Source organism: Rhinolophus sinicus, linkage group LG03 (assembly GCF_036562045.2).
Source record: "Rhinolophus sinicus isolate RSC01 linkage group LG03, ASM3656204v1, whole genome shotgun sequence".
Lineage (NCBI taxonomy): Eukaryota > Metazoa > Chordata > Mammalia > Chiroptera > Rhinolophidae > Rhinolophus > Rhinolophus sinicus.
In genome coordinates, this window is record NC_133753.1 from 27,761,683 (window position 1) to 27,897,717 (window position 136,035).

A 136,035-nucleotide genomic window follows, 5' to 3' on the forward strand; every position below is an offset into this window, starting at 1 on the left:
AGGAGCTCAATAAATGTCTGTTGAATGAATGGAGTTTGTCAGTGCTAGTGAAGAGCTTTAGACGGCGTTCCAACCCCATCTCAACACTTGCTAGTTGTGTGACCTTGGGCATTTTAACCCTTCTAAATTGGTTTCCTCATCTGTCAGCTGGGGACTGCAATAACTCCCACTTCTTAGGGTCACCATGGCATTAGACAAAATGTAAGAAGTGGCCAAGTGAAAAGTGCCTGGGACATAAATGCTAGCTGTAGTTATTTTTATTCTCTCTCTGCCCACATGCGTGTGTCATCTTTGGTCACCCTGTCTACATCCAAGTCATGGGAAAACCCTTCAACAGCACAGCATTTGGGGCAGCCCTAGCACCAGGGATGACACCATGTGACTAGTCTGACTAGGAACACGCGTCCCCATGCCAACCACAGAGTGCATCCAGGATCTTGCCTTTGATTGCCGGCGTTGCCCGGATCTGCGGGACTAGTCAAGGAAAGGAACTGAAAGCAGGCTGGCTCCGTTCTTGGTGAGGCTTCTTTTCCTTGTGAAACTCACAGACCAGACCATCTGTTGGCTGAGCTCACCCAGGGCTGATGTCAAGTTCATTTTTTGCCCTGGGCTGGGTTGGGTCCTGTTGCCCAGCAACAGAACACCTGTGTGCCCTTCCTGGCTCCCTGGGTTGCCCTGGGCCCTGGCTTCTGGCTGTGCCAAAGCAGGAAGGACAGGCTCTGGGTGTTGCTGGGTTGCTCTGGTGGGGAGAAGTTAATGGGTCCAGGGCCGTAGGGAGAGAAAAAAGATTGCCCTGTGGGGCAAAAGGCTGTGCTCAGGGTAGAGTCAGCAGCCACTGATTCCCCAAAACATGGCCAAGAAAGTACTTGAGTCTCAGTATTTGGAATCTGTTCTTTAAAGACAGTTCCTCTGTATGCATCTTTGAGGAGGCAAGTGCTCTTTGAAAGGGACACATTTCTCAGTGGTCATCTTAAAGCGATTTCCTTGGAGAGGAGACTCTAGTTCCTAGAGTCAGTTGAGAAGAGGGCCAGAGGGGTGAGCTAGGAGGTTTGGGAGGTGAGGTACTAGTAGAGCTTTGTGTAGGGAGCTTTGGATGGCATAGCCACATGTGGCACCCCACGAGTTGATGGGGAGAGCAGATGAGCCTGGGTAGAACGATGGAATGGTTCTCGTGTCCCCATCCACTTGGTCTGGCTGAGTCCTGTTTGTCCTTTATATCTTTGCTTCAAGGTCACTTCCTCAGGGAAGCCCTCCCATCCCCCAGACTAGGTCTTATTCCCTCTCATAGCCCCCACTTTTGAGTCATAGCTCTTCTCCCTGCTGCAGTATGTACCTGTCTCTCCCTCTAGTCCATCCACAAACACCACAGGCTCTGTGAGGGCAGTGGCCGTCTGTTTACATCCCAGCCCCAGCACCTGGCCCCATGCCTGCAAACAGAAGGCACTCAAGAATATAGAGTATCAAACGAATGGAAGAACGGACAGATAGAACTGGGGGGACACAGTGCAAGGGGCCTGCCATCCTGCTCAGTTTACCCTGGCCAGTCTGGCCTTCCTTGTCAAAATCAAAGGGCATGGGTGTGCTGGGAGGCTGATGTTCTATTTCCTGTGCCCGGCAGGGGAAGCCGGTGTTTCCCAAAGATCCATATTGTCATTGTTCCAGCTGCATAATGAATAACAGCCATTCTCCTGCAAAGATGAAGTCATTTTCCTAGCATCACATAAAACCCACAAAAAAAGGAAACTAGCATCTATTATCGCACACCTACTATGTTCCAAGCAACTAGATGTCTTATTTGATTCTCACAACAACTCTGCAAAGCAAACAATTTCTATTTTTACAGATAATGTAACTGAGGCTCAGAGATGTTAAATAATTTGTCACGTTCACAAAGAACAAAAACAAAAAACACAATAGAGCTGAAATTTGGATGTGTGTACGTGTGTGTGTACGTGTGTGTGTGTGTGTGTGTGTGTGTGTGTGTGTGGTCCCAAAGCCCATAACTCGGTGGAGGAGGGTGTCATGGCGGGCCCCATTTAGCCCTTAGTGCTGCCAGGCGTGTCCATGGCTGCTCATCAAAGCCCAGAGGCATAGATGGGGAGAGCTTCCCAAAACATGAGGACAGAGGGGGGAGAACATGAACAGAGAAATGGGACCACGTGTACTTCCACTTATTCATCAAACCTTTATTATCTGTGTCAGGCTGAGGATGGGGCTGAGGACAAATTGTCATAAAATATGTCCACTCCTCATGGAGCTCACTATCTAGTGGGTGAACTGAATAAGAAAATCAGAAATCACAGTTCAGTAAGATTGATGTTATTAGATCATTTGTTTTTTTTTTTTTTTTTAATGTTTGAAGTTTTCTGTAATAAAATGTTTTAAAACCCATTGTAGTTCCATCCAAATACAATGCTCAGGGTGTGGTGAAAGCACAGTAGAAAGGCACCCGACCCCGATTGAAGGGCCAATCAGGGAAGGCTTCACTAAGGAGGTGACATCTGAGTTGAGTTTTGCTGGATGAGAAGGAGTTACTGAGGCAAAGCAGTGTGGAACAAGTATTGCCAGCAAGTGGCAGAGAGAGAGAGAGACAGAGACAGAGACAGAGACAGAGACAGAGACAGAAGCATGAAACAGCATGGCCTGCTTAGAGAATTGTAGGTACGAGTCAATTCCTACAGCCAAAATGAGGGAGACATTTTCTTCAAGTTCCCTTGTGAAATTGTCCTTCAGGTGCATTGGGCACTCCTCTGGGTTTTAGGGTTTTGGATCTGTGTTTTCAGATCCGGTTTCTGACTTTAGAGGATTAGTACCGCAAGCAGATGCGTGGAGGAGGCGCCACCTGGAGGTGAGAATGTGGAGTGAGGCTTGAGTTTTCTTGTCAAAGTTTACCTTAGGTAAACAAAATAATCCTGCCTTCTACCCAGCTCTATCCAAGAGCTGAGCGTCAGGGAAATCCTCTGATCTCCAGGAACAAAAAGCAAAATAAGTAGAAGGCAATGTTTCCAAATGGAGCAGAGGAAATGAAATCCAGGTTAGAGACGTGATCTACAGGAAGTCAACCAAAAGAAAGCTTGGATTTGCTAATCATTTCATTCAAATACAATAATGATAATAATGACTTGCCATCTTTTCAGTGTTTACTATGCACCAGGTACATGGGTATACAGTATGCTATATGCTGAACACAGTTTATCTCATTTAATTCTCAGCAACAACCTTAAAAGGGAGATATTACTACTACACCCATTTTACAGTGAACAATGGCAGTTCAGAGAGGTTGAGTTCTCCCAGGATCATACAGCCAGGACACGGGCAAGCTGGGATTTGAATCCAGGTATGTGGACTCAGAAGCTCAGGCTTTCAAATGTTGAGTTAGACACCTGTCATGCAGGGTGTCACGCGGGGTCTCTGGTCCCGCTCCCCACATAGGAATGCAAGATATGGTGAGGCCAAAAAGGAACACCCACGGAGCCATACATAGGGGAGTCACACCACTATAGTCTCGCTGGCAACTGGGTTGGAGACACAGGAAGCAGGAGCCACACTATCCGCAAACTGCCGTCCACTTATCTCTGCCAACCAACCTCACTTGCTAGCTGCAATCTGCCCTCCTAACTGCAATCCGCGCTTGCTAGCTCAGCCACCATCTTCTTGCTAGCCCCCATTTTCTGCTAGCGTAGCCACGGCAGTTATATTAGTGGCCAATAGCTCACTGGTTACAGCTGACAGCCAACTAGCCACAGCTGATGGCCATTTACTACGTGAGCCAGCACCTTTCCACGTGAGGTCGAGAGCCTGGAAACTGCTCTCTGGGGCTCTGTCCCCACAACACCTGATGGATATGGCCATTAAACAGGTCCAAAGAGGAACACATCATCTTTGCTAAGTTTTGGTCCCACACCTAATCCCTCACCCGTTGTTGATTCTCTCTCACAAATATCTCTAATATTTTTCTATCCTCTCTGTCCTCACTGCTGCAGCCTTCGTTCAGGACATGGCCATCTCTTGCCTGATTAGACGCTCTTGCAGGAATCCTTCTCCTTCCTCGCATTTATAAGTGATTTATAATCATCTCCCCTGTTACAGAGTCTATGGCGATAGGACTCCACCAGTATAATCCCAGTGCATGGCACGCAATAGGCACTCAGTCAATATGTGAAGGACCGAAGAGAGCCAGGAGTCATTATTTCCATTTCATCAACGTTATGGGCTGACTTGTATCCCCTCAAAAGTCATACATTGTAATGCTAACTCCCAGTGTCTCAGAATGTGGCTGGAGATAAAGCCTTTACAGAGGTAAGTAAGTTCAAGTCGGGTCATTAGGATGGACCCTAATCCAATATGACTAGTGTCCTGATGAGAAGATTAGGAAACAGAGGGATGACCATGTTAGGACACAGCAAGAAGGTTGCCATCTGCAAGCCAAGGAGAGCACCCACAGAAGAAACCAAATTTGAGGACACACTGATCTTGGACTTCCAGCCTCCAGAACTGTGAGACAATAAATTTCTGTTATTTAAACCACTCAGTCTGTGGTATTTTGTTATGGCAGCCTCAGCAGGCTAATCAAGAAAGGAAATCAGACTCAGAGAGTTTGAAGGACTTACCCAACGCTGGATAGTAATTACTAATTAGTTAGTAATACACTAATTAGTAATGCATTAATCACATTCTGCCTTGTGATTGATGTAACCCTGTTACTATTTAACTTCTTGAATGTTTGGGTATTATTACTTTACCTGGCATGCAGGGTGAGAGTCCTGTCTTACCCTTTCCAGTATTCCCAGACTTCCCAGCTAAGCTTGGTCCTTTTTAACAATAAGTTTTCATTGCATTTTTTGTTGTTCTTGTGTGATTGATTGATGCATTTGGAAGGGTAAAAGAAGCCTGATGGCAGATTCCTGATCTCCAAGAGAAACATGCAAAAAGGGGGCCACCATCTCAGTAACAGGATACGACTCATTTCTGAATCTCCACAATAAACATCAGGATGACTGCTGTAAGACATTGTTGGGGGCAATGATGCACAATGTTTGACGTTAGAATTGCCCATTAAAACAAAGGGAGGGGGGAGAGAGAGAATGAATGTGCAGATATCAGGGGAAGAGGCCTGCAGGGAACAGGAACTACAACTTCAGAGTAGCCCGTCTGACAACAAGGGGCCGAAAGCACTGAGCAGGCAGGTGGCTTCGTGTCAGAGGCCGATGACCCAGTAAGAGAAGCAGAGAGACTGGAAACAAGTCTGGCTCCTGAGCAACAGCCCACTCCTTCAAGCAGACCCATACATGTCTTGGAGACAAATACCCACAGACTGCAGCCCCAGTGCATGGTCATGCTCAGGAATGAGGACACTTCTCCGATATCATACAAAATGGAATGAGGCCCTTCCAGAAAGGAGAAAAAACTTCCATTGGATTAATTGTAAGATTCCCTCTAGATTTCCCTGCTGGTGCACCTCCATGGTTTTAGTGCGGGCTGGTGTCTCCTGTCTCACAGGACAATTCTCAAACATGAGTATCACCTGCTTAAGGTAACTAACTCTGGTGATTCTTCAAAGTGGCTTTATGGCTCCAAATAGTTTGACAAGACCAGTTTCAGGGTACATATGGTGGGCAAAGTGCACTAATTAGATCCCACTCCCTCTTTTCCATGCATTCAGCAGGAGGGCTTATTATGTATCAGGTTCTAAGCAGTTGTGAGCATAAACAAACAAGGACCTGTCCTGCCACAGTTTACTAGTCCCTGCCACCTAACACACCAAGCTGGTGGTCTTTGGGTGATGATGTTTCTACAGTGACTTTTTTCCTTCTTTTTTCCCCCTGCATTTTCTAATTTCCTACCATGATGAACATACACTGTTTCCCCCAAAATAAGACCTAGCCATCCAATCAACTCTAATGCGTCTTTTGGAGCAAAAATTAATATAAGACCCAGTCTTATATTATAGTAAAATAAGACCGGGTCTTACATTAATTTTTGCTCCAAAAGACGCGTTAGAGCTGATTGTCTGGCTGGGTCTTATTTTCAGGGAAACACAGTATTACTTCAATAAAGTATAAAATAAAACCCTTTATTTTTAACAAATATTACCTTTTACTTGCTGGTTTGTGTTCTGTATTTCTTCTTAAGGCTTTAGTCTCAAGAATTGGGAATGGTTACACTTTACACTGTGTATTACTCTGGGTCTAATCAGGAGACAGAAAACACAGTAATTTAAGCAGAGGAAGCTTAATATAAAGAGGTATTAAGCTATGAATGGAGAGTAAATATAAAGAGAACTCTCAAGGGTTCCCTAAGGCTGAGGGAGATTAATCAAAGAAGTACAACTTGGAAAGGGAGCCCCCTTCACAAGATTGGGGTTCAGATCTCATTGGAGAAGGTATGGCTGTAGCCTATTGCACCGGAAAGAAGCGTGTTTCAGGCAGAGCTGCTCCACAGCTGCCAGGCAAGCAGGAAACAATCTTCAAAGGTGGATTGAGGCTGGTGAGAGGGAGACAGCGCACGTGGTGTCTGCCTCAGGAAGGCTTGGGAAGGTGCTCACCAGCCTGGGCCCAGACTGTGAGGTCACCAAGAGACTGCTCTAGACACGCAGCTGGAGCAGGGTGCCATTGGATGTTTCCACACACCTGCACCACTCATCATGCAGCAGGAGCAAGAAAAAGCAAAAAGCACAGCCACAGGAACCAGGAAGAGAAGCACCTTCCTCTACAACGTCTCTCCAGCTCCCTCTATTGGCCAACCTTAGCATCGTGCTCACCGTTAAGTAGAAATGCAAACAGTCCATTATCTCAGAGCAGGTAGTGAAGAGTGAATTTGGAAGTGCAAGGCCATAAATTGCTAACTGGCACAAGTTGTTAGCAGTCATTAGAACAGGTATTGGTAATATTTTTCTATAAACAGCCTGACAGTAAATATTTTAAACTTTGGGAGTCATACAGTATCTATTCAATTCTGCCACTGTACGTGAAAACCAATATAGACAGTATATAAACAAATAAAACTTGATTTAAAAAACAGTGGATTTGCCCACAGATCGGTTTATTGACTCATGATTTAGAACTTTAGCGTGAATAATCACTGTTCTGTGACTAGGATTATACTGAGAAGGGGAATGAACACAATTAACACAGAACTGAGGTGGGGGCGGGAGCTGATTGAAAGGAATTCAAATGCAGGTAACAATGTCCACATTGTACGGGCTTTTTGTCCAAATGAAGTGAGTGCTATGGACTCTTAATTTGAATGCTTGTGTCCCCCCTCCCACTTATATGTTGAAACATTAACCCCAAACGTGATGGTATTTGGAGGTGGGAACTTTGGGTGGTGATTAGGTCATAAGGATGGAACCCTCATGATGGATTAGTGCCCTTATAAGAAAAGACAGGTGAGAATTTGGGTCCAAGACGGTGGATTAGGTAAACCCTATGCCTACTGCATCCCGGGATCTCACCAAAATTACAAATAAATTATAGAACAATCAACCTCAAGAATCATCTGAAGACTAACTGAACAGAACCCTTATAACTAAGGATATAAAGAAGAGACCACATCAAGACTGGCAGGAGGGGGGAAGATGTGAAATGGGTTGACCCCAAACCCACAGATAGTGATTGAACACTGGGAAGGACACCTCAGTGGCAGAGGTCCTCCAAGCAGAGGGAGGGGTCCCAACCCCGCACTGGGCTCCCCAGCCCAGGGGTTCTGTGCCAGGAAGAGGAGTTCCAACAACATCTGGCAGTGAAAATCAGCAAGGACCCTGTCTGCCCATCTTGGTGACATGGAAGGCGGCTAGAAACCCAGACGCCCTCTTAAAGGGCTCACGCACAAACTCACTCACAAGCACTCACCTGGTCTCTGGTGGAGGGGGTGGCATATTGAAAGGCGCCAGAGACATACAGGAAAGACTGAGTTGTATGGCTTCAAGGTGAAGGCTGGAGGGAGAGCAGCCATTATCCCTGTGTGGAGCCTGCCTCACGTGTAGCCTACAGGAAGGCACCATCTTTTCTATGTTGAACCTTCCCCCAAAGGGCCAGATCTTAGACCACATTGGTCTGGTAAGACCCATGTGTGTTCACTGCCTTGGTGATGCCCTGGGTCCCTGCCCCGCATAGCTATGACTGCATCGCCCAGGGCACTCTCAGCTACCGAATAGCTGGCCTTGCCCCACAAACTGCAGAAGGTTTTTATAGCAGTGGAGGGCCTGTGGAAGCCCAGTGAACTTTTGGTGGTGGGCAGTGAGCACAACTTGTGCTGCAGTCTCTTCTGGGCCTCAGGCGAGTGGTGGCTGACTGCAGTGTTCTCGGTGTCTTTGCGAAGTGGTCACAGGCCTGGCACCCATGCCAGGAAGAACCCAAACTTCACTAACTCTGTAAAAACCACTGCCCATACCCTGTAGTTCCCTGGAAGCCCACCCCGCCACCTACAGCTGCATTGCCAGGGCACTCTCAGTGCCGGGGGGCTGGCCCTACCCCACAAGCTGTAGAAGCCTTTTACAGCAGTGGACAGCCTATGGCTGTCCAGGGAACTTTTGGTAGTGAGTAGTAAGCCACAACTTGCACCTCAGCCACTCTTGGGCAGCTCTTGGGGATCTGCAAGCCCGAGATGAGCTGTGGCTGGCTGCGTTGTTCTCAGGGCACTTTGCAAAGTGGTCATGGGCTGGGCACTGGCACAAGAACTGAATTTGTATTAACCTTGTAAAAACCACTGGCCATGCAGCATGACTCCCTGGGACCCCACCCCACCCAGCTAGTGCTACATCTTCAAAGGCACTCTCAACACCAGGTTAACCAGCGTGGCCCGCGCACCAGAGGCTCCTTCAAAGGCTGAGCCTTACAAGCAGCCAGCAGGTGGCAAATAGGCCTAGGGGGCCCTGGGCCTTTTGCTAAGCTTCCCCAGGCCCAGTACTGGTGGCGGCTGGCCTCAGATCACAGCAAGGCCACCCCCACGTGCCTCCATATTCAGCACAGGCAGCAGCCATCCACATATAGCTTTGTAGCTCCTACCAGATAGCCATGGGCCAGTCACAGGCAAGACTGAAATTGGCCTGTATGGGAGCCCCTCCCAAGAGACACCAGAAAAAACACACCCAGAGGCCAGCTTTAGAACCTAGTTAATCCCACAAGTGGTACACAAAAAGGGTGGTCTCAACAAGCATAAGAGCCTGTGAGGGCAAATCCCCCTCTGAGGGGTCAGCCCCCCACACAGCAGCTTATATATTGTGGGTGTAGCCAATCTTCACAGTCAGTCAGCCAGGGAGTCAATCCCACTCACTGATGTGCCAAAAGCAATCAAGGCTCAATTACAACAGGAGAACACACACAACACACTCAAGGGACACTCCTGGAACACATGCATAGGAGATAAGCTAGATCACGCCATTGGACCACACAGGACACATACTAAATAAGGCCACTCAGAAAAGACTGAGACATAGGAAATCTACCTGATACATAGAAGCAATCCCAGAGAGGCAGCCAGAATGAGGAAACAAAGAAACATGTCTCAAATAAAAGAACAGGAAAAACCTCCAGAAATAGAACTAAATGAAATGGAGGCAAGCAACCTACCAGTGACAGAGTTAAACACTGGTTACAAGAATGATTAAGGAACTTAGTGAGAATTTCAACACAGAGATAGCAAGCATAAAGTGTCATAGAAACCATAAAAAAAAAAAAAGAACCAGTCAGAAATAAAGAATACAATAACTGAAATGGAGAATACACTAGAAGGAATCAACATCATATTAGATGAAGCAGAGGATCGAATCAGTAATTTAGAAGACAAGGTAGCAGAAAACATCCAATCATAACAACAAAAAGAAAAAATAATAATAATTTTTTAAAAAGGATAGTTTAAGGGACCTGAGAGACAACATCAAGCATAACAACATTCACATCATAGGAGTACCAGAAGGAGAAGAGAGGGAGCAAAAAAGATCGAGAAACTTTCTGAAAAAACAGTGACTGAAAACTTCCCTAACCTGGTGAAGGAAATAAGACGTACAAGCCCAGGAAGCACAAAGAGTAGAGTCACAAACTAGATGAACCCAAACAGGCCCACACCAAGACACATCATAATTAAAATGGCAAAGGTTAAAGACAAAGAGAGAATCCCAAAAGCAGCAAGAGAAAGACAGCTAGTTGCTTACAAGGGAGCTCCGATAAGACTAGCAGCTGATTTCTCAACAGAAGCTTTGCAGGCCAGGCAGAGTGACAGGAAATATTCAAAGTGATGAAAAACTAGGACCTATAACCAAGACCACTCTACACAGCAAGGCTATTATTGAAAATTGAAAGAGAGATAAAGAGCTTCTCAGACTAGAAAAAGCTAAAGGAATTCATTATCACCAAGTCAGTATTACAAGAAATGTTTTTAAAAAACTTCTTTAAGCAGAAGAAAGAAGAAAACAAAGATAAAAAATATGAAAAATAAAATGATAATAACTATGTGCCTATTAATAATCACTTTATATGTAAATGGATTAAATGCTCCAATCAAAAGACATAGGGTAGCTGAATGGATAAGAAAACAAGACCCATACATATGCTGTCTACAAGAGACCTACCTCAGATCAAAAGACACACATAGACTGAAAGTAAAGGGATAAAAAAAATATTTCACACAAATGGAAACAAACAATCAAAAAAAAAAGCTGGAGGGGCCGGCCTGGTGGCTCAGGCGGTCAGAGCTCTGTGCTCCTAACTTCGAAGGCTGCCAGTTCGATTCCCACATGGGCCAGTGGGCTCTCAACCACAAGGTTACCAGTTCAATTCCTTGAGTCCCGCAAGGGATGGTGGGCTCTGCCCCCTGCAACTAAGGTTGAACACGGCACCTTGAGCTGAGCTGCCTCCCGGATGGCTCAGTTGGTTGGAGCATGGGCTCTCAACCACAAGGTTGCCAGTTCAATTCCTCGACTCCCTCAAGGGATGGTGGGCTGCGCCCTCTGCAACTAGCAACGGCATTGGCAACTGGACCTGGAGCTGAGCTGCGCCCTCCACAACTAAGACTGCGCCCTCCACAACTAAGACTGAAAGAACAACAACTTGAAGCTGAACAGAACCCTCCACAACTAAGATTGAAAGGACAACAACTTGACTTGGAGGAAAAAGTCCTGGAAGTGCACACTGTTCCCCAATAAAGTCCTGTTCCCCTTCCCCAATAAAATCTTTTTTTAAAAAAAAAAGAAAGAAAGAAAAGAAAAGAAAGAGAAAAAAAAAGCTGGAGTAGCAAAAGTTATATTGGACAAAATAGACTTTAAGACAAAGACTACACTAAGAGACAAAGAAGGACATTACATAATAATAAAGGAATCCATCCAACAAGAGGACATCATCCTAGTAAGCATTTATACACCCAACATAGGAGCACCTAAGTATATATAATAAATATTGACAGACATAAAGGTGGAGATCAACAGTAACACAATCATAGTAGGGAACTATAACACCCCATTGACACCAATGGACAGATCTTCCAGATAGAAAAATCAACCTGGAATCAGCAGCCTTAAATGACACACTAGACCAGATGGGTTTAACTGATATTTTTAGAGCATTTTATCCCAAAACAGCAGAATATTACATTCTTTTCAAATACATATGGATCGTTTTCCAAGATAGACTACATGTTATGCTTCAACATAAGTTTCAATAAATGTAAGAAGATTGAAATCATGTCAGCTGTCTTCTCTGACCACAATGGTATAAAACTCGAAATCAATTACAGGAAAAAGAACTGAAAAACACACAAAAACATAGTGGCTAAATAACATGCTACTAAGTAATGAATGGGTCAACAATGAGATCAAGGAAGAAATCAAAAGATACCTTGAGACAAACAAAAATGAAAACACAATGACCCAAGATCTATGGGACACAGCAAAAGCAGTTCTAAGAGGGGAAATCATAGCAATGCAGACCTATTTAAAGAAACAAGAAAAATCTCAAATAAACAGTCTAACTTTACATCTAAGGGTACCGGAAAAAGAACAGCAAAACAAAGCCCAAAGTGAGTACAAGGAAGGAAATAATAAAGATCAACACAAAAATAAATGCAAGGAAGACTGAAAAAAAAAGATCAATGAAACCAAGAGCTAGTTTTTTGAAAAGATAAACAAAGTTGACAAACCTTTAACCAGACTCATCAGGAAAAAAAAGAGAGAGAACCCACATAAATAAAATCAGAAATGAAAGAGAAGTGACAACAGACACCACAGGAATACAAAAAACTTTAAGAAAATATTACAAGCAACTATATGCCAACAAATTGGACAATCTGAAAGAAATGGATAAATTCCTAGAAGCATACAATCTTCCAAGGCTGAATCAAGGAGAAACAGAAATAGGTCTGAACAGATCTATTACTACCAATGAAATTGAATCAGTAATCAACAAGCTCCCAACAAACAAAAGTCCTGGACCAGATAGCTTCACAGGGGAATTTTATCAAACATTCAAAAAGAATTAACACCTATTCTCCTCAAACTACTCCAAAAAATCCAAAAGGAGGGAAAGCTCCCACACCCATTTTACAAGGCCACCATTACCCTGATTCCAAAACCAGACAAAGACATTACAAAAAAAAAAAAAGAAAGAAAAAGAAAGAAAGGCCAATATCCCTAATAAGCATAGATGCAAAATTCTCAACTAAATATTAGCAAACTGAATTCAGCAAGACATTAAAAAGATAATACATCATGATCAAGTGGAATTCATTCCTGGTATGCAAGGTTGGTTCAATATCTGCAAATCAATTAACGTGATACAACAAATAAACAAAATGAAAAATAAAAATCATATGGTCATATCAATAGATGCAGATTTGACAAAATCCAGCATCCATTTATGATAAAAACTCTCAGCAAAGTGGGAATAGAGGGAACATATCTCAGCATAATAAAAGCTACATATGACAAACCCACAGCTAACGTCATACTCAATGGGGAAAAGCTAAAAGCATTCCCCTTGAGATGAGGAACAAGACAAGGACGGCCACTTTCACCATTTTTATTCAACATAGTACTGGAAGTCCTAGCCACAGCCAGCAGTCAAGAAAAAGAAATAAAAGGCATCCAAATGGGAAAGGAAGAAGTAAAACTGTCATTATTTGCAGATGACATGATACTATATATAGAGAGCACCAAAAATTCCACCAAAAGCTATTAGAATTGATAAATAAAATTAGTAAAGGAGCAGAATACAAAATTAATATTCAGAAATTGGCTGCATTTTTATACACAAATAACAAACTATCAGAAACTAAGAAAACAATGCCACTTACAACTGCACCAAAAAAGAAATATGTCATATAGAGATGATTTATTACAGAATTGTACACCTGAAATCTATGTAATTTTACTAACATTTGTCACCTCAATAAACTTCAATTAAAAAAAAGAAATAAAGGACTTAGGAATAAATTTAACCAAGGAAGTAAAAGACCTATACTCAGAAAATTATAAGACATTGAAGAGAGAAATTAAAGAAGATACAAATAAATGGAAACATACACCATGCTCATGGATAGGAAAAATTAATATAGTTAAAATGACCATACTACCCAAAGCAATGTATAGATTCAAGGCAGTCCCTACCAAAATACCAATGTCATTTTTCACAGAACTAGAACAACTAATCATAAAATTTATATGGAATCATAAAAGACCACGAATAACCAAGGCAATCGTGAGAAAGAAGAACAAGCTGGAGGCAGCATGCTACTTGATATTAAATCATACTGCAAGGCCATAGTAATCAAAATAGCATGGTATTGGCATAAAAAAAGACACATAGATCAATGGAATAGAATAGAAAGCCCAGAAATACATCCATGCCTATATGGTCACTTACTCTATGACAAAGGAAGCAAGAATTTACATTGGGGTAAAGACAGTCTATTCAATAAATGGTGCTGGGAAAACTGAACAGGTATGTGCAAAAAAAAAAAAAAAAAAGAAACTGGACCATCTTCTTATGCCATATACAAGAATAAACTCAAAATGGATTAAAGACTTAAGTGTAGGACCCAAAACCATAAAACTAGAAGAAAATATGGGAAGTAAACCCTCAGACATTACTTAGTAATATTTTTACTGATATATCGCCTTGGTCAAGGAAAACAAAAGAAAAAAAATAAACAAATGGGACTACATCAAACTAAAAAGTATTTTCACAGCAAAGGAAACCATCAACAAAATGAAAAATCCTACTGAAGGGGAGAATATTTGCCAATGATACATTTGATAAAGGGTTAATACCCAACATTTATAAAAACTCATACGACTCAACACCAAAAAAATAAACAATCCAATTAAAAAATGGGCAGAGAGCCTGAATAGACATTTCTCCAAAGAGCACATATAGATGGCCAACAGACATATGAAAAGATGCTCAACATCACAAATCATCAGAGAAATGCAAATAAAAACCACAATGAGATACCACCTCACTCCTGCCAGAATGGCAATCATCAATAAATCAACAAATAAGCGTTGGCAAGAATGTGGAGAAAAGGGAACCCTTGTCTACTGTTGGTGGGATTGCAAATTGGTGCAGCCACTATGGAAAACAGTATGGAGGTTCCTCAAAAAATTAAAAATAGAACTACCTTATGACCCAGCAATTCCACTCTGGGGTATTTATCCAAAGAAATCCAAAACACTAATTTAAAAGAATATATGTACCCCTATGTTTACGGCAGTGCTCACTATTCACAACAGCCAAGATATGGAAACAACCGAAATGCCCATCAAAAGATGACTGGATAAAGAAATTGTGGTACATTTATACAATGGAGTATTCCTCTGCCATAAAAAAGAATGAGATCGTACCATCTGCAACAACATGAATGGATCTAGAGGATATTATGCTAAGTGAAATAAGTCAGACTGAGAAAGACAAATACCATAAGATCTCACTTATACGTGGAATCTAACTCTTTTGCTGCAACATTCGGATATGTTTTCCTGTGGCTTGCACTATCAACAACAAAGATGTTATGCATGCCATAATGTTCAACATTTTGTAATAATTTTTTCTGTCATCAATGCCATTAGATTCTAATTTATCTATACTTAAATCTAATTGATGCCACTTAGTATGTTTTGAGTATTTTTTGCTAAAATTCAATATAATGGTAAATTTATTACCATATAACAAAAGTTTAAAACAAAAATAATGTCATTTATGTACAAAGCAGCTCAAAATGTTATTAAATGCATAAAATAGTAACAATATTTTATCTTTTATTTTTTGTGGATTTTTGACACATTTTGAAAAAATAAATTGAAATCAATTAATGCAGCGAAAGAGTTAAAGAACAGTATAAATGAACAAACAAAACAGAAATAGACTCATAGATAGAATAAATTGATGGTTGCTAGATGGGAAGGGGGTTAGAGGGATAGGTGAGAAAGGTGAAGGGATTAAGAAATACAAAAATTGGTAGTCACAAAATAGTCACGGGGATGTGAAATATAGTATGGGGAATATTGTGAATAATGTTGTAAAGACTATGTATGGTGTCTGATGGATACTAGACTTATTGAGGGGATCATTTCTTAAATTATATAAATGCCTAACCACTGTGTTGTACACCTGAAACTAATATAAAATAATATGGAATGTCAACTATAATCAAATATATACCTGGGGTGCCTAAAAAATGTATACACATGACTTGTATTCATCTTTTGCTATCGATATACATATGTTATTACAATTTTAATACAGTTTTTTCCTTTCTTAAAATGCATATACATTTTTTGGCACCTTCTGTATATATATAGTCACAGATGTAAAGTACAGCATAGGGAATATAGTCAACTGAATTGTCATAGCTATGTATGGTGTCAGATGGTTGTAGACTTGTTGGGGTTATCACTTTGTGAGGTGTGTAAATGTCTAATCATGATGTGGTTTTGTAAACCTGAAACTAATAACAAGAAACATATAAACAAAACATCAAAAAGGGAAAAAGCCAAGACAGACAAGAACTTGCTCTCTTTCCTTCTCTGCTCTCCTCCATGTGAGGATACAAGAGGATGGCCGTCTGCAAACCAGAAAGCGAGTCCTCACCACACACCAGATCTGCCAGCACCTTGACCTTGGACTTCCAGCCTCCAGAGCTGTGAGAAATAAATTGTTTAGGCCACCCAGTGCATGGTAATTTGTTACAGCAGCCCAAACTGACAGTGAGCTATTACATTAAAGAATGCAACAAGATACTTAATAGATTATTATCTCTAGGGGGCTACTATGCAGTCCTCTTTTGAGGAAATTGAGGCTCAGAAGGGCTAAGAAATTTGCCTCAAATCCTACAGCCTGGCATCTGAATGATTAGTCTGTCTGACTCTTAAGCCCACATTCCTCGTCACCTTGTCCACTATCCTACTCAAAAGGGGCAGGTGGGTGTTCCCAAACTGGACTGCTTTCCTTACTGTGTATCATTGTAAAGTTGGACTTAACACCCTTGATCTTTGGTGTTAAAAGATTCAAGGCTAGGACTCCCAACCTGAAGGAAATCAGCACTTAACCCTTGTGAAACCCATCTCCTGAAATGATCAAGGCACTTAAAGATGAGAGGTAAGAGATATCTGACCGTTTAATGGTGTCCCATTGATTGCCAAGTTAGTTCTGCTGAACTGGCTGGCTAGGCCAGTGTCGTATTTCAGGACCCCCTTCCCATGTTCTCTCCTTCCATGACTTTCCCAGATAAAGAACCACTCCTTAATCAATGGTGGAACATCTGCTGGACTTCTTAAAACTTGCAGACACTACAGATGTTTCCTTATTAATTCTGACCACACCTAAAACGTGAGGTTTATCAAAATGAATGGGAACTATTTTATCACTGCTTAATTGACAATACATTGGTCTAGGTACTTGGCATATGGTCTTTCCAGTTCTGGCAACAACCCTGAAAGGTAGCTATTATTGTCCCTATTTAACGACAAAGATGATATTTACATAGCAGACATTATTAATCTTTAAGGTAGTCAATTTAATGGGATTCTATGTCAAGAGGGAAAACCACCGAGGTTTGGAGAGGTTAAGTTGCCCAGCCTACTTATCTGCATCTGAATCTGCTTCTCTCCAGATGCTTGGTTTGCTATGGAAACACAATGCATGGATGCACTTCAGTGTCAGACAGAGCCAGGTCCAAATCCCAGCCTCACCTCTTACTAGTCACCTGACCAATGACTCCTTTTCGCTATCAAGAGCAGTTGTTCACTGCATTCCTGCATGTTTTGCAAAGGCTTTTATTCTATATTATTTTTCAAGGATATTTGTACAGCAAACATCCTTGGAAGAGAGAACTAGTCTCCCACAAGTCAGGGAAGATGTTTCCTATCCAGGATAATAAAAATAATGCCTCCTTCTGGGGAAAAGGTTGAACAGGTTTGCTAGTAGCCCCTTTAAAGGATTAAGGTTTACCAAGCTTAGGGTCATTCAGCTGTGACACACGCCCATTGTATGTGCTGTATCTATCTAAGCCCACCTCTCCTTTGTTCCAAGGGACTTGGGGAGTTCACGAAAACATTAATCTCATGCTGCCTGCTGTACCCCAAGCAACAAAGTCCTTTGTTTCTGACCCAAGAGTCTCAGAAGGCTAACTTTAGTCTTGGAAGGCTAACTTGTTAGCATGGAAGTAGGATAAAATCTCAAACCCTTCACAGTCTTTAACACTCTTATTCAAATGTCAAGCGTCAGTAACCATCACTTTCTCACCTCCCACTGCACCTCAACCTCCTGTGGTTTAGCATCAGCCCCCAGTACAATACTGCAGCTGTTTTTGCTGATGTCGCCAACTACCCATTTACTACCAGTTTCAGTGGGTATGTGATTCCAAGCAAAAACCTTTCTGGACCTCTGCAGCCTTAACACTTGGGGCCCACTCTGCTTCTGAAGTGCTCTACTGTTGGCTTCCACAAGACCCCAAGTTCCTGCCTGCCCTTCTCGGTCCCCTTCCTGGACTCCTTGTCCCGTAGCAGCCCCATCAATGCCCTGCCCGCATCCCTCGCATCCCACCTGCCTTCCCTGGACGATCTCATCACACTGGTGGTTTTAGGAACCTCACATATGGTGACGATGCCCTCACCTCTAGTTCCAGGCCAGCCTCCTCCGGCACAACTTACCCAGCCACCTGCTGAGCAGCAACACCTCAAACTCAAGGTCTAGAAAGGAAGGCATCCTTCCGCGGCCCTCCCCCCCCACCTAATCCTCCCTCTTGGATCCACTCTCAGTTTGTGGTACACCCCACCACCTCTTTGCTCCTGGAAGTCATCCTTGACCCCTCACTGTTCCCCAAACCCAGAGCCGAGCCATCTTTGAGATTTCCTTCTTTTATTCTCTATTTCAGGAATCTGTACTCCCACCTCCCACAGGCCCACTCCTACTGTTACTCTCCCTCAGGTCCCAACCCTTCCTGCCTGAGGTGACTGCAGTGTCCAGCTAACTGGGCTTCCTGCCTCCTTTTGGCCCTCCTAAAGCCCTCAGCCCATTGTTGCCAGCTAATGTTCTTAAAATATAAACCAAATCATGTAATTTCCCTGCTTTAAGCCTTTGACTTGTTCCTCACTGCCTGATAACGTCAAGGTTATTAACAACACAGTTCACCATGCTAGTGTCATATCCCACCCACCCTCCGGCTTCCTCCAAGTACCCCTCCCAGCTCTCGCCGATGGCCACTGTCACTCCCAATGGGGAAAAGGTGGGGGGGGAGGGGTCTCAAAATAATACTCATTAAGTGGCACTAATTGGTTTTAAGAAGCCCTAAAATGTTGCATAAAGCACTAGTCACACATCTGCCTGTCTCAAACCTATTTGAATGTTCTTAGTTTTCCTTAGAAAAAAAAATAACATCATAGTTTGGATCAGAAGCCATTATTTCAACGTAATTATTCACTATCAAATTTGTTTACTTCTCACGGTCCCCTTGAGAAGCAAACAAACCAAGCTATTCCTTCATTCTACCCAGTTAAGAAATTGTTATATATATATAACATATATATGTATGTATATATGTATATATATAATTATACATTTATAAATTATGAATTTCTCTTTCATCCTCTAAGCAAACCAACCAACACCCTTGAGTGTCCACCAGGAGGCGCCGGGGGTGTAGAAAGACTAGCGGTACCTTCACGGTTGGAGAGGCAGCGATGGATGCAGCACTGATGGAACCCGGCTTCCTTTTTTAAGAATCAGTGAGAGGGAAGGGAGCAGAGCTGCGTTATTTTAGGGAAACGTTGTCGCCCTCCCCCTCCCGTGTGTAGGTAGCGTCTGGGGTGTGTGCGGGCCCCATGGAGAGACGCTGGCGGTGGCTGAGGTGGCAGCTGGGGCTCCAATCGCGGATGCAGTCGGCAGTAACCCGACCCCGCCGGCGCGGGGACTGAAGAGGCGCAGAGTAAAGCCGCGAGCTGCGAACAAAAGCCCTCGGCGCGGGGCCCGAGCCCCGGACGTGCGGTAAGTGAAGCCGCCCGGGGACCCGGAGCGGCCAGCACTCGCGAGGCCAGGCTATCCCAGGAGTCCACCTCGCTGGGATACGGCTGAGGGACTCGGAGGGCATCTGGGGGCAGGTGTCCGAGCCTAAACTGGGGTGGATGGTGCCTTTAGCGCATCAGATTTGGAGGGGAGCCGGTGCATCTGGAAGGAGGACCCAGGCAATTTCTCCATCCCGGGCAAAAACGGGGCAGGTGTGGGGGTGGGATGAGGTGGGCACAGCGCCTAGCAAGCCATACACAAAAGGCAGGAGCAAGATCCATCACCCCTCCCGGAGAGGCCTTTTGGGATTGAGGCATTTCTCTCAGTCCTTCCATCACCCCGTGCTTGGGTCTCTGGCAGAGAGCAATCAGCCATAACTTCTTCCCTAGGCAAATGGGGACCTCGTAGCAATGCCCTTTTGATGAATAGGCCTCTTCCCTTTTTGTTCCTGCAAAGCCGCATCCCCTGTTGCCCGCCTAAGCTACAAACAAATACCCTAATCCTCCCGGGAATCCTCCAGCGCCTCTCTGGCCGGCTACTGCCCTGCACCTCGATCTTTTCATCTTAACTTGCAGCAGTAAGGAGATGCATCCAGCGGGCCAGACGCCCTGGGGAGCTTGACCAAGGCCTCTGCCCCGCACTCCGGGGCTCAGGGAGATGGAGACTGCTCTCCGTGCACCAGGACCGGCACCCGCCTGGGTTTCCTGGGCATCGGTATTATGATTTACGTTCCACCTGGGCCTCTGAGCCTAATCCCAAAGCGGATTAAGATGGGAGGGGGTGGATATGAAGGGGGTGGGGGGAACTGTTCTCAAATGTATCCCATGATGTCCCTCTCTTGTCTTCCGCAGAGACTCCACAAAAGGACAGGGCTCAGTCATGGTGGACCCCATTCCTGAAGAGGAGAAGGCAGGAGCTGAGCCCGGCGGCTCAGGAGGAGGAAATGGAGCAGCCGCATCCGTGCCCCCTGACGCCCAGGGCGCCCAGCAGCCCGCAGCCTCTTCGGGCTCGGCCTCCGCGTCGGTGCCCTGCAAGGCTGAAGTCCCGTGCGCCGCAGAAGGCGGGCGGCGGGAGCAGTCCCCGCTGCTGCACCTCGACCTCTTCAACTTCGACTGTCCGGAGGCCGAGGGCAGCCGATACGTGCTGACCAGCCCCCGCTCGCTCGAGGCCTGCGCCCGCTGCGCGGTCAAACCAGTAGAGCTGCTGCCACGGGCCCTGGCGGACCTGGTGCGTGAGGCCCCAGGCCGCTCCATGCGAGTGGCCACCGGCCTGTATGAGGCGTACGAGGCGGAGCGGCGTGCTAAGCTCCAGCAGTGCCGGGCCGAGCGCGAGCGCATCGTGCGCGAGGAGAAGCGGCGCCTCTTCACGCCGCTGGGCCCCGCGCCTGCCGCGGCCTCGGCCCCCAGCGCCGGCAGCAGCAGCAGCTGCAGCAGCGCCAGCCTCCCGGCCTCGCCCGCGCCGCGTGCGGCCCGCAAGGCCTCCTCCAGTCCGTCCCCGGCCCGGACCCAACCTCTGCCCGCGGGTTCTCGGGCGGGCAGGAAGAGCCACTCACTAGATTCCTTGTCCCGCCGACGTGAGGGCGCCCTCAGCTCCGAGTCGGGCGCGTCGTCGTCGTCCTACAGTGGGGAGAGCCTGCGGGAGCTGCGTTGGCCGCAGAGGGTCTCGGCCAGGAACAGCTGCCCCGCGGGGTCTTTGTCCTCCGCCCCCAACCCTCTGGGCCGCCCGTCCGCCCTGGCCCTGGTGCCGCTCACCGCCCGCAGCTTCAGCCTCGGCGACTTGAGCCACTCGCCGCAGACGGCCCAGCACGTGGAGCGCATCGTGCGCCAAGTGCGCGCTGAGCGGGGCCTGAGAGGAGTACCCGAGCGCGACCGGAAGATCGCGGCGCTGATGCTGGCGCGGCACCAGGAAGAGCGCCTGTTGCTGGAGCAGCGCGCAGCGGCCCACGGCCAGTGGGAGCAGCAGCGCCTTTGCGCTGAGCAGCGACGGGAGCGCGACGAACGCGAGAAGCGGCGAGCCCTGGAGCAAGGCCGCCGGGCCTGGGCTGCGCAGGTGGAGGAGCGGCGCGGCCGCCGGGGCCGCGAGGAGCGGGAGGCGGCGCGGCGGCGGCAGCGGCAGTGCGAGCTCAGCGAGGAACGGAGGCGGGAGCTGGCCGATCGCCAGGGCCTTCTCCGGCGGGAGCGAGCGGAACGCTCCGCTCGGGAGGACCGGCTGCGCAAGCTGCAGCAGGAGCAGAACCTGAAGCAACGGGAGGAGGGCCTGAAGGAAGGGCGCGAGCGGGCCGAGCAGGTCCGCAAGGAGCGCGCCCAGCGCGCAGCCCGCACCAAGCAACGGCAGGAGGGCCAGCTGCAGCGGGAAAAGCGGGAGCTGAGCCGGGCGGAGCAGGCGCGTCACCAGGTGTTCCTGCAAGGCCGGGCCCGGCAGGAGCACGAGGAGCGCGAGGGCCTGCGGAGCTCCCTGGAGGCCAGCTTGGGCCGCGCGCAGGAGAACTACGAACAGTTGGTGGAGCAGCGCACCCGAGAGCTGCGGGAGCGGGCCCGGAGGGAGGAGCTGCAGGGCCGGAGAGCCAAGGAGACGGCCGAGCGCAAAGATCGCGAGCATCAGGCGCACCTGGAGGCACTGGCCCGGGCAGGGCAGCGGCGGCTGCAGCACGCGACGCAGGCGGCCGAGGAGGCTGTGCAACAGAAGGCGCGGCGCGTGGGTCAGAGCCGGTCAGAAAAGGAGCGGGCCCAGCGCGCCAACAAGGAGAAGGTGGAGAGGGACGAAGACTGTCGCCGGCGGGAGCTACTCCAAGCTATCGGGCGCAAGCTGGAGCGCAGCGAGCAGCTATCGCGTGAGCGGCGAACGGCACTGGAAAGCGCTCGCTCCACAGCCCGGGCCTCCTTCCACGTGCGCGAGAAAGTGCGCGAGGAAACCAACACACGCTCCTTCGACCGCATGGTACGGGAGGCCCAGCTGCATGCCAGCCTGGACCGCAAATGACGGCGCCCTGGGCTGGCTAGACTGCCATGCTCAGCCCCGTGGGGCCTCCCGTGGCCAGTTTGACCAGACTGTGGGAGTCCCCGGTGGGGGCACAGCACAGTGACCTCTCCAATCCGACCTCTACACCATGAACAATGAGGCAATGGGAGGACCGACATGCAAGACCTGTCAGTCCGCTGCCTTTGTTCTAAAAAACTGACTTCCTATAGAAATGACAGCACAATCTTTGACCACATCCACCCTTGGTCGCTCCCGCACCGGCCCTTCCCAAGCTGCCCTGTGTGTCTTTTGGGTTGGAATAGAAAGCCGTGAGAAAGGGGCTGGGTCGGGCCTGGGGAGAGAGCCCCCACGGGAGAGAATGCAGGGGTAATTGTGTCCCCTTCTGCAGCAATCACCCTAGGCACCTTTCATATATTGGTATGTGAGAGGACTGCGATTACTGCAGCTGAGGAGGCATTTTCCTAGCTCACCTCCATCTTTTAAAATACGGCAAGTTGCACAAAGCGCTAGGCTTCACAACAAAGCACAGGTCTTCCAAGGTGTTAGGCCACACCCAAGTGACCCAAAAAGCTTTTGATTTTTGTATGCTTGACTTTAATCTGCCACTTGAGCAAATTCTGGTCTTAGTCCTGATAGTTTTTTCATTGATTCCCTTAGGTTTTCTAGTTAGACAATCATCTGCAAATAATGATTAATTTGTGTCTTTTTTTTTTCTCTCTCTCCTATTCTTCCAAGTGACACAAGAAATTAGTTGGTTTGGTGATGCTGTTTAGCTTCAGTGGAATCCCCCAGCCTCTGAGGGAGGTGGGTTCCTTAGGCAGCAGCTTTCCACCGGATTAAGCATTCTTGCAGGGTAGTTTCAGGAGGAGGCAGTGTATGATGCCCACCTCCCACTGTGGAGCCCACTCTTCACGGACAGCAGCCATGCCTTAAGAAGCAGAGCTACCTTATGTGCCTGCCCAGGCCAATCCTGCCTAAATCTTCAGCCCTGGATGCAGTCCCAAGGGTGGGCCCTAGGGAGTTTGGATTTCCTCTGGGAAGGAATCGTCACAGTGGCTCTGAGGACAGTTGACTGTGGTGGCTGAAGAGCTGGAATTGCCTCTTTGCTGTTGAGAGTTGTGCTCACTATTGTTGGCAGTGTATCTGTTCTTCCGCCTCTCCCCAATGTGAGGAAAAAGATAATCTCTCCCTTCAATGCCCTCTCACCTAGGACTGAAAGTATTTAATCAGTCTCTCTGTGCCTCACCTTTCCCATTGGCCAGATGGGGCTGTTGGTACTCTTCTCCTGGTACCTCAAGGTCTCCCGGATCCAAAGCACCACCTCAGTATTATGTGTTGGTCTTCTTTGTGCCTTTCTTGACCTGGAGTTGGGAGGCAGGAGGGCTGCTATTGGCCTAGTTTGTTTCTGGGAATATGGATTCCTAGCATTGGAAGGAACAGTGCTCACAGACAGATGGTCATTTTGCCTCTGGGGGAAATACTAATATTTGCAAGACCAGGCCACTCCCTGGTCCAAAAAGTCCTGTTCTGTTGTCATCTGGAAAGTTTAACCCCTAGAGTATTTCTCTTCCATGAAGCCAAAGTCAGCCCCCAGCTGTGTCCACCCACTGACTCTGCCTTCACCAGGGAAGGTGGGAAGTAAAACATTACTTCTTACATTAAATCAAGATCAGGAAATGAAAGTTACCAAAAAAATCAGCGTCGAGAACTACTACATATTATACATAGTTCATGTATATTCTGCTGGACAGAATTATTTCTAAAGTGTCTGATGTTACACACATGCACACAGTCTGTCAGTACCCCCCTTATCACGTGCCAACAGGTATAGGAGTATTGTGTAGAAGGAAGCAGTGCTTGGGTGTTGTGAAACTAGGAACTGTGCCAGGGTTTATTTCTTGAGTGGGTGAATTGTTTCCTCAAATTTTCTTGTCAGTAACCAAGTTGTCTATGAGCTGTAATAATTGGCATTGTGAGTCAGGGGCATTTAACTAAAATGTTAATGTCATACTTGGTTCTTACCTTGTGGTTCCTGATTTGCTAGAGGGCTTTTGAAACCTTAATAGAAAATGTGACCTAAAACTACTTACTTCCAAAGTAGGTACATTCACATGAGAAGGACACAATCTGGGGTTTTTGGATAAGGCACTGAAAGATACATAGGGGATCTTACCTGGCCCTTTATTCAGTTTGTTTTCTGACTTACTGAGTGACTTCAGGTAGATTAGCTCTTTGTGCCTTGGTTTCATGGTCAAAGGGATGGTGACCTTTGCCCTCCCTCTCACACAAGCACTGTGAGGAATGAGTCAGAATCAAAGTGGTGCTCTCAGTACTATGACTTTGGAACTGCCGGTGCAGTTGCTATAAACAGAGCGGATCATGTGTCTGTACTGTACCCAGAGAGCGTAATGTACTGTCATGGCCTAGTGCAGAAAGGAATGGTCTCCAAAAGCATGTTGCAGATCACAGTGATCTGCATATTTACATCACATGTGATGCAAATGCCCAGGCTTGAATGTCACCAAATAATGCACTCAGAGAAAAGCACTGTGTAAAGGAAAAAACTTTTGGATTAAAAAAAACACACAAAACTATATAGCTAAGTAGAATTAAAGCAAACACAGAAGCCAAACCTAGTAATAGTAAAGAATGGTTCTTCCAAATTGCAGACCATCCCCTATAAAACAGACCCATCTCTATATCCTAGGATAAGTGGTCATGTTGCTTTTTAAGGAGGAGCAATTTCCAAGATCCTTTGTTGGGCCCTTTATTTATAGTACGTATTCTCTTTGAAATGATGCCAGAGGATAAGCGTTTCTTATTCTGAAATGTGGCAAGAGAACGTTGGAGGCAGGGATGATTGTAAAGAATTGCTTATGATGCGAACATTCTAATAAGTGCCCAGAATTTTCCTCAGAGCACCATGCTGAAAGTTCTTACTATCCGACGAAACTGCAGCCTTGAAGTGGCCCCAGACCTTCACATTTACCCTCCTGGAACATTCCTTGCTCAGGAAAGAGAGAACATGAAGTGTGATGAGGAGGAATGAAAAAGGTTGGAAGAAGCTTTAGTTTGGTTCATTACCAAGGAGACAAGCAGGTCAAAGCCATTTCACTGGTGAAGCTAGCCCAGTGTCCTGCTCAGGCAATGACCAATGCTTACACCACATCTGGACAGGAAGACGGAAGTTTCCTTTTGGAAGCACATGGACTGTGAGTCTTCCATGGGAGTAGTAAGCAGGATTTGCCAAAGGTGAAGAGTCTGTGGGTTGAAAGGCATATGAGAATGTAGCTTGTGTTCAGGCTGTTCTGTAATGCCCATCACTTATCATTCCCCCTCCTTTAAAAAGGCCATTGAAACCGAGGGTGACTGACTCTACATAAGGCCCTGTATCTTGTTTAACATCCATTCCCCTGTAGCCCATGGTTTAACACCTCACAAAGGGTAAGCACATAAACACTGGGTGGGGAGAGGGGGAGTCGATGGATGGCTGATGGACAAATGAGTGGTGACCAGGGGAAATCTGTGTAAAATAGATTGGGCAGGCCTCCATTCATTCAATAAATTTGTAATGAGCACCTGCTATGTGCCAGGTGCTGCTCTTGGTGCTGGAGAGACAGTCTCTCTGATTATTGACCCTAGGGACCATTTATGCTCCATTTATGTCATGAGCAGGCACCTGTATTTCCCCATTGAGTTTAACTACCTCCCCACCCTGCTATCCATCCACAGGAAGACCTGATGGCCCTTCAAGCACTAATTTCAAGCCTTCTCAGTTTCCTGGGGACACGCCATCCACCAGCCAACCATCATCTAGTCACTGTTGTTCTCTTTCCCTCAGAGGAGCCTTGATTAATCAGGTCAAATTCATAAGGTCGTGTAGTTAATCTCTTTTAAATTACAGTAAAAAGAGAGAAATTAATTACCTTCAAGGGCATTGATCTGTGTTGCCTTTAGCAGAGGCAGCATAAATAATGATCATGGTCCTAGAGAACTGAGCCACAGGCCATGCAGAGTCCCAGATCACCAAAATGGGACCGGGTCCATCATTCAACTGTTCTTGCTGAGACAAGAAACTCAACATTTCAGAAGCATTTGTTTTAAAGTCCTCACAAAAAAGAGATTTCTGATCAATACTAAATCAATGAGAACGTTTAGTGATCCAGAACATCCCACTGCTTAAAACTTCCTGGTAATTGAGGTAACCCATAGGTTGCTGTGTAGACTGGCCTTATCTCCACCATGTAACTGCATCTCCACCCTGCATGTCCCATAGAAACATTTGACAGTGGAACATAAGGAAACCTGGCATTTCTTGACACAGTGTGCCTGGATAGGGGCTTCCAGGAGCCCAGCAGACAACTCTCAGTTGTAGAAATGTTTAGTTTAGGCCTTATATGTGACACATAAGGAGTGTTTTGGGAGTCTCATGCAGCACCTGCAGTATTACACATGATCACACGCTTTGGTTACATGACTTTACAGAAGAGCATCTTGTCTGCTCACGCGTGTGCTCTGTCCCATGAAGCTCTGATGCGCTCTCCACATGCGCCTCCTCCCAGCCCATGCATCCCCCACATGTCCCAGGCCTTCATCCTGTCCCTGGTGCTGCTCTGGCTTCCCAGAGGTCAGCACTGGGACAGAGGGTAGAGTTAGTAGCAGACATTAAGATATAGAAGGGCAGGGTGATTTCATTCTGAGGAACACTGGTAATCATTGTTTGCAATGTTGCTGCTTCCTGATTCATCAAATATCGTCATGTCTCACATAAGCACAAAAACCTAGTCCAACGCGATTTTTAAATTAGCTTCCATTTTGAACTATTCCTGCCTTTCTTCCTCTCCACTAGTTTAGTATTGATGGCATGTTTTTGTGTCAGACACTTGCACAATTCACAGGACTGTCAGAAAGATGATCTATATCTACTCCTGTGTTTTTGAGTGTGCACGCACATGTACACACATGTACACACATGTACGTGCATGTACACACACATGCACACACACAGTCCCAGCATCAGTGTTCTTGCAGAGGCAGAGAACCTGTAGCCATCTTTTTCCTCCAGGGAATGGTAAGCTCTGGGAAAATGGAGCTGCCCCTTTTGTGGGGGTCCATTGATTCCACCTACCCCCAGCTCCAAGACTGCTTCAGGCTCTAACCCGTAAGCATGGTGTCCATATTTCCCAAATGCATCATTGAGCCACGTGGGTGACAAAGGCTTTTCATGTGGCCACTACACTTCTCCTTCCTTCTCCTCAGTGTGAGAGACTGACTGGGCACTGGAATTTGGATGCCAAAAGTTGACATTCAGAATATCTCAGTGTGACAGAATGACTGATATCTACAAAGTTTTGAAAATCCAGTCCATGTGGTTACCATGCCTTCAAGTCAAAGCGTTGGGCAAAAGAACAAGTGTCTTGACTTATTCAAACTATTACCTACTGTTCCACATGCTCTTCTTGTCATCTGTCAAATGGGGACAATAAATCCTAGTTGGTAGGGAGTTTTTAAATGAGTAATGTTTGGTAAGCAGCACCATCCCTGGCAGATAGAACTCAATTTGTGGATACTGTTATTCTGAACTTGGGAGGGCGGTAAAGGAAGGAATGTGGTAGGTTGAACTTCAGCCAGGTGGTCCTGGTGGATGCCAGGCTTGGATGGCAGCCCTTTGCGCATGTCTATCCCTTGCTGTGTGACAATTCCCCAGTCATTCCAAAAGAAGGGGCTCTGGAATAATGGGCCTCCAGGAATGTGCAGTAGTCTGTGGCTGGGGGAAGAGGAAGGGAGTACCTTGTTTACCAAATGTTTGGCAATAAAATTGATATCTGATGATAATTTTTGAAATTTTATTTTAAGACTTCCTAAAGGATGTTTATACTGACAGGATGTTTTAAAATGTGTGTCTTTCTTGGGGAAAAGGGTGGGTTTCTGTCCCAGCGAGACCCAAATTCTTTGAAAGCATCTTTAACAGAAACAAGTAGGAAAGGTTGTAGGAGAACCACTGTTCTAGGGGGTCTGATACCACAGGATGTGGCACGGGGCAGGAAGTCTGGGACGTGCAGCCCTCTCTGCTGTGGCCACATGGGAATGAGAAAGAGGGTCTGGCACAAGCCCAACCTGGAAGAGTGCTTTTTCTGAGAAGGCTCAGAAAAAGCCCCGGCCTCCTTTCCTGCCACCCCCACCCCCAGCCATGCAGACAGCGGCATGGAGGTTAGCTGCAGGAATGGCTTTGGAGAAGTCCGTTCCCCACTCTGGACATATATCAATGTACAGAGGTGCTGCGCAGGCCGACTGGCCCATGCTAGTTCTTACCGTGCATTGGGAAGGAAGACAAAAAGTGGGACGAGCTGCCAGAAGCTCTCCTGCTTTGTCACCTTTCTAGTGCCCTTGGATCCCCTACGGGGAGGCTCCAGTGGACCTTAGAGGCCTCCTGAGCCCTCAGCAAAAGAGCAGAGTAGGCAGACTCTGCCTTCCAGGAACATCTGCTTATTTGAAGAGAAGTCGCAGGGTGAGCAAAACACGTAGTCAAAGGGAACAATTTGCTAATGCTGGGATTGCAAGGGTAATGATAACCGATGCATACTAAGCACTTACACTATGCAGCTGACTGTCTTAAGCACTGACTCATCACAAGATCTCTAGTCCCACTATTCCCATTTTACAGATGAGAAGTTTTTTTTTTATGATCTTTTTTTTTTAATTTATTTTTTTAATTTATTGGGGTGACAATTGTTAGTAAAATTACATAGATTTCAGGTGTACAATTCTGTATTACATCATCTATAAATCCCATTGTGTGTTCACCACCCAGAGTCAGTTCTCCTTCCATCACCATTTATTTGATCCCCCTCACCCTCATCTCCCACCCCTCACCCCCATTACCCTCTGGTAACCACTAAACTATTGTCTGTGTCTATGAGTTTCTGTTTCTCATTTGTTTGTCTTGTTCTTTTGTTGTTTTTGGTTTATATACCACATATCAGTGAAATCACATGGTTCTCTGCTGTCTCTGTCTGACTTATTTCGCTCAGCATTACACTCTCAAGATCCATCCATGTTGTCACAAATGTTCCTATATCATCTTTTCTTACCGCCGAATAGTATTCCATTGTGTATATATACCACAACTTCTTTATCCATTCACCTATTGAAGGACATTTTGGTTGTTTCCATGTCTTGGCCACCGTAAACAAAGCTGCAATGAACATTGGAGCAGATGAGAAATTTGAGGCACTAAGTTTAAATGACTTGCCCAAGGTCACACAGCTAGTGTTGGGCAGAACTGGGCTTAGAGTCAAGTTAGTCGGCTATATAGCAAATGCTTATAACTAGTATGTTTGGCCCAGCCAAAAGCTCTGGCCTTATGTTTCATAGTCTGCCTGCATTGCCATAGGTAGGTTGAGAATTCTGCCCGGGCTCCCACTTCTGCAGCCACTAAAAGAAGTGAAAGCAAATGACAGGGAGGGAGGGAAGTGAACTTCCCTGGGAAGGGAAAGGGTTGATTTATGAAGGGTTATTAAAATAAGTAAAAGCATCCTGTTCAAGAAAGGAGAAAATGCAGTGAGCACACAGAAATAAAGGAAGAGAATAAAAGGAAAGAGGCTGGGGAATACTAGAACGACGCCATAGACAGGAAAATTCAGGCAGGGTATAGATCTTGTGAGTACGTGTGAGCAGGCTAAGTAAGTCAATGCCTCAGAGGAAAGAGAGGCCCTGACTGCAGCATCTAAGGCAGCTGAAGCAAGATCCAGGGAGGAGAAAGGAGAGAGCAGGTGCCTAGAAACTGATAGTTACTATTTAGGTACCGACTCAAAATGTGTTCAGTCTATAGGTGTCAGATCCACATAGATAAGGGTAGGCAAGCCAACTCTAAGGGGCCTTCCAAAAGTCACCAAAACTTCTAGCAAAAAGAATATACAAGGAACAAAAACATACAACTTCTTGTGCTGGTGATTAAAACCACTTGAAAAATCCTTGGAATCCATTAGAAGGTACTTTTGAGATATCTCTTCTCTCTGTGGGCACTAGAGTGGATTTAGTTCCTACGTCAAGTAGCAGAAAAAGTACACAAAGCTCAAGGAAAGACAGTCTGTTTTGTCACTTAAAGGGCTATTGGTAGCAGGTACATCACAGAAGGTGAAGATTTGAAATGAACACAGAGTGATTTAGAATGATTTAGATTATATTTGTCGGGCAACAGAAAATCTGTTACTGATTTTCTTTAATGTTCTTACCATCGAATCCTGAGGTGAGATGCCAGATTGCCCATTCAGTTAGGCTGAATGATATGAAATTTGTTGATATTCAACTGTTTTTTGACCTACAAAGCAGCAGACAATGGGCTGTCTGAAGCCCTTGAAGGACCTGGGGGTGAGGGAAGGAGAGATGCCCAGATGGCTGGGGCATTTAGGTCTCATATGGAAAGAGATGTCCCTTAAGGAGCTGGCACAAACAGGTCAAGGGCAGGCTGACAGTGTGCACAGACAAAGGGTAGCTATTCTGCGTGCAGGAAGCACACATTTACGTCAGTGCATCTAAATGGGAGCTCCCTTGGTCTCCCCTCACAGACTGGGCAGCACGGCTCTTCATTTCCCTAGAATCTGCAAACTTTCCTGCAGAGGCTGTGGCCCTGTGTCTGAGGCGCGCTCCCAGGGGGCCTGCAGGAAGCAAGCTGATCAGCACGCTGCTGCCTGCCTGTCTAGAATACCAAACAGCAAACAGCACTGCAGGCTCCCGTCTCCCTGTAGCAGCCCGCTACCCTGGCACCAGCTCCACCCTCCAAGAGCCCTTTCTCTCCCTCCATTGTGGCTTTTCTACAAACCCACTAGTTTCCAGGTGGTAGAAATATGCCCACGATCCAACAATATGTTTCTAAAACCTTCTCCATGACAACGCAGGGCCATGAGCAAGCTGCCAGCTCACAGCCAGCCAGAGAATGGCCCTGGGGGCAGACAGCATAGAGACAGCGGGGCAGCTGGGGATGCAAACATTCTGTCTTAGCTGCAAGGCAATCCTGGGGTTAACACAGCCCAAATTCTGGGGAAGCATATGGAAGCAGTGAGCACCTGTCTACAGATGCCCAACAATGATAATTCCTAAACCTTGACTTTAGCACAAAAGCCAAATTGTCTAGGGAAGCTGGGACTTCCTTTCTTCTTGAAAGAGCTTTTGTACCTAAACAAGAGGAGAGAAATGAAAATACAGCAAAGGACTGGGTTTTTCAATGGGCTGCTGGTGCTTTGTGATGGACAATTTCTTTATAAATTCCAAGTGTCATCCAGATGGTGTATCGCACAGATGTTGCACCCCTCCCCCCCACCGCCCACATCCCTCCCAGCTCCAGCTGATCTCACCATGGCCAGAGCCTGTGAACCAAGACCTCTACTTTCCCTCCCTACTATTTAATGACAACATTACCCTTGGGGCAGAACGGTGGCCACAGCCGAGATGGCTGCTTGAGACCCAGCATCCACAAAGACGTTTCCTAGGAGACAGCTTATTGTCGGGAGTGCGTGTGGGGTCATCAAGAAAAATGATAAACAAGTGAAGAAGCCAAAGGAGCAAGGGAGGGACATATCTGTGAGCTGGAAACAGGGCTGAAGACAGGAGCCAAACCAGATCACCGATTCTCCTTCCTGAGTCTGCCCTTTGGTTTAGCTTCTGTGGCTAAACCAGAAGCAGGACTTCCAGACCTGCAGGCAGCCTTTAGTGGGGAGCCAGGTGCCTTCCCTGCCTTGCTCATACCATACCCTTCCCCAGCCTTCACCCCACCTATTTAAGCAGAGCCCTCTTCAATGGTTTGGTGGTTCAATGGTTTGGTTTCAAAAACGGGATGCTGAAGGCGATAAACTGCAACCTGGGGTCAGAAGGACATCAGACCATTTGCCACCAGTCACTGCATCAAGCAAACCCAAACTCAGGGATCCTGGAGCCACCTATCCCCATTCTCCTGGGATGTTCAAATAGGACCAGGGCTCCCTCCCTCTCTGTTCCCCTCTACTCTTCTGATGGGTTCAGTGCTGAGCTCCCGCTCTGACGTCAACACCAGCTCTTGCTGCAAGGTTGGGGAGTGGAGGTCTCCTTTGGGGTGCTTCCCCGGGTCACTTACTCTCCACACAAAGAAGTGAGTAGACAAGGGAGTGCCACAGGCATGTCAGCATTGGCTCTGGGGTAGTTCATGGCTGCAGCTACTTTATGTCTGAGAGCGTTATTTTTATCTTCTAAATTACAGGACCAGCTACATAACTTGCAGTCCCAGTGTAAAATGAAAATTGATGGCCTGTCATTCAAAAATTACTAACAATTTCAAGACAACTACAGCAGAGCATTAAATGAAGCCTGGGACCCTTCTAAGTACAGGGCCCGTGGTGTCCACATAAGTTGCATCCCCATGAAGCCAGCCCTGTCAAATCTTTGTTCCTGGTAGAAGAGGCTACTGCCAAATATCAGGAAGATAAAATTTATGGAGTTTTTAACTTTGAGAGTCATTAAGCCTTTTACAGTTGCAAAGCCAGACTCATATTAAACACTAGAAAGAAATTCAGACACCCTATTTTGTTTTTCTTGATCTAATTCCCCTTCAGATCTTCCCTACACATAAGTACAAGGGCTGGGGAACACTTTTCTAGGACCATCAGACATGGTTGGTAGGACACAGCCTTTCCCACAGTGGGAGAACCTGGTTTCTGCCCATTTCATTGAGATTCAACTCTCTTGCAAAAATTGTAGTGGCTAAAACTGTAGAGTCAGACTCACCTGGCTTTTGGGTCACCTTGGACGAATTATATAAATTCTCTGAGTTTCAGTTTCATCATCTGTAAAGTGGGGACGGTAATGGTACCATCTCACAGGTTGTTAAGAGGATGAAATGAAATAAAGCACACAGAGGTGCCTGGCACCTCATATGTGCTCAATAAATAGCTTTTATTATTAATCTCATTGTTAGTCTTTCTAAAGGAGGTGGTTCTAAAAGTTGAGCTCTGTTGAACCAGAGGTAACCATGAGCTGAACTATTTCTCTTAATTTCACTCTCAGAAAGAAAATGCTGGAAGGAACGCGGAGAGCCTGGCTGGAGGTCTCCATGTTCAACCCAAATCATAGACTCTACACAGTCCTCAACACTGACTCTCAACTAAGCTCCTGAGGTGACCCCCTCCCCCAAAACTGAATAAAGGCAGTTCTCGTGCCAATTCTCAGACAAAATTAAGTCAAAGCATGAAAGTGTCCTAATTTTAGACTTCCCCCAGTGCTGTTTGTCTTAAGACCTTGGTGCATGCTTCTGCATATCTATACTAAAATGTACTATAAAATGGCAACCACTTAAAACCAACATGTACTGAGTATTTTAAAGGTTAAGACCACAAAGAGTCATGATTTCCACATGCTTTGTCATCGGAACACATGTAAGGTGAACATGAACTTTGGAGCACTGATTTTTCATCAACATTAACTAATGTGACCCCATGAGGAGTAAGCAGAGGGGATTAGTGGGCCCAGAAGACGGCCTGTTTGATGGCATATTTGAGAGTGGCCTCCCCTCCGACCCCACTTCTCCCCATGCTCTTCTAGGGAGGAACTCTGAGCCTGGCCCATCAGAGTCTGTGCCCAAGGAAGTTCAGCCCTTTACCTCCCTCCACAAATGGTTTGTGCACCAGGGACAGTTAAACCACCGTAATCTCCTTGTCACAGTAGAGGACGTGCCTGAGACAAATGAGGAGGCTGAATGCCCTGTTCTGAGGCGATGGCGTTCTTTTTCTCAAAGGCTTCAGTCTTATTCTTTTTAGACTAAAGGATGAAGCCTCCTGCTCTGAGGCAAACGCAACCCTACAGACCTGCTTACACGCTGGGTTAAGCGTCCCTGGGCATCCCAGCCCTTAGCAGAGCTGCTGGGGTTTCTGAGCCTCCTGGGCTGCGGCATCACGACTGTGCACGTTCAGAGGTCGGTTTGGGAGTGTGGCGGACGCTGTGCATTAGGTCCCTGAAGCTGAGGCTGATGGGCCAGGAGCCTGGCAAACTGTGCTCTTCTCAACCTTCAGGCTTCAGTGAGAGCCACCGTCTACACAAAGAACCCCAAAGAGGGCTCTAGCAAAGAGAAGGAAGCACTAATAAAAAGCAGCAGCATCAATTAGATTGCTGCCAAGGCCAATGCTCTTGGGAAGTGTCTTCAAGGAAAGGCTGGCCCGGGGCCAGAGCCCCAGCTTTCAGAGCCGGCTGCCAAGGCTTTGGTCCATTCGATGGTGCAGCGTTCCCTCCATACAGTGACCAGGGAAATCCACCAGGCTGCCCCATCTCAGATTTATAAACAGACCTCCATGGCTGTATATAAATTGAAAACAAATTATAATGGAATTTGCATACGTTTTCGAATCAAATTTGATGTATGGATTCTCCATCCCACCCCATCCCCTTAACCAAGAAACTCTGTTTGACCAGGTTTTCAAGGCAAAAATAACCTAGTAAGGATACGTCCTGCTATACCTCACAGACCTAATCAAAACACTACCAGGTCTCACGTTAGGGTGGAGTTCCCCTGACAACAGGGGTCTTACCGGATACACTCCTGTGGACTGGGGTCTGGCATTGGGCTGTGCTTTGGCCATAGACAACAAGCCCCTTTGGGGAGCCCTTCTTTTGGGGCCTGGCCTGGCAGACTCGATGTAGAAGAAAGCCTTGGGTGTGTCTGGAAGAAGGGAGAGAAGAACGGGAATTGTTCTTCAGTTTTTGCTTGGGATTAAGCAGATGGACATGCTTAAGATTTCTTTAGGCAAGAACCAAGGCGGTTTACAAGTGAGTGTTACTACCATTTATTTATTCAACATTCACTAAGTGTCTACAGTATTCCAGATCCTGAGAAAAGAAGGCAGGTGAGATTGTGGTCCCTGCCTAAGGCATTGCCAGTCTGGTGAGGGTTGCAGACAGGACCCTCTGATAGGTGAGGACATAGGTGAAAGCCCACAGGCAGTGCTTGTCCCGGGAGGGTCAGAGACAGCTTTCTAGGGAAAGTAATGTGTAAGACGAGTGCTGATGGATAAGCAGAAGGCTGACAAGAGGCTTCTTTCTCTCTTGCCTAATAGTCCATAGGCAGACGGGTGGTCCAGGCTGGGTAGATTGTCCCAGAGCATGAGGTTGCCCATGGCCCAGCAGCCTTCTTACCTGTTTCTAGGATGTTTTCCTCATTTGCGTAATCAAAGCTAACCCACCAGCACCACTTCCACATTCCAGGAAAAAAGACGAGAAGGCAGGCCAACAATTTCCTCTTGTAGCAGTTGCATACATTACTTCTGCTTTCATCCCGCCAGCCAGAACTTAGTCAGATAGCCACTCCTGGCTGCCAGGGAGGTGAGAGAATATAGTCTTTGGCTAAGTAGCCATATATCAAGCTAATAATAAGAGGGGAGGATGGACACTGGTGGACAATTAGAAGTCTCTATCACAGCAGGGAGAGGATGATCTATGGAATAGCTTGTACCACAGTCAAGGGCAAGAGGCAAAAGAGAGTACAGTGGATTTGGGGAGGGATGTACTATGCACTATACTAAGTACTTTACCTATATTATTTCATTTAAATCTCATAACCCTGTAAATAAGGAATGTTATCATTTTCATTTTACATAAGAGGAAAGTGAAGTTCAGAGAGATTAGGTGATTTTTTCCAAGGTCACACAGTTGTAATGGTGAAGCAAGACATTAATCTAAGTCCACCCAGCTCCAGTCCCACTGGTCTCTCCATGAGGCTACACTTCCTCTCTGTAACGACACCTAGCGGGTAAGAGGAGACTATGGGAGAAGGTGATGGGAGACTCCAGGAGTCACCAGCAGAATGGTGCCCACAGTGGGGCACTGCAGGAAGGAAATGAAGACTAGGAGGCAGGAACGGGATTGGCAACAGTTGGCAGGTGCATGGAAGAAGCAACATCTGATAAAGCCAATTGTTTTTGAACCTAGGAGAATCAAAGTTCAGATTTTGCTTTCAGACCAAATGAACTCTACTAGTTGAATTCTAGAATCTCAAGATGCTCAGATGTAAGGATAATCGTGCCCCCCAAACTCATCCACAGGATGGCTCTGAATGATGATCAGAGACACCTAGTCCAGCCGTACCCACAGCAGCCCCTTCCACAGCACACCTGATGGTTGCTCCTCGTTACCAACTCGAACATTTTCAGGGATGGGTTGCTCACCATCTATCTACAGCCAGTGTCTCTGTCAGAAAACTATGGTACCCTGGTCCCCTTCTGAATGGTCCAGCTGAGGGGGAGACAGATTCCACACAGGTGTAGAGGTTGGGTGAAGCCCACCTATCTGCTGGTGTGCTTAATCCATCAATCCACAGATTGAAGAGTTCAGAGAAACCAGCGGTCCATCCACCCAAGGACAAGGCTCTATGTGAATCTCTGCGCAGAGAATTTTTCTTCATTGCGCTTGACCTAGGGCTTCATGAAATGGAGACCCCTGGGCTGTCTGATTTCTGATGGCATTTCCAACCTTCATGAATTTTAGGTGTGTTCATTAATCCTTTCACCCATAGCCTCACAACCACAACCTTGAAGAAAAATCCCTCTGAAATTTGCAATGGATTTGGTTTATGAATAATTCAGTGTGGCTCATGGCTCAGGGGAAGTATTTGGTTTCTGATGCTCCTATCCTACAGGAAATGTAGGTAGCATGCCATCGGGATGCATCTGCTCAGACTTGAGTGAATGGATGGGAGCAAAGAAGGAGGGAAGGATAAAAGGGAATCAGGATAGGGAATGAGGGAGAGAAGGGGGAAGGAAAGTTAGATATAGAACAATTTTCTCCTTCGAGCAGTCTTAGAAGCACCTAAAGACTTCATCGTAGGCTGGGTAATAGGTTCTGGGGGAAGAGCTGTGGTCAGATTACAGGAGCTGCCTTGGGTGACAGGCCACCCTACCTCCCAGGGCAGCTGCAGGAGAGTAACAATTCAGTGTGGAGCTCATCCATGGAAATGTGAACCCAAATAAAAACCCAGAATCAGTGTGCAAAGCTCCTCTCGGAATGTCCAAGGCTGCAGAAACACCCCCCCGCCATCTTGCCTTGGCATCGTGTCAAGACTAGAAGAGGTGGAAGGAAAGAGCTGGGGACTCGAGTCCAAGGGCTGAGTTCCGGCCCCAGTTCTACCTTTTGTGGCAATGGGATCTTGGAGCAGGTCACTAGTGCCTGGCCTGAGCAGGGTAAGGACAGGATAATGGTACCTGTCCAGAGACTCTGTACCCTCCCAACCCTATCCTAGCAGAGGGCAGACAAATGCAAACTCCATTACTGAGGCCTGTTTGCACTGGTGGACCAGGCTGCCCCATGTAAGGGACCCCTTGATGTAGGCTGAGGACTCACTTAAGGAGTCTATTTTTCTTTTCTCCTGAATCTGAAAGTACTTAACACTCCCATAGTAAGGAAAGGTGAGTCCCAGAAAAAACATGCCAAGAAAGAGTGAGCAAGAATATCTGTCCAAGATCTAGGCAGAGCAGGTCCAATCCACATACCTCACGCTCACTCCGGGAGAGATGTCTCAGGCATGGAGAAGAGCCCGAGGAGGCCCACCTCTCCACCACACAGGCCTAGAGCATCACCTCCTCTAGGCACTCATCACTCCTGGCATCATCCTATTACCTAGGGATGGGCGAGAAGAGTGGGCAGGGCTAGGCAGGCTAGGACTGCAAGCTTCTCTAGAAGTCAGCACTCTCTGACCTCCGTTTCTTCATCTTTAAAATGGAAACTGTAAAAGCACCAGCCCTGGGGGTAAGCTGAGGCAATGGAGGTGAAAGTATGTTATCAATAGCAAGGGGCCTCATAATACTGGTTATCATTGTTGGGGCCACCAGTGCCTGATTCAGTAAGCCCTCACTGGACTGGAGATGGACAGTGAGCATATCCTGGCTGCAGCAGGCTCCCTGGAGGGGCACACAGTGTATGAAATACAGTCCCTGCCTCAAGCTGCCTGAATGCTTGTTGGGAACAACACACACTCCTACAGCACCCTGAGGAACAACACGCCATGGTAGACAACCTCAAACAGGTGCACCACTGCAGGTAGATGGTTGTATGTGGTTAGTAGGCTTGTTTTAGGAGAACTCACAGCCTCCACCAATCAGGCGTCTCACACCCTCCATACCTGGGTGGAGTTACCATGACTGCCAGCCCGGTCCTTGATTCTGCGGTCCCCAAAACCCTGTCAGAAACGGATACACCCTGGAAAGAGGTTCATGTCAGTCAGGCCCCCAGTCCAGATGCCAGTGCATTCTTCACAATGGAAACACACCCCTTCACGTGCACAGAGCACACATCCTTGTAGTGCGGCATAAATCCACACAAGGGACACAGTGAGAGACCAGAAGGTTTGCTTGTAAAAGGAATGAAACCAGACGGTACTGGGCAACCTCACAGGACATCACCTGTTACTCCATCACAATGGCATGGTGATGGCCTCCCATACCTCTCTCATCCAGTCTCTTTCTCTCTGGGTGTCTTGGGAATCCTGAATCCTCATTTGTATAGGAACAGTCACTCTCCTGTCAGTCCTGAGCTTCTCCTTTTTCTGTCCTCCATGAACCATTCTGCCAAGAAAATGTACAGCAAGTTATATCGCACTTTACCTGGTGGTGTTCACACATTGGACATCGGCTTTTTTCATAAGACTTAACCATGAGCTAAATTTGCAAGAACCACACCACCCTGCCCCAGGCTTCCAGCCCCGGGGAGCAGCAGTCCCTTCTGTGATTGGCTGAGCTGTGGTCACTGTCCCAAGGACTAACTCTACCTTCAGGGGAGACTCCATCCCCTCCAAACCAAGGAATTTACAGAAAACAATCTTAGGCCCTGATTCTTAACATTTTTAAACCCATAGTCCACCCACAAAGATTCAAGCAAGCTTTACTACTATCTGTAGTTTGAATGACCAAAATGCTGGATGATGATGATAATGATGATGATTTTAATTTATCTTAGAAGAGTGGATGCATTTTCAAATTCTACCCATTCCACATGCTGACACCCTTCCCCCCCCCCACCCCAGAAGGATGTTCCTTTCCACTGTCACTTTGCTGTGAATCCCTCTTTGAAGGTCACCTCTTCAAATGGACCTTCTCACTTGTGCTACAGTGAATCAGTTCCACAGGCATTAGGAGTGCCAGGATCTGTGCTAATATTGCCAACCTTTTTTGGGGTGGAGGAGGGTGGGGAGAGACAGTTTCAAAAGAAATAATTAGCACAACATTCAATAGTGAAAGGGTGTTTTGTTTTTTCTTATTCTGTTTTCGAATTCTGAGGGTGGATCTGGGGTGAGGGGTGTCACCTCACTGAATATAGGAAGATCTGTTCAGCTATAGAAGGAAAGATAAGGACCCCTGCACGGAGCTGAGGGATTTCTGAGGAAGGGTGTCGGGTGCCCTGGACCACAGGGTGCGTAGAAGAGAGATATAAGGGAAGCAGGGACCTGGTGGCCTCTCCTGAGTTCCACCTCCACAGTCTGCACTAAGAGCCCAGATTACTCTGGAGGACCCTTCGCTGCATTTTTCCTCACAAAGCAGATGAGAGAAAAGGATAGTGTATCTTTCCTGTGGCATCGGGAGCACTGGTGGAGTTTCTGGAAGTTTTCTCAGTATTAGTTATCCTGTGAAGCCCCCAAGGCTTTGTCTCTGCTCAACTCCCCTGTGATGGCAGAGCTAGTGCCAGCCCTGCCCTGCACCCTCAGGGATGGAAACCTGAACTCAACCCCACACCCTTCTACTCAGAGTGAGACAGACCCAAATAACTGGGCTTTGTCTTTCTTTGGCTCTTATCGAGAGAGGACTCATCTACAGGCAAATATCAGTCAAAACATTCCAGCCTCACTCTTTTCCTTAAGCACCTCCCATCAGGCTGTTGCCATGACAACTGTTGCTGACCCAGCCTTCAGGAAGCTGCTGGGGCCCAGGGTGGATGTGGTCCTGCCGCTCGCTGCTCCTCAACCTTGCTCAGCCGGTGATGCAAACAGTCCCAGCAGATTGCACAAGCACACACACACACACACACACACACACACACACACACACACAGTCCTCCGCATCCATCCTCTGCACATGTTCTTCCCACCCGCTTCGTACTGGTGGATTGCCTGGGCAATTATAGATCTGACATTGTCCCCACCCACGACAGTGATTCAACCAAGTGGTGGGCATCTGACCTGGGCTGCAGGACCAATTCATTCCTTGGGATGAATACAGGGAACCTCAAGAAAGGAGCTCTCTGTTTCCTCTGGGGTTCTAAGCAGGGGCTGCCAGCAGCCATTTCCTCTCCAGAGATTTGCAGTGGGAGAGAGCAAGGTCAACACACAAATAGAAGCAAAGATAAGCAGAGAGAGAGCCAACATCCCCATGGCAGGGTCCCCAGTTCTAGGCCCTAGGGTCCTGGTTCCCGTGGCTAATACTTTCCGAGTCCTTCCCAGTCTCATAAGCCAGTGTGTTCTCTCATCACAACCAGAAGTGTCTTGAGGAGCCCTCCCTCTTTCCAAGTGCGTTCTTCTGGTACTGCCCAGCCACCTCTTTGGCTGAAGAAATCTTTTTCACTCTCTGCCATAATTTGCATAGTTCTAAAATGGGGAGAATGCATCTTGTTCCCAACCTCTCTTCACTCTAGGAGCTGTTAGAGGAACAAGAGGAGACGGGACGGCCTAAAAGGCCTGGAACTCGGGAATGTGTCCCAGGATTCAGTGAATGACAGAAGTGGTTCATGTGAAGAGAGGTAGAGAGTCAGAAAGGACCCAGCCCACAAAGCTGGCCTGAGGAGGGAAGACAGAGCTGTGTGCCACAGCACCCAGCACGGGGGGGTGGGGGGGGTTCCTCCTGGCACCGCCAGCCACTGCCAGACTGCTGCTAACAACACAATGCATTCAGTTGCTACACAGGGTGAGAGGGCAGCCATATCACTCCCACCCTCCTGCCCCAGCTTTCTCCTTTTCCTGAAGATCTCTGTCATGCGGGGGACCCTGCTCACTGCACCATTTGTCATGCAAGGCAGCCTGCGGGGTCTCAGCTCCTGCTCCTCACATAAGAATGCAGGACATGGTTAGGCCAAAAAGGAACACCCACGGAGCCATAGATGGGGGAGTCATACCACTACCCTAGTCTCACGGGAGACAGGATCCACACCACCTGCAACCTGCTGTCCACTTCTCTGCCTGCCAACCGACCGACTGACCAACCAACACAGCCACGGCAGTTATATCAGTAGCTAATTGGCTAACTGGTTACAGCTGACGGCCAACTAACCACAACTGATGGCCATCTACTACCCAAGCCAGCACCTTTCCATGTGAGGCCGAGAGCCTGGAAACTGCTCTCTGGGACTCTGTCCCCACAATCTCCCATTAATAGGCCTCAGCCCTGACTTACAGGCTTTACTCTGAATACCAAACAGAACAAGCTCCAATATGTGAGTGTGAGTGTGTGTGTATGTGTGCGTGTGTGCCTGGAAAGGAGAGGGAAAAGCTTTTAAACAAGTGGCTTAGAAATATCAAATCAGATGTTGTGAGTCTGAGCAAGACCAGCATGATTCACTCAAGGAGGGTTCATGCGATCGCTGTGCTCTCATTGTCAACACAATATAGTGTTCGTAAAAAGCTTTACCATTCACAAGGTTCTCCCCTAACTTCAGCTGTCTGGATCCTCTCAACAACCTGTGAGGTAGTAAGGGCAGGTATTACGGCTACATTTACCTTTGAGGAATGCACACTTACAATGAGGAATCCAATAGCTGGAAATGTTAAGTGGTTTGCCCAAGTCACATAGTAGCTTGTAATTGGTAACACCTGAACTCTTCCACAAGCCGTCCAATTGCCTATGCACCATTGCTCTGGTCTGTGTCCTGGAGGCTGGAGTCCTGCATTCCCAGTCTAGCACATACTGTACTGAGCAAACAAACCAGTCCCCTCCAGCCGCCTGAGCATGTGGAATGGCGGAATCAGCAGTGCTCAGTGATGGGATTTTATAAGCAATTCTAAAAAATCTCTTCTTCCCAAAAATATCTCAAGCAGAGACTCAAGGTTTAGGATACGCACCACAGGTTCCATTAACTAGTAAAACCTCGTTTCCCATGGGGCTAATGCTCTGAACCAGGACTCTAGGGCCTAGAACTGGGGACCCTGCCACGGGGATGTTGGCTAACACGAACATCTTCCTACTTGATGATATGTTTTGATATTCAGGACAACATCCCCAGAGAGACAGTGGCAGGACGCGCAGGTTGGTGGTTTTCTTTTGCAGGGGAGACTCTGGGCTGCTGGGACTCCCCCCTACCTCCACAGTGTTGCTTACAGTGTGTGGTGCAAACAGCTGGCAGCTGATCAGCATGGATAGTTACCGGGTTTTTTCCTGGGCACTCCGTCAGACTACATTTCCCAGACTCCCCTGCAGGGGAATCTGGCCACGTGACTGAGTTTCAGCCAATTAAATGAGAACAGAAGTGCTCTGGGCCACTTCCAGGCACAATGAAAATCATTATGGGTGGCTGAAGACTGCAACTCCAGGGCAACCTTGGAAGCCTCAGTTGATAATGGAAAAGTGGTTGTCATATAGGTTCCTGAATGGCATGTAAAGGACTTTCTCCACAGTCAACCTGCACAAACTAGGGTTTCCCAGCACCAGAGCAAAGCTTGGCACATAGTATATATCATCCAACTTAGGACATCACTGAATATAAGGCACACCATTATTTTACATACCAACATCTCGGTGGCAGAGTCCCTAGTTCTAGGCCCTAGGGTCCTGGTTCCTACAGCTATTATTTCAACTCAGAATTCTTTCCAGCTTCATGAACCAATGTGTTCTGTCATCACAACAAGTATCCTGATGGGCCCTCCCTCTTTCCAAGTGCGTTTTTCTCAGTTACAGAGAAGTTTAAAATGCTGCCAATTAAACCATGCTGCTATGCTTCCACTAAAAATTTTTATTTTAAACTTATCGAAGGACCACTTTTAGACTTGGTTAGTCACAGGTTTTCATCATAAATCACTCTTCTGCATAATAAAATGGGAAATAGAAGTGATATAACTGGGCTAAGGTAGTTCTTGAACTTCTCATTCCAAATCTGCCTCCTCCCTCTTTGACTGAGAGTGACAATGACCTTTTTCCCCCACATGCTGCCATCCCCTGAAGCATCAAGAGTGCTGATGATACAGCATTTCTCAAAAGAATCCATAAAACAACTGAGTGTCATATGTGCTGGGCTCCTTAAACCAGCTTTACAATTTTGTGGATCCAATCCTCAAGCCCTGCTATGTTGGATTAAGCAGACTTTCAGAAAGGAAGACTTCTCGGGAAACTGTCCATTACCAAGTAACTGAGTCAATCCCTTAACAATCCATAATAGAAAAGATCTGAGTAGAGATTCTTGGGGTCTGTAACATGGAGGAGCTCAATATATTTGTAGAAGGAAAGAAGAAAGGAAGGAAGGAAGGAAAGAAGAGAGGAAGGAAGGAAGGAAGGAAGGGAGGGAGGGAGGGAGGGAGGGAGGAAGGAAGGAAGGGAGAGAGGGAGGAAACTAATGTATTTTACATGATTCATAAAATAATTTACATATTAATGTGTAAGTATTTGCATATTTACATATGCTAGAAACAACACTGGCCTTGAACTCAAATACCTGGACCTCCATTTAGAAGCTGTGTGACCTTGGGCAAGTCCCTTAACCTCTGTGGGTTTCATTTATCTATAAATCAAGGAAAAGAATGTTGTGAGGACAAAAAAGAAATCAACGTAAAAGCGCCCAGTATATAATAGATTCTTAATAAATGATGGTTGAAGCAGAGATTTTTGCTTCATATCTTAAAAGGGAGCTCAACTGGTAGATTCAGCACCAACAATGCAGAAACTCGGAAGTGTCACAAGCCCTTTTTCTGGGAGCTTCAGCTCCCTTTCCCACTGGAATTTGCTGGCCCAGCTCAGAGCATGCTGCCATCTGCTGGGCAGAAGGAAGAAGTAACACCAAAGCGTTCCTTAACACAAGGCCGTTATGAGGAACAACCTGGAAAAAGCAAAGTGTAGGACCCAACTCCCCTTCAGCTATTACTCACTTATCCTTTAAGACAGGCAAGACCCTCACCATTGGCCAACAGTTTGTCAGAAAAACAATATTTCAATCAGTTTTTCTTTTTAAAAGTAAATGATAGGATATTATTTAGTTTTAAAAAGGAAGGAAATCCCAACACATGCTACAACATGGATGAACCTTGAGGACATTATGCTAAGTGAAATAAGCCAGTCGCAAAAAAGACAAATACTGTACAATTCCATTTGTATGAGGTATCTGAAGTAGTCAAATTCATAGAAACAGAAAGTAGAATGCTGGTTGCCAGGGGCTGGGGCAGGGGGAAATAGGGAATTGTTTAATGGGTGTAGAGTTTCCGTTTAGCAAGATGAAAAGTTCTGGAGATTGGTTGTACAACAATGTGAATATGCCTTGCGTTATTAATCTGTACACTTAAAAAATGGTTAGAATGGTAACTTTTGTTATGTATATTCTACCACAATAAAAAAAATCCATAAGTGATAGGGATAAGCACATAGTAGGTGCTTGACTTCATGCAATGGAATTACGATAAGTATTTGTTGAATGAAGATGGAAAGAAGTCACAAGTGGCCTCAGCCACCAGGGTGAACATGAAAATGGACATCTTTCCTTTGCTAGGACAGCTTTCCAAGAGACCTTAATTAGTCACAATTACCTTGTGGTGATAAACTGATTATCGTTCCTGTTCTCATCTCAAAACTAAAATTTTCTCTTTTCCTCCCATCTGACAATGGCACGGCGCCAAGTTCGGCCTGAGCTAGAACATTCTCCCAGAGAATTGGATCTTCTTGATGAGCACTGGCAGCGGCAGCCACGTTTCTGTCGATTGCATGGCTGCAAGTTCCCAGATCACAGAACTTCAGAACTGCAAGGGCTCTGAGCAGCCTCATGAAATTTAAGAGATTTATCTCCTACCTAATCAAAAATATATAAATACATAAAATATTTTAAATAGTGACTTTACAAAAGCCACAGAGCCAGGAAGTGGCAAAGCCAAGGCCTGACCTTTCACAATCTTAGACCCCCACCCCTCCCATCCCCCCAGCCTCCTTTCTGCCTGCAGCAGCAGGCACAGTGGGGGGCAAGGTCTTCCCCTGGACTTCTACAAGGTCACTGCTCTGCAAGAGGAAAGGTTCTCCTTGTGGTCAGTGACCCTCAAGGCCCATCAGCCACCGGATAAAAAAGGGCAGGTTGAGTGTTCACAGCAGGACTCTCACCTCCAAGGCAGGTGTCAGATCCTCTAGGGACAGCAAGGCAGTGTGCAAGGAGTGCATGCGCCCCCAAAGGCTCCGGGAGCTGGTTCTGCAAGTACCTGGGTCTAAGCCTTTGAGCAACCTTGACTCCCTCCAACTTCCTTGCCTCACCCAGTCTTCTCCAGAGGGACAAAATGCCAACCATACAGAAGCATTTGGTGACAGCTGCAGATAGAATTTACCACAAGGGGATTTAGTTGATTGACCCCAACCTTCAGGATTCTTAGGCTTGCAGTGCTTCCTAAACTTCCCCTGAACACCTCTAACTCAACCTTGTAGAGAGAGGAGCTCCTTTCTGGGTCACAGAAGTTGGTAGCCATGAGTGGAAGTCCAAGTCCAGGGGTTGGAAGCGGAGAAGGGATGTGCAGAGTCAGGAACTGAATCTGAAACGTTTGGTTACACCGCACCCGTTCACACCCACTTGGAAGTTTGAATAACCAGTTTCTGCCAGATGCTTTGGATGTCTGGGAGCGGATTTCTGTTTCCAAGAGTTAAGACCAACCACTGTATCCTCTCCCAAAGTCTTGCAAAGGACATCCCTTCCCTTTACCCTTGATCACCAAGGATGGGGCAAGATAAGAGAATCAGCGACCCTCTCCTCCCCTCTCCCCCGAAAGCCACAGGGTTTCTGACTTTGGGGATCCCTTACAGAGACCTTGCAGCGGCCTAGGGGTCTGAGCAGCTTCACCCTGGCTCATTGCAGATGCACAAGGGGCATCTGAGGGCTCCAGAGCAGCTCCCGTGTCTGGTGGGTTTAATAACTAGCTTCTGATTAGACAAAATTGGACACACCCTCAGACTTGAGCAAGTTTCTGTTTCATGATTTATCATGGGCTCCAAATTTCACTTGGATTGCACCTGAGCAAACACAGTTTGGCCAGGTCATGTGGAGCTGGCAGAACAGGATGGGTGAGGACTAAGAATTACATCCTTCCCAGGGACTGGGAGCTGGTGGGGAGAAGGGGGTGGTGGTCAGAACCTGAGGATGTTACAGACTTCCTGCTTCACCATTAGCATATCATTGGGGAAAGGCATGACAGCCAGTATGTCCCCGGAACTATCATCCAAACTGGGTCGCTTATGATAGCAAAAGGGGAAGCCATTCATAATTCTGCTGGGAAACAGCACAAACCAGGACAGTCCCAGCTTGATGACAGATCATCCATCCCAAGAGGAAACAAACCAACTGGGAGAATCCGGTCATTACCAGTTCTTGCTCTTCCTATGTGATTATGCAACCAAAGCATAAACCTCTCATCAGAGCAAGTAAAACTGTCAATTTCCGGTGGGGATAAGGAAACTAGAAGGTCATTGAACTCGGTTTAAAACTTTGTCTCCCTGAGGTTACTCTCGGTGCGGTCTGCTCTCCCCTTTGGTCCATGCCCAAATCAGAAGAAAATCCCGCTGGTCGTCCTTGTGACAAGGGATGGCCAGGGCCTCAGGGCAGGAACACAGAGTTTTCAATTAATTATTAAGAAGCCACTCCCAGGAGGTTCAGCAGTGGCGAGGACTTCCTCATATGTAGAGAAACCTGCGTGCTTGTTAGAGTACAAGCAGGAAATCCTTTAATTCCACATTTGGCCTGCAAGGGGCAACATCTGTCTAGCAATGACCACATCACACGCATACTGCAGGAAACACATTTAATTGGCCAAGGAATAAGGGTTTTGATTTTTTTCTTAAAAAAAAAAAATCAGATCAATATATTTCCAGTTCAAGCAATTCCCACCTTTACATATTTTCACATAGGGATTTTGCTCTTTTTCTATTTACAGTGCTAGGTACATAATGTTTTTAATAAATAAATACTTATGAATTGCCTGAGGCATGGTAGGTACAGGGCAAAACAGGAGAAAAAGAACTAGAGATTAGTGAATGTGCATGGAAAACACTTTCCTTTCTGGTGAACAGCTGGCCCAGAAAAAAATGCATTTGAAAATTTCCAAAAGATCTTTCTCCAAGAGTAAACCATTATTACTCTAATTCTTTAAAAACAAAGAAACAAAAAAATAAAACAGTAATCTTGGTTTTATAAATCTTCCCTCTCATTTCATAGTCCATCCTACATACATGTGAGATAAATGATTTCCAGGTTTATGCAGGTTTCTATAATACATGTTTAAAGGTTTTACATTTAGACTCATCCCTGTCAGATGCATTGATTCTGAAGCACCCCCACCTGTCCTCACCTAGACCCTGAAGAGACTCGCTGAAGCCATCAAAACCTACCCATCACTGAGGAGGGACTGTGGAGATTAGCTTTACCAGGCAGGTCTGAGCACAGAGCAGTGAAGTCCAGCCTGGTGGCTAGTCTAGCAGTGGACACGCATGAGTTTTGAGTCAACACTCCTCTACCCACAAAATAGTCCCATGCAAATCCCCAGGGACCTACGCCTCTGCTGGGACTTACCCTGCAGCCATCTGTCCATCTCTCAGACTGGGCTCTTCACTGTTTTCCAAGCAGCAGAGAGAAATCAGCACCTTTAATACCACCAGTGTCCCTGAGCACCCTGGTCCCAAGTAGACACCCTTTCTTAAGAAACCAACAGACCCAGGCAGCTTTGGAGGGTGGACCTAGATGGAGAAGAGCTGGACAGACTGTCTGTCTATGAGTGAGGGACACACCCCACCACCCTCAGCCCCATGGAGTGTGGTGGGCTTCCACAAAAGCTGCAGGTACATGTTTCAGCTTCACCCTTGATGACACGGAGTCAACAAATGACTACTGGCCACTTTACAGGCCCCGGCCCTCATCTTCCAGGGTTCGTGGTCACATTGCTTCACTGGGTAAAGCCTCTGCAGAGAGAGGAGGCAGCAAGGCAACTGGAGCACAGGCAGCTGGACGACATCTGTGATCCCACAGACCGGCAAGGTCATGGTAGCCACCTCCCTGCCCAACCAGAAGAAAACGCAGGAGCCAGGGCCATCTTGTTCCACTCCCTGACTTGTTATGCGTCCTCTGGGAGAGCTCTCAGCATCGCTGCTGTCCCAGCTCCCAGCCAGGGCCCAGGGCCCCAGGTACATATTCAGGAGGGATATGGGTGGTGGCGGTGGGGTCACATCACCCTCACAGGGTGCTGAGATTGCAGGTGGGTGAGCTCACCGGAGGAGGGGAGTAAACAGGTGGTGTCATAGCCAAGGCCCAACCTCAGGAAAGGTGGAAGTGGCTGTATGGTGTGCTGTGTACCCAGAGCTGCTGTGCTAGGTCCCTTTCTTCCCTACCCCATAATGTGGGCAAAGTGAGGGCCCTTGACTGAGCGATGTCTATGAGTCTCTGAAGCAAATGGGGTTAGGAAGCCCCTGGAGGAAGCAAGTGTCAAGGTGGGGAGGGGAGGCCTTCACACATGAGGACAGGCAGGGTGGCAGTCACAGAGAGGTAGAGCAGGCACAAGAGAGGTGTGTGGCCCCTGCCCGCCCCACTCCCCAACCGTAAAATAGTGTCTACATGAAACCAGGCCCCCTCTGGGCCTCATCATGACAACCAGGAGGCCGCCAGTTTGGGCCTGCATGGGCCTGGTGTAGACACCCAAGGGGAGGGCCTGGGGTGGGAGTGAGGGAGGTAGCGTCCCTGTCCTTTGAGGGTGAGACTGGCCCCAGGTGGAGCTCTGGCCCAGAGGAGACCTAAGAGAAGCCAGGTAGAGTCAGCCTCCCACTGCTGTCCCTTCCCAGCCTGACCCACAAAAGACTTGGGAGGCAGGAAGGAAAGCCCATCATTTTCCACCGCGGGGAAGCGCCGAGGGTGGTCCAGGCTGAGTCACCATGATGTGGTAGATGGATTCCCGGAAGCGCTGGTCTCGGCTCAGCCGCTTGGCCACCTCCTTCAGCTCCTCCATGTTGTTGGCTTCCAGCTGGGAGGTCATGAAGGACTGGGACGGCTTCACTGGGGAGATGGTGGCCCCGCGGGCCCATGAACAGCTCTCCCTCTATCAAGGCTTGGCCCTGTCCCCAATTCCCACCTTCCTCACTCACCATCCCACCTGCTGTTGAGCTTCTCCCGGCTCCTTCCCGGGAGAAGCCCTAACGCTGGTGGAGCTGGTTCAAGGCCACACTGTCTGACCTCAGAGCTGGGCCTGCCCTTCCCACTTCCCACTTCCCACTCTGCCCTCTTCCTGCCTTGTCACCGACAGCCCACTGGGTACTCAGACAGCGACACTCACTGTCATTCCAGGAGGTGCTGGACCGACGCCGGTGGAAGCGGCAGCTCTTGATGCGGCGAGTGGCCGCCTTGTGGATGTACACGGAGTTCTTCATGATGACCGGCATCTTGGCCTCCAGCTCGGCATTCCGGATGCACTCCTCGAAGAACCCTGCAGCGGCAGTTCAACAGCATCCCTCTCTCGGCCCTGCCCTGCCCTGCCTCGCTCCGCCCCTCCCAAGAATCCTAGTGGGCTTGCGTGAGAAACACGTTGACCCCATCCCTTGGGAGACCAGAGCCGCCTGCTGGAGGGGTCAGAACTGCAGGCTTTCTCCCCTACCCCCACCCCAAGATCCAACAGCCAAAAGGAAGCGGCACCAAGGAGATGTCTGCAGGCGGGAGTCTGGAGAAGAAACTCCACCGATATCTATGAACATCTAATGCACATAAGGCCTGGTGTGGGGTTCTAGGTCCTGTTCCAGGCCCCACGAAGCCTGGACTCCAGCTGGGGCTGAGCTCCAGGGCTGAGGGACCCGGCACTGGAGGGCAAGGCTTACTTTTCAAGTGGCTCACGTCAGCTCGCATCCTCTCCTCCTTCTCCTTGTTCCGCACCTTGGAGTTGAGCCCTTGTTCTAGGCTCCGCAAGGCCCCCTCTGCCTCCCGCAGACGCCTCTCCAGGTCCATGCGGACCTTCACCTCAGCCTGAGGGGAGAGGGAGAGAGAGAGAAGTGGGCCCTGGGGAGCCGCTGTCATCTCTCCTGGAAGCCTTCTCTGATCACCTGTGGCTCAAGTAGGCTTTCTTGCCTCTGGATGTGGATGGAAGTTACCACCTCCTGCCTCAACCAGATGGTCTGAACTCGGCCCCACACCCAGCCACGATGTCCCACAGAAGTGGCAGGCCCACAGCTTCCCCTCAGGGTGGCTCCATTGCCTGTAGCTGGCTGGTCAGATTGGCAGAGGTAATTCAGGTAGCTGCCCAATAAAGTGCAAGGAAGTGAGGGCAGTCTCCAGGTGAGGAGACGCACCTTGAGCTCCTGCTCAGCCTGCTGCTTCTGTGCCGTCAGCTCCTGAAGCGAGTTCTGCAGTGCCTGGGACTGGCTGGAGTAGAACTCACGCTCCTCTTCCAGGGCCCGCGAGCGCTCCTCATTCTCCTTCATTCTGCCCAGGGTGGAAGAGGCACTCAGTCAGAGCTCACTCACCAAACAGGGTTTCCGGTGGGAGGGCAGCCCCTCATACAGACCTGGCTGGAGAAACCCCGAGACTCAGGCTTCAGGAGCTCCAGAACCTTCTGGGCTCTGCCACCCAGGTGATAAGAGGGGTGCTATAGTCAGTGAGGGGAGCCCTAGCCTTAGAGTCAGAAGACCCAAGTCCTGGGTCCAGCTCTTGCTGGTTCTGTGACCTCTATAACTTCTCTAAGGCTCAGTTTCCTCTGTGAAAAGGGGCTAAGAAGACCTATCCAGCCGGCCACAAACCATTGTGATATGGACAAAATGACTGTCTGTACAGTTTACACCATTGCAAGAGATAATGATCCAGTCAGCTCTGGGTAGTGAATGTTCTCTTTCCATTTGCCTGGTGAGGAAACTGAGTCCTAGGCAAAAGGCAGTGAGTGACCTATCTGGTCAATGCCAACTAGAACCCAAGAGTCCAGGTGTCCAGTTGAAGGAAAGTTACCAATCCTCAATGCCCATCATGGACTCCCAGACTCCTCACCGCTTCTCGGCCAGGAGCTTCTCCTCCAAGAGCTGCTGCATCTTCTCCTCAATCTGCCTTAGGTTGCTATGGAGACCCCCACTGGGAGAGGGCTGTTCACTCTGATTGGCCAGTGTCTGCAGTTGGTTCTCATTCTCCTCCAGCATTTCCAGGGTTTTCTTCTTCTCTATGGAGAGTTCCTGGCATGGAGGGAGGGAAAGAAGCGAGAGAAGGAAGAGAAAGAGCCTCGTTTAGGATCCTCACCATGGCTGCCCTCACGTGCCTTCCAATTCCAGGCACTGATGCCCTCCTCTCTCAGTCCTCTATGAGGGACACCTGAAATGTCTTCATTCTTCCCTTGAAGTAAAGAGCGAACCAAGATTTCCTTCCTCACAACAAGGCAAGTTTACCCCTCTATCGAGGGAGTCAAGGAAGAGCCCAATATGGTTTCCACTGGAGGTGAAACCTACAACCAGGGCCCAAGACCCAAGGGCACCGTGACCTTCTGAGGTCCTTATTACTCCAGAGGCAAGTGAGGGACTGTGTTGGGCTCATGCGAAAAATACCCAACAGGACCAGCCCCAGAGCAGATTTACATTCTCCCCTCTTATCAAACTGGGATCTTGCACTACCCAGAAATTCTGGAGTTGAAACTATCCATGGGAACCACCTCCCATGATGTGAAATGGAGAAAGATAAATAAATAAAGGCACCATAAACAAAGCCCCAGTTCAGGGAGAATAGAAACCCTTGCAGTCTGCCAGGCAGTTCATGAATTCAGTAAACATTATGATCCCCACGACATGCCAGGCTCACTCTCGGTGCTGGGCTTGGAGAGACTTTAAGACACAGTCTCGTGAAGGTCATGGCCTGGAAAACACAACCTAGTATGTTAAGTGCCATAACAGATGTACAAAGTGCTGTGGGAGCTCACAGCTCAGAGCAAATTCCTGCCTCAAAGAGTCAGGAAAGCTTGACTAAGGTGATGCCTGAGCTGAGTCTTAGAAAAGGATGAAAGAGTTCTCCGGCAGAGAAGAAGTAAAAGGACATTCTGTGTAGAGTGAACAGTGTGGGCAAAGGTGTGGAGGATGAAAGAGTCTGGCTTCGTCGGGGCACATGACCTCAGTGGTTTGGAGTAGGGGTTGGGGTGTCTGTGTGGGGTGCAGGGGAGAAGCAGAGGGAGAGTGGGCAGCAGGGGAGGAGAGGCTGGGGCATTGGCATGCCATGCTGAGGAGTTGGCACTTTGTCCTTGACACATGCCACCTCCTCCTCCCCGTCACAGTTTCTGTGGTATCAAATGGAGGTGACCTGGCAGTTGATTTCCCTTCGTGCTCAGTTTTCACCTGGGAGCAGCTAAGTGAATGAGCCACAGGAAGGAAGTGGTGGGTGGCCCAGCCACCCACCTTAATCAATCCTCCATCTGGTATAAAAATATAAGCACTGAAGAAGGTGGATTTCCTGAGGTCACGGTCATAGCAAAGGCAGACTTGAATCTGCCCTTCTGGGTCTTGCTTTGGGCCTCATATGTCAGCTGGAGTTCTCAGTGGTCTAGAGAAGACGCCCTTAGATCAGTGCTTCTTAGTACCCATTTCCCTTGCAGATAACCCTCTGGGAAACACCATTGGAAAAAACAGTATCATGTGACACAACTAATCTGCCTGCCTCCCAGTCAACCATCCCACCAGTGGCCCCTCACCTCCAGTGTCTGCTGCAAGGACTCCGTGAGGTGTCGCAGCTCCTTTTTCTCTTGTTCCACACCCTTGAGGCATCTTGCAGTCAGTTCCAGCTCCCTGCAGAGACAGAAGGCACGGGTACGGCAGTGCCCAACCCTCCCAGTTCCCTTCGTACACAGAATAGTTTCTGCTTCACCTCCCAGTAAGGCTCAGAGCAGTCCTTGGAAGACCAGGTCCCTGTGCATGGCTACACCCTGACAGCAGCTGTAGGGGCCAGGGCTGAAAGGAGATCCCAGCCAAGTGGGATTGAAGTCACTTGCTCCAGGTACTCATGCATCTGTCAGTACAGATAAACACAGGGCTGCCCCACAGGCAGAGAGCAACATTGGGGGAACAAGGAGGTCCTGGCCTCACCCTGCCTTCCCTGGACAGCCCCTGCTAGAACCCATACTCACTCTGACATGGGACATGACTGAGGACCTTCTGTGGGGTGACAAACTCCTTGCTGCTTTCTTAACAAGCTTGGGCCACTTCAGGCCTTTCTTTACACCTGCTTGGCCAGTGTCTGCCCCTTCTCCTGCCCAGATTTTCCAAATCCTACCTATCTTTCAAGGCCCAGCTGAATCCAACCTCTGTTCAAGCCCACAAGGATCAAGCATATATCTTAATTCCTATAACACAGGGAGTCTGCCGCCGCCTCCTCGCACCTGGTCATGTATTATTGTGTTGATGTTTCCTAGGTGTGAGTCTGGTTTTCCCACCCAGATCCTCAAGGCAGAAGACTTATTTTCTATTCCAATGTCTGGCACAATTCTGGAAGTGAGCAAGTGCTTGGTATTTACTTGATAAGATCTTCTGAGATTCTCTCCCTAAAATATGTGTCTAATGACGTCCTTTATAGGGTTATTGCAAGGAAAGTCTTCCTGGGCTATCCCTGATCATCAATAGTGACGCTGCTGCTGCTAACGATGATGACGACGGTAACCACACCGCCAATAACAGTCCCCAGAGCAGGAGTCGCCAAATTCCTGGATTGGCTGCATTGGAACGACCTGGGGAGCTTTTTAAAAATACAGATTTCTGGACCCTACCTTCAGAAGATTCTAATTCTGTTAAATGGTTATAATGTTGAACTGGTTTCTAAACCGTACACAGGACTAAGGATCCCAAGGGACACCATTAGCCAGAATGTGAAGGGACTGTACAGGAAAGACAGGAAATGTTGGGGGTCTTGGCTAATGGCACCTCCAGACCTGCTCGGTCCTGTCTGCCCTGGGTAAGGAAGGTTTGACATGGAGGCAAGAGGGCTTGTTGCTTGGGGGGATGTCTGTCTGTACCTGCCTATGCCTCATGCCCCGGTGGAGAGAAGTGGCTCATTTGTGTGGGGTCTACAACTCTTCTGGACACACCCCCAAGGCCTGGAGCATTGGGAAGACAGACTAACCACGTCATCAAGTGAGGATCCCCTGGGCGGAAGCCTCTTCAGGCCTGACCGGGAACATGGCTTCTCTGTTCCCTAACCCAGGTGCACCTTCCTCCCTCTCCCTTCCTGGGCACCACCACTACCTCTTGATCTGCTCCTGCTCCATTCTCAGCTCCTGCACCACCTCCTCAAACTGCTGCTTCTCAGCCTCCAACACCTGATTAAGGCGCTCGAGCTCCTGCAGAGAATCAGACAGAAAAGAGTCATGGGCAGCAAAGGGAACCCCTACTCTAACCTGGGGGACCCTCTGGGAGTCATCCCCACAATCTGAGGCATACACTGGACCAGATCTGAAATTAAGTCCCAAAGAGCTCTGGCCCCCTCAATGACACACAGTCGCAACACAACTGAAGTCTGTGAAGTGCCAGGCTCACTTCAAACACACTTAGCGAACTGAAGGCAGGGTTTATACCGCATTATTTCCTGCAACTGGATGTGGTAATTCTAGATGTCACTCACACCCTAAGGCATGTTGGCTGACCCTCAAGCCCTGGTGGATAAGGTGGTGAGTGTACATTTCCATTAAAGATCCCTGGAGTGATATCTGTTAGAAGTGACAAAGAAAAGCCATTCCCAGCTCAAAGTCAAAGAATAAGGACTCTTTTTCTCAAGATATCTGGGAAACAATGAGCATGAAGGTGGCTGCAGCTTCCCCTATACTCAGTCCCAAGAGAACAGGAGAGCCAGAGAGCCCAGGACAGGCTGGCTCAGGGGACCAACCAGTCCCTTCAGGAATGCCAACAAGCACAAGGGTTTTCCCAGCCAGTATGTGCCCCCCAGGGGTCCTGTTTTCCTGGGGTTCAATAGCAAGTGGTGTTGGGGGTACACTTCAAGTGAAGCTTGGCTAGAAGCATTTTTGTGATGACTGCTTTGTTCCTTCACATTTTACACTGTGGGAGGATATTATTTCTAGATCCACCTACTTATCTTCTAGCTCCAAATTACATTCTCATTTTCACCCGGGGGCTTTTCTCTCAAGGATCATGAAAACCCTGCCATGGAGAGTAGCTGCCTGAAGGGAGAAGTTGCCATTGGCTTTGAGGAGCTACAGAGAAGGAAAAAAAACCTGAAGGAAAGGGAAGAGTCTGATTCCAAACCCCATGCCCTCCCTCTCTAAGCTTAACCCAAATTTGCTTTTTTTCCCTTCTGATCATTTTGGCACTTTTGATGTGACTCACTAATGCTCATCACAAGGGGCAAAATGATGCCCCACCAGCACACTGCATGGCCACAGTATACCTGCAAAAGCTGGGGGAAGGGGGGAGCCATGGGACCGGCTAAGGCAAACAGAATGTGAGCAGAAGTGTGTCACTTCCAGGCAGATGCCTTTAAGAGACAGCATGGCATGCTATGTTCCCTTTTCCCTGCTATGACAGCCAGTATTGCTGCAAATGATGCAGGTTCCATTAGCCTGGATCCCTGAGAGGAGACATGGAGCAGAGCTCCAGCTGACCCATGTAGCTGAGTGAGAAATAGATGTTTGCCATTCAAAGCCACTAATATTTTGGGGTTGCGTGCTATTGCAGTAGACATAAACATATATAGATATAGTATAAATATAATTAAAATTTTATTCTTATAAACCCTCCCCTTTTTAACGGAAGAAAAGTTCAGAGTTTTAAAAAGTTTGAAAACCTCTATTTTAATACATTCTCAGTAGCTGATGGTATTGCTAATGATGATAAACCTCTCTGTGCCCTGAGATGAAAAAAACCCGCCTTATTTCCTCTCTCTGATGACCTCTGCCAGCTGTGGCAGGGCTGTTCAGGGGACTGGGGCAGTTATAGGCTACAAGCATCTCTGAGCTTAGACCTGAAAAATTGGAAGAGCAGCTGGCTTCTGCTGCTTCAGAACAGATCACCTATGATCTAGCTGGAGGACGCCATCCCACAACCTTGACTGGAGAGCTTCTTTCTCCAACACTCCAACTTGCAAATATTTCCCTGTACTTACTATTACACTGGGACATCTTTTTGCAATTGAAAATGGAGAAAGTAAATGATTAAAATGCCATGGAAATGGCCGTATGCTGCTGGTGGGAGTGTAAATTTTCTGGAAAGCAATTTGGCAATATGCATCAGGAGTCTTAAAAGTTCTTGCATTTTGACTCAGTGATTCTACCTCTAGGAATCTATCCTAAAGAAATAATTAGAAAGTAGACCAGGATTTATGTACAAGGATGCTCACTGTGGCATAACTTATGATAGTGAAAACATCCTACGTGTCCTAGAATAGAAGATTAGTTAAATGAAACATCACATATGACAAAACAGTACATGGCCACTAAAACTGATGTTTTCAAAGAATGTTGAATGACACGAAACATTGCTGAAGGTACAATGTTAATGAAGTTACAACAAAAGGTGTGATGAAAATGCAAGCTATAAAACTGAGTATCTGATATGATCCTGTTATGTTTAAAATATATATAAGAATAATGTATATTTTTAAAAGACCAAAAGAAAAATATCAAAAAGTTAACAGTAGCTTTCTGTCAATTGTAGGATTAAGGATAAAGCGTGTTTTCCAAGTTTTGTACAAGGAGCACGATTTCTACCATTAGTAAAAGGTTGTGTATAAAAGAGGAAAAAGAAAGACAATGTCCTTCCTGGTTTCTCACTTCTTGTCCACCTTTCATTTCACCTGCTTGATTCTTAAATAAAGATGATGTCCCAGTGTAGCCTGAGAATGCTGATTAGAGTGGAACCTACAACCTACAAACTTGGAGCAGCCACAACCTCCAGTTCCTGCAGCCCAGGATGGTAGGAATGTTTGTAGCGACCCTGCTACAGGCTGGGGTCAGTCAAGACCTGCTTCAGCTAAAACCTTTCTTCACCATAGTCCTTCTGACTCTTGAACCTGATTTAAGTTGCAGTGTAGGGTTGGAAAGAAGTCACCAGAAGGCCAATTCCAGCTCAATCAAAGGAAGAGCTTTCAAATAGTGGAGCAATAATGCAAAGGTTCCCTCCAGAGGTAATGAGGTGCTCGTCACAAAATCAGAATCAACATCCATCAGGAAGGTCAGCAAAGAGTGTCACCTTGTAGTAAGATCTTCTTTCCTACTCCAAGAGTCTGTGTTCTGACTGGGAGCATCCTAGGTGGCAAGAACCCTGCCTGACTGGCCCTGGGCATTTCTGATTTCCCCTGTACCCACCCCCATGCAAGGCTGAGCTCTTACAGCTCAGCCAAAAGGAAAGGTAGGCAGGCTGCCCTCCTCCGGGGTATGAATAAGACGAGGGAGCCGGGGATACTCGAGGGGCCTGTGCCCAAGGAGGGCATGGTCTTCTGGCCCCAAGCAGATGAGCTGTCCCTGCACTCTCTGCTCGTGCCCCAGAGTCCCAGGCCCTTTCTGCCACCCAGAGCATGTCAGGGCTGCACTACCACAGAGCGACCATCTGCATGAGTCTTGCCAAGTCCACAAAGCGCTCCCCTGCATTCTTTTTTATTGAGCTCCACAGCCACCCAGGAGCTAGGCGAGCACAACCCTGACTCTTATCAGAGCATCACAGATAGAGAAACAAGCTCAGGAGAGGTTAACTTGTCCAAGGCCACACAGTCAGTGATAAACACTCTGACCTGGGTCTCCTGGTGCCAGACTCCGAGTCTTCCTTTACACCAGGCTGCCTTTTAGAGAGCAGAGAAGCTTTACCTCATCACTGGGCCATTTCCCCAAATGCCTTTCGAAGTGGCCCAAGGCACATTCAGACAATCTCCATGACCTGGAGTGGAGATGGCAAAGATGCAGGGGACAGCCAGACCCATTATATAGATGAGCAAGTTAAGGAAAGAAAAACCTTAACAGAATGACTCAGTTCTATTCCTGATCTGGAACAAGCAGCTGACACAGGAACACGAGCCTGGGCCAGTCCTCTCCCTCCTGTCTGCCCAGAGCAGCCTTCACCGTGGGAACCCGCTGTGCCCAGGTGAATCTCTCACATTTTGTACCATAAACCCAGGGAGTTCACAGCTGACAGGCTTCTCTCCTTCAACATGCTATGGCTTTAAGCAAGGCCTGTGTGCAGTGGGTCTCCGCTGTCCTCATTTCCTGGCTAAAGACCTAGATAGAGCGTCTAAATTTTCCTTTGGCTGACTGCTGCCCCAGATTCAGCCTCTCTGATGGATAAGCCTGTCTCTCGCTCTGCCACTGGCTGTGTCTGTCACTCCATCCCATCCCCTGACTTCCTGAATTACCTGTCTTTAAGTTGCTGACAACCCACCAGAAGTCTCACTTCTCAAAATGTACAGAACTGTATGAAAAAAAATGCCAAAACTCTAATGTAGGACCTCGAATGAGAGCCTGGAGACACAGAAGCTGGAATGCTGCTGGGTGGCAGAGGGCTCTGTGCTGTCACTATGCCAAACCTCAAATCCACACAATCCTAACACAAATCCTCAACATGTTTTGGTTTTTCAGTTTTTTGTTTTTTTTATTGTTGTTCTTAGTTTACAAGATGATGCTGAAATTCAGCTAGAAGAATAAATGGGCAGGAATGTTTGACAAAATTTTGGAAGAAGAAAAATGAGGGTAGATTTGTCATACTGGATTAAAATCCAGATGTAAAATTATAAGGATCAAAAGTGTTCCTTCATTGCGTTATTCCACAAATATTTGAAGTGTTCAAGCTGGACCAGCTGCTGTGCCAGACCCTGGGAATGTCTGGGGTACTACGGGGACATAACTGCAGGGCCTGTTGCAGAGCCCAGGGAAGGGCTGCTTGGAAGGAAAGGAATTAGCAAGAGTCAGGTTGAGAGGCAGGCACTGAGCCAAGGCTGATGGCCCCTGCTCGGTGATTTGCTGGGGAGAAGATAAGGAAAAACAGCTGGGCTAAGAGAAGGGCCCTTCAGTGGGCTCCTCGCTGCAGCTTCGGGCCTAGCAGTGCATGTGCAGGATGGGCCCATAATAACAACATGATTGTAATACTAACAAACAGATTCCTTAACATGTACTATGTGCCAAGCACTACTATAGGTAACATTTCATTTAATCCTCACAATATCCTTAATAAGATGGGTTACATTATTATCCCCACTCTTCATGCGAGAATATTGATGCTCAGAGAGGTTAGGTAACTTGCCCAAGGTCACACAGCTAGAAATGGCGAAGGCCCAATACAAACAGAGGCAGCCTGGCTCCAGACGCCACACCACTAACCACTACCCTATCCTGCCCTTTTAGGGAGGTAATGAATAAGCAAGGCCCGATGCTACATGGAGATTCCAAATGAAGTGGACTTCAGCAACTCCCTACCCTCAAATGAGGCAAGAGTTTCCTTTACTCTGCAGGCTGCCTCAGGCCAATGCTGGCTCCCTTGGTATTTGTATTACCTACAGACATTTAGAAAATGAAGAAACTGCTGAGATCATCCAACTTGATCACCCTTTTGGTGCCAGAAACCCCTCCATAAATAAGAGAGGCCATCCAGCCTCATGTGAGTATGACCAGCGGCAGGCAGTTCATCACCTACCAACACAGCTTATAAAATGATTGGATAGTTCTTTCTCTAGAAGATGCCTGCCTGCCCTTTTTAGTTTCCTCCCCGGGATTGGCAAGGGGAAATATAGTTCTTGCCAAGAAGCTACAGCAAGTCCCAAGCACTATCCTCTCATTGGCTTCCCTGCTCTGCCCATGAGATTTTCCAGCCAGTTCTCTGGGTGCTCAGCTCCCCCACATCACTCCTTAAGGCCAGAAACAAACCAGTACACCTCGGCTGTTCAGGGGCCCACCAGGAGGGCGGTGGTGGGGAAGGGCAGCAATTCCGCGTGGCCTCAGTGTGAGCCTACCTCTCTCTGCTCCCTCTGCAGGCAGAGCTCTTCCGTTTCTTCCATCAGTTTGTCTGCCAAAGTGAACACACACACACACTCTCACAAAAAGCTCACTCCAGATCTGGTCCCGAGGGGGTTGGTGCCATCCACCTCTGTCACCCCTAAAGTCTCCCAGGATGAGGTCAGCCCTGCTGTGCCCAGGCCAGAGGGTGGGGGCAGCACCTGGCATGGAAGCCACCCTGCAGCCTGAGCTGCTACCCTCCTTTCCTGTCACTGTCCCTGCTTTGTGCATTCACAAGACAAGAAAGGCTTCATCCTTGGAAGCTCAAGTGTGTCTCTGTACCCCCCAAGGGTGCTGTTAACCTCAGCGGGGGAGGGCAGGTCCTGAGGGAATAGGGGTGTCTGGTGCAGGTAGAGGGGAACCAATGTTGGGGCCCCAAGTGTCTAAGGAGGGGGCAGGACAGAGGGTCCCAGGCAAAGGACCAAACTCCAGATGCACATTTTTCTTCCCCAAACAGCATGTTAACCAGACAATCAGAGCCAGTGTCCTGCAAACTTGTGGTCAGATTTAAGGGGACTGGGGGGGTGGTAGTTGGGGGCAAGCCCAGGATCTGGGGGCCCAGGGCAGGATAACATCAACTCCATTTACGGCGTCCTTACGGCATGCCTGATACAAGTGCTCACAGGCATTCTCACTTCCCCCAACCCCATACCACCTCCAAAAGCTTTTTTTGTCTCCATTTTAAGGATGAGGAAACTGAGGCTTAGAGAGGCTATGCTGCCTTAAAAAACATACAGCTAATAGGTAAGTGTCAAAGCTCCTAACTGCCGGGCTCTCCTGCCTCCTGTCATGCTGGCCAAAAGAATATTTATTACACCATAAGGCCCTCCAGACTCCAAGCTGGTATCTGGCTCTTCATGGACTGCTAAGCTCCACCCAAGACACCCCCACCCTGCCCCACCTCAGTCCTCCAACAAGCCCCTGGCCCTGAAGTGCTACCATCAGGGGATCTCAGCTTCCAGCCCATCCCTCCAGCCAACCTAAATACTCCTGCTTCTCTTTGGCCAACTGCAGCCCCTGGGCCTCCAGGCTTTTGATCATGGCTTCTCCCAGCTGGGCGTTCCTCCAAGTCCTACAGAGGGAGGGCAGATGGACAGAGGAGAGAAGAGGAAGAAGCACAAAATCGTGAAAAGAGAAGGGTAGAGGAGAAAGTGCATGTTTTGTACTTGCCTAGTCCTTCTCTCCAGGATCCCAGCTCGCATTCACTCTGGCACCCCTGGCTCTGGGCATGCCACCAGCATTGATCAGTTACAATCCCTAGAGACCGGCCCAGGCTGCAAAGTGGGACAACAGCACTTTTGGAGCAAAGAAGAGATTGCTTCCTGGCTGCTTTCTACACCACTGAATGCCCACCACCCGGCATGAGGCCTGGCACAGGGCACACATTCAGTGTTATTTGTTGGGCTGGAGGTTTCTGTGATCGGAACTCTGATTTATAAAGCGATGGTCTGTGCTAAGATTAATGATGGGCCTGGGGAGGTGAGATGGGGGTCGGGAGGCAGCCAAATCCTACTAGTGACACTGGATTCACCCCCGACAGTTGCAGACAAATGGTGTCCACATCTGCCACCTGTGATTCTAGACCAGCAAAGCTCATTTTGCTCAAAGCTCACTGAAGACCCCTCATGGACGCTATAAACATGGCCTATCTCCTCTCGCCCACCCTGTCCAGCTCCCACACCCTGTCCTCAAAAAGGTTCAGACACTGTCCTCCCTCCGCTGCCCTCTCCTGGGCTCCTCAGTGCTCACGGGATCCCAGCAGAGAGAGAGGAAGATCAGGGTCAGTCCAGCCCACACCGCTTCCCTTTCTGGATATCAGGCTGCCCCCTCCTGCTGGGAGTACTTACACCTTCCCCGACTCCTGCAGCATCTCGAGCCACTGCGCCTGCTCAAACTCAGACTCCGCTGCCAGCAAGATGTTCCCCTGCCAGGAAGAGGGGCCACGGTGTACCTGAGAGAAGGCCGTTCTGAGGACCCAGAGCCGGCCCCAGGCCTCTCCAGGCCCAGCTCTGCTCCACCCCCCCATCCCAGTGGCACTGGCACCCTTATGGCCAGGCCGCTGAAGGGGTTGCCCCAGGGACCTGGGGGCTCCCAGGGAAGCTGCTCTACGCTTGCTGAGCCCAGGCTGAGGGGACAGCTTCACTCACATGGAAGTCCTGGTGGGAGATTTTCATGGCGTAGGGCATGCTGGGCTCTTCCTTGGCCTCCACCAGGCAGCCCCCCAGAGGGATGACGCCCTGAGAAAGAACGGAAACAAGCAGCCCCCACCCCACCCATCTCAGGTCACTCTAGGCCTCTGGGAGCTCTCAGCCATAGCCAGGCCCTGCTGAGGGCCCCAGGCTGGGAGCCACACCAGAACTCTCCCCGAGGGGACAGGAAGGGCCAGTCAGGCTCTGGGTCATAGGAAGGTGGGGGCTCTGCCCAGGAGGGGCAGTGAGTCTTGTGCCCCAGGACTTGCTCTCCAGAACTCTTTGTAGGCCAGAGCAAGAAAAGGGACAGTCCCTTATCCTCACAGGATACCCTCTCCTGTTGTCCCTAGAGTCCCCCCCCCCCACTGTGGCCCTGGGGAGAGTGCCCCTCACCTTAGGATGTATATTGAAGTATTTATTGGTTTCAAAGCTCTTTTTTTCGCTCTCAGAGTAGTAAAGAAGAAAGCTCTCTTTGATGATGAAAAACCTGTAGAGGGTGGTGGGAAAAGAGGGACAACCAGGAGAGAAGGGTGAGGTTTCTCGAGACAACAAGAACATCTTTGGGGGCCCTGCACTAACATGGGGAGCACAAGGGCACACCAGCTCAGACTCGTCCTCACCAACTCATGCTTCACATCTGGGCAAAGGCCTCAGCTGGCCAGCCGCCCACTGCCACAGGCAGCCGAGCCTGGCTCCATTGGGCGCACAAGCGGCCTCCAGGCCTGGCTCCTCCATCTCCTCTTAGCTGATGCTCTCGCACAGGAGGCCGTCTGTGGTCCTTCCCCTCAGGGACCTTCAGTCCCTTGAGCCATTATCTCCAGTCCCTTAGAGTCTACCCCAGGAGGGGTGGAAGGAGGGGAGAACGACACAAGATTCCAAGATGGGTCTTGTGACGAGAGATCGTGAAGGCTGGCGATTGAACAGAACGTGGATACCGGGCTGGTGAGGCCGGGCCTGTGGTCTGCATGTGACACTTGCATGCCTTGAGGTCTCAGACTGCTCGACCGCCTCCTTCTGGACTCAGGTCTCACTTTGGATCCTGCTGCTTCATGACTCTTGGAGACCTTGATGCCCACATGCGGAGCACTTGGGCCCACGTTGTGACCCTTACAGGACTAATGACTGGAGCTGACTGGGATAAGACGATGCCATTGGGCCTCACAGCCCGAAAGCTCCAGGACCCCCAGCGTGGCTGGCTCCTTCCTCGCAGGGTCCCTGCTCATGCCGCTGTTGTGATGGGACGGGGTCGCTGGAAGCAGGGGTTTGCTGGAGCCGGCTCCGATGGGCTCACAGTAGCCAACTGTGCAACTCTCTCCTCAGCTCTGAGTTCAGTGACATTGTGTTGGTAGCTTGATATCAGTTATAGTGGGAGTAGTTACACACTGTCCCACCTGACGCCACCCCAAGGGAGCCAGTTGTTAACGGTTTACCAGCACGCCTCTTGTGAGAGGCTTGAAAAGTTGCTGGTAGGCATGATGAAGTCAGCGAATCTCTGACGGTTCCACCAACCGTGTGGTCCTTCCTGAAGCCATAGCTGCTGTGGGGAGAGTCCCTGGGACTGCTGACAGCTGCCTTCTCTCCTCCTCCAGGAAACTGAAGCTCACTTTGTCCCTTGGTGTACATCTCATCCCCACCCATGTTTTCTATTTGCATCGATCCACTTGGCCCAGCCAGACGCCGAAAGGGAGCTGTGGGCCCCAGAAGTAACATCCCGCTAATGTTGATTCTACCCCTTTCTGCCCCCAATGGAGAAAGAGCATGGGAACACCACTCTCCGTAGCACGGCAGGGACCTTCTGGGCCCTCCAGCACCCAACCCCCGTCCACCTTCTGGTCTGATAGAACTATGGCCTTATAAAAAGAGAAAGCGCGCTCTCTCTCCCTCCCACATGAGGGTACAGTGAGAAGGCAGACATCCGAAAGCTAGGAAGAGGCTCCTTACCAGAACCCTGACCTTAGACGTCCAGCCTCCAGTACAGTGAGAAAATGAATTTCTGTTGCTTCATTGAACAGTTTAACAGGTGTTTACTGTCTATGGTATTTTGTTATGGGAGCCTAAGCTCAGCCTTCCTGACACTTCTGGAGCCCCCTCCCCACTCAGGGCAAAGCACTGTGCCAAGGACTCGGGGGTGGGGGTGGCAGGCAGATGATCACAGGATACATGGGCAGGGAGAGAACAGAGATTCTGGAGTCCAGTGATGCCCATCCTTCCAGCCACAGCCTCAGGCAAGCTCCCAGCCTGGCTGAGCTGCCCTTTCCATGCTCCTCTATAAAATGGGGGTGCAAATATCTGTCTTTTGGGGCTGCTGTGAAGATTCATTCATTGATTCAACAAATAACTGGCACCTCCTTCTGGGCCCTGCAGAGCTGAGCTGGCTATACAAGGGTTGGAGATAGGCACCCTTAATTGAGGTGTGCTGGCTCCCCTGCTAAGTGCTCTACAAGTATCAGAGTATTTGATCCATGTAACCCTCTTGGAAGGTAAGGTTTTTTGTTCCCATTCTACAGGTGAGAAAACTGAGGCTTACAAGTGCTGTGTACAAGCTCACACAGCCAGGAAAGTGGTGGAACTGGGATTGGAACCCATGGACAACAGTCGCTGCTCGTACTCCCCACACCACTCTGCCTAAGGAGCTGCTTCCTCAATCATGCCAGCACCTGGGCAGGAAATAGGTGGGCCAGAGGCAGCAGGGATCGAGGCTGGGGTAGTTAAGGGTCAGAGCTCTGCCACTTACATACAGGGTAGCCAGGGCCAGTCATCTGATCTCTCTAGGCCTCTGCGCCCTCAGTACAACCTGAGGATAATAATAGTACCTATATCTCTCAGGGTTGTGTGGATAATGAAATGGGTGTTCATATAAAGACTTAGAACATTGTGTGACACATGGTAAATACTCCATAAATGTTTACTTTTCTTAGTACTATTATTATTATTAGGCTCAGTGTCTGCTGTAGCCTCACCTGATCTTCTTTCTCATTTGTGCTCACAAGGCTCTGACCCGCAGGAGTTCTTGGCTCCAGCCCAGCTGGACAACTACCTGTCCCCCAAATACACAGCGCTTTCCTGCATCTGCCTGTCACGCGGGGCAGTCCGCGGGGTCTCTGCTCCCACTCCCCACATAAGAACGCAGGACATAGTGAGGCGAAAAAGGAACACCCACGCAGCCACAGATAGGGAGTTCGTGCCACTATAGTCTTGCTGGCGGCTGGGTTGGAGACACAGGAAGCAGAAGCCACACGATCCGCAACCTGCCGTCTGCTTCTCTGCCAATCAACCAACCCCTTGCTAACTGCACTCCGCCATCCTAATGGCAATCTGCGCTTGCCAGCCACCATCTTCTTGCCAGCCCCCATTTTTCTGCTAGCGTAGCCACAGCAGTTATATTAGTGGCCAACGGCTCACTGGTTACAGCTGACGGGCATCCAATCACAGTTGATGGCCATTTACGACCTGAGTCAGCCCCTTTCCACATGAGGCCGAGAGCCTGGAAACTGCTCTCCTGGCTCTGTCCCCACAGCCTCTCCCTCCTGTCTGAAGCCCACGTTTCTATCCAGGCCCGACTCCAGTCCTGGGCAAAGCTTTAGGACCTTTCCTGTCCACCCCCTGGGCTGTGTGAAGGCTGGAGAGTGTGTGGGAGATAAGGGGTCTGTGTCAACCGAGGCTGTCTCCTCTCTCTAGTCTTAAAAATTGTATTTTTACTTCTAGATTAAGGAGCATTTACTAGGTGCCAAGACACACCCTTTGCTAAGTGTTTTAATGAACACATTATCTTATCTCTTACAATAACTCTAAGAGATGGAGATATTTGTTTTTCTATTTCAGTGGTGAGGAAACTGAGGCACAGAGGGATTAAGCAACTAGTAAGTGGCAAACTCGGAACTTAGCTCTGTCTGTGGGCAAAGCCCATGTTCTCACTTGCTGTGCTGTCCTCATTACCTAGAGTCGTCGTAACTGCAAGCTCCTGGTTAGCTCAGGTCAGACAGCATTAACTAATCACCCGGTACAGCCAGTTACTATGCTGGGCCTGGGGCTTGATGACTCCCTGAACTCAAGGAGCTTATAGTCAAATGTGGGAAAGAGAGTATAGAAATCAATAATTTAAAAAGTAACAAATGTTTATCAAGCTCTTCTTTTCTGCCTGGCCCTGTTCTCGTAACATCATTATGTGTTAACTCATTCACTCCTCACGGAAGTTAGGTGAGTTAATGAGCACAGAGAAGTTAAGTAATATGCCCCAGATCACACAGCTGGTAAGTGGGGAGCTGGGATCATTATAAATGTTTACTGCAACATTATAAAGCACAAGGGTACCCTGTGATGCTGTAAGTTGGCATGAGATACAGGAGGAGTGCAGACCAGGGTGGAATGAATTGTTTAGGTGACTGGCCATGAGACTTCTCTGAGAGGAGGTGACAACTGAGCAGGGTTTTGAAGAACGAATAGGAGTATCTTAGGAATCTGGGAGGAAGGGGAAGAGGAGATGCCTTCCAGACAGAGGGAACAGCATATACACAGAACCGTGTGTTCAAGGTTATCAAAATATGTCAGGTATTACTGGCAGATATGTGCAAAAGGTGTGGGCAGGTGGTGCTGGGGGAAGGGGAGTAGGGATGAGTTAAAGTCAAAGAGAGAAGCAGGGACCAGAGCAGGGCAGGGTGAGAAGGCTGGGATTCTTGAAGTTGAGGGGAGCTGCCAGTGGGTTTCAAACAGGGCACTTGTGAGGTCAAATTGTAGTTTTAAACATGGGGAGGGTGGCTTTGAGGGCTCCACAACAGGTAAAGGGGCACATTAGAGTTACTGGTGATAAAAATTACTGCTCATTGCTGACAAAAATCAGCAGGGCTTATTGAATAATGAGACAAGGGTCGGGAGAGCAGAGTCTGGGATGATATACAAAGGCCAGGACTCTAGCTCAGGTGACAGGGCTGACACACGTGCCACTCAACACAAGCTGGGGTCCCAGCAGGGATTTTCCTAAGCTTTGCTCCCCTCCTCAATGCTCTGAATGCAACAAAGGCTCAACCAGAGCTTGAAGGTCAACACTGGCCTCACAACTGACCCAGCTAGAAGTGAGAGAAAATGCTACTTGGACCCACAGGTACCTTCTAAGTTGGATGGGACCTGTTTAACACGGCCCATCCCCTCTGCCTTAATGTTTGGAGATACAGAAGCCACATTGGGGAGTAAGGGCTAGAAAGGGCCTTGCATCATAGTGAGAGGAATTTGGAGTTGGGGGAAACCCTGGGGGAAATAGGGAGGGGGGATAGAGGAGAGTGCAGAGGAGAGTGGATCCAGGGATGATGCCAGAGTCTGGGTCCTACAGTGTCAAGAGACAGTGGTGAATGAGCCCCTCCCTGGTGGTGGCAAGGCGGGTGACTGAAGGCATGAGAAACCTGGAGCTGACACTCAATCAAGTGTTTGCACTTGTGTGATGTAAACGCCTCCTTGCCAAGCCTTCCTTCAGCATAGACTACTAGCCTCACAAACACCTTGTGTGAGAGTCTGTGCATCTACGTGGGGAAGGGTGGGGGGAGAGTGAGGAACGAGCTGAGTTCTTCATCTGACGGCACAATAAGGAATGCACACAGTGGACAGGGAATGGATCCATAAACAAGGAAACTCGTTGAGAGTCTCTTGGGGATTAGCAGACACCCTGGTGCAGCTTTTAGACTTCCTCGGGATGTGGGATTAGACATTGGGCCAAATTTATCTCACTCTCAAGAGGGCAGTGAGAACCCAGTGGACACGGGAAGTGCCCGTGGGTTACATTTCACAGGAAGGAGAAACAAGCAGCCTGGCTGCCCCTCCTTCCTCAGCCGTAAGCTTCTAGACTAGGACCCTGCCTCCCTTGTCCCCAAGCCCCTTGGACACTGAGAATGGGTATGTGTGGGTTGGAGCCACCAGCTCCACGCTTCCCCTGACACTCAGTGAACACTGTGTCAGCTCCCTGAGGCAGGGACCCACCGACGTTCCATAAGAGGGAACTGTTGCTGGGCTGGGCGCAGGGCTCACTGGCCACCTTGTACCTGGGGAAGCAGACAACCCTGCTGCAGGAAGAACTTGGCTGGGCCATTCTCGTCAGGGGCTCTGGCCTTGGGAGTAGAATGCTGGGGAATAGAATGCTGGCCTTTCCAGAAGGGATTTGGGGGAGGGAGTAGAATGCTGGGCACCCCACTTTAAACCCTGGGAGAGTTCACCTGCCCACTACCAGCTCCACCAGGGGACTGACACTGGCTGAGGCCGAGATGCTCCACTCCTTTCCTCCTTGTCTCTGAGCTGCTGAGGTCTCTGCCAATAGCACCCGTGCCTCCACTGGCCACAGGCTACAGGGAGGACAGTCATCAAACTTACCCTCTCTTGTCTAGAGGGTAAGATTTAGAGATTCTGGGAGAATCTCTCCCGGATTCTCTTATCTCTGTGAAGAAATGTTTTTTATTTCTTTCTCTTGTCGCCATGGAAAAAAAAGCTGACCCTTTAGCTCAAGGGCACCTTCCCAGCCCTGGGAGGGGTTGGAGGCACATGGCCTGAGACAGACTCTGAGCGGAAAAGGTTTTATGGAATCCAGCTGGCCACAGCCAGTTCCATCCTGCCCATTTGTTATTTATGCAACGCAGGAGCCTTTCCAGGCCCCCTCCCCTCTGCGGCCCAACTAGGGCATCGATTGCCCTAATGGCATGGCTCTGTGGTAGCAGGGCTGAGCTGCCCCCTCCCCAAGCCTTTTTGTGGCTGCTAATTAGCTGAGGTCAAGTCCATTTCACAAACGGGGAATTGGGGCCCAGGGGGCTCTGCTGGGAAGTGAGAGGGGACTCAGCTTAGCATCATGCCTTTTCCACCCCTAGACCCTCTCTGGCTGGCTCTGTTGCTGACCCAAGGCTAAATTGTGTGTGTGTGTGTGTGGGGGGGTATTTCTACAAGCGTGAACATAGAGGCCAGAGTGAGTAGGTGGGATGTTAGTTCTTTCCTGAGTCCCAGAGGAGGGGTAGTCTTTGCACAGTGACAGCTCCATAATTCTTAGATTGGATGGGCTTTTGAATGGCTGTGAGGCTACTGAGGGAGATTCTTGGGGCGGGGGTGCTACAGCTCTCCAAGCCCTCCTTGGCTCCATTACTGTGCTTTTGGCTGGGAGCCTTTGTCCCTGACACCTGCCAGCCCTGGAATCAATTCTGGATGCAGGGGCCTGGTCCCCAGAACTGTGGGTTAAAGGGGCTTAGGGACATACCTGGGGGTGGGGGTGCAGTGTGGCAGTCATAGGCTCCTAGCATTTACTAGCAATCAGTTGAAAATGCCCGGCAGAAGTCTTGGATGACAAGACCCAGAGGTAATACCAAGGACAGCAGCCAGGCCCAATGGAGGAGTGTTGGCTGCCTGGAGCAGCTGAGGCAGAAGAGAGAAGGGTAGGGGGCATTGTGCTAAGGGTATTTGAACCTACAAGCAGCTTTCCCACCCCTACTCAAGTGCCCTGGTAGAGACAAGGCTGCTCCTGGCCCTCGGGAACTGTAGTTCAGACAGCACAACCCTAAAAGCCCCTCACAAGATGCTCTCCATGCTGCCCCAGGCCTCCATTTAGGGGATCAGAGATAAGCTTAATGTTGGAGGAACTCAAGGAATCTATATCCCATTGAATCCCAGAGAGAAACGTGGCAGGGCTAACAAAAGTACATGTGTGAAACCAGCTATGTAAAATGTGAAACACCATCCACAGCTCCATTCGTACTGTCGTCCTGTAGAAATATTATTCACCAAAATAGAACATCAGAACCGAGCCATACCACACGGGCTGGTGATCTGTGGTCCTGGGAACATCTGAAGCCCCCTTCTCAGGGACCAGCTCATAGTGTGGGATGGGAAGGGGCTTGTGGACACACTCCTAGTTTCTTGGCAGGGTCACACTTCCAGGCAGGGGCGAGATCAGGGTCTAAATTCTATAGGTTGTTCCAGTAGCAAATTTTCCAACTGAGATTGGCTTGAAGGCGGAAACTGTCCACTGCTCTTGAATCCAGCATTGGGAGTTTCCTGCAGGCTCAGGGCTGTGAGCTCCCCCTTCCTGCAATATCTTCCTGCCTATTTTTAAGTGGAAAGTGGCTGATACCTGGGGAGTGGCCTCTGAGTTGGGGACCAGGAAACTGGTGCTGAAAGACGCGGGGTTCGGGGCTGCTCTGGTCCTCCCCATTACCCTTTCCAATGGATCAATTCATCAGGCAGGAGCAATCTATCGCCCACCCACCTCAGCCTCTGCTTTTGCCTCCACCCGTTTAGTCCCTCCTTTCAGTTCCAGCTTCTCTGCCTGAAGCACTGGAGAAGCTTTTCCCTCTGCATAGATTAAAAAAAAATAATAATAATAAAATTCAAGGGCCAGTTGAAAGGGTTGCCAACATGGACCCCACCCCGGCTGGGCTGGGCGCAGACCCTTCCTGGTCCTTCCCCACTCCCCTGGCCTGAGTCTTTCAGATACTCCCTCAGTGTGCACCGGTTGGGGATAGGCAGTAGGGTGGGGGAAGGACGCCCGTGCCCCACCTCTAAGCCCGCTCCACGAGCCCTGGGGGAGGGGTGTTGTGAAGATGACAGAATTGGCAGTGAGGGTCCCAGGAGGATAACGTTGGCTGGAGATGTAGCTTCTCTCCCTTCAGGACAGAGTCTAGCCCAACCTGACCCAGCTGGGCTCCTACCATGGCCACGATCTCTTCAGCCAACACCCAATCTCCCCAACCGGACTTAGATCCATTCCACAGAGAATTCATCACCACCCACAGTCCAGTGGTCCCATCCCAGCTCCACCAGCCCTCGGGCAGATGACCCCAGCCCAGGCTGGGATTCACATCTTCCTGGGAGAGTCAGCGTAGAGTGAAATGGGGAGAGGCCAAGATCACAAAGGAAGGCAGAGGCAGGACTGTAAGGAAGGGGATGGGAAGGTCTTCTAGGCCCTGGGCTCCCTCCCCAGACGGTCCTCACCCAGCGCGGGAGGCGCACTCACCGCCGGGACCACTTGGCCGACGGCCGCCCGAAGGGCCGCTTCCACAGCACACCGTAGAGCTGCACTTTGGTGCTGATATCCAGCGCGTCCGAGTCAGCCTGCTCCAGGGACGGCGAGGGCGACACCGAGTTGGACTTGGACATGAACATCCTGCCACAGCAGGGCTGCCTCCGGCCTGGCCCCCCAACTCCGCGGGCCGGCAAGGACGCTGGATTCCGGGCGAGGGCGGGCGCGCTGCGGCCGGCTGCGGGCGCCGTCGAGGAGCGTCCCAGGCAGCGGAGACGTGGAGCGGCGGAATGCGGAGCTGCTGCATTAAAGCGCGCGGGCCCGGAGCGCGGCGCCGACGGGGCGCGGGGTGCGCAGCCTGCGGCTAGGGTTCGGGATTGGGGTGGGCCCGGCGGGGACTCGGCGGGGAGGGAGGCTCAGCATCCAGCCGGCAGTATTCCGCCACCCCTCCCTGCGACGGCCCCAATTCTGGTGGCCCGGATTGGCTGGGTGGGGCAGGTGAGCCAGCTGGAGGCGAGCCGCGAGCGCCAATCAGTGCGGGCGCCGGCTGGAAGGCCGGGCTCTGTGCGTCCGGAAGGTCCCGGCGGGTCGCTCGGTCCGGGATGCGGCCATAGCACTTACCCACCCCCACTTCTCGCGCCCATCTCTATCCCGGGTTCTCCTCGCGTGCAGCGCCTACATCGGAACTGGGGACACGTCTGCTTATGATGGGCTTGGAGTTACCCCTGCAGAGCCCTACTTGCCTCTGGGTGGGAGAGAGCAAGGAGCAGGGTTTGGGGTCAGACAACCGGGCTTGGAATTCCAACTCAGTCCTTACGTAGCTCCGTGAAGTTGCGGTGAGCTTTGGTTTTCTCTCCTGTAAAGCGAAACGTTTATATCTCCTCGAACAGGGCGGTGGCCAGGTGAGACTAAGGTAAGTGTTGGAAGCGCCCTTCCGAGAGGAGGTTCTATCTGGGCCCGCAGCCGCTCCCTCCCCTCCCCGCCCCCTCAGGTGGGTTTCATTTTGCACCGCCGCCGCCTCGCTGGCATCAGATTTCTTTTCCCCGAACTTGGCTGTCTGCGTCGGCATTTGGCATTCAGTGCCAAACCCAAACAGTCAGTGCAGTTGGAGTCTGTGATTTATCTGCGCGCCTGGCCCGTGCTTCCTGGGGCCCGGCGCGCCATCCACTTCCGCTCCTCTCGGTGGCTCTAAGTGACAGTCTCACTTTCAGGCCCTGGCAGACGTTTGTCGGGCCCCCGGGGGCGGGAAGGCTGTTTTCGCAACGCTGCCTGCCCGCACCGCTCCAAAGGCAAGGAAGCGAGTTTGCGCAGGAAGAGGCTGCGGGCTAGACCACGCTGCAGTCGTCCTTCCCAGGCTGAGGAGCCGCTGGCCATCTCAGGGTTCACCACGCCCTTGGCAAAACCACTTTCCCCTTCAGTCTCTGATTCCTCGTATGTTAGATAAAGAAGTCCAATTGGAACAGAATTTGCAGATGGGTAGCTAGAGAGCCGAGTCAGTTTATAGATAGACTCAAGATTAACTTTCCCAAGTAAAAAAATGAGGTATAATTTATATGATAAAATGCACAGATCTTAAGTATTTATTTGATGAAGTTTATCTGATCAATGTATACACCGAGTAACCACCACCCAAAGCAAGATGCAGACACTTCCATCACCCCAGAAAGTTCCCTCATGCTCATCTAGTCAACTCCGTATCCCTGCCCCCTTCCAGGCAACCACTTTGATTCTTAACATTTGCATGCCTTTTTTAAAATTCATTTTAATGCCTAAAATGTCATTCTCCATTCTTTGCTTAGCCTGCTTCCCTCTTTTATTGCTTGCCTGGCTCCTCCTTGTAGACATCCAAGTTTGTATCCTCACTGGATGCTTCCTCAGGCCTTCCCAGGTCTAACGTTTTATGACTGGTTAAGAAGGGGCCTCCCAAAGGACTCCACACCTGGTTCCCTTCCCTTAACCAGCTCTGGGTTCCCAAGCCCAGGCAACACCCCCTTGTTGCTTACTGTCCAAAGGGGCCCATCTGAACTCCCTTGTGTCCCTCATGAGGCATGTGCCCTGCAGCACATGTCAGGCCCAGCCCTGTGTTAAGACAGGGCCAGGAAGAGGATGACAGCCCAGGTGCAAAGTGGACATTTCACACGTGTGGCTATTTTTGACCTATGTAATGCTGCGGAAATTTCCCAGCTTGCGAGTCCTGCTTTTCCCAGACGGAAGGTAGAAAACTGTTAGAAGCCTGTGGTCAGGAGTTCACTTCTCAGGGGCACCAGGACAGGACTTTTGAATTGCAGGTGACAAAACATGAGGAAAAACACACCCAGGCATCAGTTTTCTCAAGGGAAGGTGGTACCAAAGGCATGTGACTTGCTTTGAGGTCAGCTGTGGCTGCAAGGTTGCGGTCGCAGTGCAGCAAGCAGCATTTGCACAGGCTGTGGTGGCTGTCACGAGTAGGCAGGCTCCTGGCTGCACACAAATAACAGCATCGAGTGCTTGGTGGCAGCAACAGATTCCTCAGCAGGTTGCTTCTGCGGCATGGTTTTGGGTAGCGTTCCTGTAAGCTTCACCTCTGGTCAGGCCTGGTTTGCTAGCCCTACCAATATCCTTTTAATAAATTAATTCCTTTTCTGCTCAATCAGGTCTGTACCAGCTTTGGCTGATTGTGATGAAGGACTAGTCATGAGCTCGTGAGCCATAGGTGGGAAAAAGGCAGGATACCTGGAAAAATCATTCTTAAGAAGTCCTTCCCAAGGAGAAGGACTGGGTGAGCCCAGATGGTTCCTGGGAAAGATTTGGTGTCTTCAGTGGAAGAAACACTACAAGTTTCTTTAGTGGCAAAGAAAAACCAATCTTCGCCCATCCCCTCTGTTCACAGGACATCTAAACAGACCTTAACTAATGGCAGGTGGAAAGACTCCCCTGAGACAAACAGCATGAGTTTGGAACACGAGATACTTAAGTGGCTTCTGCTTCACTTAACTAACCAGCCCAGATCATGACAAGTCAGCCTTGGGAGAAGCTGCTTCTGCTTGCATTGTGCTCTCTGCGTCAGCTGGTGGGAGTGCCAAATGCCCGGCGGACTCTTCTGTGGAAGACAAAACAAGCTGGGTGCCAACCCAGAGCCCCAGACCAAGTGAGGGCCAGGGCTGCCCAATCTCATCAGAAACTAAGTGAGACCAGGGACAGAAACTCGGGGTCTTCTGAGGGTCTGTTACACACACACACATATATTTCAGCTCTGTGTCTGAGTAGGACTCCTAAGACATATATATGTGCATACATATGTGTATATATATATATATTCATATATATATATATATATATATATATATATATATATATATATTTCTAAATATGTTTATATCTTACCCATTTAATTTTTGAAACAGCCGCACTGAAGTACTTATGACTTTAAGTTTTCCAGATGAGAAAAATGAAGTTCAAAAAGATTATCTAACTAAGGTCACACAGCTAGTTATTTTGTAAAACATGATAGGACCTCAAATATGTGTTAAATGAAAGGGAAGTGGCTGGATCCAGATATAGTTACTTGATTTGGTCAGAATCATAAGTCCGCACCTGTCACTGCAGCACAGTGCCATGTGACGTGCAAGACTGCCTACTCAGTCTTGCCCTTTTTTTCTAGTAATTTCTCTTAATTGCCAACTCACCTAAGGTTCAAAGTTCTTATAGAATTGAAGATGCAATTCTACTTGCACTATAAAATTCCAGCCTCTCAGCTGTGTAGGGACAGAATCCTAATAATGAACACACATTTTCTTCCCCCTCCCCAGCTTTATTATGATTGAAAATAAAAATTGTGTATGTTTAGGTTGTACATGATTTTTTAAGGTGTACAATGTGATTTAATATATGTATACTTTGGGAAATGCTTACTACAATCAAATCAGTTAACACACCCATTATGTCACAGTCACCGTTTTTTTGGTATGTGTGGGGAGAACACGTACGATCTACTCTCTTAGCAAATTTCAAGTATACAGTATTAACTGTACATTAGATCTCCAGAACTTACTCATCTTATAACTGAATGTTAGTACCCTTTGACCAACTTGCCGTTTCTCCCCCACCCCAGCCCCTGGCAACCACCACACTACTCTCTGATGCTACGAATATCACTTTTTTAGATCCTACATGCAAGTGAGATCATCTAATATTTGTTTTTGTGTCTGGCTTATTTCACTTAGAGTAATGTCCTCCAGGTTCATCCATGTTGTTGCAAATGGTAAGATTTCATTCTTATGGTTAAATAATATTCCATTGTGTGTGTGTGTACCACCACATTTTCTTTATCTGTTAATCCATCAACAGACACGTTTCTGTATCTTTGCTATTGTGACTAATGCTGTGATACTGATTTCGTTTCCTTTAGGTATGTATCCAGGAGTGGATCGCTGGATCATATGATAATTCTATTTTTAATTTTTGAGGAACCTCCATACTGTTTTCCATAATGGTTGTACCAAGTTACATTCCCACCAACAGTGCACAAGGGCTCTCTTTTCTCCATTCCTGCCAACACTTCTCTTTTTGATAGTAGCCATCCTAACAAGTGCGAAGTGATGTCATTGTGGTTTTGATTTGCATTTCTCTGATGATTAGTGATGGTGAGCATCTTTTTGTGTATCTGTTGACCATTCGTCTTTAGAAATATGTTTATTTCCAAATTCAGGAATTCAGGTCCTTTGCCTGTTTTCTAATCAGGTTATTTGGTGTTTTTTTTGCTATTGCATTGTATGAGTTTCTTATATATTTTTGATATTAACCCATTATCAGATAAGTTTGCAAATATTTTCTCCCATTCCATAGGTTTTTTTCCGTTTTCTTATTTCCTTTACTGTACAAAAGAATGTACATTTTTATAATGTTACTTTTATCCAGTCTGCAGACTCATGTGATAGTCACCATTCTGCCATGAAACGGGTCATTTTATATGAGTAGCCCGTGGCAGGCAGTTAAGTGGGAGTACTGAGTGCTGACTGGGATCCAGCTCTCTGATCTTACACTTTAGAGTCAGTCAGACACAGAGTCTTATTTAACCCACTGCAGTCAGGAATGGGCAAGATGACATTCTCAGACAGGAAACAGTGACAAGAATCTCCCTGGAGTCACATCCTGAGTGGCCTTCAGAAGCTCCCAGCCACGTGGACAAAAGTGGCTCTTCCCACAGTACCACCTCCTCGGCTCCCAGCCCTCTCTGTCCCTGACCCCAGGCCATACAGGTGCCAAGTAAAGGCCTTGGAATGTTCCCGCTCTAGGTTCCCTGAGCTGTCCTTGCACCCGTGACAGTCTGATGGCTGGGCCCAGAACAAGTATTCCTGTCGAGCCACGAAGCAGAAGAGGCATAAAGATCCGGGCTCCAGCCACGCTCTGCTGCAGCATCAAATCTCCTCCATGGGAAGTCTTCCCTTCTCCAACCTTAATTTCACCCGTCAGGCTCCTCGCCGGAATCCACAAGGAAATGCAGCTGAAACTACATGGTCCTCATGGGTCCTGTGGAACTTTGCCCATCCTTCCGTTCTACAACGTGTCTATTGCCTTGTTGGGAGTTTTCCTCTGTGTTGTTTATGTCCCTTCCAGATGGGCTCCTTGAGGACAGAGTCCAGGGCATATGGCAGGTGCTCGCCAAATGCTTACGGAATTTTTTTTCACTCGGCCCTGTTCAGCTGCCGCAGTTTCTTGTTTCAGTTTGCCAACCAAATGGAGACTGCCCTCTCAGGCCCTCCGCTTTCCCTCATCTATAAAACAGAATCTGAGAATCTTTAGATGGCAGGCTTGTCACCTGCTTTTTGTGTTAAGATGGGTTTAAGTCCAGCTCTGCCTTTAGAAGTGTGAACTGAGGACAATCACTGGACTTCCCTGGCCTCCCAACTTGCCTCGTATAGTCGTTTTCCACTTGGACTATGCAATAGCCTTTTAGTCTCCCCTAAAAGGGGAGGGGAGGCTATGCAATAGCCTCCTCTCTGCAGCAGGGCCCCCAAGGAATCCCCACTCCCACCAGCATTCATGTGATCTTTCCAGGGCCCAGAGCTGATCGTGTGAGCCTCCTGTTTAAAACCCGTGGTTGGGTCTCCTGAGCGTTGACTGTTAACATCCTGCACAATCTGGTCCTGCCCTATTGCCCAGGCTCGCCCCATGTCACTTTCCCCCACACTCTGCTCCTAATATTCTGAGAAGCCACCACGCTCTTTCACATCATCTTGTCACTCGCTGTTCCCTCAGTCTAGAATGCTTTTCTTCTCATCTTCCCAAAACCCTACTTCAAGATTCAGCTCAAATGACTCTTCTTTGGTCAAGCCTCTTCCGATGCCACGCCTTGCCTTCTGTGCATTAAAACACATCTCTTTTTGAATTGTATTGAACCTGAGAGGGAGGGAGGTGGGGTAGAAGGTGCCACATGCAGGTTTGAAGCCAGTAGGCCAAAGGACCAAGAGGGTGGGGGAGCAAAGGAGAGCATGTGCGGGCACAGGCCAGCTGCCCTACCCGGGGCAGTCCCCCATTCCAGATGTCCTGAGATGAGTCCCTTGCACTAGGCACTTCTCATCATCAGGGTCAGCCTCTTGCCAGGCTTCTGCCCTCTCTCTGCCCAACAACTGCTCACACCCGAGGCTGCCCATGTGGAAGTGTTTCTGGAGGTGGCCCAAGGACCACGCTGCCTTGCCAGACATTTCACAGCACTCACATGGGCTCTTGGCGTCCAGGGCTCAGAAATACTTAAGGTATTCAGTGCTCCCCCTTGTACATAATGTGTGGATTAAAATGTGCACATTAATTTGGCTTGTAAGAGCAAGTATAATATTTCATTGGACGGGCCACGTGTTCAGTCTGGTCAGTAAGCCCAAAGCCATTTATTGTTACAATTTCATACACTCTCCCAGAAGGTCTGAGGGAGGGCCAGGGTCCTGGTTTTTCATCTAGAACAGAATTAGCAGACCAGGTGACAGGGGCTTGGCTGGCATGGGAGGAGCTGACTAGTGTCAGCTCCATCTTTACTCAAAGAAAAGACCATGGGCAAGGTACTTTGAAAGCCTTGTGGCTTTATATACCAAAAAAGGGCCCTTCCAACTCTCAGCATCACAATATTCTTGGAATATATTTTCCAGGTTGAATAGCATGTTCTTTTCTAGTTTGTCATAGTACCAGGCAGGATGAAAGCAGGGACAGAAGAGAACAACAGGTTTTACTCACATTCCTGCAGCCCTCCCACCCCCACCCCCACCCTCTGCCCTCAGCCCAGGGAAGACCCAAGTCACAAAGGGGCTGGAGGGTTGGAAGGAAATAAGAGGTGGAGGATGAAGGCTTTGGTAATAATACGTGGCTTTGGTAATAATACAGTGGTAATATGTGGGAGGGGACACTTCCTCTGCCAGGACATGTTCCCTTAAATAAAGGAGAGCGGAGTACAGAAGTGTTGGGACAGAAGGAAGACTGGGCACCCCACCCAGGCCAGGCCAGGCCCTCTGTACACAACTGTTAACACAGGTATTCAGCAGTGGAACAAGAGGAGTCCTTGGGCCCCAGCCAGGAAATGCAGGAGACAAGCAGAGATGAGGGAAGGGAGTCACCAAGAGCCACTGATTGGAGTGCAAGGATCTGGAAACTTCAGACTACCATATTCATGAGTCATCTGTGTGGTGACAGGAATTAAGGCCACCAAGACTGCACTTGGGAAGGGATCCCAGTTGGAGTTGAGGCAGGAATTACAAAGACCCTTGCCAGGCCCAAGTATCTGTAGACTTAAATCTGGAAGCTCAGAAGCCAACAGGGACGGACGTGTCTGGCACACCACCTCTTGCCTCCCCTCTTCAGCCAGTGGCATACTATGCAGACTCCACATTCTTGTGTGCCAGCAGGCCTTGGCCCACGCAGGTTTTCCTGATCAGACCACCTTTCCCACCCTCTCACTAACTCATTCCACTCAGGTCTCATCTCCCGCTTGACATTCTCCCTGAAGCCCCCACTCTGGGTTCCTTGCCCCCATGTTCTCTGAGCACCCTGTGCTTCCTCGTCTCCCAGTACTTACCTCACTATCAGCAATTGTGTCTTCCTGTTTGACTCCCTCACTGAACCACAGTCCTCAAGGACTGGCACTGACCCTTCCTCCCTTTTGTACACTCAGCACCTTAAGAGTGCCTGGGCCTGGTCCATAGGACTGGCTCAATTCACTGAATAGTAAGTGGAGGAGAAGCGGGGCTCAGCTTCCTTCCCATTCCACCCTCTGGAGAATACAGCTGAACATGGTTATCAAATTCAGCCCCCAGGAGCCTTCCAGACATAGGTAAACAGTAGTTCCTTCCATCCCCTCTCCACTGGGCTCCCTCCTCTGGTAACTCTTGAATTTGTCAGGATCCCTCTATAAATGAGGCAACCAGAGTGAGACACATGCTTTTACTCACATTCCTATCCAATATTTTTTAAACTGGGCTGTGACTAACACTGCAACAGAAATCAGTAACTGAGCCAGAAATGGGATCTAGCTTTTCAGATCCCTAAATCAGTCACACAGTACCTCACTAAAGTTACTTAGCACTGGATTAGTAACCTGAACCCAGTTCATTTCCCACCTGTGTACAGTGCCATGTCTTCTCTGACTCTGAGCTAACTCCCAAGCAGCCTCACCCCAGTGTGAGACAAAGGCCGAGCTACACAGAAGGCCAACAGCTGGTTCTGCCAGGAATCAGGGCAGCAGCTGGTGGCGGGCAAGGGGGTGGCGTGGGGGGGGGGGGTGTGCAGCATAGATTAGGAAGAAAGTGTCCCCTCAGGGCAGACCTATTCATTTAACAACATATTTACTGAAAACCTAGCTTCCTGGAGTTTATATCTTAGTGGGGAAGAGGGACAAAGTAAAGACATACTATATTATGAAGCAGATTAAAAGGTGATCAGCACTACAGAAAAAGAAATAGAACAGGGTGAGGAGCTTCGGGGTGTGGGTGTGGCAGATTACAATTTTAAAAAGGGCAGTCACTGATGGCCTAATGGAAGGAAACTTTAGATCAAGACCTGAAGGAGGGGAGGAAGCTAGGGGAGGGCGTTCTAGACACAGGGACAAGACACAGGTTGCTTTTATATCTTACGTTATAGAAACCACACTGGGATGCAGCTCTCGCTTAGCAGAATTAGAAACAAAACTAAACAGAATAAGGATTGCTGGCTATTTGGGCTAAACCCACATATTGTATATATAGACGGTGCCAAAAAAATGTATACACATTTTAAGAAAGGAAAAACTATTAAAATTGTAATAATATATATGGATAACAAAAAAGTCACGTTTGACTTTTGCAATCATAAGAGGTGCTCAAAGTGGTTACCATCAGTGTAATTTTAATAGCTTTTTTTTTCCTTTCTTAAAATGTGTATACATTTTTTTTGGCATCCTCTGTATTTTGCTCTCAAGGCAGCAAGATGAAAAAGCTGTCACTTAACAATGCTGCTTCCTAAGACTTCCAGGGCCACTGCTCAAGGCAAGGAGGGATGTAGGCACATACCCAAAGGCTCCTGGGAGAGATGGCAGGAATTGTAAATACACATCCCTTTTGTCTGTTTTTGTCATGATGAGGAGAGGTTTTCTGAACACATGTAAGACTCTGGACACAATGTTTGTGACTTGCTGTAATACATGTGATACATAAAAAAAAAAAATCAGCACAAAGTGGACCAGTAATAAATAATGAAATCTAATGACTAAACATACAAACTACATATTTAAGTGATACATTGTTGTATGTAATGTTTATCTGTAGATAAGTTAAAAATGAACTCCAGTAATAAAGTCCACAGAGGGAGAAACCATTTATCAAATTTACAAACCGCACTTGCACATAAATCTGTATGACCAGGGTCAGCTGTCCAGAGGCTCCCTGTACTCATCTAGCAAGTAGCTCTGCCCTTTGAAATGAACCCGTGACTGGGATCTGTTGCCTGCTTCTCTTTTCTGGGAGTAGATTGCTACCTTCATAAATAATATTTGCTAACAAACAATGGCAAAGCAAACAAAACCATCAATGAACTGGTATGTTTTGGGGCAGACGGCGTATCGAGTCCTTAATCTGCCCTCCTCCTTTCCTTCCCTCGTTCTCTAAAGGATGTGCACATAGTAGGTACATCTTTCCTCTGCCCTTCCAAATTTTTCATGACCTTCTCTGATGTTCAAATGTAGGACAAGTCCCGTTATCAAACAGAAAAAACAAACTGCTGAGAGGATAAGTAATGAGCCACTCACATAAGGTATGCACTAATAAAAATTTAATATCATAAAACAAATCAGAAAACAGCAAAAAAAATTTTTTAACCATTCACAAAGTGGAAAGAGACAAAATTATAAGGCAGCCATCCATGGAATGATTTCATGTTTACAAAGGATCCAGAAAAAGAGACATTTAAAATCACTATTCAGGCTACTGAACCAGGAGAACTGCAGTGTTAGCCCATGAGACTTCCAACTTGCTAGAAGATGCTATTAGAAAAAAGATCAAAGCCAATCTCTTTATGTTAAGCTGAGCACATCTAGAGAATTCCTAATGGTTGTCTAGTCCTTTGCCACAAGCCACAGATTTCCCTCAGGTGAATCTAGATGTCTCAGCTACAAAGGGGCCATATCATTGGTTTTAATTTCGCAGCATCCCCAACAGTGCTCTTTGAGTCATGTGGACCATTCTGTATTGAGCAGACATTTTCTAATGCAAAGAAGGTTCCCCTGAAGAACACCCGGCACTGTAGCAGTTTTGGAGGAATCTGGTCATTATTCTTGATCTCCCAAGGGGCCCAGGCGCCCCAAAGGTAGGAACATCCTTTGGGCGCTTGTGCTGTTGATATATAGTTCCTGTGTTCAGAACCCAGCTACCATATGTCTGAGGGCCTAATACACTCTGATGCTGGTGTGTCCTCCTAGTTCTAATTCTTGAAAAAGAGAAAAACCAGGCAGTGACACTTAGAAGAAGTCCAGTAAAAACCACAATTACATTTTCTCCTTTCTACAGAAACTGACCACTCAAAATGGTCACCTCTCTTTTTTTCTAATGATTCAAAATACAGGAACAAGGCTAACTCAGCTGTTTTGAACAGGGAAATAAAAAGGTGATGGGATGAGGGGTAGGAAGAGAGAACACGTAGCCTCTGTAGGTGGTACCATTTCCAACTCTCTACACTCCGGTGCAGAACCTTTGCATAAAAGGACCTTGGCAATGGCATGCGCAGGAACACTGCCGGTCCTGGACCATCGCTGTTTCGGGGAAACGGATGGATAAGCGATTCCCTGGAGAACAAGTGAGGGGAATGGATCAGTAATATTTTTCAACTCAATTTGCCATTTATGAGAATACTCGGAATCTGAAGAAAGTCTATCCCTACCAAGGAAAGGGAGTCAAATTACAGTCAAGACTAACTTTGGTTATGAGGAAGAAGGACCTTACTTTTTACTATTAATTGCATCTCTTTGGTCGCCAGTTATTCCACTTGCAATAATGGCAGCGACTTCAGTATTGCCAATGTTTTCAAATGTGTGAGAGCATTAAGGCATCCACAGCTAAGGAGGCAGTTTTAACAAGAGGAAATGGAAGTGAAATGTGCCAATAGGTGACCATCGATGTGGTCTCTCCTGGGACACTGCCCACCGTCAGCAAGTTCTTCCCCCAGTGAAGGAGGCCTCTGCCGTGCTGCTCGGTCCCCTGCCGCCTGAAGATGCAGTTGAGCCCTATAAGGTTAGTATGGCTATTTCTGCCTGCTGACCAGGAGAGAAGTGAGTAGTTCCTGAGGCAGCAGCTTTAAAATCTGGGAAAGCCCACAGCTTCTGAGAGCTGATAGGCCCTGAAAGGTTTGCCTGTTACTGTGAGGTCCAGAGGGGAAGGCAAATTTGGAAGTTACAAGGGTCAATCCTTGCCAGAGTTCAAGGCCATAACCAGCAAGAAATTCTAGCCAAACTTTTAAGCGTGATGTCAAGGCACTGCTGAAAGAGGCTTTGGCCAGCAGAACAAATCTCTCATCGTTGCACACAATATGACAGAAAGTGCTACTATCCAAACCAAACCAGACACTAAAATGTGGTATTCACTTAACGAAGTCAATTTCCAGGGACAATCTATGCAACCATGTCATTTTGAATGACAGATGAACCCTTTGACTCTCCTAAGTCAGAGCTGTTATCAGGAAAGTCACAGGACTTTCCATTATTCTACCTTCTGTTGGTTTTAATATTGTACGCAATGGTTGCCAGCCACTATACAAAACCAAATCCTATTTATGCTATTTTGGTCTATAGCCAGCAGAGGGCTTGCAAGTTCTACGTCCACAGCTGCTGACCCAGTGACAAATCTAGGAAGGAAATAAAGAAATCACAGGCATCTGTCATATGCATCATATAAAACATTTTACAAACTCCTAAGTCCACTGCTCTGAAGAAGTCTTGGTTCCCTCTTTATGTAACGTGTTTTTGAAATGATACAGAAAATCAAAAATAAATTAACAACACAATATTATATACTTATTTGATAACAAAAGATTTACAGGGATTTTGGCAAATATGGAAAAATCATCCTAGTTTGTTAAACACTTTTACTATCTCCGTTGTTTAAGTTACCAGAATATTAGTGATTGTGTCATCTCCCATATGAGGAAGTGATATTGTAAGGGCTTAAAGCTGCATCTGACACAAAGGTAACTTCACTGAAGGGAATAAAGAAGAGAGACAATACTCTCTTCATCATCCAAGTTCAACAAGTGGTTGTCTTGATGAGAACTCAATTCACAAATATTAACACTGCCACCAGCAGTCAGCTGCAAATGGTAGGGAGGAGGGGCTGGCGGGAGAAGGAGAAAAGCATGGAAAAGATGAAGGGACAAGAGACATGATTTCAATAAGCTTTACATGAACAGGCAAACACTTCCCATCTGTGATACACCTTGACTTTCTTCACTGCTACAGGTGCTTATGTGACACGGACCTAGCACTCCCAAAGGGACACCAAGTATTTTGTCAGAGGAACTGCTGGTCTGCAAAGCTGAGTATTTAAAAAGAAAAGAAAAGAAAAGAAAAAAAAAGACCACATAGGTTTTGGTAATCTTACTTCTAAAAAGGTTATTACAAAGATGTAACTATCCAAATTCACTTAAAATTTAACACCGCCTTATTTCCAAAGATACTTTGGGATCTGACTGTTCTTGAAGGAAAGCTAGGCCTGAACCACACTAGAACACGGTTCCTCTATAAGAATGTGTTGGCGGCAGGTGTTCTGCAAAGGCAAACTTGAAAATAAATGCTACCGAAAACTAGTCACCTTCGAAACTAGTCCACCTCTGTTGCTCCATTTGGTGGATTGGCAGGCTCCGTTCAGCGGTACGTGCAGAAGGAGGTGTTAAGTCCTCCAGACGTCCCCTTTTCAGTGGGTATCTCTCTCTCTCGGGCATAAAGTCAACTTTCAATGTATCTTGCTATCATTTTCCTGACTAGCCTCAAATTAACTACAATTATCTTTAGCATCTAAGAGGCGGGCATTATGACCTTCTAACAAGGCATATGGCATAGATGCTAAAGCACCAGTCGTACACGGTGAGAACCATGTTAAAAATCAATGGATAAAGTGGCAGAGCCTCTAAACTAAGAAAGAGATTTACCGTAATTACAGAACACTGTACTGTCATAATTACTATTTCATTGTGAGTACGAAGTTCTCCACTTTTCCTTAAAACCAAATTCCACCTTCCCTGAGAATAGGGTTAAGAGAAACATCAAAACTCAAAATGCCCAGGGCCCTTTAAAAGACAACACAACGGAATATCTATATCCAATCGCAATGTGTTGTTTCTACTCTAAAAGCTTTCCGTTACTCCAGGTTTTCATCTCACCTCCCTGCAGACTCTAGGAATACAGGTGGAGATGGGCAACATGAGACAAGAGACTGAGGAAATGAGCAGCTGTCATGTGCCGGGCTGTTCTCACTGGATGGCAAATGGCCATGGACTGAGGCTGGAACCTGAACATTAATGCTGGTGTCCTATTGACAGGATGAGTGGGATGAGGCAACCCAGAACCAGGGCTGCCACCTCCAGGCGGCTGAAGCCTCTCCCTCCAGTGGGGTCGGGTTTGTGACTGTGCCCCATTCCGCCCACCTCAGGGAGGACATGTACTGTGGCAACATAAAGAAATGTCCCAGCAGAGAAAAGCATGGCCACTCCAGTGGCATTGACCTCTGAAAGGGCTTCTTTACTGCTCTGTGAATTCAGAGAGAGAGAAAAGAAAAATTAAGTCAAGAATAATTCAGGGTCAGGAAGAAGTCCCAATAAAAAACACTCAATATTCACAACCGGGGCTATCTGAGACACTGGGGACACTGGCGATCACAGCCATTCTGTTATTTATGGGAAGCTTCCAAATAAGGGTTTGAGACTATTGCAGATATTCACAACTGCTTTTTCAAGCAAACTTCAGTCTGGCTCAACAGGTTTGGCCTGTATTATTCTTAAGATGGAATCGACAGCATTATTAACACAGATATTAAATTTCACACATTCATTCCTTTAAGCTACTAATATTTAACAAACATTGCCTATAAACCAGGCTGTAAGCCAGGTGCTTGAGACACAGTGTTAATCAAGATGCAGTACCTGTCCTCATAGAGCCTAGAAACATTTCATGAGCTAATCGTTACACAAATTTTCTATTAAAGAGGTGGATCTATGGATTAAGACAATTAATTACCATTTTAAGAAAAGAGCATGCCATAAATCTAACTCCATGCTCCCGGAATTATCATACCTTCGTTTCAAAAGTTCTAAAAACTTATACTGATTAATGAAGTGATAAATAGGATACTATTTTAAAAGGAACTATACAGGGTGGCCAGATGGCTCAGTTGGTTAGAGCGCAAGCTCTCAGCAACAAGGTTGATGGTTCAATTCCCACATGGGATGGTGGGCTGTGCCCCCTGCAACTAAAGACTGAAAACGGCAACTGGACGTGGAGCTGAGCTGCGCCCTCCACAACTAGATTGAAGGACAACGACTTGGAGCTCACGGGCCCTGGAGAAACACACTGTTCCCCAATAAAATTTTTTAAAAAAATATACACTGCTCACTGAAAGAAGATAAGGCTCTTCAGGTGAACAGGAAGAGATTTTATAGCACCTCATTTGTTAGCAATCCAGATCAACAAACTCTTGATTAACAGGAATTTAACCATTCTTTAACCATCTCATTTCTCATATGTTCCTTTTAATAAAAGTTTTACTACATCAAATATGAACTGGACGACACTCAGAAGAATCAGTTACCTTCAGAGAGAATATGGGGGAAAGCAGTTCCCTTGAACTCGCCCTGAGTCAGTTTAGTTCTAAAATTTTCTTCCTGTTGCCTGCTAGTTGACATTTAAGTACAACGGGGAGGGTTGCTGCTAAGAGCTGTAGCCCTAGTAGACAGAATTATAAGGCACAAAAAGGTCCTTTTAGAACAGCAGGGTCTCTGAGCTGACAAATGATTTATGCCACTGCAGGTCTGAGTTATGTTCAGTACAATGATAAAGAACTGGATGTTTATTTTTATTTAAGTATAGTTGGTATACAATATTAGTTTTGAGTGTACAATATAGTGATTTAACATTTATATACCTTATAATGTGATCACCTTACCAAGTGTAGTAACTGTCACCTGCAAAATTATCACATTACTGACTATATCCTCCCTCACCGTTTTCACCCATCCTTCCCGCCCACCCTCTCCCCTCCAGCAACCATCAGTTTGAGTTCTGATTCTATGAAACCGCTTTTCGTTTGTTCATTCATTTTGTTTTTCTAGATTCCAAGGAATTGGGTATTTAACATTTGGTGATATGGGAGCTGGGAGTGGAAGAATCTGAATCTTAGCTGAATATAGACATCTCTGCTCATCCCCTACTCTTCTCAGGGCTGCTGCGTGCTGGTCACTCACGCTGCATGTGCCTACTTAAACATTAAATATGGATTGTTATGACTTACTATGTGTCTGTCAAAAAACATTGGCATGTCTGGTTAGGTTTAAGTTATATTATTTTAAAGACCAAATATTTGTGCAAATATTTTTGGAACTAATGGGGAGAAGTCTTCAAATTAAATGAGTAAGGAAATGCTCTAGATTTATGAAAAGGATTGACTTGGAATTAAGACATTTACCTTGTATAGGTTTTTACTCCTAATTTTATCTTCAGTTTGAGGGGATAATTGAAAAATTCAACATAAGCGACTGTAAATTCTAGTAGATCACACAAGAATCAGACATTTGTCTAGGTAAGCAAGGAATGAGTTGGACTTACCTTACTTAATCCTAAGAATGTCACCATGGACATAACTGGTGCTGCCAGCGCAAAGACCAGTAAGTGCTTTCTGATTCGGTTCCGCTCGAGGCCGGCATGCATCAAGAAGGAAACCAGCCCAAAAGCAGCTGGTGCCTGGAAGAGAAAACGTATCCCTTATTATTGCTCCACAGGTATGGATTGCTTCTACATTAAGAAGTACATGTCGGGCGGCCGGTTCAATTCCTGCATGGGACGGTGGGCTGCACCCCCTGCAACTAAGATTGAAAATGGCGACTGGACTTGGAGCTGAGCTGCGCCCTCCACAACTAGATCGAAGAACAATGACTTGGAGCTCATGGGCCCTGGAGAAACACACTGTCCCCCAATAAAATTAAAAAAAAAAAAAAGTACATGTCATTTGACTGAATTTTCATACAAAAAAACCAAGCATGGTACCAAAACTGACTCAGCCTTTTAGGAATGAATGTTCTAAGCTAAGAAAATATCCTCTGTGTGTGTGTGTGTGTGTGTGTGTGTGTGTGTGTTCCTTGGATAGTAGGAAAAGAGAAATAGTCAAGAAAAGAGAATAAGAAAAATATTTATAAACAAAAATTACTATGAAATATAGACATCTGTAGAGAATTTAAGACTGTGTATATGACCATTAAAAAAAAAAACCCTTCTAGGAAAAATTGAAGAAAATTATAGCAAAAAAAACCCAGCTATGAAACCAACTTATTAAATTCTCTAAAATGAATAGGAATTATAAAAATAACTAAAAAAATTTTTCCATTGCAGAAAAACATTAATGACTAAAGAGAAATTTTAATTATGAATACATTCAATATTAAATCTTACACCAAAATTTTGTTTACCTTATGTAGCATTATTGCCACAAACACAATTAACTGGACACTAGTCTGTGAAGTAGAAGCTGCCGCTCCCAATGCAACACCGTCAGCTAAATTTGAAAAAAGCAAAACACAAAACACTATAAATAACAACGACTATAATAGTGTAGTAGTTGAATGTGTGAGCTTTAGAGTCAAGTAGAGCTGTATTTGACTCTGGGAAGGTTACTTAACCTTTGCAAACCTTAGCCTTCTCATCTCTAAAATGGTTTCAATAAAATATACTATATTCTTAGGGTTTTCATGAGGGTTAAATGAGACAACATGTAAAAAAGAGCTTTAGCACCTGGTCCAGAATATTTAATATGTCAGTTATTACTGTTGTTACTGGAAAAAGTATGAAGCTCAAAAAACCACTGATTAATCAAATTGTAATGACAGAAATAGCAAAGAATTTCAAAGGAAGCATCTCTGCATCTTGCAGATGAAAAAAACAAAGACACTACAACTCTGCATAGATGACTTATATGTAATGGGTAAAAGTTGGCTGAATGGATGAATTCTTTGTTAGAAAAGGATGTCATACTAGAAAGGTCCAGATAATAGTGTGCTACCTTTCACAGTCTTTGTCACTGACAGAATCTTACAACTAGCATTGGCTTTGGGCTGTGACTCTAAGACATGCCCAGTCATAACGCGGAGACTTCGGCACTCTACAACCCCCCGCTGCCTAAACTGATACTTTGGGTATAGACTGGGCAGCAGGGCTGTTCAGTACAAAAGTGCTGAGGCTCTTTTCCAGATGAGATTGTTGGGCAGAGATCAGCAGACTTTTCCTAAAGGGCCAGACAGAAAATATTTTAGGCTTTGCGGGCCACTTGGTCTCTTGCAACTACTCAACTCCATCACTGTGTAAAAGCAGCCACAGACAATATGTAAACAAGTGGGTATGGCCATGTTCCAATAAAATTTTATCTATGGACACTGAAATTTGAATTTTATGTAATTTTCATGTGCCATGAAATATATATTTTTTCAACCTTTTAAAAACCATAAAAACCATTCTGAGCTTGTAAACCCGTCACCCTCAGTACACGAGGGCTTGTGCTTGTGTTGGAGGACCTACTGAAGCAGCCCTTCCCTGGAGGCCAGCCCAAGCACGGTTCATGTGGGTGGTCCCTGTGACGCACACAGAAAAGAAAGGGGTTCCTGCATACCTGCAGCATGGACGACCAGACCCAGCGTGGTGGTGATTTTGGAACTGCTAGGCCTTGCTGTTTCTGGATCTGAAGTAAAAATAAGCATGGCAGCCATTAAACAATGTGAAATAGAAACTGTTAGAACATTGACCTAGAGGTGGAAGAATTCTTTGAAAACTCTTAAAGTAGAAGATTATTTTTCTCACTACTAGTTTTCTTCTGCTTCCACCACTTAGAAGTGTCCCCTATCCTGAAGCGGTGGGCAGGAGGAAACTCTTCCTTTGACCCAGCCTTTCCTGAACAGGTGATGTGTAACCCCCAGCTGCCCCCACTGCCTCATACCCCTCAACCCTCTACCTCTCCGTGGAAAGTGCTCTGTGGCTCTGATCATTTCTCTCCAGACCCAATTGTCACTGCCTACCTCATCTTCCCCAGCTTCCTGCAACTATTTCTTTATTCTCACATTTTCCTTCCTCCATTTTATTGCCACCAGCCTAACTTAAATTTTCATCAACTCAAATCTAAATTAGCAATAGACTCCCAACTGGTTTCCCCTTCCTCTCATTTCTCTGTAATCTAAGCTCATCTTGCACAGCCTTGCAGGATTCATCTTTCTGAAACACTGCCATTCTGATGTGTCGGTTAACCAGTTGAGAGTCTGCTGCTTTTCAAATTCAGCTCCAAATGATCTATTCAGTAGGTTCTTAAGCCCTTTATCAAATGGTATCATCTTTTTCTCACTATCTAGTCCAGTTCAACCAGTTTAACACTCTAACAAAATATTCTCATTTTCCTTTCCCTAAATCTCCTCAACCCTAATTCTTGGCATGTACGGGACTTCTCAGCTTGTCAATCCAAAAACTAGACATTGTTCAAAGTCTAATTCTAGGACCACTTCCCTCAAGAAAGATTAATTCCAGTTCAGAACAACTCTCCCCTTGCCTAGAAACCTACAGCTCGGTGCGCACAGGCTCTATGTGCTACTTCAAAGTTTCCTCTGCATCATCACCTGAGTTATAGAAAATTGTTTTCGTTTAAATGTCTTATCCCCAGATTGACTGTAAACTATACAAAATTAAATTTTCTACTTCTTTCTACTTCTTTTTTACATGTCTTACAGAATGTAGCACAACACTGGCACCTAATGTTTGCTTAATAAATCCTTGTAGAAGAGTGAAAAAAAGTATTTATCTGTATCACATGAATGCTACTGCTATTACAGGAAATACACAGGCAAGTAAAAATGTCCAAACAAAGTTAAAAGATGGGGACATCAAAGTGCCAGGTGAAATGACAGATGGACATTAGTCAAATAAATGCCAAGGGATTCAATCTGGAGGAGCCCAGCACACAGAAGGAATGGTTTACAATAGAAAAAGCATATACAATAAAGTAACAGGCTATCTTTTCACCAGTGAAATTTATCTTCTAATTAAAACTGCAAGGAAGGGAAGCTAAGGCCCCTAATCACTCTGAGACAACAAATATTTCAGTATCACCCCAAACTGAGAACAATCATATTACACTTTGTGACAAGTTTGTTTTATCTTTTCTTCATACACAGTCTTATGGTCTGGTTACAAGTAGCATCTTAAATAAAAACTAAAAGCTTTAGGGGTGGCCAGTTAGCTCAGTTGGTCAGAGCGCGGTGCTAATAACACCAAGGTTGCCAGTTCAATCCCCGCATGGGCCACTGTGAGCTGCGCCCTTCCTAAAAATCACACAAAAAAAACGAAAAAACTAAAGGCTTTAAAATTAAAACATAGTTTTAATAAATCTATACAAAAAGATTGTACAGTTGTCCCTCTGTATCCACAGGGGATTGGTTCCAGAACCTCCTCCCGCTGTGGATACCAAAATCTGGTGCTCAAGTCCCTTATATAAAATGACATAGCATTTGCATATAACCTACGCATATCCTCAGGTATATTTTAAATCATCTCTAGATTACTTTTAATACCTAATCCAATGTAAATGCTATGTAAATAATTGTTATACTGTATTGTTTGGGGACTAATGACAAGAAATAAAAGCCTGCACATACCCAATACAGTTGTAACCATTGGGGGAATAACTACAGTGTACACATCAGCAACAACATAACATTTCGCATGTTTTCTACAGTTGGTTGAAACCATGGATGCAGATTCTGTGGACATACAGGGCCAACTGTACTTCAGCATAAATTTAGTAAGTGGGGTAACTTACTGATATTTAATTATAAAAACCTGTAGATAATACGTAAAACTAGATCATCAGATAAATGAAAGCCAGCAAAATCAATGACCTCAGAGATAAAACAGGAGGAATAATAAAGTGACACAAAATGCATTTTATATGGAAACTGATAAGAAAGAATCGCAAGAAAAAATGTCATAGAGGCTACTGTGCATAACTACGTTGTAATACAGTTGGAGCCATCCGACAGAGGGTGCTTCTCACTTGCTATTTGGAATAAAGAACATGAATAAAAACCATTTACTCCTTACTCAATTTCCCAAAATAAAACTTTATTTTAAAAAGTCTATGGGAAAAAAAAGTAGTAAATACAAGAAGATTAAAAAATCTTTCTAGGGCCGGCCCAGTGCTCAGGTGGTTGGAGCGCCGTGCTCCTAATGCCGAGGTCTCCGGTTTGATTCCCACATGGGCCAGTGAGCTGCGCCCTCTACAGCTAAGATTGTGAACAACAGCTCTCCCTGGAGCTGGGCTGCTGTGAGCAGCCGGAGGTCAGCGTGAGCTGCTGTGCTGCCAGTGGCCAGTGTGAGTGGCCGGCGGCCGCCGACAGCTGCCGTGAGCTGTTGTGAGCAGCCGACTGAGGACTGGTAACCGACTGCCTCAGCGGCAGGGGGGAGTGCAAGGCTCAAAATACCAGCCTGGGCCAGAGAGCTGTGTCCTACACAACTAGACTGAGAAACAACGGCTTGAACCAGAGTGCGGGAGGAGGTGGAAGAAGGGGGAAAAAAATCTTTCCACATCAAGGGTATTTTTAACTTAAGTGTAATCTTACAATTTTTAGAAACGTTTAATTTGGAAATAATTTTAAATCTTCAAAAAACTAAGACTAGTTTAAAAAACATTCATGTATCCATTTTTCAGAACAACCCATTATGTAACATTTTGCCCCATTTGTTTCATTTGTGCTCATGCTTTTTCTATCCATACTACACAAGTATACATACGTATACATTTTTTTCATTTAAGAGTAAATAACATACATCATAACTCTTTACCCCTAGATACTTCAGTGTGTATTTTGTAAGAGAAAGGATATTTTATTATGTAATCACAGTAGTTATCAACTTCAGTGAATTTAACATTGATACTTTTTTCTAATCTCTTGCAAATTTTAATTTTGTCAATTGTCCAAGAATGTCTTTCAGAGCATTTTTCCTATCCAGGAAGGATCCAGTCTAACATCATATATTATACTTATTTTGTATTTCTTTAGTCTCTTTTAATCTGGAACATTTTCTCTGTCTCTGACATTTGTGACATTGCTATCTTTCAAGACTACATTCCCCTCCCGGTATCTTTCTTGTTTTTTAATAGAATGATCTTTCCTTTTGGGTTTGTCTGATATGTCCTTAGATTATGCATTCTTAGGGGGAATATTACATAGGTAATGCTTCTCAGGATCTCACATCTAGATGCCTAAGATGTACATCTGCTGCAATTTTGAATCGTATCTGGGACAAGGTGATTATTATCTTATGAATACTCTGGATTCTATTATATTCCTCCCAAGAGCATTGATTTTTTTGTTTTGCTTTACATAACTTGGTTTGGCTCAAACTACAAACTGTCTGATTGGCGACTGCTCAAATCTCGGTTTAATTTTCATCTTTAGCTGAGTTGTCTGGAGTCTGGCCAGTAAAGCACAGTTCAGGGCTCAGAGACTTGGGCAGAGTTTATACATAGAATTTGGGGCTGTGTTTCTGTCTCTCCTAAGATTCTCCCCTTGCTTTCCAGAAGTGTTAGTTACACTGCCCTCTGGCTCCTCAGGCCACAAAGACTGGGTTTTCTATCAGAGTGTTAGCTAACCCACAGATAGCTAAAAGCAGTAAAAATAAGAATCACCCTGTTTCAACTGTTGACTCTCCTCCAGAATTTGCCTGATTAGGTAACGTTCCTGTGTCTTTAAGTAGTTGTTTTTAAAATTTTGTCCAGAGTTTATAGTCATCTGTAAGGAGGTTGGCCTGACAGGAACTCACTTGCCCACATGAAAGCAGAACGCCAATGCCATTCATTTGGATCATCTAGTCAAGATACTGTCCGATTTCATTATTTAGTTACTTCTTTTCCCTTGCAATCAAATAGAAATTTAGCCCCTACATTTAACATTCATTGATGATTCTTGTGTGAGCCAATTTTTACGATGAAGTTTGCAAAAATGATGGTTTTCCAATTCTAGTACTCCTTCTACAGTATTCTACAGTAAGCAAGTGCCCCTCCCTTCTCTTACCTTCCTTTCTTCCCTCCCTCTCCACCCACACATACTCCCCCCACCCCCCTGCCTTGGATAGGCTTATCGATTCCCATTTTCTCAATGCTTTACGCTTTATTACCGTTCTTTATGATTTTGGTGCTTAAGCTGTCTTATATCTGGTCAGTGGGAGCGCCTTCAAGCTGGTTCATATACTGTGACATGTTTCCAACTTTCTTCGTCCTGCTTTTGTTGAGCACTAGATGTTCCAAACTCATGTTGTACCTACCCTGCCCGTCCTAGAATCAGCCATTTCTCTGAAGAGCCCTGGTATGCTCATTGCTGGGGTGGGGTGGTGGGGTGGGGTGTCTTTCCTTCTAGGTCTTCCCTGAAGACAGAGCTAGGACATACATACATGTTTGTATGTATATATGTAAATACACATGTATATACATATATATACACATATACATACCTATACACATACAGTTTTAGAAATCACGAGTCCAAACTGCTCCAATTCTAATCCATCCCTACAGGGGTTCTTTCTTACCTTACCTCATTCCATATTTGTACGTCCCTTCTTCCACAGTGAGAAAGAACCCTGGTTCTACCAACATAAACACATTTACTCATTTGCTCAATCTTATAATACATCTGAACAGTTTTAGAATTGTTTTGCCCACACCATTACAAAAAGCAAAGCCTACAAGTAAGAGTTCATTGTTTTTTTATGCTTCTTCCTCAAGTCCACCCAAGACTAAAGGTATATAGGCAAATATTACATTCATAAATTACTTGGGTTCATTTTTTTGTTAATCCCCTTCAGTGTAATTGTGTCATTCACTTAAAATACAATTCATCTGTTTCAGTTAGCTCCCTTATCCTTGTTGATTTCATTTTATTTTTGAATATGGAGAATACCAACATGTTTCTAAAAGTCAAAACTATATCAAAAAAGCTTGCCCAGGGAAGTGTCATACCCTCCTAAAACCCTCTGCCCTATCACACCCCATGCTCCTTACAGGTAACCAGCTTTGTCTTCTAATTGATCTTTATGTTTCTTTTTTTATTTTGTAAAAACAAGCATATATATTCTCATTTTCCCTTCTTTCTTACATAAAATACAGTATACAATAGAAGCTAATTTATATTTTTGCTTTTTCCTTAACATTATCTCCTAGAAATCTCTCCCTATCAGTTCACAGAAAACTGATTTCATTCTTTTTCATAGTTACATAAAACTCCATTATTTGTACACACTACACTTCATTCAACCAGTCTCCATGACTACACATAAATAGTTGTACAATGATAAATAATACGGCATTGAATAGTCCTGTGCATAAGTATTTTCATATTGGAGCCATTATTGTATAAATAAATTCCTAAAATGGGAATGAATACATATGTAGTTTTGTTAGAAATTGCCAAATTCCCCTTCATAGGAACTGTACCAATTTGCATTCCCACAGCAATAGATTCTCTGTTTCACCATAGCTTTGCCAATAGAGTGTATTGTCAAGCTTTTGAATTTTTACCTGACAGGTGAGAAATGGCATCTCAGCAGTTTTGATTTGCATTTTTCTTATTTTAAGTGAAACTGATCATCTTTTCATATGCTTAAGAACTATTTTTATCTTTTTATAAAGTATCTGTTAGTGACTTTTACTGCTTTTCTACAGTTATTTTTAGGCCAAGGATTCTTAACCTGGGGTCCACAGAGCAGAACACAGGGAGAATACAGGGGCATCTGTGATTTTACCTTGGGAAAAAATGCGTTTTTATTTTTACTAGCCTCTAACTGAAAATTAGCATGTCCTTTAATTATGAATGTAGACAATAACCCACAAGTCATACTAGCACTACCTATACTTTATTGCCAACAGAAACCAGATAATTTCGTATTATTTTACAGGTGAAGATATCTTGATATTATTGCTTTCAGTCACAATGGTGACTGAAAATTAGGGCTTCCAGAACTGCTGCCACATTGCATGCTTAGCCCTCCTGTCTGACAGAGCGAGGCAGCTATGAGGCTTCTTGCACCCAACACTCATTCCAACCACCAAACAGTGGAAGTCACAGGATCACTACCCATTGGGGACCAAGATATCTATGCTGCTTTCTAGTAGTTTCTATCTGCAAAGTTCTCTGTCAATGTATTTGAAAAGAGATATCTGTAAACCCCTATGTCTATTATAACTCTTTCAAATTTATTTCTATCTTTATGGCTTCGAAGTTGTTTCATGGATCAGAATCCTTTATTTACCATAAATCATATCAAAGATGTTGACCTCCCCAAAGATGAATTCATTGATCTTAAGGCAAAAAAGTTACTATGACTGGAGTTAAATTTTAAGTTTTGGAGAATAATAGTTGTCCTTCAGAGAAGCTTATCTTTCCCTGATAAGCAACCTACAAATGTGCTTAGGTATATTTGTAAGAAAATATCTTTCTGAATTAGGATTTTCTAAACTAGTAAACATCAAAACAAAAACCCAAAAGAATTGGATGCTCAATTTGACATTCACGTTGCCTTGTTAAAGGCCATCTCACAATTTAATGTTCTTAGTCCAGCTAAGCAACAGTAGCTGTCATACTGATGTCTGAAAAAATGAAATTTAACCTTGCTTATAATTTAAATGTATTATCTCATTATTTAATGCATCGATAAAAAGGACATATATTATTATATCAGATATTTGTTTTAATGTTTTGGTAACTATATTTCAATATAACTGGTTTTCTCTATAATCCTATGCACTATGCTTTACATTTTTAAAAATAGTATTCCAAAAAAAGGTTCGTCCATAGGCTTTAGACTACCTAAGGCGCTCCATGGCACAAAAAGGGTTAAAAACTTCTGACCTAGACTTGTAACTAAATGTGACAGCTTTAAGATAACATGGGTAATACCCAATAAACACTCTCTTGTGCCACATGCCACAACTCGGTAGCTCCCCCAACTGAATAAAATGTTCAAGGAAACCTGAAGAAGACAAGAGTTTTAGCACTAAATCAGGCCAGTGACATACACTGAATTATTCAATCATTTATGATTTTCTAAACTGCAAATTTATTGCCCTGCCCAGAAAGCCTTGGGGTCACTTACCATCAGTAGAATGCACGTGGGAGCTGCCAATCTGGTCCACCAGCAACATGAAAACGAAACCCAGTACGAGAGAAACACCGATGTAGGCATGCAGCTGTGTGTGGTCATGGTTGTGCTCGTGTTCATGGACAACTGGTACTTCTGCTGCTTTGTCCGATGCAATCACATTCTGTGTTTCACTCACTTGGTGGTGTTTTCCTAGAGCAGAATGAACCATAAACAGAAAATATGTTTTCCCCTTAAAACATTTTCACATGGAAGCTTCCATTCTTCTGTATTTCAAGCTCTACTTACTTTACTGCAAAATCATCCATTTCTTATATTGTAATGCAGCCAATCATAAACTCCTTAAAGTTCATGATGAAAAAATTCCCAAGTGTCTTCTGGTTTTGGCATGCAGACCTTTAAACTGCCTATTATTCTCAAAACCTAGCGAATGGAAGCAAATCACCAAGCAAGAAAGCACTCATATTCCCAAGGGATAGCATCCCCAAATCTTCGTTTCTGGCTGAGAAATTCATGCCAATCTTATCAGAAACCATTGTAAGTTTTATTCTGATGAGAACAGGTGAATGAAGAGCTGCAACAATAAAATAATTACAATCAAATTCATCTAGTTTTATACTTAGGTTGATATAAAAATCGCAAATAAAGAGCAAATCAAATATAAAACTTTCAGCTTTACAAAATATCAGGGAGCAATCAATAACTAGAAACCAAAAAAGGAGACCAATTTAAAAGAGGCACATCCTGGATCTAAATTCAGTTCTAGAATTATCAAAATTGTTGGGAGATTATGAATTACAGTAAATGACATCTGGCCAAGTAATACGACTAGTTTATAGTCACATATTTGATACTCAAAATATAAATGCTTCAAGGCCTGACTCCTTATCTTTGTTGTATTTCATGAATAGAAACTAACATACTAGACATTTGTCATTTATAATTAGATTAGGTACTTTTACCCTTGATCAAAGAAATTGAACAAGCCTGTTGTTATATTTTAGGCTCTGCCTTAATTCTTTAAAAGTCATTTACGAGGGGCAAAAAAACACACGTCAACTGAAGATAATAAAAACCTGTATTTTTCTAATTCCTGAAAGGTGTTTTTTATCTGTTTTCATAGCTTTTTAAAAACGATAAATATACGTAACATAAAATTTACCATTTTAACCATTTTTAAATGTATAGTTCTCTGGCATTAAGTACATTCATATTGTTTTGCAACTATCACCTTCACCTAGGTCCAGTCAGGCCGGTATATAATAAGTGGTAAGTGCTCACTACATGTTCAGAAACATAGTTATATATTAAATGGAATTAATTTGGGAGATTCATTTTTAAATATTTATGTTAAATATTTGACTTGAATATCTGGTCAGATACAATACTGAGCAATAAAACAATGTTGGAGGAAAAGAAAGAGGAGTGTGCATAGAAAAAGCAGACGCCAGATATTTTAGCAGATAGAATAAAAGAGGAGCTAGATCTTATTAGTCCATAATTATCCATGTTTCAGAATTCTGAGAGTAAAGCATAAAAAGAGTCTTAGAGCTCCTCTTTTTAATGAATGATAGGGTAAGAGTTAATTAATATAGTAGCAGGTATAACACTTTCCTTTTATTTAAATGTAGAACAAAACAACAGAGAAAAGCTGTTAAGATGGTAACTGTACTGATGGTAAGATGGTAACTAAGAATCTGGTATGTGGCATTCTTGGAGAAGTCAGCGGGAAATCTATATTGAACCATTCCTGATGACAACAGTTTCAATAATTTTCCAGCTATGAATATATAACATTTATATTTAGGTCTTTGACCCAATAGCCTACTTTCCTAAACATATCAATTCTCATGTTCCAAAGAATTATGGTGATTTCAAATTTTAGCTCCACAGTAAACAAGCACTGTAATAATACTCAATAAACTGTTCTTAAAACTTCTGTTTCTATAGAAAGACAGTTTTCTCATGATTGCTGATAATCATTTAATTCCAGTGATTTTAGAGCTATAATTATAGAAGAATATGTGAGAGTCTCCTTTTTACGTTAGTTAGTATTTACCGTGTTTCCCCGAAAACAAGACCTAGATGGAAAATCAGCTCGACTGCATCTTTTGGAGCAAAAATTAATATAACGTAACATAATATAATACTGGGTCTTATATTAATTTTTGCTCCAAAAGACACATTAGAGCTGATGGTCCGGCTAGGTCTTATTTTCGGGGACACAGTAATAGTGCTTTTTAAAGTGTCAGAGCTCATAGATACACTGAGCTCTAAAAAGTATCTGTTAAGTATCATAATTGCAAGATCCATGGAAGAATTAAACCAGTTTGGAGAAAAGTTGGTTTGATCTACAAATAGAGGAAAAGGGTTGGGGAGGAGAAACAGATAAAGCAGCAGAAACTAAAGTGAGTGTGACTAAACTCATCAGTATGAAGAGAGATGTGGAAAATTTGGAGACAGCTTAGTTTAAATAAGTTAATATCATGGTTGAGCTATCTCAAAAATTTTTAATCGAGTGGAGTATTAATATTTACTTTATATAAAGAAGGATGGGGATTTCTGGTGCTGGCAAAGATGGAGTAAATCCACTGTAGCCTAAATCATGCACTGATTAACTTTTGCTGCAACAGTCGGATATAGCCAAACAAATATTTCCATTCTCTGTGGAGGGAAACTTCCAGAAAGGAAGTTTAGAAAAGTAGATATACATTTTTCTATCTTTTTGCATTTTTCAAGAATCAATCCTAACAATAGTAATTTTTTATACATAAAAATAATGTCATTAATATACAAAGCTAAAATTGTTATTATTAAATGCATAAAATAGTCCAAATATCAACTTTTTGTTTTTTGTGGATTTCTGACACATTTTGAAAAAAACTTCAAATCAATTAATGCAGCAAAAGCATTAAAACAAAAACTCTGTTCAAAACACACAAAATACATCTAACTACCTGAGGACTACAAAAAGTAAACAATAACAAGAAGAGAAGGCAGCAAAAACTTCAAAAGAAACCCTGTCCTCTGGCCAAAGGACCAGAAAAGAGGCTGCTGAGAGGTGCTGGTGTGGAAGTCCCCATTCTCTTATTTTCTTTTCTCCTTTTTTTCTTTCCCAGCCCTAATTTGAAGGCAGCCCCAGTTGCAGAACAGCATGGCAGTAATGCAGGCAGTTAAAACCCTAAGGAAAACCCCATCTTTCTAGCCACAGTAACCGGGAAAAGCACCCCAGTGGTCTGAAAAGTGTGGAGAGGAATCTAGTTATTCTGTTCTCTGTCTTTTCTCCTGTCCCTTTGCCCTGAGAGCAGCCCAAGATACATGGAACTAAGCAGTGACAGCACAGGCAACGAAAACTCTTAGAGAAACTTCTTCTTTCTGGCCAGAGGACCAAGGAAAGGGTCCCCTGGGAGCAAGAAAGTGTGAGAGGAATACTGGAAAGAGCTGGGGAAGGTCCCCTAATCCTGTGTCTAAATGGCACAAGTCCCAGACTCACCTGTGAACTCTGCAGGGACAAGACACAAAGAGCTGGCCCAGTGGCTCAGGTGGTTGGAGCACCGTGCTCCTAACGCCGAGGTTGCCGGTTTGATTCCCACATGGGCCAGTGAGCTGCGCCCTCTACAGCTAAGATGGTGAACAGCGGCTCTCCCTGGAGCTGAGGTGCCATGAGCAGCCAGAGGTGCCGTGAGCTGCCCGGCCATCGTGAGTGGCTGGCAGCTGGTGAGAGCTGCCGTGAGCGGCTGTGAGCGGCCGACCAAAGACTGGCAACCAACTGCCTCAGCGGGGATAGCTCAAGGCTCATAATAACTCATAATACCAGCATGGGGCAGGGAGTTGTGTTCTACACAACTAGACTGGGAACCAACGTCTTGAACTGGAGTGGAGTGGAGTGGGGCGGGGGGGGGGGGGGGGGGCGGCAGAAGAAGGGGGGAAGAAAAGACACAAAGCAGCATTGTAAAGGCCTTGAAAACTGAACTAAAATTGGAACCATCACCCAAAAAAGGTAACACAGAATTGGCAATCTGAACCCAATCTGTCTGCTAAAACAAAAGAAATAAACATTATCCAAAGGATTTTGAGAGGACCTAGAGTCTCAAATTATAATATTCAAAATGTCAACTGAAAGGAGAAATAGACAAATCCACAATTGTACGTGGAGACTTCAATACTCTTATCTTAGTAATCAATAAAAGGAGAAAACCAGCAAGGATATAGAAGACCAACATTATCAAACAACTTGACCTACTCAACATTATCAAACAATTGACCTAATTGACATTTATAGAACATTCTACCAAATAACAGAATACATACTCTTCAAGAGTGTATGGAACATTCAGCAAGATAAGCCATATTTTGGACTATTAAAAAAAGCATTTACAAATTTGTAAGCGTTCAAAAAATATACTATGTTCTTTGACCATAGTGAAATTAATAATACACTTCTAAATAATACATTGGTTAAAGAAAAATTTGGAAGAGAAATTAGAAAGTATTTTTAACTGAATGAAGATAAAAATATATCAAAATTCCTGGGATGCTACTAAAGCAGTTCTTAAAGGGAAACTTATAGCATTAATTGCTTTTACTAGAAACAAAAGATCTCAAAGCAATAAGATTCCACTTAAAGAAATTTGAAAAAGAGCAAATAAAAGCCTAAAGTAAGCAAAAGGAAGAAAATAATAAAGATAAGAGCAGAAATTAATGAACTAGAAAGCAGAAAAATCAACCGAAAAAAAAAATCAACAAAATCAAACATGGTGTTTCAGCCAGCAGCATTACCAAGGTAAAAAAAGACAGAAGACAAATTAGTAATATCGGGAATGAAAAAGAAAAAATTACTACAGATATTAAAAGGATAAAAGATTACTATTAACAACCTTATGCCCATAAATTCTTTACCTTAGAAGAAATGAATCAATTCCTTGAAGGACACAAACTTCCAAAGCATACTCAAGAAGTAGTAGATAACTTGAATAGTCTTATAGCTATAAAAGAAATGGAATTCATAGCTAAAAATCTTCCAACGTAAAAAATTCCAGTCCCGGATGGTTTCACTGGTAAATTCTAGCAAACATTTAAGGAAGAAATATTTTTGATTCTATACAGTCTCTTCCAGAATACAGAAGAGAGTATACTTCCCAACCTTTAGAGGCCAGAATTACTCTGATAACAAAAACCATACAAAAACATTGTAAGAAAGCCACAAGCCAATATTGCTCATGAACAGAAACAAAAAATTCTCAACAAGGTATCAGAAAACTGAGTCAAGCAATATATAAAAAATATAATACATAACAGCCGGGGTTAGGGTGGGGAGAGTGGTATATGCAAGTCTAGTTCAACATTTGAAAATCACTATAATTCACCACAATACCAGACTAAAAAAAGCATTTGACAACATTCATTCAAGATTAAAACTCTCAACAAACTAGGAACAGAAAAGTGCCTTAACCTGAGAAAGGAATTTATTAAAAAAAACCCTACATCTAACATCATACTAAATGGTAAAAGACTGAATGACAACAAGGCAAGACTGTCCACTTTCATTCCTAATTAACCTCATCCTGGATGGTGTAATCAGTGCAATAAGGGGGGTAAAAAAGCATATTGGAAAGGAAAACATTAAACATACTTATGTAGTAAATCCCAAAGAATCTACAAAAAAGCTGCTATAACTAACAAGTGAGTTTAGCGAATTTCTGAATACTAAAATACTGGAAACTGAAATTTTAAAAAAGTGTCATTAACAATTGCACAAAAACCATGAAATACTTAGGTGTAAATGTAATAAAATATCTATAGATCTGTATGCTAAAAACTACAACACTGATGATATACAGTGTTCATGGATTGGAAAACCACAGTATTCTTAGGATGTCAATTCTCCTCAAATTAATCTACAGATTCAATTCAATCTCAATCCGAATCCCAGCAAAGTTTTTTGTAGATACTGACAAGCTCATTCCAAAATTGTATAGAAAGGCAAAGGAACTAGTTTAACCAAAACAATTTTGAAAAATAAGAACAAAGTTAGAACGACTCTACTATCTGATTTCAAGATTGGCTCTAAAGTTAGTCTTCAAGACAATGTAGTATTGGCATAGGACAGGTATACAGATCAATGGAACAAAATAAGAGTCCAGAAATAGACCAACACAAATATAGTCAATTGATTTTTAATAAAGTGGAAAGACAAACAGAAGAAGGATAGGCTTTTCAACAAATGGTGTTGTAACTATTGGACCTCTATCCATATGCAAAAAAATGAACCTTCACTTTGTATTCAAAATTAACCCTAAATGGATCATAGACCTAAATGTAAAACCTAAAATTATAAAATTTCTAGAGGAAAACAAAAGAGAAAAATCTCTGTGAACTTGGTTTTAACAGAGGTTTTTAGATATGACACCAAAAGCACAATTTGTGAAATAAAGAACTGATAAATTGGACTTCATTAATATTAAAAACTACTCAGTGAAAGATGCTATTAAGAGAATGAAAAGATAAGCCACAGACTAGGAGAAAATACTGGCAGCTCACACATCTGATAAAGGACTTATATCCAGAATACATAAAGAATTCTCCAAATTCAATAATAAGAAAATTCAGTTAAAAAATGGGCAAAATATTTGATATCATCAAAGAAGATACAACAATGGCAATCAAGCACAGGAGAAGATGTTCAACATCATTACCCATTAGGAAATTGCAGATTAAAACCACATTGAGATACCACTAACGATTTATTAGAACGACTAAAATAAAAAAACAAAAACAGACAACACCAATGGCTGGCAAGGAAGGGAACCAACTGGAACTCTCATACATTACTGATGGGAATGCAAAATGGTACAGCCACTTTGGAAACGAGTTTGGCAATTTCTTATAAAGTTAAACACACACGTGCCATATGACCCAGCAATTCCACTTATAATTATTTATGCAAGAGAAATAAAAGCTCATGTTCACACAAAAACCTGTGCACAAACGTTTATAGTGATTTTATAATATAATACAATATAATATAATATAATATAATATAATATAACCCAAACTGGAAACAACCCATATGCCTTTTGACTGATAAAGGAATAAGCAAACTATGGTTCAAGCAAACAATGGACTACTATTCAGAAATAAAAAGGTATAAACTATTGATACACAGAACAGTATGATGACTCTCAAATGCATTATGCTAAATGAAAGAAGCCAGACCCAAAGGCTGCAAGATTACATTTATATGACATTTCAAAAAGGCAAAACTATAGACAGAGAAAAAAGATCAGTAGTTGCCAAAGGTTGGGGGTAGAGGAAAGGCTTAACGACAAAAGGGCAGCAATGAGGTAGTATTTTCGTTTTCTTTTTTTATTTATTTTTATTTTTTTAAGGATGAGGTAGTATTTTCTGTGTGATGGACTGTTCTGTATTTTGACCACAGTGGCAATAACATAATTTTACACATTTGTCACAACTCATAGAGGTGTACACCAAAAAGAATGAATGTAAAATATGTAAATGAAAATAATAAATTTTAAATAATGTCAGGGCTGGAGATTAATCTATGATAAAAGGTTACAGAGACCAGAATGCTTATTTTTGGAGAAGCAGGTTTATAAAGCACATTCTATCTATTTTCAAAGGAATCCACAGAAGTATTTTGGATCAAAACCCAGGAAAACTGAAAATAAAGAAATGCAATCCAACACACAGTAGCTAAATTTAAGCTTAAAACTATATCTAAAATATGGTATATCTAAAATATGGTGAATTATATCTCAATAAAACAATTAAAAAAAACAGAAACAAAACTATACCTTCTTTCCTGTACCCCAGTATTTCCGAAACTTGCCTAATATGAATCATTTGGCAATTTGTTAAAAAGATATTCCCAGGCTTTTCCCCTGGAGATTCTGATACTGCAGTCTAGGTTGGGAAATAATATTTTTAAAATGCACCCCTTCCTCAAGAAACTTTTATTATCAGACAAGTTTAGAAAACTACTAACACCCATAATTCTTTCTGAACTACAAAGACAAGAAAAAAATGTAATTGTCTATTTAATCATGGTCTGACTGCTTTCTAGTATACTAGGACAATGATCCCTCTACAGTAGAATAATCACACCCAGAAAAATTCAAGGGATCCACTGGGATAAGAAAGGAAATACTGATCGATACACATTTACTTTAAATGACATAGTTCAAAATTTTCCATTTTAGGTGATTTTTCAACATGCAGAGTAAATAAGTAAAATAGTACATGTATATTTTTTTTTACCCCAATAGGATATATGATCAAAAAGAACAGAAACCAGTGCTGCAAGGCTCCTGGTTTCTTACTTTTCTCCCCTTACAGCTGAGCAATTCTCTCAGCCTCTGCCCTATTTTGCACTGAGACCTCACTCTTTACCATTACGCCCATATTCATACCCCAGGCATAAGAGCATCACCACTCTGGATAACGGACACAGGTTTCTTCCTCAACCGAGATCTGAAAAACGACTTGTTTATATTGTATCTAGTAAGAAATTTGGAAGGCCGTACCTCTTTATACTATTCTTAAAGTCCAGTAGACTCTTGGCACTTGAAGATTCAGCTCACCAATTTAACAGCTGTGGTTTCAATCCTTCACAAGTATCTGTTAAGTTTCACGACAAGTAGTAATCTGATTTTGCTGAGTCACAACCTTGAGTCAAATATGTGTGCGAGCTGGTGTGAAGGACCAAATTATTTAGCAGGTAAGTGAACCAAGCTGACCAACCAGCATTTACTCTTACACCGCAATACTGTTCTCTTCTTGCTATTAGCATTAGGAGAGGCCTCTTTAGGTTTTTTGTTATCCTTTACTGCAGAGGTCCTCACTAATTATCTACAAAGTTTACTATAAAGAGTCCTTAAATCCAAACATGTATATTATACATTTTTCCATTAAAGAACAATAAAAATACAATCATCATCATGTAGAATTTGGGAAGTTTTGAGCGGGCATTAAAAAAGGACTGTCATACTTTGAAAGACTGGAATTCATGTATTATTGCAAATAAATCTTAAGTGGTATTCATGCATTGGGGCACTCAAATCACAAACTGCGAAGGATCTGTTCAGTGTTAAAGATGTCAAAAGATATGTTTTAAGGACTTTTCTCAATGTAGATTTCTACGCCAAACATAAACTGAGTTCAGAAAAAATACCATTAAGCTTCTTTCAACTCTCCGTGTGAATTAACATATCTCAAAGAAGTCCCTTCTCTCTCTCACCCTCAAGAATATCTTCATAAAGTGCGTGGACTCCTTCAGGCACGATGACCGCCAGTGCAGTTCCACAGAGAAGGCCGGCACCCAAAACAGTCACCAGCTTTAGTCGCTCCTGGAAAGAAAATATAACTGTTGAAAAGACTGATGAATGAATGAGAAAAAGTTTCTGAAGTATCTATAATCACGACTTTTAGCTGCTCATTTGTGAGACCAAATCTACAATGGCCAGAACATGAAAAAGCGTCAGCTTCATGAATAATAATGCTAATTAAAACATTTTTAAATTTACCAGATTGGCAATGATGTGGGAAAACTTGTCTGCTAATCCATGATAGGGAGAAATGAGCACACCTGACACTGCTACAACCTATCTGGACCATAATTTGGCAATTTAGATTTAAAGTTTCAAAAATGTGAATTCTTTGATCCAGCAATTTCACTTCTAGAAATCCATCCTAAGAAACAAAGAACTATGCAAAGAAGACCACTGTACTTATTAAGAGTGCAAACCTGAAAAGAACTTAGATGTCCAAGAAAGGAGATTGGCCAAATAAACTATAATACTTCATCACAGTATCACAACACTCAGCCATTAAAAATTATGATATAGGTCTATTTATGGGCATAGAAAGTCATGACTTACTGCTATAGAGGAAAAAGCTGGAGGCAAACATGTTCTTTGGTTTTTGGTATGTCTTATTTGTAATAAAAAGTATACATATAAGTAGAACAAGTGTAAAATAAACATTAACAAATTTCTTACTTTATAATTTATAAACATAATATAGCATACATAATTTGTAACATAATTTATTAAACATTTATAATTTATCTAAAATGACCATGTATTGCTCACAATAAAAAAATGTGTTTAATTCAATACTAAAATGTTCCATGGTTTTTTTAAAAAACCACTTTATTGAGGTATGATTGACACACAAAAAGCTGTAGGTATTTAATGTATACACGTGATGTGTTTGGACAAAAGTCCACATCTGTAAAACGATCATCACTATCAATGCCATAAATGCTCTATGGTTTTAATCCAACTTAATCCTGTTTTTCTTTTTAACCAGATTTCTCTGAGAGACTGTCTCTTGATATACAAGATATAAAGGTTTATGTTTCAAAATTTCTTGAAGCAGTGATGTACCCTATATGGTTTCCTGGAGTCTTAACAGTATTAAAAAACATCTTAAAACCTAAAAGGGATAACTATGTATGTTGCTTATTAAAAAGTTTCAATAATTTAATGGTATATCATGTACTTTACTTTTCTGTTTTAGCTGCCTTTATGAGATTAGCAAAAATAATAGTGGCTGTATTACCTCTGATATACCACTGAACTTGTGACTATGAGGCTGGGGGATATATATGTGGTCTCTATGGGAAAATGGGTTCTTAGCTGAAAGGCTGATCGAAACATTACCCCCTCGTTGGGAAGAAGGAAGGGATCTATAGCTCACTGTGTCTCTACTGAAAACAAGAGAACTCCAGCTGCAAGGTCAGCACTAGCCAATACCTGCCACATAGCAAGTGGGGAATCACCACAATCCGAGCACACAGGCCAGCTCAGCCCTGCAGACACTTAGGACGGTCATTATTAGCTACTTACAAACTGAGAGTATTCTGAACGCATCCAGTGGTTGGGGCACTGGCTTGGGAGATAGAGCTGACTCCATGTCTAAATTGGTTAACAACTCAGTACCTCAACTTTTCTTCTATAAAATAAGAATATTTCTACCTGTCTTATTAAGATACAAGAGGAAACAGGAGAAAGTGACTGAAACATTTTGGAAAAATGACATCAAACAACAGGTGTTACTATTTTAATATTTAATACTGAGCTACCATAAGTCTGTCTTTTCCAAGTTATTAAACTCACTGAAGTACTGCTAATCCAGCATTTATTTGAGACAAATTGTCAGAGCATGGAGAACACAAGATGGAGAAATAGGTCTGTTGTGTGTAGAAGGTGACGGGGTAATTAATCTTTTCATCATTCTCTCTAGTCAATTCATAAAAGTGACCTTTTTAAAAAAATTCATGAATGTAAAGTTTTACTCCTAAGGAAGGACAAAAACAACCATAAAACTGAAATGGACTGATCATATCATTTCAATTTAGAGACCTGGTTTCAGAACTCTACAATTCAAACTAATGAATAAATTGCTAGAAAATTGTCCTGTCAGCATTTGGACTATGCTCTACTCTGGGAAATGGAAATGAAAGATGCCCCTGCTTTGCAAATTAAGGGAAGATGAGAAGTGATGATATACCTAAAAGAGAAAGAGCTGATTGTCCTCAGAAATTACTTGGGTGGTAGCTCACATCATACATAAAAATTAATTTTTGATGGATTATGCACCTAAATATAAAACCTAAAACTCAAAATCTTCTAGAAAATGTAGAATATCTTTGCAATCTTGGATTGGCAAAATTCCTTTCTCCCTTCTTTCCTTCCTCCTTCCCTCTTTCTTTTTGAAGATCTAATTGGCTTTATAGAGCAATTCATGAATCAGGGAAGCATCCCATCAAGCTGAGAGGAGCTCCCTTGGGTTGTTAAAATTTCTTAGCAAGGACACAAAAACACAGACCATGAGAAAAAAATTCAACATAGGAATTCAAAACATTTGCTGAGGGCGGCCAGTTGGCTCAGTTGGTCAGAGCGCAGTGCTCATAACAGCCAGGTCACCGGTTCAATTCCCACACAGGCCAGTGACCTGCGCCCTCCACAACTAGAGTGAAAACAACAACTTGACTTGGGGCTGATGGGTCCTGGAAAAACACACAGATCCCCAATAAAAAATAATAAATAAATAAAATAAAATAAAACATTTGCTGAGAGTTGCGTACTGATGGCTCAGAGCTGAGTTCCTCTGAGGAACTGAGCCTGAGCCCAAGGGAAGTGACTAACGTAAGGCAATCCTCCCTCTCAGGGCAGTGCAGTCATTGACTTGTGTGGAGTTGTGTGGAGGGAGGTACAAAGCCCTATGTCCTTGCTTCAATTCAGGACATCTCTGAAGAGCCATCCAGCTTCAGAGCCTGCTGTGGGGTGAGCTGCTGCCTCTACTGCAACTGAATTACAGTTCTACTTCTCCATCTACTTAATCCTGCTCATTCTCTCACCCTTGTTCTTCCCAAGAGCACTCTCCAACAAACTTGCTATAAATCTCCTTCTCAGAGTCTGTTTCCTGGGGAACCCAACCTAAGACACTGACAAAGGGCTTGTATTTGAAATACAAAGAACTTCTACAACTCAACAAAAGACAAAAAAATAAACAATACAAAATGGGTAAAACATTGAATAGATACTTTACAAAAGATGTACAAATGGCCAATAAACCCATGAAAAGGTGTACAATGTCATTCAGTCATCAGGAAAATGCAAGCTTAAACTACAATGAGATACTTCTTCATACCTACCAGAAAAACTAAAATTAAAAAGAGTGACAACACTAAATGATGGCAAGGATGTAAAGCAACTGGAACTCTCAGAAGTGCAAATGGAAGCACAAAATGGTACATCCACTTTGGAAAACTGGCTCTCTCTTATAAAGGTAAACCACAGATTCCACCTTTGGGTATTTATCAAGAGAAATGAAGAAGTATGTCTACAAAAAAAACTTGTACAAGAATGTTCATAGAGGGCCAGCCTGGTGGCTCAGGCGGTTAGAGCTCCGTGCTCCTAACTCTGAAGGCTGCCGGTTCAATTCCCACATGGGCCAGTGGGCTCTCTTGGTGTCAGTTCAATTCCTTGAGTCCCGCAAGGGATGGTGGGCAGCGCCCCCTGCAACTAAGATTGAACACGGCACCTTGAGCTGAGTTGCCGCTGAGCTCACGGATGGCTCAGTTGGTTGGAGCGAGGGCTCTCAACCACAAGGTTGCCAGTTCGACGCCCACAAGGGATAGTGGGCAGCGCCCCCTGCAACTAGCAACGGCAACTGGACCTGGAGCTGAGCTGCGCCCTCCACAACTAAGACTGAAAGGACAAGTTGACTTGGAAAAAATCCTGGAAGTACACACTGGTCCCCAATAAAGTCCTGTTCCCTTTCCCCAATAAAATCTTAAAAAAAAAATTAAAAAAAAAGAATGTTCATAGAAACTTTATCAATAATTGCCAAAATCTGGATTGTGATATACTTATACAATGGAACACTACTTGGTAACAAAAAGGAATTCCTGCTAGATACAGGAACATGAATGAATTTCAAAAATTATTCTGATGTTTGAATAAAAGAAGCCTTATACAAAAAGAGTATGTCCATTTATATGAAGTTTTAAAAAAAGCAGGCCAAACTAATCTATAACTACAGAAATCAGAACAGTGGCAAGAGGGATGAATGGGAAAATGCAGTGGCAGGGCTGATTAACTAGAAAATGGCACCCAGTTATTTTACTAGGATGATGGAAATATTCTAAATCTTAATTGTGATGTGAGTTACATCTCATATGTTTGTCAAAATTCATCAAACTTAACATCTGTACCTTTTAACATCTGTACCTTTTACTCTATAAAATTACATATACATATATATTTTTTGTTTGTTTGTTTTAATTACCTGGGTAGTAATTTACTCATCCAGAACCACTGAAAGGATTCATTTTAGAATTGTTCAATTTTAACAAAGTTTCTTCATGGCAGCTCCTTGAAACCAAGCTCAGAGGTCTATGTAAAACACTAAAAGGCACTTCAAAATTTTTTCCTTTTTTTACTCATAATTACATTACTTATTTACATGAACCAAATTTCTGAATATTATCTATTGCAACAGATTTTGTAAGAATTTTCCAAAGGCCCTAGCAAGCTAGAAAATGTTAATAGTTGAATCTCTATGTGCAGCTAATGTCATTACGAGGAAATCATGGTTAAGTATTTAAAGCACACAGTCATGAAATTACACTCTTTGTTAATCATGTATGAACAATTAAATGCTCTGAGCTGAAGGATATGAACAGGAGCTTGGTCCAAATTTTTAGAAACACACAGTCAACATTTTTATTAATTTTTAGACACATACTTAAAAAAAACTGGATACTAGCTGAGTTACTAACATAGAATCCAAGTTTAAGAACTGGAAGAAAATATAAGAAATGATCCTCTCTCAATATATATGTGGAGATTCAAGTGCCAAAGATGAGAAATGATGTACCCATGATCACACAGCTAGGCTAGCTAGTGGCAGAAGCATACTTTGATCTGACACTGTACTCTGCTGCCCTGTACATCCCAAGACAATGTCCATCACGTGGCACAACATAGACAACGCATCATACAAAATTTACCTCTGAGAAAAGGTATCATTCAATCATACAACCTCTTTAAATAGTGTGTGTCAGCAGAACCCCTTAGCAACATCATGAGGAAAACCAAAATTATAATTAGTGAAATTGTTCTCTATTAATAGTTTCTAAAGGTCCATGAAAAAGTATGAGTAATAAGGACAATGAAATGTGCTTTTCCTAAGATTTTATTTCTTCAAGGCAGAGGACTACTCTTTATTCTGAGATTATGTCGTACCTACTATTTAGTCTTAAATTGTCCTTTCTTTTACAAAACGATGGTGATGATAGTTTTTGTTTTTATTTTTAATGTTCTTACTTGGCAAAATTAAAAGCAGGCATTCCTGTACCAATTTTAACTAACTCCAAAAATATTAGTGGCCTGCGAAACCCAAAAGCTTGGAAACCCCACATCTATGGTATAAGCATGAGCTCTGTGTTATAATACCATAAAAATTCCAGAAACAAAGAATTTGAGAAACCACTCATCTATAGTGTAAGCATGAGCTCTATGTTATAATACTATAAAAAATTTCAGAAACAAAGAATTTGAGAGTTTGTAGAAAGAGATTTTAAGGTAAGTCTAAGTGAATCATCTAGCTTTATAATTATTTCCCTGAAGGAAAGGCAATGTGAGCTAAAATTACTGTATCATATTTTCAGTTCACTTTGAAATTAAGTACACTTATTTACCAAATGAAGTTTAACATCCACTGAATACTATGTTTGTATGGCCCTGTAACCCCTTCCCCCAAGATTGTAAGATTTGTGAGGGCAGAAATTTTTGTTTTTAATGTACTGCTGAACCCTCAGTTTATAGGACAGTATGTGGCATTTAACAGATGCTCCCTAAATACTTACTGAAAGAATGAATTAAATGCCCGGTGACACGCAGGTCCCCAGCCAACTTGGTGCTAGGGACTCGGTACCCATCACTTCACTGGCTCTACTATCAATAAATACACGAATGGAGTGGAACTTCTTTAGAATACCTGTGCTGGGAAATGGGCCTAACATATTCCTTGCAAGTGTAACCATATCAAGAATTTTCGGTGGTTAGTTGCTTTGGAATTTATGCTTTGGCTTAAGGGGTATCCAAATACACGTAATAAAGCCCATCTTTAGCAAAGTGATATAGAGATTATATATCCTACATAACTTTTATCAGCTTGATAAACGTCTAACCGCACAGCGACCAATAGTACAGAGGCAACACTTGATGAAAAAAGCAACAGTCAAAAAAATAAGCAACATTGCCATGGGTTGTCATTTCAATTTCTATTTTTTTTAAATTTCTACCTAAATCATTTTGGACGCAATCTGATTTATTTTAAGCACTAGAGATGTGGCTCCATGTTATTGTATAACTAACTGTATTCTTTCACACAACTTCACAATTTGGGATTCAATCTCAAAATTGTGTATATATCAAAGTTAAAACGCTGATAGGTGTTCTCCTTTGCTTATGGTAAATCACTAAAAGGGTGTATGTGAAGAAGAACTACAAATTCCAAGTATAGTTCAAAATGAAAAGTGAGTTCCCAAAGCGACAGTTTCTGTCAGAGAAATGAAATATTTGCTCGAGAGGCATGAACGAACTATGGAATGCCATTGGTTTTATGTTGTCTCATTTTACAGTTTCACAGCTGTAGCCTGAATGAGCCAAAGGATTGACCAGATGTACTAATTAAAACAACAGCTTGTACTCAATGTCATTAACTATCAGCGCAAAGCTTTGAAGTCAAGTTTAATTTTCCTGGCAGACACCAAGGTAGTTAAATGGTTTTTCTTTCCTTGCTCATAGAAACAGTCAATACATTGTTTGGTTCAACTAAATATTAGCCAATAATTTTTAAAGCTTTTAAACTTGAAAATAGTTTATTTTAACCCCTTTGTACCATGCTCATTTTAGTACTGAAATCATCAACTATAGTCTCTTAAAAAATTAAAGATGCATCTCTTCTTATAAAACTAATCCCTTCAAAGCTCTAGGCACTGAAGAGATGAAATAGAGGGTACAGAGTAACTCTTATTCCAGCACAAAAGGCTTTCTCCATATTCTTTCTCCACAACAAACCTTCTTCAAGGAGATTTTTCCTAATGCCAATTTAACTACTACATTATCTGCTAAGTGTAGGTAACAGGTAATGAAGGAAACTCAAAGATGAACTTTGTTCTTCAAGTTCTTACAATTAAGTCAAGATGCTGAAAAGCTTCCTGCCTCTACGTAGCAGCTGTGTAACCCTGAGCAAGTTCAGTGTCCTCCACTGTAAGAAGGAGCTGCAACGATGACTGTTACTACTACTGTCAGGTAGGAGTACGGTATCAGGACACTCAGAGCAGAGTAACTCGTTATTACTGATCTTGACCATCACCAGTAGCATGCAGAGAAAGCCTCTAAGCTCCTCCTCCACAAGAACAAAACCAAACCTGGATACTTGGATAAAAGTTCAAGTGAACAATCCTGATACCTGCCATTTTGCCAGGGGCACATAGGCTTCCCCTTTCCTAATTCATTTGACATAGAGGTAATAACAAGCAATATTTTACTAATGCCACTTCCTCCAATCTTGGAAAACAAGACTAATTTGTTTTTCCTTTTGTATTAGAGTCCTTTCTAACTATAAAAGAACTAAACAAAAATTGGAAATCCCATAAGATTGTTCAATGTGAGTACAAAAACAAAAACAAAACCCACTGGGAAAGAACCTGGGAAAACACTGGCAATAATTATATTATTATTAACATATAAGACGTTCAACTGAACTGAGAAAATTAAAATAATGAAAATACATTGTTCTCTACCAAATTAGCAAAGTTTTAAAAATTAACAATGATACTACTCAATGTTTGTGAGCACACAGCGTCATTTACATTTTTGGGGAAAAATGCATCTAAGAAAAACTGGTAACAAAGAGTGAGAATCTTTAAAACCACTCATGCCCTTTGACCCTCTCATTCTACCCCTGCAGAAATAATCTGAAATATGGTCACAACCTCAGAAATAAAAATATTCATTCAACACAATTATGGCAAAAACTTGAAAAAAATTAAATGCATAGTAAGAATTTCTGCATATAAAATAACTTAATGCAAGGTATGGGGAAAGGGTGTGGAGCTCCCATGCCCTCTCCAAATGGGAAAACTCTCCCAGACCCTCCATGTGTTCATCAATCTGAAAGCTCTCTGAACCCCATACTTTGGGGTTTTTATGGAGGCTACATTACATGGGCAAGATTGATAAATCATTAAATGATTGAGTCAACCTCCAGTCCCTCTTCCCTTCCTGGTGGGAAAGTTTTAACCCTCCAATCACCTGGTTGGTTCCCCTGGCAACCAGCCTCATCCTTAGCTTACCTAGGGGCCTTCTAAAAGTCACCTCATTAATATAACAAAAGACACTCTCCTGGCTTTTCTCATTTAAGAACTTCCAAGGTTTTTAGACACTCCTTGCCAAAATCAGGGATGAAGCCCAAATAGATAGTTCTTATTATTAACCACAATGTCACACGCAGAGAAGTTTTTGTGGTGCCACCCTGGTGGAACTTGCTGGAAATCTGCACTCTAGAGTGTCGGGAAACGCTGTCTTACTGGGGAGACTCTCCTATAACACTGCCCAGGGGCGGTGCCAGAGACGCTGGAAGTTCAGCAGGAGTCTGGAGGCTGGAGAAGCCTCCCGCTGCAGGAGCTGCACAGGGAAGCTGCACGCTGAGGACCTGGGGCCACAGAAATTGCCTAGGAGCCTGCTGAGCAAGCACGCCAGCACCAAGGAGAAAAACCCCTTCCTCTTACAAGTTGGAAAAGCTCAACGCTGTGCCAGCTGGCAAAGGAAAACTATTTAAAAGACCCAGATCCATTTTTACAGAGCAGTCAATGGAGAGTGAATGTGGAGCTGAGAGGCAATAAATTGATAACTGGCATTCTGGCCAGTAGAATTACATAGAAAGATACCCAGGAGCCGAGTGAGTACCAAGGACAGTAGAGAGGAAGTCAAACGCTTGCTCCTTGGGCCATCTGTTTAGCTAATCAGAGCCTTTTCTGGCCCTTTAGATTAATGAGGTTTCTGGATGGACAAGTTCTACACAGAGAAGTGCTACGAATATTCTTGTCTTTCATCTCTATAATAACTAATATTTATTAAGTACTTATTATGTCAGCATGTTCTATTATAATCACTTTACATATATTAACTCAATTCTATGAAGCAGGTACTTCTATTACCCCCACTTTACAACAGAGGAATAGAAAGTTGAAGTAAAGTCACCAGGCTCACATACCCAGCAAATGGCAGAGCCGTGACCTGAACCCACACGGTCTAGCTCCAACATCTCTTCATCGAGCACTACGCTAAACTTCTTCTCTATAAAACCCATTTGATGAGTCAGAAAAGAGTAAGAACGAGTCTGGGAGCTCACAGGAATAAGCCTAAAGATTAACTGATGAGTCAGAAAGAGTTAATAAGAACGAGTCTGGGAGCTCACAGGAATAGGCTTAAAGATTAACCAGTTAGCTCTGAGTTCTCCCGCTAGCACTTCACCTATAGGCTGACAAACACCAGGTCAATTTTCGGAGGAAGCCAACTTTGACAACAGTTCTCAGAAGGGGCCAGCCGCGACAGTCAACAATTGCAAGACGACTGGCCCCCTGCGTCCTGCATAGAAAAATACCGATAAAACCCCAGCTAAACAGCAACCTGCTGCCGCTGTCTACTCTAGACTCTGCCCCACCAATTCCTCTGCTGGTGCTTCTCTCCTTACTATCCGCGGAGCCGGCTTAATCTTTAGACACTGCCCCAGGCATTCTCTCTGCGCGACCTTCAATAAAACTTTCCTTGCTTTCCTACTTTTCTGAATCTTGTGAATACTTTCACATTCTGCCAACGACCAGGGGTATTCTGAACTCTATTCACTGTTCCGTTTTTTGCCTTTTAGCACCTGTCTACTTTCCCCAATTTGCCTTTGTCAAATGCATAAGGAATTAATGAGAGGAACATACAAGATGCAGAAGCTCGAATAAAAATTTTTGGTTAATAGAAAATTGACCCCAAGATAAATACAGGGTTTACAACACATAGTTTGAGATAATTATCTAGTAGCTAACTCCAAGACCCTGTCACTTAAAAATCCATGTTATTGGGGTAGAAGAATTTCCGGAACAACTGATACCTATTTTTATTTTATTTCAATAAAGTTAGACATTGAATATTAGTATTCAAGGAGAATTGAGATTTCTAGAATTCCATCATAGGTTTTAAGAAATACTTGTACTTATGTAATGGTGACACTATACCTTCTATTTTAAGATTTAAACCTCTTGCATAATTCGATTTAACCGTGCAGTTTAGCTTGGGACTTTTTTGAAAGTTTTTCTTTTCTTTGCTTCCCTCCCCTCCCACCAAACCTTAACGACTTTTCACTATACATTTACTGTGCAGACCAGTTTCAATGGTTCTGCTTGCTATGCATACCTGGCTCAATGACTTGAAAGAAGTTTTTACATATCTGCCTAAGATCCACTCCTATCCCTGAAACAAACCAGCCTCTGGGAAGCGCTTTTCTCCTTCCCTAAGTGCTGCCTCTCCTTACATGCCTGTAAACTCTTTGGGCGATATTGAGTGGGAAGGCAATCTGTAACAAGGAGTCCGCCTAATGCTGGCATTTTGGAATAAACCTGCTTTTCTTTCTACCAACCTCGCCTCTTGAGTTTTGGCTTTCATGTGGCAAGCCTCTGGGTCTTTAGCACGGTAACACACTTAGAATTAATATTTGTCACCTGGAATTCCAAAATGAGACGATCTTAAACTTCGTTAGCATTCAACAGTCTCACATCTAAATTCTTTAATTAAAGGAAAGGTTAAGACTGTCACATACATTAGAATTCTGAATCCATTTCAGGTCTTCTCCCCTCAAAAAGCATGTCAATTCTTGAATAGCACACTTTAGAATTGACAAACTATGAAGGTATAAATCTTGGATAGTTCAAAACAGGAACTGTTTCAGCTTTCAATTTGGCAGGTGTTCATTTAAAGGGCATCTAAGACATATTCGGCTCTTCAAGGTTTCAATGGTATTTGGAGATTGTTCACCTCTGTAATTTCAATTCTGCTACACTGACTAAGCACAAGACATGAGATGTACTGTGGAAGGTAAAACGTAAGTGATGTTAAGGGTATTCCTAATTTGGGGAGCTAAAGGTACGAATTTAGATCCATTTCATTTCTTCTTTACACAGTGCTCATTTGGAAAAGAAATACCATTTAATGGTCAAGTGCTTTGGACTGGTAATGAAACACCTCCACCAGTGTTTGTGACCTCTCCACGCCTGCGTGTGCTCATTTGTAAAGTGAAGTTGAAGGGCACCTATCTCACAGTCTCATCCTGAGCTTTAAATGAGCTAATACACCAGTGCCTGGTACACAGAAGGAGCGCAATAAGCAATAACTATTATTAACATTATTGTGCACACAAGTTTCAATGATGTCTATCCAGATAATATCCTAGAGAAAACAAAGTTTTTCACCAATAATGTTGAATCAGATTGTATCGAGATTTTATTTGAGCCAAACCTAGTTTTATCAAGCAAAGATACTTATGAGGCAATAACTTTATAAGACAACAATCTGAGGAAAGACAAAGTATGACTTCCATGTATGGGTAAATTATAGAGAATGTAAAATTTAAAATGTTAGAATTTAGAAATGAAATTCCAAAAGAGCTTAAAATTCAATAGAATTACCATACAAGAATAAAAGGTTAATTTAACAGACAATGCAAAAGTCCTTAAAAATGCAACTTTGTCAAATCTATTTCCAAAAGAACCACTGTCAGAGAAAAAGCATACTGAATGGATGTGTTCTTTTAGACGCAAACCTTTGATCTGGGGGCAACTCAAAGCCCCAAACATATTTATTATGAATGAGTCCATTATTATAGACACAAAAGTTTAACACATGAAAAACAAAACAAAGCTTAAAATGAGAATAATTATAATGAAGAAAAGTAAGTTGAATACTAAGAAAAGTACTGTAAGGCAGAGAGACTAGAAGAAAAGCCCTGGCCTCTCCAAATGAAACATTCATGGTGAATAGGAATGCCAACCCCCAAACAAGACCATTCGAATTCCAAAAAAATAGCTGAGAAGTTTCCATGTTTTAAGGGGGTTGGAGAGTTTACCCAGTATTAGGAGTCTGCTCCAAAAATAAAAGGTTTAAAAATTATAACTTAGAACAAAATCATAAAAATGAAAACCTTAAAACATTTTTTGTAATCAATACTGAGAATAATTCTCAATGATTTCTAAAGTCCTTATTATGTTCTAGATACAGTGTTAAGCCTTGTGTTTGTATTATTTCATTACATCCTCACAACAATCCATAAGGTCATTTAACAGAAGAGAGTTGGACGTTAAATAGCTTGCTCAAGTAGTGACACTGATTTTGAACACACCACCTGTCTCTGAAAGGTCCTTCTGAAATCAGTACATTAATCATCTTAAATTCTTTATCAAATAAGAGTAGCACTACTTCATCTGCATACCTACGGATTTATACCGTTTTAACACATGAAATATTATAATCCAAACTGACCTGCAATGAGAAAAGTGCAAAACTGAGAGAAAGCTCTCCACTCATTTTTTAGCAAAATGATTATTACAATTATAGGAATAATTGCTATGTCTCTTAAATCTAATAACACTACATTTGGGATTGTATTTTGTATGTTATTTTTTTTCCCACTTCATTTTCTTAGTATTTCATTTTTGCAAATATATTGGTCTGCAATGGAACAGAAATTTAAAAAACCAAAAACTAATCTTCAGCAGAGAGTTAGAGGAGCATTACCCCAGAGCTCCGGTGCAAACACAGCTTGCTCTCTATCACCAGCTCTGTGACAAAAAGACACGCTCAGGTAAATAACAACCCTCAGATAATTGATCTAAAATCCCAGTTTGGCCGTCATTTATATCTTAAATTCATTCATCAATCTGAGCACTTGCTAAACTGGGTTTATACTAGGTAGTTAAATTGTGGGCTCTCAACCTACATATGCATTTCCATATAGAGCCAAGAAAACTGCTCATTAAAAACATAAGATAGTGCTAGTGTGTCCAATCCTTTACCAGACAGGACCTCACTTGTGTAAAGCATGCTTTGGCCTCCTGTACAAGTTCAGTTTTTCTCCTTCCCACGTGCTGAAGAACAGAGCATCTTGATTATTAGTTACTTATAAATGCACTTGAGAGTCGGGAGATTTTTTCCCTTTGCTTTAAAATGATTTACGTATGAAGGTACAGTCACCAGGTCAAATGGCAAGGAAGAGGTTACAAAAGCATCAGGAAAGTTGCTTTGGGGGCAAGGACTGTTGGAGAAAAATAACAGAAAAATCAGTGTCACATAAACCTGTTGATGGTCAGAGATGGCGGGTAGACACCACTGCTACAGCAGTTTCAGACTACTTGATTTTAACTAATTTCTAAATATTAATCTTGCCCGAAGTAATGGCTTTATTGGTCTTTTTTCCTGCTGAGAAATTCTGAAGAAGAAAGTAATGAATGACAAAGCAGCAGCTAGATTAAGAGCATGAATAAAAAGCATATCTTTTCATGTAAATGATAGTGAACTGTAAAATAAATCCGGTTTATTGATCCTTCTATGTATAATAACACTAGTACCTAAGAAAAGCTAGACTTTAGCCAATGTAGGAATCTGGGGAGCTATTTTCTAAGAGTAGAAATTGTGCTTCTCAGCCTCCATAAATGAAGTTTAGTTTTACAAATTTATCATCTCACTAGTTTCACGATACTTTGGTTGGTAATAATAATATAACTTGCCTAGAAGAAAAATGCTTAATTCGTAAGAGATAGAAAACACCAGTTAAACTGTAAAATATCTTGAAACTAACATAAAAATAAAATAAAAATTAAAAAAAATTCTAAAATGTCTTTGTTAAGTTATATACAACTTTCCTTTTTATTCCAATAGCTCCAAGTGCATTGTTCCTGATGTAATAATAAACAGAGATTGTGAATGCTGATTTGTAGCATTTTAAGACCTACAGTTGGAAAAGACCACATGACCATCAATTTAGAAAGCCATAAATGACATGTCGTACTAATTATCTTATATCAATGACCTGGTTAAGTACACCACTCATGTACACATTTCCTGTCAGTGAAAAATAAAATAGCATATGTCTGCATATTGCAAAAATCACCCAAGACAGTTTGAGAAAATATTGAAATTGGAAAAGTCCTAAGCATTTTATAGAAAGAAAAAGTTTTATCAGTTTTGTATTTAAATTAACTATAATTTTTGATAAAAGTCACCTCAATAAATGTTTAAATATACAAACCAACTTAACATCACAGTCCTATTAATGTCAATTCAGTTCTGATGTAGTTATAAGAAAATACGGCTTTTGTCAGAGGAAAGACAGCAGGCTCACAAAGCACTGGGTGGGCACGTAGCCAAAATGAGTTCAGTAGGCTTCATACATACCCAAAAGGATAGCGACAATCTACGGCTACTCAGCTCTAGCTAACTGTTGCCTTGAAGGAATACAGACAAAAACAATAACAGTAATAAAAATAAAAGGTCTGCTAATCTAACAAATTAAGTCTGTGGGCTAGATTTGGTATGAAGGCTACCAGTTTGCTTCCTTTGCCACAGTGGACAGAGTAGCTAACAATTGCTGTGAGTGAGGAAAACCTAGATTTAAAAAACAATTCTGATTCTGACATACTTCATGAACTTATCCAAGTTACAAATCTGAGTCTCAGTTTCCTCATCTGTACCTCACTGACTCTTTAAAATGAAGTTAGGTAATGTACATGCTCAAAAAAATTTAGCTCAATGTTGGCATTAGATGCTGAGAAGTACAAATACAAAAAGTAAACAGAAAGGGAGCAGCAACAATTCAAGCCTCCCTTCCAGCTGGCTGGGGGCTTTACTATTTCTCATACTCACAAGGCCTAGTCCCACCTTTCTTCCCACCCACAGGCTATTTTCTTTACCAGCAATGCCTCCTCTTCCCTCAGGTTTCTTCAAGGCCTTCCTCACACCTCATCTATACCTTTCTTTTCTACTTACTTTCTCTCTCCCCTGTCCTTTCTTTCAGGACTGGCAGTGACAGAGGCCTGTTTTACAGCTGAACCCCTGGGCATAATAATGAAATCCTGTTCCCCCAGTGTAGTAGTTTTTCCTCCCTAAATCTTTGAGTACTGTGAACATGTGAACTCTTTATGACAACTTGAAGAACATATCCGCATTTTCATTGAACACTGCTTTCATCTATTTTTCCTCCCCGTTAATTTTTGTTCACGTAATGACAACCAAACAAATTAACCAAAACGTCAAACATATTAACAAAAAATTAGTATCTAAGCCAATCGATTTGAAAACAACTTCGAATATTCAGTCGAATGCACTCCTTCTTTAAAAGGAAATGAGTTAAGAATCTAACTTTTTTTTTAAATAAACATTTTTGTTACTTCATTCTAATTAATACAGGTATCTAAAAAACTACCTTTCTCCAAACACCTATGCTTGATTTTCTCAAAAACAGAAGTTATATTGATTTCAACTGATATTAACAAATAACATTCACTATTTACACTTCTTTATAGCAATCTGGTACCTTCATTCCTTGAACCTTTGCGAATCAAAGTAATGTTATGGTCCCTCTCCCCAGGAAAATGCAGGGCCCCAAATCTTTGTACGCAAATTGTGTACAGAGTGCTCCAGGATCTGCAGTGGATCCACCCACCCTGTACATCTTTTTAAAACACAGTCTTCCTTAATAAGACCTTTAGCTCAGAGATTACTGGGGAAGCACTTCCCTTTACAACCGTCACTACTTCCTAACAGCCCTCCTGACAGCTAACACAAAATCGAGAATTTCTTACCTCTGAGAAATTAACAGCCAAGGGAATGATTCCAGCCACGTAACATCCCACCAACATAGCGAGAGACAGCAGACTAATGGAGATGAAATCATCCATTCTGCCCTCCTTTATTAACCTACCACCACCAGATTACAAATTTTCAGTGTCTTCAAAAGGTGCTTAGGTTCTTAAACGCGTGTGGTGATTCCAAGAGAACAAGTGGACTTTCCAGTTCTTTCGTCCTCCCCACCAGGTATGTTCGAGGCACCTTTCTCTTGAACGTACCTGGAAATAGCCCCCTTTTGCTGATATTAGCACCAGAGAGAACTTTCAGCAGTCTTAGGTCCTAGCCCCTGGGTTTTCAAGTGCCAGTCACTGGATTCCGGTGGGGTAACAGTTAAAGAAAAAGCAATGGGGGAAGTACGCGAAAGAGCGATTTCTTCAGTCGTCGGAATGAGGATGGCACAGTGGGCCCACTCCCTCCACAGACAACGTCTCAGGTGGCAGCAGGAAAAGGAGGAAACACCCAAGCAAACTTGTTCGTTCTCCCGGAGCCCCTAGCTCCCTGGGGCACCCTGCTGGTGATCCCCACAGGCTGGGACCAGCCCACCAGTCCCGGTAAACTCTCCTCCGAGTCTAGAATGAGGAAACGAGTCCTACAAGTCTCTAACGATGGGTCTTAGGGATTCAGCAGCGAAGCCGATACAAAGCTGTCTCTGCCCTATGTCCGGCGCTGCCCATATTACTCCACTCTGGTGGGCTTTGACCCGCAGCCACAGATACTACAGCGGCCATGGCCGCCAAGTGGCACCCCTTCACTATCTGCACATCCGGATTTCCTCACCGCCCCCTCCTTTAGAAGGATACTTCCGGGTTACAACCGCCCTGTGGCCCTGGATTCCTATACTGCCGCCATTTTTGAGTAGGGCGAATGAAAGATGACCTGTATCACTGTCTACATCGGTTATCATGTTAGCCGTATAGCTAATAACGAGAGTATGGAAGACAGAGTCTTGAAAAAAATATATTTTTCTTCAGGTTCCGAAGAATTCCCTGTGTATCTCATCGCCCTTAGTCAAGATGGCTGAAACAGAGTCGGTATCTTCCCGAGCCACCGGAAATACGTGCGCTTCTATGGTCCAAAGGGCTCTTTCGCGGTGCCCTGCTGACGACTTCCGGCGGCTATTCTCGCGGGGATTGGCTGTTGGCGGCGTTGTGCTAAGCTCGTGTGCGGCGGCAGTGTCGGTGGCGGCTTTAGCGAAAGAGTTTGGCGCGATGGTAAGAAAGGCCTCAGCGGCTCCCTGAGTCCCCAGCCTCCGGGTAACTCCAGCCCCGTACATCTTTTTACACCTCATACAGCCTGAGCGTGCTGCTTCTCCCCGGGCCCTCAGCGTGTGGATCGACCCTTCTCCTTCCCGCCGTAGAGACGCTGGGCCTGGCACTAGGCCCCAGAGCCCGGGTCCGCCCTGCGGTTGCGCGCCCTCCTGCTGGCTCGGGCGAGGCGTGTGGTGCTCGGGATGCGCTTTCTTCCGATTGCTCCTTGGTAAAGGCAGGCATGGGGATGCTGCTCTCTCCCCCCAAACGTTCTAGACTGCTGTAGGAACAATGGCCGAGGAATGCCTGACAAACCTGCTCCCAAAGATGACAGTTTCAATGTATTGCACCCAGCGTGTGGGCCTGGTCATCTTTGCTTTGTAGTGGGCTTTCTCAACTATCCCTCCCCTCCTCCGATTTTTTCTGTGCCCTGTCCTTTAAGTATATAGATACATAACTTTTTTTCTCTTTTCCAAGATTCCTAGATGCCTGGTTTGGCATTAGTCTCAGCCCCTAATCTTGTTCTTACCCTTATTTATATTCTCCTGGGATTGGAGGCTGGAAAAAAAAAAAAAAAGGCTCAGCTGAGGGTAGGGTCACGTTTCCTTAGACTCTGACCAGAGTGGTAATGTAATGGGTGGGTGGTGTGTTTTTTTTACTCCACAAAAAGGAGATGCTTATACGGGGATTATGAGGAATCATGGTTACTTCCACACTTCAACTTTCATTTCTTGGTTGCTGCAGTAACTGTTAAGTTATGCAGCTATTATTGTTAAGAAGGCACCTTTTCAGGTTGAAATTTTCTGAATTGAGATAATTCTGTGTTTAACCTAAAACAGTCTCCCAAAGAGGAGTAGGAATTAGAAAATTGGGTTTCCAGTTCCTGTTTTGTCAAAACTCGCATTGTGACCTTGAGCAAGTCATTTTACCTCTTCTTTCTCTACCTTTTATGTCATGATTTGGTATTGTAAAAATGCTTAGTAATCTGAGAAAGTGGCAGCAGTTAATAACAACTACCCATTCTTGTTGGAAATATGTCAGTGATAATTCCTTATCTGTTCAAATAGAATTAAAAAATTAGAATTTGTATTTAAGGCAAACAAGTATTGATTCAGAAGTCTTAAATACTTTTGCTTTACTAGAGATACAAGCTTCAATTTCTTTCAAAGCTAATGAGCAAATTGTATGTATCGTATTATTTTTGCTTCAGTAGAATGACTATTCTTAGGGTTCATGTTTGTGACACTTTAAAAAAATTAACAAAGCCAGATTATTCATTAGCGTGAATCACAGCTGCTTGGTAATCATAGAGAACAGGGATTTTTATTAAGGTAATTCTGTGTAACTTTTTTTTCCTGACTAGGTTTTACAATCTTATTTTCCTGTTGTGGCAAATATGAATATATATACAGAGGGTGCCAAAAAAATGTATACACATTTTAAGAAAGGAAAATATTAAAATTGTAATACAGTGAATGACACTAGTACTCATTTGATTAGTGCCATCTTTAGAGAGAACATCATACCACACATTGCTACGGTAATTCAACTTGAAAAGTAGTACACAGGTAACATCTCTTATAATGTGTACTTTTTTTTTTTTGGCACCCCCAGTATGTGTGTGTGTGTATGCCTAAGTGTACTTATATTTTGTATGTGTGTATGTTCTTTTTAATTATTTTTTTAAATATATATTTTGTACTGGCCATTCCCCTTGGAAAAAGGACCACAAGGAAGTCAAGGACCAAATCTGTCTGGAAAAAGGAAAAGACTGATAAGACAAATATATTTGGATTTTTAATAAAACCAAAGGGTTCTGAAAATAGCTCCAATAAGAAGAAAGTGACCGAAACTAGTTTGGGAGGTATTATGATCTAAACTGGTAACAGGAAAGCACTGCCACTTAAAAATAATAACCATTTTGACTACAGATTTGTAAATTTAGTCAGTTTTTCTTTGTCATTTTTGATCCTTGTCGTAGGGCAATAAGTATTGAAAATACTGAAAGTTGCCATGAAGGATTTTTATATCATACTATGAATTTCTCAAATAAGAGTTAGAAACTTACGTTGAGGTCATGTTTTTCCCCTATAGTCTCACACCATTTTGCTGGTACAGCCTACCAAGAGGCCAGAAGGAAGAACTTATGCTGACTACGAATCTGTGAATGAATGCATGGAAGGTGAGTTTAAACACTAATCGAGGGTTAGAAATCGGAGTGTTTTTTTTTCCCTAACATTCAGTTTATCTCATTTAGGAACTGGGTTTGTTTTTTCTTCCAGATTTCTTGGATTGTTCATCTGAGCAGGGGAAGTAGATATTTAAGAATGTTGTTAGAAAATAAAAATTAGCTCAGAGAATAAAGGAAATGGAACCAAATCAGTATAATTTGTTGTGCTTTGATAAGCAGACACCACCCTGAAGGGAACTATTAGCTCTTAATGTTTCTTTACTCAGTGAACTATTAGATGAGAGCACATAGATTGGATTGTCACAAATTGCATTCATCTTTACATTTAGTCATTTCACCAAGTAAACCAGTTGTGTATGCCCTGCACTGTTTCTAGCAAATTGTCCATTCTTTATTCATCTTCCTATAAAGATGCGGTAGTCACTGTTTTTGCTGCTGGGCATGACTCTGAATTTGTTGCTATCCAAAGCTAACTGGATTAGACTTAAAATCTGTTCATTTAAAGCCACCAATGGAAAGACGTGAAAAAAAGCTACTCATTAGAGACAGCTTCTGGGTAGGTGGCACCATGTCTTCCTAGTTGCCATCCATCTCTGCTCTGATTTTTAAAGAAGAGAAAACTTCATTTCTAGAGCAGTTTTAGGTTTACAGAAAAATTGAACAGTTCCTGTATGTTTCCTCTTTCCACGCTCTATACAGCAACCCGTATCTCTAACACCTTGCATTGGTGGGGTACCGTGGTTTACAGTGGATGAATCAGTGCCTCCATAGGTTTGCCTCTTCCAGAATGTCGTATGGTTGGGATTAAACAAGTAGCTTTTTCAGACTGACTTTTTTCATTTAACAGTATGCATTTAAAGTTCTTCCAAATCTTTTTGTGGTTTAATAGCTTTTTTCTTCTTAAATTTGAAATGGTTATTTATATACCTGAAACTAATGTTGAATGTCAACTGTAACTGGAAAAAATGTAATTAAAAAAGAAGAAATGGTTTATTTTCCATTTTTAAAAAAGTTAAAAGGGAATTACTGAATCAATTCTCACATGGTGGTTGCCAAGTGGTAATTTTTTTATTTTTCTCTCATAGTAGTGAATATTCCTCTGGAAAGCAGAGCTTTCCCTACTTGCCCCACACCTTTCTTAAATTAATAGATTTTATTTTTTGAGTAGTAAAGTCCATAGTTTACATTAGTGTTCGCTCTTTGCTTTGAACATTCTGTGGGTTTTGATGTATGTGTAATGACACATTTCTACCATTTACTGCCCTAAAAATCCCATTCTTCACCTTTTCTTCCTTCCCATCCCCCCAAACCTCTGCTGATCTTTTTAATGTCTGCATAGTTCCACCTTTTCCAGAATGTCGTTTGGTTGAGATTATACACTATGTAGCTTTTTCAGATTGGCTCTTTGACCTAGTACTATGCTTTTTAGTTTCCTCCAGTGCTTTTCGTGGCCTGATAGCTCATTTCTTTTTATCACTGAGTAATATTCCATTGTATGAATGTACTACAGTTTGGTTTGCCATTCACTTATTGAAGGACATCTTAGTTGCTTTCAAGTTTTGGCAATTATGAATAAAGCTGCTATAAACAATTCATGTGCAGGTTTTTATGTGGGTTATGTTTTCAACTCTTTGGGGTGAATAGCAAGGAGTGTGATTGTTGGATGATATGGTAAGGCTATGTTTAGCTTTGTAGAAAACTGACAAACTGTCTTCAGATGGGCTGTACCATTTTGCATTCCTATCAGCAATGAATGAGAGTTCCTATTGCTCCACGTCCTTGGCAGCATTTGGTGTTGTGAGTATTTTGGATTTTTGCTATTCTAATAGATGTATAGTGATGTTTCATTGTTTTAATTTGCAGTTTCCTAATTGCATGATGGTGAGCATCTTTTTATAACTCTTACTTGCCATCTGTATATCTTCTTTGATGAGGTGTGTGTTCACATCTTTTGCCCATTTTTTAATTGAGTTGTGTTTTAGGAGTTTTGTGTATTTTGGATAACAGTCCGTTATCAGATATCTGTATTGCAAAGATTTTCTTTCATTCAGTGGCTTGTCTTTTCATTTTCTTGATAGTGTCCTTGAAGCACAAAAGGTTTAAATTTTGATGAACTCCAACTTACATATTTTTTCTTCTGCTATCTGTAGTTTTGGTGTCATATCTAAGAAGCCATTGCCTTATCCTAAGTCACGCTTGTATTTTCTTCCAAGGTTTTATAGTTTTGGCTCTTACATTTAGGTCTCTGAGCCACTTTGAGTGAATATTTATAAATGCTGTGAGGTATGGGTCCAACTTCATTCTTTTGTTTGTGGATATACAGTTGTCCTAGTACCTTTTGTTGAAAAGACTATTCTTTTCTCCGTTGTCTTGGTGTCCTTGTCAAAAAGCAGTTGACCATAAATGTGAGGATTTATGCGTATTTGTGAACTCTCGTTTCTATTCCTTTGATCTGTATGCCTGTGATTATGTGTAAGCATTACCACACTATTTTGATTACTGTAGTTAGTAGTAAGTTTTGGAATCCAGGAGTTTGAGTCTTCCAACTTTGTTCAAGATTGTTTTGGCTACCCTACGTCCTTTTTATTTCCATATCAAATTTAGAGTTAGCTTGTCAAGTTCTGCAAAAATAGATTGAATTTTGATAGAGGTTGCATTGAATCTATGCATCATTTGGGGGAATATTACCATCTTAATATGAAGTCTCCCAATCCATGAATATGAGATATCGTTCCATTTATTAAAACCTTCACTTTCAATGACATTGTGTAGTTTTCAGTGTATAGCTTATGCTTTTATTAATTTCTAAGAGTGTATTCCTTTTTGATGCTATTATACATGGAGCTGTTTTCTTTCATTTTCAGATTGTTTATTGTTAGGGTATAAAAATACAATTGATTTTTGTATATTGATGTTATATCCTGAAATCTTGCTGCACTCATTTATTAGTTCTAAGTTTGTGTGTGTGGTTTGTTTGTTTGTTTGTTTGCATGGTATCAAAATTGAAAAGCATCTGTTTGTCATCCATCATTCCCAAGTGTGGTATTTTTCTTTACTCTGAGGCCTTAGGAATGTCTAGTTTTTGAAAACCTAAGTCCCACAATGTTATCACTTGTTTGAAGCATCATATGACAAGTCTTTAAAGTCCTTTTAGATCCAGTGGCTCGAAGTAATCATTTTATTATTAAGGCACAAAATACAAACATTTTGGTGAATTTATAAAATTTTTATGAAATTGCTAATAGTAACAATTAAAAGTGATCAACTTACTGTCCTTTTCCCAGCCCAGCGTTATGAAAATAAGTTTTATGATATCAACATACAACACTATTTATAGCTAAAGTGTAAACAATTTTAAGATCTTGGTTTTCCCTCCTAGGCGTTTGTAAAATGTATGAAGAACATCTGAAGAGAATGAATCCCAACAGCCCCTCTATCACGTATGATATCAGCCAGTTGTTTGATTTTATTGATGATCTGGCAGACCTCAGCTGCCTTGTGTAAGTATTAACCACTATGGCTCTTAAGTTGTATTTTTCTATTGTTTACTCATCTGTTTGAGGTGATTTATGGTTTGGGGAGTTCACTCTGTGCCTGACACTGATCTTTGCATTTTGACTACTAAGTATTAATGTATTTCATCTACATATGGCTCATAAAATCAGTTGGCAACATAAAGCTAAAGGCATAGGAAAATCTTAAGAACTTTGCTAATTGATGCATTTAGTATGAAGAGAGCGTGCGAACTAAGACTTTCAGTCCCGGTTCTCTGTTCCTTAAACTAATCTTTTTCTTGTTTTTTTCTTTTCCCTTATAGTCTTTGTCCCTAAAACAATTGGCTTTGGATTAAAACTAAGATTATTCTGCTTTCTTGACATTATTTTAAAAATGTAAATATATGTAGGACTGAAATGGAATTTAAATCCTACCCGGTGTTAACCATGTATATTTTGGTCTGTTAGTGAGATTTTTTTGTTTTCTGTTCTCACAAATTTGTCAAATTAAAGGTTTTTTTCCATGCCAGACACTATTCTAGAAGTAAATATGTTTTTCAGTGGTGAAAAACATATCGGCCCTAATTATTTTAATATGAAAAGCTCAGAAAACTATAAGAAGCCAACAAAGCTGCGGATGTTATGCTAATGGGAAAAGATAAATTGTACTCAGACATTTTTGAAGAATTTAGCTAGAAGGGAGAGCAGAGAAATGGGGTTATAGCTAGAGGAATAGCTTTTTTTTTTAAAATCTTTTTTAAGTTGGGAGGAATAATGTTAAGTTTGCAGGCTGATGGTATGTGTGAACTAGTAGAGAGGGATAAATTGATGGCTTTAGATAGGATCTTGAACAGTTCATTGATGGAAAAGTAGGGAGGGCAGGCAGATGTGGTGGAATCTTGGGAATGTTTTCTGGTTGTTTTAGTTATCTCTGGAAAATAGAAGGCGAGGGCACTATTTGGAGTTCAGGGGGAGGGAGGAGGTGTTGGAGGTTTGTAAAAAGAGGTAAGAAACAATCTGGGAGATTGAAGGGGTTAGGGAAATGTGTGATTTATGACATACCTGATGATGAATTTAAAATGAAATTAGTCATTGTGATGGTGGTTTTTTCCTAGTCATTCTTAACCTGATGGTTTCGGGTAGAGAATTAGCAAATATGTTAAAAGTTGAGGGTGTTTGCAAGGGAGTATTGTGCAAGGAACTGAATGATCATGAAATGTAAGTGGGGATTGCAGTGGGGGGGAGACAGGAATTTAATTCTAGGTCCCAGTGGCGTCAAAGGATTGTTGAAGTTGGGGTATTGGGAAGTAGTAGTAATCAGAGAATGACATGCCTGAAATTGGGAGATTGAAGTTGCTGGTAATGACACGGTCTAGGGATCTGGCCAAGTAAGGGCAGGAGACAAGATCCTTGGAGGAGAGGAGTTCAAGGAACTGAGAGGCCCATGTGGAGAGAATCATGTACTGGAAGTGAAATCACCGATAACGTATATATTTACTTTCTAGAATTTAATCTGAGAACAGGGAGAGCTTTGTTTTTATTCACTGCTGTATCCCCAGTGCCTGGAAAAGTACATGGAACATAGTTAATATTGAGTAAATACTACTTGTATAAATGTATGTCACACATGTATGATTTGAGGCATAGCTTTTTAAAATTAGGGGTAATTTTCCCTTGTTTACATTACAGAGCTATATTCTTGAATTGGTGTAATGGTTAAACAAAAGTGAAAGAATCTGACTTCTGTCGTGCTAAATTTTGCAACGTCTGACAGTTCATATTCATATCCTCACTTCATTGTTTAAGTGAACTACTGGCCTATGAAAAATTAATAGCTGTTATTCTGATTTTATAAAAATCAAGACATCAGGTATCTAATCCGGATGGTTTGGATGTGGCACACTCATTCTCAACAGATGGGGAGCTACTTGAGAGCCAAGAATCGTGTTTTACTCACCTTGAGAGACTATGGTTAAGAGCTAGCTGGAGTTTCAGAATTAGACATAGCTGAGACTGATTCCTGGCTCTGTCATTTGGTGGCTGCTGTAGGCAAGTTAGTTTAATGTTGCTAATTCTCAGTTTGCTCATTTGGAAAAATTAGATAACTTTACCTCAGAGGCTACCTGTGCGGATCCAGTGTTTGCTTAGCACAGTAGTATTGCCTAGATAGTGGGAACTCCTTTTTTAACTAGATTGACAAAAGTCAAGGCAGAGTTTTATTTTTAATTACAATGAGTAGATTGGTTCTTTAAAATTTGCCACGAATAGAATTATAAATTTCAAATGCCACAAGTGAGTTAAATTGTACTGTTAACTAATAAAGGGGTATTATGTTGAGTTTTTTTGACAGTGAAAATTACAAAGTAAAACAGTTTTAAGAGACAAGTATGGCAATAACAGCAGAACATAACTTTTCTAACTTTGTGCCATTAAAAGTAAACCAGAAACTACATCTAGTATGCTAAAATGATTTCTAACATTTGAATTATTACTCTGAAAAACTGAATTGTAGCTTAATATTTCCGTCTCTAACGTTGAAACTTCTTTGGCCTCTGAAAACTTTCAGAATCAAATTTAGGATTTAGAACCATTTTGTCCATGTGATTTTGTTCTGTCCCTTTTGTTATTTGAATATTCAGGAGAAATAAGGTCTTGTTTCCAAAGAGGCTACCTATTGCCATGGCACTGCCCCCTGCCCCTCTCAATCAGCATTGTGCCTTGGACTGTTACTCCTCAGAACAGGAATTAAGTCCAGTTTGGTTTGTAAATTGCTGTGTACTTGTTGCTTCTATTAAGTTTACATGGCAATGACATAGGACTGTAACCAGCATAGGAAGAAATGGAATAAATAAGATTATACTTTGTGATATGATTAAACCCCAGACGAAGCAACAATGCATTAATAGTAAAATTTAGGCACAGAGGATTTGTAGTTCATACATTTGAAGTGTAAGTACAAATTCTTTGCAGTTCTCTGATCTGTGGGTTTTTTTTTTAAATAAGCTTTTATTAAGATTAAGATAATAGCCTTTTGAATATGTAGGCTTTCCTTGTTTGCTTAAGAGACAAAAGGGACATTTTCATCCTTAGTTATTGTAACCAGGAGGTACTCCCAATCAGAAAGACCACCTGGTAGCAGTGAAGACACTGGCTGATTTCACTGCTCAGTCCCCCAGCTTTTGTTCTTGTATAAACCTGCATTCATTGACCATAACGCAAGGTTAAAAGATTCATCTGTGCTAACAGCTTGGGATTTTGTAAATGTACCTAACATTTACTTGTCTCATTTTCAAGTGCCACTTAACAGCCATCAATGTACAACTTTCCAAAAAGAAAGCATTATTACTGTTTCTTGAGTTGGAAAATAGCATGCAAGTTGATGGATTCCTAAATGTTCATGACCAAACTGATCTTGCTGGGAATGGTCTAAATAAGGCTGTCCCACCCAGATGCTATACTTCTGAAAAATTCTGTTCCTTTTTTAGTGTTAGGAAAAGTCCAGCGTTAATATAAATATTGTAGTCTATTCTGCCATACCTTGAAGTAGACCAGATTAGCATTTATTCATTAGGAAGCATGAAAAAGGATAGTCAAAGAAACTTGTTTTTCTTTTTAGAATATTTCTCATTGTAACAAAAGGACATTAGTGAAAAGCCAAATATTTCTTTTTATTTTCTACTTTTTATAAAAATAGAAAGCTTGTGTGTTCTTAATGAACCAGATTCTGACCTTACTATTCGGGAAGGATATGATAATGGTATAAAGCATACCTACTTTGGAGTTTGTTTCTCTTGCCAGAAACTGGAGCATATAGGTCTCTAGCAGCTCAGTAGTTAACTGTGAAGACTCTGATCAGAAATGTTTTTAAGTTTCTACTTCTGGCCCAAAGTCCCATAGCTAATAAGTTGCTGTACTTCTTTGAGCCTTGGTTTCCCCCTTTATTAAAAAAAAGGGATAATTTTATCTACTCTCACAGGGTTGTAAACAAGATTGAGTTCATTCCGATAAGCACTTAAAGCTATACCTAGCAGTTGATAACTTATTAATAGGTATTTATGTAATTTTCTGCTGAGAAGGTAAAATAAACTGATGGTTAAAGTAAAGCAATAATTGATAAATTAGATCTTTTGTTTTCCTAGGGTATCACTAAGGTATTTTTCTTAGGCAAACCGCATCTGTGCCTCTCTTGGATGCCATGCAGTGTTTCCACCAGATGGTGCACATGGCTTTGAAACACTGTCATGTGCTTTGTATTTGTGCAGCCTCTAGTTACTTACTGCCTTTTTATGCTATTAGTTTTTTACTCCAAAAATGAATTTATTGCCTAACCAGCTATATTTCAGTTGTAGATCAACTGGAATGTCCCTGTTTTTTGAGTCCTGTAAAGATGGCTTGAGTGATTGGCTGTTAGGGGACACCTTGGACTCCCAAAACCCTACAGTCCTGTTACAGTTTCATTGCTAATGCTAGTCCTTGCATGCCTGGCCCTTCTTTTCTGATAAGAACCATTTTGGAGCTTGTTATATCTTCTAATAACTCTCCTTTGGCCTCTAGCATGATTCATTTTAAAAAGCAAATCCTAAAATATAGCTTAAACTATTTCCTTCTGTTAATAGTTTTCAAGGAATAAATCTTTATGACAGTAACATTTTTAAAGGTTTTTAGTTCATTCAAAATAAATTTAGCAAATCTGAGGTTGGTACTAGTGTTTGATTTTTGTTTTTTAATCACTAGAGGAACCATAAAAATAGTAACTATGTAGGAAAAAGAAAATGCAGTTTCTGGTCATAATTCTTAACACGTTGCGTATGGATCATGAGAATCTTCACAAGGGATTTAAACCCCGCCGTATGCAACGTGTTAAGAAGTAGGTGTATAACACATTGGGACTTAAGATCTATAGGCCTTGGTTTCCTTTTCTGCTATAAGATCGTACAAGGTGATGTAAAGTTATATTGCTCAAAATTGAAGTTATGTAATCAGCTCTTTTATATTTTCATTAAGGTCATGTATGAACATGTGCATATCTGTGCCATTATTGGGCAGTTATAACTTAAGAGTTTTAAAAACGTGACAGTAATTGACCATTGTAACTTTGCTTATTACCTTTCTGTTCCTCAGTTACCGAGCTGATACCCAGACATACCAGCCTTATAACAAAGACTGGATTAAAGAGAAGATCTACGTGCTCCTTCGTCGGCAGGCCCAACAGGCTGGGAAATAGTTGTGTTGGATGCATTAAGGGGCTGGGGGTGGGTTTGGAACACAGGTGTGTACAGCGTGCTGTAGTGGAAGTTCTGTATTATACTAATCCTGTTTCCATTTTGGTACACTCTAGCCCAGAGTAGGTGTGTTAGATGAAATGTGAGGATCTGGTTCAATCTGAAACCCCCACCAACCCTCCCCCCCTTTTTTTTCTTTTTTTTTTTTACTTAAACATTTTTATGATTATTTAGATGGAAATTGTTCTTTGTCAGGTAATGTTGGTTCCAGTCCTTCAAAAACTGTTCATGCCTGCTTTATAACATTCACTGTTCTAACAGCCCTTCTTCAAGTTGGAGTGGGGGTGGTGACACAGTTTAGTTATGTCATCAAGTTAAAGTCTTGGTGAAAAACAAATAAATGTTCTTTAGTTATATTTTCCCCCTGTGTGAATTTTTTTTTTTTTTTTTGGTCTCTGAACATTGAATTTTCTTGCAAAGCATTATCAGGTTCAAAAGCAATAGGCTGCTACACAGAATTTGAATTTTGCTGTGGTTTATGTGACGCTAACAAGCTTTTACCTCATTCCTAGCCTTGTATGTGAATCTCATTTGTAGCTCCAAGGTACCTACTGTTGAATGCAAACATTATGAAAAACTTTCTGGTACATAGATTGTAGTAGCAGCCAAGTTCATTCCTTAGCTTTGGTCGTATACTCTGTGGGAACTTGTGCCCTTCGTGTAGCCTTCAGCTGAATGCTGATTACCATTCTGGTCTGGAAAGCTGTAAGGGTGAG

The 136,035-nt window shown here is 44.0% G+C and overlaps 4 protein-coding genes across 7 annotated transcripts; 2 read left to right on the plus strand and 2 right to left on the minus strand.

Annotated features, from left to right (window-relative positions):
• The first annotated feature begins 19,157 nt into the window (after positions 1–19,157).
• Positions 19,158–28,301, plus strand: CCDC177 (coiled-coil domain containing 177). 2 transcript variants are annotated; one of them, XM_019733692.2, is made up of 2 exons: positions 19,158–19,469; positions 20,339–28,301. In XM_019733692.2, the coding sequence occupies exon 2, from the start codon at positions 20,367–20,369 to the stop codon at positions 22,464–22,466; it is 2,100 nt and encodes a 699-aa protein (XP_019589251.2). In that variant the 5' UTR covers positions 19,158–19,469; positions 20,339–20,366; the 3' UTR covers positions 22,467–28,301. The 2 variants fall into 2 exon arrangements, with proteins under 2 accessions (XP_019589251.2, XP_019589252.2); XM_019733693.2 differs by lacking the exon at positions 19,158–19,469 and adding an exon at positions 19,834–20,201.
• A 19,106-nt stretch (positions 28,302–47,407) lies between these two features.
• PLEKHD1 (pleckstrin homology and coiled-coil domain containing D1) lies at positions 47,408–72,318 on the minus strand. Of its 2 annotated transcripts, none has more exons than XM_019733459.2 (13): positions 71,746–72,318; positions 63,168–63,261; positions 62,733–62,822; positions 62,433–62,509; positions 61,566–61,657; positions 60,543–60,595; positions 54,845–54,939; positions 53,302–53,395; positions 51,627–51,805; positions 50,939–51,071; positions 50,471–50,615; positions 49,936–50,085; positions 47,408–49,658 (listed from the first exon to the last, which is right to left on the minus strand). In XM_019733459.2, exons 1-13 carry the CDS (start codon positions 71,892–71,894, stop codon positions 49,489–49,491), a joined length of 1,521 nt encoding a protein of 506 aa, XP_019589018.1. In that variant the 5' UTR covers positions 71,895–72,318; the 3' UTR covers positions 47,408–49,488. The 2 variants fall into 2 exon arrangements, with proteins under 2 accessions (XP_019589018.1, XP_019589017.1); XM_019733458.2 differs by having other exon boundaries at positions 62,433–62,536.
• A 9,674-nt stretch (positions 72,319–81,992) lies between these two features.
• On the minus strand, positions 81,993–123,874 carry SLC39A9 (solute carrier family 39 member 9). Of its 2 annotated transcripts, XM_019733460.2 has the most exons (7): positions 123,060–123,874; positions 106,878–106,986; positions 97,616–97,813; positions 90,096–90,164; positions 88,903–88,988; positions 88,046–88,180; positions 81,993–85,974 (listed from the first exon to the last, which is right to left on the minus strand). In XM_019733460.2, exons 1-7 carry the CDS (start codon positions 123,153–123,155, stop codon positions 85,744–85,746), a joined length of 924 nt encoding a protein of 307 aa, XP_019589019.2. In that variant the 5' UTR covers positions 123,156–123,874; the 3' UTR covers positions 81,993–85,743. The 2 variants fall into 2 exon arrangements, with proteins under 2 accessions (XP_019589019.2, XP_074183400.1); XM_074327299.1 differs by lacking the exon at positions 106,878–106,986.
• Positions 123,875–124,103: 229 nt separating this feature from the next.
• On the plus strand, positions 124,104–135,680 carry ERH (ERH mRNA splicing and mitosis factor). The gene is made up of 4 exons (XM_019733703.2): positions 124,104–124,316; positions 126,447–126,534; positions 129,923–130,043; positions 135,159–135,680. Exons 1-4 carry the CDS (start codon positions 124,119–124,121, stop codon positions 135,259–135,261), a joined length of 510 nt encoding a protein of 169 aa, XP_019589262.2. The 5' UTR covers positions 124,104–124,118; the 3' UTR covers positions 135,262–135,680.
• Positions 135,681–136,035: the final 355 nt, after the last annotated feature.

Excerpts from the sequence above, each read along its gene's own strand:
- CCDC177 (XM_019733692.2), top strand. The coding sequence starts at position 20,367 with ATGGTGGACCCCATTCCTGAAGAGGAGAAGGCAGGAGCTGAGCCCGGC.
- PLEKHD1 (XM_019733458.2), bottom strand. The coding sequence starts at position 71,894 with ATGTTCATGTCCAAGTCCAACTCGGTGTCGCCCTCGCCGTCCCTGGAG. Across the intron at positions 54,940-60,542 it reads TGCAGAGGGAGCAGAGAGAG|GAGCTCGAGCGCCTTAATCA; the intron begins GTAGGCTCACAC and ends GATTCTCTGCAG. Across the intron at positions 53,396-54,844 it reads GAGCAGGAGCAGATCAAGAG|GGAGCTGGAACTGACTGCAA; the intron begins GTAGTGGTGGTG and ends CTGTCTCTGCAG.
- SLC39A9 (XM_019733460.2), bottom strand. The coding sequence starts at position 123,155 with ATGGATGATTTCATCTCCATTAGTCTGCTGTCTCTCGCTATGTTGGTG. Across the intron at positions 88,989-90,095 it reads TCTGGTCGTCCATGCTGCAG|CTGACGGTGTTGCATTGGGA; the intron begins GTATGCAGGAAC and ends TTTCAAATTTAG. Across the intron at positions 88,181-88,902 it reads TGGCAATAATGCTACATAAG|GCACCAGCTGCTTTTGGGCT; the intron begins GTAAACAAAATT and ends TTTCTCTTCCAG.
- ERH (XM_019733703.2), top strand. The coding sequence starts at position 124,119 with ATGGCTGAAACAGAGTCGGTATCTTCCCGAGCCACCGGAAATACGTGC. Across the intron at positions 124,317-126,446 it reads CGAAAGAGTTTGGCGCGATG|TCTCACACCATTTTGCTGGT; the intron begins GTAAGAAAGGCC and ends TTTCCCCTATAG. Across the intron at positions 130,044-135,158 it reads GCAGACCTCAGCTGCCTTGT|TTACCGAGCTGATACCCAGA; the intron begins GTAAGTATTAAC and ends TCTGTTCCTCAG.